Source organism: Gymnoscopelus braueri, assembly GCF_963280865.1.
Source record: "Gymnoscopelus braueri genome assembly, chromosome: 11".
NCBI lineage: Eukaryota > Metazoa > Chordata > Actinopteri > Myctophiformes > Myctophidae > Gymnoscopelus > Gymnoscopelus braueri.
The window spans coordinates 54,972,414-55,116,592 of record NC_137613.1 but is presented as its reverse complement, the minus strand read 5'-3'; the positions used below and the strand labels follow the sequence as shown (position 1 = coordinate 55,116,592).

General features: G+C 42.7%; 1 protein-coding gene and 1 long non-coding RNA gene across 3 annotated transcripts; both read left to right on the top strand.

Annotated features, from left to right (window-relative positions):
• Window positions 1-30,381: 30,381 nt before the first annotated feature.
• On the top strand, window positions 30,382-85,796 carry LOC308094653. Of its 2 annotated transcripts, none has more exons than XR_013933973.1 (4): window positions 30,382-30,462; window positions 68,832-68,975; window positions 80,788-80,931; window positions 83,845-85,796. It is a non-coding gene; the product is annotated as an uncharacterized lncRNA (long non-coding RNA). The 2 variants fall into 2 exon arrangements; XR_013933974.1 differs by lacking the exon at window positions 30,382-30,462 and adding an exon at window positions 57,668-57,778.
• A 41,889-nt stretch (window positions 85,797-127,685) lies between these two features.
• On the top strand, window positions 127,686-132,032 carry LOC308094767 (uncharacterized protein). The gene is made up of 6 exons (XM_080441592.1): window positions 127,686-127,827; window positions 128,411-128,451; window positions 129,376-129,504; window positions 129,973-130,055; window positions 130,590-130,790; window positions 131,914-132,032. The coding sequence occupies exons 3-5, from the start codon at window positions 129,435-129,437 to the stop codon at window positions 130,770-130,772; spliced, it is 336 nt and encodes a 111-aa protein (XP_080297718.1). The 5' UTR covers window positions 127,686-127,827; window positions 128,411-128,451; window positions 129,376-129,434; the 3' UTR covers window positions 130,773-130,790; window positions 131,914-132,032.
• The last annotated feature ends 12,147 nt before the right edge of the window (window positions 132,033-144,179 follow it).

The following is a 144,179-nucleotide window of genomic DNA, read 5'->3' as shown; positions in this document are numbered from 1 at the left end:
CGCAATTAATTACTCATTATTGGACTTGGAGGCTCTCTCCCTTGAACCACAAGAGGGGGCTGATGTCTCTAGATCAGAGAGGCCTCCCCTTTTCAATCTTTTACCACCTAAACTAGCTAGGCCTCTTCCTTTCAATACTTCTCCCCCTAGGCCACAGCAGGGGGCTACTGGCCAGTCACCAGAGACACTTTCTCCTGGGAATCCATTCTCACTTACACCGCATGAGGGGCCTCTTCCTGGCATAAACCCACCCATTCAGATCCCACCCATTCAGATAACACCTGAGGAAATCACAAGGTCGATAAACCCACCCATTCAGATAACACCTGAGGAAATCACAAGGTCAAAAAATTGTCCACCCGTCTCGGCAGCGCCATTCAGCCGACAGGAGATGGAGAGAATGCTTACAACCTTCTCTAATACAATCACCACTCACTGTGAAAATCAAATAGTGGTAATGAATCGCACTATGAACCAACAATTTGACTTCATGAGGACGCAAATGGACAGTTCACTAAACTGGCGTCTGAAATCACTGCACACTGAACTGCTCAAAAGTTTAATGGACGGCCTTAACCCCATGACCAGGAGCGTACGGCATCTTCAGACTGAGGTAAAGCAAATGAATGAGCAGGCCAGTTATGGGGAAACCGTAAGAGCCCCGACACTGGGCATGACTGCCCTGGCTAATGCCTCAGTGCAAACCACAAGAGTGGCAAATGCTAACGTCCAGACCATGCCCGTGGGTGAGCCACCCTTTACCCGAGCTCCGCTGCCAAATTTACAGTCTACTATGGATTATGATCCAGTAGAACAGAATTTCATCCCTTCAGCCGATTCTCCCATTCAAACCACACAGAGGGGTAGATATGTGGGAAAAATGCCCATAAAATTACAGTTCCCCTGTTTTGGACGAATGGAGGACAGCTGTATCTTGAGAAGTGCGACGATTTCCTGGCATTAAATCCATTAAATGATGAGGAACTGATCGCTACCCTGCGTAACGTGCTCCATGGTACAGCCAGGGACTGGTGGGATGTGGTGCGACTCTCTACCCGTACATGGGCCGAGTTTAAGGAAAAGTTCCTTTCAGCCTTTCTTTCAGAGGACTATGAGGATGAGTTGGCAGAGCGAGTGAGGGCACGGTTGCAAGGGGAGGATGAAAGCATCCGCGATTTTGCATACATGTATCGCTCCTTGTGCCTGCGATGGAATCCCATGATCTCAGAGGCAGCCACTGTGAAACTGCTCCTCAAAAACATTGACCCTCGGTTGGCTAGCCAGCTCCGGGGAAGAGTCCATACAGTGGATGAGCTGGTGCGATTGGGACAGCAGCTGGAGAAAGACCGACAAAGCCAGACTCTGTACAATCAGAGGGTAAAACCATCAAATAAACCTGGAACTGAAGGAGAAGGCACCCAGCTGTCTACCCCACTTCAACCCTCCTCTCAACCAAAACCAGCCACCACCTCAAATCAGGTTTTTTGTTGGAGATGTAAAGGGACTCATGCTCCCAAGTCATGTCCTCAATGGCAACCACAAAAGCAAAATCCCTCCAATACCACTCAAGGTCATTCAGAGCAGCCATGGGAGAAAAAAACAGCTGTCCACATGTCTGTGAATGCCTTAACCACTTCCCCTAGTCACACCCCACCCACTGTGACCTCACAGACCTTCACTCCAATGTCTACTAATTTCAACCCTACCTCCTTAACCTTTTGCAGTCCGGTCCCCCAGCAGCTAATTGTACCACTAACCATCGGCCCGTGGCAAGGAAGTGCTATTCTGGACACCGGATCCTCATATACTCTTCTAAATGAGCGGCTATGGGACATTATCAAGACCCCAAAGGTCAAACTGAATGCTTGGACTGGGGGCCCTCTGTACTTGGCAGATGGGGAAGGAAAGATGCCCCTTGGATGGACTGAGGTGGAACTCTGTCTACAGGGAAAATCATGGATCCTCTCTGTGGTTGTTCTATCACCTCAGACCCTTGCCTTCCCAGTGGTCTTGGGCCTAGACTTCATCTTCTACAGTGGTCTGCAAATGGATATTTCTGGTGGAACCTACTGGTTCAGACTTGATGAGAAAGCCAGATATCACTTTCTCAACTACCGATCCACGTCTCAGGTTGGAGGTAAGCCAGAACCTCAGGTTGCTTTCTTCTCCGCCCTCGCACCCGGGGTTATGGAGCTACCATCTTGCTCAGATGTGTCCCAACTTCTGACTGCTGTCCAAGATTCACACCTGGAGACTGACTTACGAGAGCAACTTTTGGAACAACTCCACCATAACACCGATGTGTGCACTACCCGAGTTGGACGCACTGGCCTACTGAAACACCCGATCTATTTGAACGAAGGCGTTCCAATTAAGCAGAAGCCATATCGAGTGTCCCCTCCTAAACTGCAGGTCATTAAGGAACTGATTGGCGAGATGCTGAGGGATAACGTAATCGAACCCTCCATGGGCGTCTCCTGTGGTCCTGATCCCAAAAAAGACAGGAAAACCCCGTTTCTGTGTAGATTACCGGAAGCTAAATACGGACACCCTCACAGATGCGTATCCTTTGCCTACCATCCAAGAGATTCTAGAGAGCCTTGCTGGAGCTGCTGTTTTCACCTCATTAGACCTGAACAGTGGTTACTGGCAGGTCGAGATGGATCCTGGAGCAAAGGATAAAACGGCTTTTGTCTGTGCACATGGCCTCTTTCAGTTCAGAGTTATGCCGTTCGGGTTGAAAAATGCTCCCGCAACTTTTCAACGGTTAATGGAAACTGCATTGAAAGATCTGAAAGGAAAGATATGCTTTGTCTACCTTGACGATATTATCATTTATTCTTCATCATGGCAACAGCACTTCTACGACCTCCAAGCAGTTCTCGATAAGCTCAGGGAAGCTGGATTGACAGTTAACATGAAGAAGAGTAAGTTCTGCAGGACTTCTCTCAAGTTTCTGGGACATCTTGTATCATCTGCTGGAGTTCATGTCGACCCTGGGAAGACCGAGGCTGTTCAAGACTTCCCTGCGCCCACCAACCTTAAAGCGGTCCAACGTTTTCTAGGCATGGCCGGGTGGTATCATCGTTTCGTGCCTAATTTCTCACAAATCGCCGAACCCCTCAATGCCTTGAAGAGGAAAGGGGTGAGATTCAAATGGTCTCCTCAATGTCAGGATGCCTTTGAGCAGCTTAAAGAACATCTTGTGCAACCACCAATCTTGGGTCACCCCAACTTCCAACTTCCTTTTCTTGTCTACACTGATGCTAGCGAGGTTGGCTTGGGAGCTGTACTGGTGCAGAGGACTGGCCTAGGGACAGAGGAAGTCTTGGCTTTTGGCAGCAGGAGTCTAAATTCTGCGGAAAGGAACTATTCTGCCACAGAGCTCGAGTGTTTGGCCGTAGTCTGGGCCCTGGAGAAATGGCGAATCTATTTGGAGGGACGTCTCTTTACAGTGGTGACAGACCACTCCTCCCTGGTGTGGGTGTTTAAAACCACGAAGCCGAGTACCCGACTAATCCGGTGGGCTTTAAGACTGCAAGAGTTTACGTTCACTGTGGAGTACCGGAAGGGTAAATACAATACTGTCCCGGATGCCCTGTCCAGAGCACCACATGACCTAAGCGGCCATCCTCAGCCCATATGTGCCACAGTGTTGTCCACCAAGCCAGCGTCACTGCAAGACCTTCCCCTTTCTATCCAGACCGTATGGCAGGCCCAGCAGAAGGACTCTGAGTGTCAGGCTCACTACCAGAGCATCCTGGACAATGAAAAGGGAGAGGTGACTGTGAATTCTACTACCAAGCTTACCATCTTGGAGGACCTTATCTACCGGATTGTACAGTTGCCTCATAGGACCCTATATCAACTTTTCATACCTGTTGCTCTTCGACCTCTACTCCTTCAGTTATTCCATCAGGACCCCCTGTGTGGCCATCTTGGTAGGTATAAGACCTACAGAAGGATGAAAGCTCTTGTGTACTGGCCCAGACTGAGTTTCGATGTCAAGGAATATGTCAGGAACTGCCAAGTGTGCCAGGTATACAAACCAGAAAGCAGGAAAATGGCTGGGAAGCTGCAGCAGACCCAGGTGCATCGTGCCTGGGAGATGTTGGGAGTAGATTTGATGGGTCCATTTCCCATGAGTTCTAACAGGAATGCCTACATCCTTGTGTTTGTGGATTACTATACAAAGTGGGTGGAACTCTTCGCTATCCGGAAAGCCACGGCCACAAAGGTTTCCCAGATCTTTACGCAGGAGATTCTGACGCGTTGGGGAGTTCCGGACTACATTCTGTCAGATCGTGGTTCCCAGTTCATTGCAGGAGTCTTTCAGGAGACCTGCAAAATATGGAAGGTATCCCAGAAACTCACCAGCGCCTACCATCCGCAAACTAACCTCACGGAGAGAGTGAACCGAACTCTAAAAACCATGATCGCTTCGTTTGTCGGCAATAACCACAAACACTGGGACAAATATCTTCCTGAGTTCAGGTTTGCCCTGAACTCAGCGGTCCATGAGTCCACCGGAGTAACACCAGCAGAACTCAATCTGAATCGAACACTTCGAGGACCCCTGGATGTGCTGCTGCAGCCACAGGATGTCCCACCTACCTCTCCATCCTACTCAAAGATCGCTCAACTCGAGGAACTCAGTTCTTTTGTGAACAAAAACCTCACTAAGGCTCGTCTACGGCAAAAGAGGAATTACGATCAGCACCGAAGAGACATGGAGGTAGAGAACAATGCTCGTGTCTGGTTGCGTGCTCATCCCTTATCCAAGGCAGAGAAATCCTTTGCTGCTAAGCTGGCTCCAAAATGGCAGGGGCCATACCGAGTTGTTCGTCAGGTTGGCCCTGTAAACTATGAGGTAGTGTTGGAGGAGTCTGGTGAAGACTTAAGGGTGGTACATGTCTCTCGGCTGAAGCCATGTTATCCAAGTGCCAAAGAAGTGGAGGAGCAACAGCGTCTAAGACTTTTCCAAATCTTTGAAGAGGAGAGCGAGGATGAGGAGTTCATGGGGTTCCCTGATGGAGCTGGCCCGATGGCACATTCTTCTGGGAAGGACGAGGAGAAATATGTCATTGATCAAAACCATTCCTTCACTGACCTCTCATTCTCAGAGTCCCTGATGGACAATACAGTTGAAGAGGAGGAGGCTCGAAACCGGGTACTCAAAATCTTCCTGGAAGAAAGTGAAGAGGAGGACTTTAAAGGTTTTTAAGCCTTCCCTATTAGTTGGCTTTTTGTAAGGGGGAGGGAGTGTGACGATCCGTAGGGAGCCCCCGTCATTTTCTACTGTCACTCGAATAAAACACGCACGCCCATATACACACTACTCCGTTGAATCAACCACTGTTAAACGCTCACTCACCCGCAGCAAATCAACGTGCAGCCAGACGTCTTTTTATGAATGGAGGAGGAGTGAGAAGGGTGTGTGGGGAGAAGGAGGAAGTGTGGGTCTCACACCACGGAGCGGTTTAGCGCGACTGTTTGTTTTTGTTAGCTGTCAGTTTAAGTTACTTTTGCGTTTCGCCATGGAAAACCTTCTGCAGTCCTTCCCAGAGGTCTCCATAGTCCACGCATCTGAAGACAAAGGCTAACGGCAGCATCGCTAGGCTTCACTGAGTGCTGTTGTTTGTTTTCTAAAGGAACGGGAACCAAACGGCACCGGCCAAATTCCCCTCCCAGGATTCCCGGGAGGGGAGTCACACAGGTCGGTCAGAAATCTGTTTGTCTAAAAGAAGAGGAATTCCGAATTATTATTTGATTTCAACCTTTTCTGGGAGTTATTTTTTGGGAATTATTATTTTGATTTTGGTACAGAGTACCTTAAAGGGATTTTGTTGAGTTTGGGTTTTGTTTTGTGGGAAGTAAAAACCTGAAGTGGATTTCTTTAAAAACGGATTATTCTTGACTGTGATTGACTTCCTTTGCTCCCCTGACTTTGAATACAAAGAAAAACCTCAACTGAAATTCTCTGTGTTGTGTCTACTTATTATTATTCTTTTGAACTGTGTTTTCCCTGTGTGCATTCAAGGTTTCTGATATTTAAAATTGGTTTATGGTTTACTTCTGAGTTGCAAGGGTTCATGAGATGGTTGGTTTTGACTAGATACATGCACCCTTTGTAGCGTTTGAGTTTTGCTTAATTGCTATTATTATTTAAGTTTATGAAGTTACTATTGTCAGGCCGCCCTGACTGGCACCCCAGCAACCAAAAAGAAAGGTACCATTTTCAAACCGCTACACCATACCCTACTGAATCTAGGCTTTTTGATGCAGTTCAAGTGCCACGTTTTAGTACAAATGTTGAGATACAAAGAGTTACCGGTAGTGAGTAGGTTTATTTAACAAACCATTTATTTGGCTACCTTTTCTAGTCTTACATGCTCTTGAAATGTGCTCTTTATTGGTCAAGAGAATGTAACTGTAATTCTCAATCTAAAATATTCCCATTGGTTAGCACATCTTGGTCTCTTAGTTTCATTTATTAAATGCAACTGAACCTGATACATTGTGTGGACACTGTATGGACAGATGACAGGAAGAAGCTGAGAGGTCAGTTACCACCATTGAAAAAGATCAAACAAAGAAACAAAATAGTATATTAGGTTTTGTGGTTATTTCATTTAATGATGTACATGTCACCTATAGTATGTTGTGTAAAGTAACTAAGTACATTTACTCAAGTACTGTACTTAAGTACATACAGTTGAGGTATTTTTTACTTTACTGGAGTATTTCCAAGTTTTAGTTATTTTACTTCTACTCCACTATATCTCAGAGACAAATATTGTACTTTTACTCCACTACAATTATATGAAAACTTTAGTTACTTTGTAGATTTGAATTATTATTACAAAACATACATTAACCTCTTAGTCTTCAGCCCTATTTAAACTTTGGCTATTTGAAAATTGTCAATCTACAAGCTCACATCGGCTATTTTCAAAAGATTTTACATTTGATACATATTACCTTGTGAAACGGGACATTTAATTCAACATAAGAGTACTTTTACTTACGGTACTTTAAGTACATTTTGATACCAATACTTATGTTCTTTTACTCAAGTGAATTTTGAATTCCGGACTTTCACTTGTAACAGAGTATTTCTACATTGCCTTTCCTTAAGTAAAACATGTGAGTACTTTTTCCACCACCACTGACTATAAATGGCTCACAGTTTAACAGGTAATAATGTACGATTTATTTGAAAAATTATCTGTAACTGTAACAGATTAAGTATACTTATATATGATACAATTTTAGATTAGAAAGACAAGAATTAACGTAACCACTTCATTTATGTTAATGATCAAATCACCGTAGTGGCAGTGAACGAGAGGCAAGGCAATAGGCATATAGCGAAAATAATCGGATATACAAAAGCAGTCCAATACGGTTATGAATGAACTATTAGTAGCCTATGGTATAGCTGCTGCAAGTTCGTTAGGAAAATATATATTTTACACTCATTTTAGTCTTTTTTGGACAAGAAGTTTCGGTTTTACGGAATGTTTTCTTCCTGGTTGCCATGGAGATTCTGAGTAGCCCTGCATATTTGCCTGTTTAAAATTGCATTTGTTAAAATCGGTCTTTTTCATTCTGGCGCACGAATCTGAGATGGAAACATTTGTTACAGTACTTATAAGAATTTTATATGTCTACTGTGAAAAAAGAATGTACACTCAGAGTGGGGATCAATGAAAGTCAGAATTAGAGCCCTCGGCCCACGGTCTATATGGTGTGTGGACTCCACTGTGGAGTCGGTGGACCCTTCTTTGAGCAATGCGCATGCGTCAAACCCTTTGACCCGCCAGTAGTAACGTTTTGATTGATTGATGTAGTTTATTTAGAAAGACATGAGAATAGTACATGACAGTACATAACAGTACATGGAAGTACAAATTCACAATACAAGGTCTACTAAACTGGAAACCCTCATTAAGCATAACGCTTGTTTAAGATGAGAACCCCATGCACACAAATCATGATGAAATATAAGAGGCAGGCAGATATACACACTACTATACAGAATGTCATACAATCAGCTTTCAGGTTACTGGTATGACGAGAGAAAAATAATAATATAAATATATACAAAAGAGGAAAATGAAGGAGGGGGGGGGGGGGGGGGGTAGGGGGGGGTAGGTTAAGACTTAGACAGGGGCCATTTTCGAATTGCAGCCTCCTGAAGGTGTATCTTTAGGGCAGTTTTGAAAGTGAGTAGGGTTTTACACTCCTTTACTCCTTTTGGTAGGGCATTCCACATTTTTGCTGAATAGCATGAGAACGAGTTCATACCCTTAGTTGAGCCAAATCTGGGTTGAACATGATCAGTGGAGCTGCCTCTGGTGTTATGATCATGGACTTCATTAACATTTTGGAAGTATTTTGACAAATACAGGGGGATCCCAATGTTGTGGTGTATCTTGAAGACCAGGCCCATAGCAAGTTGCTGTACTCTGTCCTCAACCCTAAGCCATCCAATCCTAGCAAAATGAGCAGGGGTTAGATGGGTTCTGTGATTGAGGCCAAGAAGTAGCCTTACAAGTTTGTTTTGGGATGTTTGGAGCCTTGTTTTTAAGGCCTTGGAGGTGTTGTGATACCATGAAGTGCATGCATAATCATAATGACCTTGAATGAGGGCCCCTGCAAGAATCTTCAGAGTATTCTTACTGACTAGGCGATCAATCCTCCACAAATAGCGTGTTGTTCGGTTGACATTTTTGATAACTTTTTCGGCGTTTTTGTTACCAGAGAGGTTTGCCTCCAAGATGGAGCCCAGGTAGGTAATTTCATCCTTTCTTTTGATGACATCATCACCCACTTTGATCGTGAAACTCTCTGCCTTGCTAAGGTTAGGACTGGACCCAAAGAGGATGGATTCAGTTTTACCCAGGTGTAATGAAAGTTTGTTATCAGAGAGCCAGATGCAGATCTTGTTGAGTTCGGAGCTGAGAGTTTTCTCAACCTGCAGCCTGTCCCTGTCCGAGACTAGCAGGGCCGAGTCATCTGCGAACAGGAACAGCTTGCAGTCGCAGGCCGATGACATGTCATTCACATATATCAGGAACAGTAAAGGTCCTAGTATACTTCCTTGTGGGACACCACAAGTCACAGGGAGGGGGGGGGACTGGATGCTGTTTACTTCCACCACTTGCTCCCTCCCTTCCAGGTAGGATCTCATCCAGTTCACTGACGTATCATCAAAACCTATTGCTTTGAGCTTATTGATCATAATTGGGTGATTGACAGTGTCAAAGGCCTTCTGGAGGTCCAGCATGACCATGCCGCAATATTTGCCCTTGTCGACATCTTGTTTGATAGAGTCGTTCAAATAGAGAAGGCATGTGTCAGTGGAGTGGTTTGTTCTGAAACCAGATTGGAATTTGTAGATTCGATTTTTTTCGGCAAGATACTTATCGACCTGTTCATAGACTATTTGTTCCATGACTTTCGAGATGGAGCTAAGAATAGAAATAGGGCGGTAGTTGCCAGGGTCTAATTGGTTTCCTTTTTTGTACAGAGGAGTTACCCTTGCCTTTTTGAAGTCGTTAGGGACCCGTCCCTGTATGATGGAGAGGTTTATTATGTGAGTAATGATTGGAGCAATGGAGGCGGCTGAGTCTTTTAGAAATTTGGAGGGGATATTGTCGAGGCCTGTGGCTCTGTGTTGTTGTAGTGCGCTCAATTTTTTAAACACCTCATCTGTTCACCCTCACAGGGGAGAGTTTAAAATCATGTACACCAAGTTTTTCGTAAAATGAGTCAACATACTCTTTACCGTAGCTCCCAGAGTGAGGGGGTAGTTTTTCAACCATTTCTGAGGCTATGGTCGTAAGGAATATGCTGATGATTTTACTCACTTCCTGGTTTGTTGTAGTGAGAGTCTCCTTCACCTTGAGGTTTATGTTTGCGAACCTGGTTTTCAATTTTTTGTTGCAGCCTAGTTGGTTGTATAGCTTCCAAAGCTCTCGTGGTTTTGTTTAGATTTTCCTCAATTTTGTCATTGAGGTAGCTTTTTTCTGCTAACAGGAGCATGCCGTTTACCTTGGTTCTTAGCTTGTTTCTCTCATTTTTGAGTTTAGCTAAGTGGGATTCGAGACCTTTGTTAAAGCGTTTGGCGAGTTTGATCCTACCTTTATGAAGCTCAGAACACTTTTTGTTTCTGACTTTCATGGCAGTAAGGATGTCCGAATTCATCCATGGTACCGAGCGGGTTTTGACCCTGATGGTTTTCATGGGAGCCACACTGTCCAAAATTTTAATGAATTTGGTTTTGAAACCAAGCCAAGATTCGTCTACCTGTGTGCTGTTTAGTACGTCGGACCAGTCCTGTTCCTCTAGCCTGTGATCTAAGTCCTCACTCTTGTAGTTTTTGAGGTCTCTGATCGTGACAGTTTTGTGGTAACCGGTCTTAGGTTTACGTTTCTTTCTGGTACAAAATATCATGTTATGATCAGATATACCACAGGTAGAAACACCACTACTGAGGATTTTGTCCTTGTCTGTTGTTAGAATGAGATCTATGGTAGTTTGAGTGGAAACACACAGCCTTGTGGGCTGAGTGATCAGCTGGTGGAATGAGTGCTGAGCACAAAATCTCTTGAATGAATAAAAAACTGACGCTTCCTTCCGGAGCATGTCCGTGTTAAAGTCACCAATAAGTATCGTCTCCACATGGTCCACCTTAGCTAAACACTCCTCAAGTCTATCATAGCAATCATTCTGGTTAGGAGGTCTGTATATGGTACCGACTAGCACAGGTTTAGCATGTTTTCCTTGCATACTGTAAGTCACTCTGGATTAAGAGTGTTTGCTAAATGCCTAAATTGTAAATTGTGACAGTGGGTCTCACAGACGGGTCCAGGGACCCTCTGGGTTCCTTGAGGGTGTTCCAAATGGACCCTTCCAGGTCTGTAACTCTGTAATGGAACCAAATGGACCCGCATTTGTGTACTCTCAGAGTTATGATGGTCCTTGAAATTAAAAGGTTTGAGAACCATTGATCTAGGAATACATTAATATTCCATTAATAATTGTTAATGTGCAGCTACAAGTTAGTAAAATAATGTTGTAAACAGTACAGTAAGAGTATACAAAAGTTAATGCAAATCAAAATAATGCAAATGAAATATCATCATGTGATAAATTACGTGGTATCGGAATGGCATAGACTGCCATACTCGCTGATACTGATACCAGCATTTTAGGGAGTATCGGCAGCTTTTCCAATACTGGTGTCGGTATCGGAACAACTCTACTGACAGGCATCAGACAGAGCCTATGGCAGGGGTCTTCAACCTTTTCAGGCCAGGGACCCCCAAACTGATGGGGAGATGGAGCAGGGACCCCCTACCTCGTAGGGTAGGGGGGGCTACCACATATATTGTATATTTATGTATACAATTGTGTTTTATATTGCCTGCTCCTATACGCACCTGCCCCAGTAGGTGTGCAAAACAAAAAAATCTCTACAAAATATGTATAAACATACCATGTTATTGTGCATTGTGCCTCCATTTATCTGTTTGCTATGGATTCATGTTATGTTTAAAGACAATTTGACATTTTGAAAAAAATAAATTAAAAAAAACGTATATTTTTTTCAAACAAAAATATTGTTTAATCAAACAGCAATTTCGCGGACCCCCTGCAGTACCTCCGCGGACCCCCTAGGGGTCGCGAACCCCCTGTTGAAGACCTCTGGCCTATGGTATATGCTGTAGCCACTCTTAACGGTGAATCTTCAACCGCTTATCCGAAATCGGGTCGCAGGGGCAAAAGTTCTCAGCACAGAGCTCCAGACTTCCCTTTCCCGAGCAACATTAGCCACTTCCTGGGGGATCCCGAGGTGTCATGGCTTGACATTAACTTTTTGTATCTGACATTCGCAATCACACACAGCAGATGTACATATTTTATCAATAATATATCACAGTATTGACAACATGCTTAGTATTACGTTGTTGGTCAGAATGGTCAATACCGAAAAAAAGAGTACTCATATTGGGCACTGGTATTCTCAACTCTGTGGTCTAAAATCTGTTGACTTTTGGGTGCATATTATTGTATGTTTTTGTGTGCTGTTCAGTAATCTTTTAATTGTTTGTTTTAGAGATGTATCGATACCATTTTTTCCTCACCGATACCGACTTGCATATCGGTCAATACCGAGTACCGATCCGATACCGGTGTGTAGTGGTTCAAATTGGGGTCAAGGGACTCTCAGGGCTCATTGAGGGCTTTCCAAATGGACCCTTTCAGGTCTGTAACTTAGAGTGTACAAATGGAACCAAATGGACCCTTCCATTTGAGTTAGTAACAACGTAATGGAGCCAAATGGACCCTTACGGGTCATTTGTACTCTCAGAGTTATTGGGGTCCTTGAAATTAAACAGTTTTAGAACCACTGATCTAGGAATAAATATGAAATCCATTAATAATTGTTAATGTACAGTTACACGTTATTGGAGAAATACTCTAATTTGTTTTTGCCCCCCCTCTGTCTTTACAGAAAAGCAAGGTCCGGAGCAGAATCGCTCTAAAAAGGATCCTACCAACACCCGGAAGGCAGCCTTGCCGGTTGGTATGGGGATGCCAGGGATCCGGGCCGGGTATTACCCCCTCTCCGAGCGGCAACAGGTGGCCTTGCTCATGAAAATGACAGCTGAAGAGTGCGTCAACAGTCCAGGTGCGTACTTGTAATGGAGACATCTCCATTGTATCTCCATTGTCTTGTATAGTTTTAATTATTGATATCGTATTGAACAGCTGCCATTTTGTATTTGATTATTGTGTTTTGTTTTATTTCTCTGGTATATTGGCAATCACTGCGTGTTCTTACACATACTTTACATAAAAAAGGGCAGCAATGGAAATAAGCAATTGGCTTATGTACATATGTTTTATTTTCAATGAAGAGGTCAAAGATGCCTTGGGGGTCAGTGGTGACTGACAAGGAACATAGCATTAATTTAACTCTTCATGAATGTACAAATGTAACCAAACGGACCCTTTTTGTGCGCATTTTAGTTACAAATGGATAAATTAACTTGGGTTGAAGGGGTGGCATTTTTGGTTTGTGTTAGCCCATTTTGGGCGGGAACCCCTATTTGTAACTTTACCTTTCAGGTCGGGAACCCCTTTTGGGGTTGTTGTTGCTATGTACAGTGTATAGCAACATCATTTTTTTGTAATTGTTGAATAAATATTTGAAGTTTTTCAGAAAACTTAGGTCAGGATTTAGAAGGCGTTTTTAGAATCGGCCTCAGGTCTAAATGGGTTAATGATTAACTCTAAGTTGACCTTAAAGGTATCATGACATTCATTGTCACTTTTTTTATTTTCAATGTTTTATTTGGGGTTTTATGACCTCAATTGCACCCAAAAAACCTGAACTTAGAACATTCAGTGGATTTTCTGTGGTCTGGGGTTTTCTGAATAATTAGGCTGAAAAGTAATCTGAGCTTGGCCCTTCGACAGTGAGGTCACAGTCGATTAATCCCGCCCACTCTCCTCCTCGCCCCTCCCCTCCCCTATCCTTTCCTTTGGGGGGGGCGGAGCAGAGGCGATGATTGACAGGCAAAATCCCTCACCAGTGACACCCGCAGGCAAAGATTTCTTTTTTCATTGCAGTTGAAAAGGCTTTAGAAATGTGAGAGAAAAACACCTGCCATGGATCACTGGAATGGAATTTTCACTTAAAACTTTTTGTACACTTTTGAAGGACCAGGACAAAGACTTTGAATGTGGTGTAAAAGTGAATGTCATTAAACCTTTAAATCGGAGTAATTAGTGTCGTTCTTTGTTATCAATTAATTTGTCTTCAATTCATTTAAAGTGGCATTCAAATGTCTTAAATCTTACTTGCCTATACCTGCAAAAACCCTGATCGTCCGTCACAGTGATGACAACAAAAACGTATAATAATGTTTCCTCTCGCGGTAAATAATCGATACACTGACGGCAAATATTGATATTTTTATTAAAGCGTGCATGTGCTTTCCCTGTATATGCCCCCCACCCCCCATGAGTTTCCATGACTGTGGTAGATCAGCTATTTTTGAGCGGTACAGTCGACCAGTGAAGTACAAATCAGGTATCGGACGACAATTGATTAGCTGCAGCACGTATATGTTGTGCAGCCTATATATGCCAGCATAATCCCAATGAATGGCGAACAGTAGCCAGTACCAAACCATTATAATTATACTTCCTGACAAGGACAGTCAATAAAGATATATATATATATAATTTTTATTGAATGATAACTAAAAGGTATTTCAACTGGTGATTTCCACAGACCACCACAGGAAGACATCTACAGTATCAGGAGAGAAGGCCTCCAAAACATATGCACCGTTGTCAGAGGAACAACGAGATATGGTCCAAAGGATGCAACCTGTAGTAACGTTGTACAGGATAGGTATGTACTGGTTAATTTACATGTGATTTAAACCTAGGAAGATATTTGGATAGCCTATTACTGAAGAGTTGTGTTTGATGAAGGTCTCACTCAACAACCCAGTTAAGTGTTGCAAAGGATTCATGCATTAAACACAGGTCTCCCATCTTTTTAGTACATCATCCATTGTTACAAAGGAGAGTTTAAATTCGTCTTTACAGACATGCTTTTCCCCATAAATTCCAGAATGTGATGGAAGTAAGTTAACCAGAACGGTGGATGTGGATGTGAAATAAACATGGACTTAGGCTATTTTTTAGCTTATCTGCCATAATGTGTGGGGTTTAGTAATAGAGTGACTGCAGCAGCTAGGAGATATTTATGGACCATACTCAGAGATTAAACAGAATGAGGACAGATTAGAGCGTTGTGGTTAACCTATTAAGACCTGCAGCTGATTCTACAAATGCCTTCTAAACCAGTGGTTTAGCTCTTTCTCTGCTGTCTGGGCCAGTACCTCCATGAGAGAAGGAAAGGAGGATGGGATGGGTCAACCAACAGTACCCCCCTCCCCCCGTTCATTGTCTTCTGCCCTTACCCTGATCATAGAGGTTGGGCCTAGAGTTGTCAACGGGCCTGAAAATGAAGTCCTGGCCCTAACTGGGCCGGCCCGAACGATTACAATAATGTCAGAGCCGAAAACCCAACTTACGGAACCTGAGGCTCGGCCCCGCCCAACTAATTAGCATACATTTTCCTCCCGGGCCCGAAAACGTCGGGTGGGGTTCGGGCAGAATTTGAGAACTCTAGTTGGGCCTCTCAAAGATTGGTTGGTGTGCTGTCTCATAGCATCATAGCAGGTGACTCTGTGGTTGGCATGCTGTACATGGGGAATAAGACAGACCTTGGGGGAGGCAGGCTTTCCAGGTCTATTGTTTAAGCATCTTGGCCTTCACAGCATCGGCTGACTACATCCGAGCATGGCCATACATAACAGTTACAGTACTCAATCTCCTGTTGGAACTCTTCTGTCTCCAGCCACAATGTGTCTGACTAGAGATGCTCCGATTACGATTTTTGGGGCCGATCACCGATCACTGGAAGCAGTATCTGCCGATACCGATATTACCGATCACAGCGTCAAATCCATAAATTCTTCTATTGTGTTACTGAAGCAGCATTTATATATTTAATGATTGTTATTATTTCTACTTGCCCGAAAAGGAAATTGGCATTATAACATGATAGGTACAATTTTAACACTTTACTTTCAACTTGCAAATTCTGGGGCTGCACAAAATGTCATACCTCAATACTCATACCAAATATCTCAATAGCTTTAATACAATATGACTATGGTTCACACTTGTAATTTAATATTTTTTAAGTGTAGCAACAGTGAAAAGTCGTCATTCTTCAAAAACAGCATATTTTAGGTCAGCTGTCTGTGCTCTTATGTTAAATTCCACAGACCAGAAGTTACAAGTCACTTACTTGCCTATAACTTGACAACATCGCTCTTATTTTGAAGTCCACCGACCGGAAGTCAAGAGTTTACTTTCATCTGGCTTTACACATGCTAAGCTTTGCTGACCACAAACGTTAGTACTGCACTGTTGTTTTGAATCTGACACTTTTCAATAGGCACATAGACTAACCTAACATAGACTTGTTTGACAGCACTGTGATCAGTGTATTTATCAGACATTTGAAACTCAGAACTTACTCCTCCGTACTTGGTCTGCTCTTTTCCCCTCTACCTCTTCTAAAGTTCCCTCTCAGAATATAGGGATTTTAGGGTAAGTGGTTAATTTAAATTAAAGAAAAAGATCCCATCACACAAAGATTTAGAAACCCTCCTGTAGCAACTGAGGACCCCCTAGGGGTCCCGGACCCCACGTTGAAGACCCCTGCTCTACAGGGAATTACTTTATATCTAGGCTAGAAAACAATCAGTTGGATATTATACACAGCTGCCATTAATTAGTGCTGTTGATTACTTGATTGCCTATGACATGTGGTCAAATGCACAGGCTCAACGAGCCATCGTTAACCTGCTAGTTGTGACATAGCCGACTGGCAATAATATGCGCATTTGTGTTGAGAACGTATCCATCGAGATACTACTCTGATCTAATCCAAGGTAGTTGGAGCAACACTCTAAAATCGTGGATTTTAGTTTGGCTGGTCAATTTGAGATGACAACAGCAACAAAGGTTAGTAGTAGACCTATATTTGAGATGTATGATGTATGATGTATGATGAAGTTATTATTACAGTCCTCCATCCAAGACGTTTTACAACGTTAATAACTTCACTTTTGGGACCAGGGTAGTTCTCCTGCTGCGCGTCTCCCTCTCCCTGTGTCAGCACTGCATGCACGTGTGTGTGTGTGTAGGGGGAGGGGGGGAGATATGCTGCAGCCTGAGATACTGTGTTACAGAGAGAGATCACTTCTCCATACAAGGTGTTTTACCGAGAGAGTATACTTCTCCATTCAACAGTGTTTTACAGAGAGAGGATACTCCTCCATACATTGGCGATCGGTGAATTTACCCGCCGTGATCGAATGTCCCGATCAAAGCCGATAGAGGCATTATCGGCTGATCACGATTGGTCACCGATCGATCGGAGCATCTCTATGTCTGACTAAAAGCATTCTGGTACTTGCGGTTCTTCAGGGGATTCACACATTTCCCTTGCCTTCAAAATCGCTGGTACAGTCTTCCTATGAAAGACATAGTCTCCAACCACTGTAGTACTCAGAAGTTAGGTCAAAGGACCACATACCACTGCTTTCTTGCACTTCTCGGACCGGAATGCTGCCTCCAGACCTTAAGAAACAGGTCACACAGCTGCTTCTTGTTTTACTCATTGCCAAAAGGTCAAAGACCTTGAAGTCATAGGGCGTTTGGGTGTGTGGACCATTGATGTGTACTTCTTGGTGAAACCTACTGAACCTACAGATCTCGCCACAGGTTGGTGTGAGGTTGTTCATCATGTGAAAGAGGGCGTTGCCATCCTGTATGACCAGTACATCCTTATGATAGCCTAGTTCAGCTCCTCATTGCAGTCCTGGAGGCTGAGCAAATAGTGAAGGGCGGAGGCTGTTTGTCTTGAAACCCCCCCCCCCCTAAAAATCAAGAGCCAAGTGCATTGATGATGATGGTGTGTAGTAGTAATAATGCAAGTGTGCCAATAGAGATGATAAAAAAAACAAAAACAATTGATATCTAGTCCATATTTGATTTAACTATTTGTTTGTGCTTTCCATTTTGCTGTTTTTAGTCCTGAAATTGAGACACAATCTGTTCCTGTTTTTTGACCCAACAATGTCATTGTTATGGTTCTTAATGAGGAATTAGTCATTTCACATTGTCTTGTACTTTTGGCCTTGTGTATGTTAAAACTATAAGGGCATGAAGACAATCTTGTTGAGATTATTATTTCCAATAATAGCCTCTAATATATCTCGTTTGATGCACTAGATTTTAGTAAAAAGAGACATATGTGATCTGAAAATGTTCTACTAATGTTTTGCAGTCGTTGTTTTCCCCCTGAAATAGAGGCAAAGTGTGCTGGAATCTTAATAATCATTGGAATATTGTGTTTATTTGTCCATGTATGTTTAGTTAAGGTTATGCTGTTTTCTATATTTTCCATTTTGAGGTTTGGGTAGGGGATAGGTGTAAGAAAGGGTTGAAAATGGATCCCATGGGGGTTCATTTTCCCTTCTTGACCTGGGCAACAAGAAGAGGACCATACGGGTCCTAAAAAATATATGTTGTAAAAAAATGCCACTCGGGTGCAGTGGGACCTATGTCCCCTACTAGAATATTAGAGGACAACTTAAGCCATTTAAGCCAGACGTTAAACACCCTTAAATGAAAGTGACAGGAGATTTTACAATTGTAGAATCAAATCATTTATTATCCTTAAATCTAAGTTTACAATTATGTATGAGCCTATGAAACTAACAGAATGAATTATCAAACAGTAAAGATACAATACCAATCAATATCAATCAGCGCGCTGGATACAAAAATCTATCCCTCTCACAGAGTAATGATGCTCGAGACAGGGCAATTTCTGCACTGAAGCATCCTATCCCTATCCCAGCGATAGATACATTCTCATAAAACATTATCAATTAGATCTTGCTGTTGGTTGCAGAGGATGGTTGATCAGTCTTCCTGCTGTTCTCACGCTGGACTGTAGGCTTGGCTCTCCACGCCTCCCGTCACAGGCCTCTGGGCTCCACGACTCCCTAATTTTTGGGTGCTGATAAGCGTCTATGAAACCTTTTGTTAAATAATTTGGCCAAAACATTTGGCATTTTTTAGCTTCTATTTCCTGGGAACTAACACTCTTAATTCTGCTGTGTAATTTTATGTAATTTTGATATCCATATTAAAGTTTTCAGTTATTACTATAAGAGTATTACAACAAGAGTATACGATTGTTATGACCTAATATTAATTTTGAGGCATCACTAGTGCCTGTATTTTCAGTGAGACATTCCTTTCAAAAAGGGAGTGAATGAGAAAGAGAGAGGGCCTCTCAACTATGATCTCCTCTCATGCTTTGATAAACACAGTTTCTTTGAATAATAAGGTTACATTGACACAGTTATACTAAAACTCAACACTTTTAGTCATACCAGTGATTAAAATATACGCACAGTATAAAAGTCTATATATCATTGTGTGGCTTAAGTGATCAGAATAGCTGAACTTAGAGCAGTTATATGTGTAAATAGCAGGATATAAACAGGAGCCACTATAAAAATATCAAAACATCATATGACCAGGCCGTAGCCATAAATGAAAGGTCCTCTACTCTAGATTTATCTATTAGTTCCCCCTTTTTACTCTTCTAAACTCCTACATTTATGCAGTTTTCTACAGACACATTTATTATACTTCTAGACTTTAATTTTCCTTACAAAAGTTAGCATGATATAATGGAAGCCATAGAGACACACAGGAACTACAAATTTCACGCCTACAATTGAGACAGTGCACCCACGTGAGGTCCGTTAGAACGATGTACTGCAGCTGTCCATGCTATTCCTATGAGAGGAATATGAGAGTTAGCCTACTTTTAAAATTATCCTACATGAACTGGAGACGATATAGAGTTGAATAAAAATATGTTTCCAAATGTATAGAGTGTCTTTATCAACATATCATCTTGTTTTCTTAGTAGTTGATGTGTTTCACATTTAATTTGCCACTTTAATGGGTTACCCATAATGTTAACACAGCAGAGGGGAGACGGCAGACAGACAAGTAGTCGCATTTCAGTGACATCACGACGTCTTTACGAGCACCGCGCGCCGACTTTGAATTCTCATCCAAATCCCGACTGACTTTGTTCATGTCTATATTTTGAAGATCTCACAGGCTTATATTAATTTTCTACCTACCGTGGAGTTCCGACGGTACATGAAAAATTAAAACGTGTGGGTTTACCGCTGTTGTATTGACTTGCCTGAATGTAAGTTGGGGAAATAACCCAACTAAATGGAGCAGTGACATCCTGACATTTTCAACTATTTAGTGAATTCTCCAGGTTTGTATTAATATACAAATTGTCTTGCAAGATGCTGTTTGGATAATTGTCCAAAATAAATAGCCTATTGAAATGATACATGAGAGACACAAACTCAAGGGATTAAACCTTAGATTTCAGATGCTAGAACTTTTGACACATTGATAGAGTATATTATATTATATTGTGGGTTGTATATTGAGATGGCAGGTATGTCACATTAAAAAGGACAAATCAAACAAATGGGACACCTTATTAGAACACAAAAGAAATCACTACAGCCTCAGTAGTCAACCAGTGAAATTACAGTATTTTACGATACCTCTCATAGAGCATGCATTGACAGCTGCAGTACATCGTATTAACGGACCTCGCGTGGGTGCACTGTCTCAATAGTGGGCGTGAAATTTGTAGTTTCCGTGTGTCTATTGTTCTCGCGTTCAATACAAATCTAAATACAAATTTTGAAAAACATTTCCCCATTGATGATGTCACTAGTAGACAGGTTTCTGAAGTGTCCACAGCCCTCCTATGAGAAACAGAGTTGATCCCCCCATATTATAATGAGCATTAGTGAGGACCAATTTTACAAAGATAGGTGGAAAATGGGTTAAGTCATCCTTTAAGAACAAATAGTGGAGCAAGGAGGCCATGTATGGGCAACGGTAGATAAAGAATGGGGATCAGCCACATCAACCACTGGGAAATCGGACTAATGGATGACAGTGAAGGTGGCAGTAAAAAAAAAACATGTTTTAATATGAAAGACAGTGATGGTGGCAGTAAAAAATATGTTTCTATGTGAATGAGGGAGCTTAACCAATTAAAACTGGGAAAGCATCCGTCAAAAAGAGCAGATGTACAAGCTTATAGTGCGTCACTTAGTACTACATTGTGAGCTTGTACATCTGCTATTTTTGACCATTTTTTAAAAATCTTGTTAGTGTGAGCACTACTGATTTAGAAGAATCGGCGCGGGAGCACTGTGGAATGAATGAATGAAAGAATGAATACATTTGAATAAATATATCTTTTATATTATTCCTAGATTTCCAAAGGAGGAACTCCAATCTGGTCAAGGAGGAACCGGAGCCTCCACAGATTAAAGAGGAACAAGAGGAGCTACTTCTTAGACCAGAGGGGGGGTTGAAGTTACTTGGAGTGAAAAAAGAAGATGATGGTGAAAACAGTGAGGCAAAGCCTGTAGCCAGCAGCTCAACTGAACACATGAAAACTCAAGCCATTGTAGACGACTGTGGAATATCACAAGCAACTAGTTATAAGCAACGCCTCCACACAGGGAAGAAAGGCTTTAGTTGTAAAGTGTGTGGGAAAAAGTTTAGTCACACGCAAGGTCTGAAGGAGCATACAGTGATTCATACAGGAGAAAAACCCTTTACGTGTACAGATTGTGGCAAAGGCTTTTGTCGAATGGATGTTCTAAAATTACATATGAGGACTCATACCGGGGAAAAACCCTTTACTTGTACAGTTTGCAGTAAAGGCTTTAGTCAACTGGCCCATTTAAAATCACATATGATCGCTCACTCAGATAAGAGATGTGTTAGTTGTACAGAATGTGGCAAAATGTTTAAAACAAAGCAATGTCTGAAGGCGCACACTTTGATTCATACAGGAGAAAGGCCCTTTAGTTGTACAGTATGTTGTAAGGACTTTAGTCAAAAGGATATTCTAAAAATACACATGAGGACTCATACAGGGGAAAAGCCATTTACTTGTACAGTTTGCAACAAAGGCTTTGGTCAAAGTGCTCATCTAAGATCACATATGAAGACTCATACAGGGGAAAGGCCCTTTAGTTGTAACATTTGTGGAAAAGCCTGTCATCACAGGAGTGAATTAAAATTGCACATCAGGTATCACACAGGGGAAAAGCCCTTCATTTGTCTGATTTGTAGTAAAGGGTTTCATGAAACTGGTCATCTAACAACACACATGAGGACTCACACAGGGGAAAAGCCCTATAGTTGTACAGTTTGTGGCAAAAGCTTCAGTCAAACAGGTGGTCTTAAATCACATATGAGAACACATACTGGAGAAAGGCCCTTTATTTGTACGGTTTGTGGTAAAAGCTTTCGTCAAATGGGTGGACTGAGGTTACACATGAGGATTCATACAGGGGAAAAGCCCTTTATTTGTACAGTATGTGGTAAAGGCTGCAGTGATCCTGGTCATCTAAGAACACACATGAGGAATCATACAGGAGAAAAGCCCTATACTTGTACAGTCTGTGGCACATGCTTTAGGCAATCATCTCACCGAAACATGCACATGAGGACTCATACAAGGGCCAAACACACTTAGTTGGGACACATGTTTTGATCAAAATGCACACTTGCACATATGATGATCAAAGAATAATACGTCGGCCAGTATTTCTTTCCTCCCTCTAAAAAGCCATCTGCGTTGACACTAGGCGGCAAGGGTTCGCTCTGGAAAATGAATCCAATACGCATGTTATGTAAACGCTGCAGTTCTCATCAAAGGCGTAGGAGTCCCCTCCTCTGGTTTCAAAGGAAACTTAATTCCATTGAAGTCGATGTAAATGTGACCCAAATTTACACTTGGTTTATTACCTTAGTAAACCTTTTCATAAATTGTTTGTTTACAATGCTAATATAAAGTTTCTGATGTAACTGATAATTCAAGGACCCCAACGGAAACAAGTCCGCAAGGACTTTTTTGGCCGGACCTTTTAGACAAAAGCATTATAAATGTAACTGTTGTTTTACATTCTTTTGCCTAATAAAAATTTCAATCAATCAATCAATCAATAATGTGACGTTAACAGAGAATTTTGATTTAGAGCAAGAGCAATCTCCCTTGATTACACCGTTCAGAGGTTAAAGTTACTTAATCCCCCCTCCAAACCGCAATCCTTCTTTAGAAACATTTTATGGGGGACCTCATCCAGAATAAACATCATTATAATTCCAAATGTTTTAACAACCTCAGTAGTGATGAAGTGAAAGTCATCTCTGATCTTCAATCTGATCCTTTGATTATAATCCATTCTGCTGACAAGGGTGAGCTATTAGTTATCCTTGATTAAACTGACTATGTAACTGAGTGTTTCAGACAATTACAGGACACAAACTTTTATACTCCACTGCCGTCTGAACCCACACCCCAGTATAAAGCTATTATTTCTGGAGATTTTTTATTTATTAGACTTTCTAGCGGTTCAACACTTTAGTGTCCTGTAGGGATAGGTATTGGCAAGAATCTCACGATACGATACTTGGGTCACGATACGATTATATCACGATATATTGCGGTATGATACATATTGCCATATATTATGATATTATTGTGATATCAAGATATATTGCGATACGATACATATTGCGATATATACATATATCACAACTACATATTGTATATATATACATTACATATTGAGTAGCTGCAGATCAGTGATTGTTTTTTCGAATGTTTTTTCATAAAGCATGTATCTGAAAAAGGAAAAAAAAAATCACGATATGACGGCCTGGAGTATCGATACAGTATCGCAAAATAAAATATTGCGATATATCGCGAAATTGGTAATATTGCCCATCCCTAGTGTCCTGGTGTTCTACACCATTCCAAAGGTCCATAAAACCCCTCTCATCCACCTGGTCTCAGGCATTGGTTCTTTAACTTCCAATATCCCCACATTTGTTGATTTCAGTAAAAATTACCTTCTTTTGTAAAAGACACGGGCCATATGATCACCATACTGGAGTCCCTGGATCCACTCCCATTGTGTCACAACACTGGCAGAACTGATTCTTAGTCATAATTACTTTATGTTCCAGGATGCTTTTTTTTTGTGCAATGCAAGGGTGTGGCTATGGGCTCCAATATGTTGTGCAACTTTGCAAGCCTACATGTTGGCTTTTTGGAGACATCAAACATTCTTAACAATACATCCCTAACCCTTTCTTTTCCATTTTATTAGATTACAACCCACATGTTGATGATTTTGTTTGCCCTGTCAGGGGTTTTGTTGACCTGTTACAGTTCTTTTGCCAGTTTCTCTCTCTCTCTCTCTCTCTCTCTCTCTCTCTCTCTCTCTCTCTCTCTCTCTCTCTCTCTCAGAATCAGTTTTATTGTCACATCACAGGTTTACAAGGTAAAAAAGTGGGTGAAATTCTTTTTTGTACATCGTTCCCATCGCAACGTTAGTTTCCATAGAAAGAAGAGGGGGGGGGGAGAAGAAGAGGGTGGGGGGCAGGTGGGAAGGAGATCAAAACAAGAGAGCAACAGAAGGCCAGACAAGTTATCTACATATTTACAAATTACCTGAGATAATAAAAAAACTAAAAAAACTAAACTAAGGTGCCTGAGCATAGCAGCAATGTATTGTATACTGTGCATGTTATACTTATACTGTGCATGATAGACAATGGACGTTAAGGTGCTTAGAGGAAAAGGAGCACAATAAAAAAAGACCAAAAAAAAGGTCAGTGCGTTATACAAGGGATTAAGGTGCAAAAGGTCAGTGCGTGTCCACCTAGAGTGGACTGACCCTAGTATAATCCGCAAGTAGCTCCATGAGGGAGTGCAACAAAAAGTCATTTGTACCTGGTGTAGTCCACAGGTGTGTCCGAGGGGGGGCTAAAGTCCAAGTCATTGTCCCTGGTATAATCCACAGGTGTGTTCAGGAAGAGCCAGAAAAGTCTGCGCCGCCTGCTGTCAGGCTGCTGAACAAGGCCCATGCCTCATCCAGGCTTATGCCCCATTCAGCATTCTGACAGCAGCTGGATTGAAACTACACCAAAACCTGGTGGTGGAACTCTTGATACTGCGGTAGAGCCCCTTGCCCGGTCGCGGTCGTTGTAGGGGGTTGAACAGTCTGTGACTTGGGTGGTGCTTGTCCTTGATGATGCGCTTGGCTTTGACCACGCACCGCTTTTTGTACAGTTCCTGGAGCGCTGGGAGCTCGATTCCCATTATCCGCTCTGCCGATCGCACTACTCGTTGTAGGCTGATCTTTTCTCGGGCAGTGCAGTTCCCGTACCAGGCCGTGACACAGCCTGTTAGGATGCCTTCAACAGAACTGTTGTAGTACAGCCTGAGGATGCGACGTCCTACTCCGAGCTTCTTCAGGCGGCGGAGCCAGTACAGTCGCTGCTGAGCCTTTTTCCTCACGTGTGTGGAGTGCGTCTCCCATTTGAGGTCCTCCTCGATGTGTAACTTGAACTCGCTGACCCTTTCCACTGCAGCACCGTCGATGAGGATGGGCGCATGGTCTCTCCGCGGCCTCCTGAAGTCCACGATCAGTTCTTTGGTCTTGTCGACGTTAAGAGAGAGGTTGTTCTCCCGGCACCAGTGTGCCAGTGATTTGATCTCTCTGTAGTCAGACTCGTCGTTGTTGACGATTCGGCCTATCACTGTCGTGTCGTCCGCGTACTTTATGATGGTGTTGGAGACATGTGTGGCTATGCAGTCATACGTGTACAGGGAGTAGAGGAGAGGGCTCAGCACGCATCCCTGGGGTGCTCCGGTGTTGAGGGTCAGGGGGTCGGATGTGATGCTGCCCATTCTCACCACCTGATGTCGGTTGGACAAGAAGTCCTGTATCCAGTCGCACATGCTTGGGTGTAGCCCTAGGTCTCTGAGCTTTTTGTCAAGTATTGCTGGGACAATGGTGTTGAATGCTGAGCTGTAGTCCACGAACAGCATACGTACATATTTGTCCTTCAGCAGCTTGTTGTCCATGTGCGAGAGGACGGTGTGGAGAGCCATGGCAATAGCGTCGTCGGTGGATCTGTTTTTGCGGTATGCCACGGATCCAGCGAGGCAGGTAGCGTGGAGCTGATGTATTCCCTCACCAGTTTCTCGAAACACTTGCTGACGATCGGGGTGAGAGCAACAGGTCTCCAGTCGTTCAGGCATGTCACTTTGGCCTTTTTGGGAATGGGCACAATGGTTGACATTTTGAACCCTGCAGGGACCACAGCCAGGGAGAGGGAGAGGTTAAAGATGTCAGCGAAGACACCCGCCAGCTGGTCTGCACATGTCTTAAGGACCCGGCCTGGAATCCCATCAGGTCCGGCTGCCTTGTGGATGTTGACCCGTGTGAAGGCTGTACGCACTTCTCTCTCCGAGATGGTTAGAGGGTTCTCCTCTGCTGGTGCTGCTGATGGCCCCGCTTGGCTGCCGCGGTTGGAGCTGATCTCAAACCGGCCGTAGAAAGTGTTCCGTTCGTTGGGGAGGGAGGCAGGCGGGTTCACCTCGCTTCTGGTTCTTGTTTTGCAGTCTGTCAAGGTGTGTACCGCCTGCCATGTGCTCCTGATGTCGCCATTGCTGAGTTTGTCTTGCATCTTTTTTGTGTAGGCCTTTTTTGCCTTCCTGATGGCGCTGTTTAGGGCTGCGCGCGTCGTGTTGCGCGTTTCCACGTCGCCAGATTTGAAACCAGCATCCCGTTCATGCAGATGTGCACGTACTCCGCTGTCCATCCATGGTTTCTGATTGGGATAGATCCGAACTGTCTTTTTTGGGACTATGTCACCTATGCACTTGCTGATAAAGCCAGTGACTGAGTCTGAGAGTTCGTTGATGTTATTCCCAGCTGCGTTCTTAAACATCCCCCAGTCAGTCTGGTAGAAGCAGGATTGTAGCATAGCGTCTGTGTCCTCAGACCAGATTCGGATTTCCTTCTCAACGACCGGCTCCCTTTTTAGCCTCTGTTTGTAGGCAGGTAGCAGCTGGATGGCGTCGTGGTCAGAGCTTCCTAGCGGTGGGCGGCGGAGAGCTTTGTATCCATCCTTGAAGGGCGTGTAGCAGTGGTCAAGAATATTGTCACCACGGGTACTGCAGGCGACATGCTGGTGGAATTTGGGAAAGACCTTTTTTAAGTCTGTCCGGTTGAAGTCGCCTAGGCAGATGACTGCGCAGTCCGGGTGGCGATTTTCTTGTGCGCTGATCGCCTGGTGTAATTCCCTCATAGCTGTGTCCTTATTAGCTCCAGGATGAATGTAAACAACGGCTACAATCACAATGCTGAAGTCGCGTGGTAGGTAGAAAGGACGGCAGGCTATGATTAAAAGTTCAAGGTCTGGTGAGCAGTGACTATCTAGGATTTTAACATCTTTGCACCAGTTGTTGTTGATCAAGGCACAAACTCCCCCCCCCACGTTGCTTACCGCTCAGTACAGGGTCTCTGTCCTTCCTATACGCGGTGAAGCCAGGAGGAGTGATAGAAGAATCAGATGCTAACTCCGTTAGCCACGTCTCTGTTAGAACAACAATGGACGTGTTCCTTGTCTCACTGTTATACTTTACGCGCGCTAGTAAGTCGTCCATAGTGGTCACTGTTCTTGATTCACACAGAGATCTAACGTTCGCTAGCAGGATTGAAGGCAGTGCAGGTTTATATCCACGTTTTGTTGTTCTTACGAGGAGACCCGCTCTTGTCCCTCGTCGTCCAGGTCTTTTCCGTCGCCTTGGGTTTGTTGTTGTTCCAGCCGGAACAAAGGGAACCCCTCCCCCCAGGTTTTCGGCAAAAAAGTCCGGAATTCTGTGTGTAATCGCTGTGCTGATGTCCATAAGTGCTTGTCTGTCATAACTCCTTAGACACGCGACGGTGTAGGGAAAAAAGAGAAGGCTAAAGAATACTAAAAAGATGGAAAAACGTTGCGATGTTACGGAGCGCGTACGGAAGCGGCCGTTCTCCATGGCGCTCCCAGTCATACAAGTCTCTCTCTCTCTCTCTATATATATATATATATATATATATATATATATATATATATATATATATCCTCTTAATCTGAATGCCAATCCCAAAACAGATGATGCAAGTCCAATTGAATTGTACATTGTATAGGTCAATAATAGACCCTTATGAGGTCCCATAATAATCTGGCCTTCCCTCATTCAGGAGTTTGACCATGGAACTTCCCTGTGTAGTTTCTTTTTTTGCATTTCACATCGTGCCATATGCTATAACTTTAAAACTTTCTTGCTGGTATACTGTTCTCTGCTCTATGCTATTCAGATCTGTCCGTTAAGGTCTACTAAACTGGTAGACTCATTAAGCACTGAGCTTGTTTAAGATGAGATCCCCATGCACACAAATCATGATGACATATGGTGGTTGATGGTAGTTACTTAGTATGCCCAATACTACCAGAATCCATTGAAAAACCTGTTTGTATCAATTTTTTGGAGGTTAAACCATATATTGACTCACCTATTTGACCAGGTCCAGTTGCAAATTGTGGACAAGCTCTTTTATGGCGGTTTTTAAAGGGGGTGGGAGTCCACTTTCTGGTGGCTGTTGGTAGGGCATTCAACATTTTGGTGGCATAACAAAAGCTACAAATAGATGGAGATTGACAATTCAGGTATCATAGCGGAGTTACAACAGCAATGTTAAATTGGTGCTGTTATATGGATTGGATATAAATCTGGATTGGAATGCTGGCGAGTCACAACAAGTGATAGGAAGAAGATCGATGCCTTCCTCAATCGATGCCTCTTCTGTCCTGAGACGATCAAACGCTGCCTATTTCGATGGCTGGGGCATGTGTTCAGAATGGCCCACGATCCTATCCCAAAGGTTGCTTTAAGATGGACCCCGTTAGGGAAAAGGGGTCAAGGTCGGCTCAAAACAAACTTGACAGCTTGCAGGGGTCATCGCCATGCTGGCTTGTGGTGGACATCGTTGTCAAATTATATTTTTGCCATTACAAACACATAGAGAGCTAGCCCTGGATGACCATGAATAGTTTCTCCATATTGAGTCTTTTAACCATTGGTGTAAAGTAACTAAGTAGCCTACATTTACTTACTGTACTTAACTACACTTTTGAGGATTTTTTTGGTTTACTGGAGTATTTCCCATTTTCAATACTTTTACTTCTACTCCACTACAATTTTTTGACAGTTTTAGTTACTAGGTACTTTGCAGATTTTGATTATTGTTACAAAACATTAATTAACCACTTCAGCCCTATATTTCTGCCATTTGAAAATAGCCTATTTTCATAGGAGTTTTATACATTTTGAACTTGTGAAATGGGACATTCTGCACAATGTGTACTTTTACTTTTGGTACTTCAAGTACATTTGCACTTTTACTCAAGTAAATATTTAGTACCTTACTTTTACTTGTAACAGAGTATTTCTACACTGCAGTATTGATACTTTTACTTAAGTTAAAAATGTGAGTACTTTTTCCAGCACTGTTTTTAACATGATGATATGAACATGAAAACATGATCTGCCTGCCTGCCTGCCTGCCTGCCTGCCTGCCTGTCTGTCTGTCTGTCTGTCTGTCTGTCTGTCTGTCTGTCTGTCTGTCTGTCTGTCTGTCTGTCTGTCTGTCCGTCCATCCATCTACCTTCCTTCAGTGACAGTACACATCTCCTCCACCAGGGGGTGAAAGAAACCAGGCAAAAGTGTGGATCCTGTATTGCGCATGCGTTAAACCCTTTGACCCACCAGAAGTAACGCGCTGTATGTTTGTAGGATGGGGAACACTCAAAGATTTGACACATTGAATTTATTTATTATGGCAAATTAATACATTAATGTCAGATTTAATTTGAAATGAAGCAGGCAGGTCATATAAAACCACATTGTTTTTATAACTCTAAAAAATATTCATTCATATTCATATCTCATTTTTGTTACATTAACACAAATGTGTTTAATTAATCACAAGGGTCAACTTTAATACTTCGTATTGAACAGATTCCATGCGAGTTACTTGCAACGTTGATTAAATGTGTTGGTTATATAACTTTTATAGTAACACAATAGATCGGCCACTGTTACTTAATATGACAAATAAGTGTGACACCCCAGGATCGAACCCTCGACCCTCTGTTCACCAGTCCCACACGCTACGGACCACGCCACGAGACAGGCGAGTTGAGTGAAACGAGTTGGGGAAAACGCAGTCCCCACAACATCATTTACGATTCTGTGCCTATCGGTACATAACTCGGACGGCGCTTAGTCGACTAGCAGACCATCGGCCGGTCGTCGCGGGCACTCGCGCGCGAATCCTCGGCCTCAAGGTCTGCTGAGTCGGCGCGCCTCCGTCATGGTCCAAAACTATACTTTATCGGCGGAAAAAAGTAGTCCGCGGTTGTTTGAAAAAGTAATGTCCCAAGCGGAAGCCGAACCCAGACTCCAAATGCTAGTGTATTGGAAGTTTAATGACTAGCGAAGTGCGCCACTGAGGCCGGTGCTGAGATTGGGTATTTGGGCTGTATTAGAATGTGACAACCCCCAACGTTCCCAACTCTTCTAATGTAGAGCGAAAGAAGCACTACTACTAGGGCTACTGAGACCGGGGGTAAAATAACTGTTCGCCGAAGGAGTGGTTCTATGTTAATTTATTTCCGGGTTCGAAGCGTGTGACGGCGCTTCAGTGTCAGACTGCCATCACTACAAACAAAGCTTCCAGACGGGATTCAAACAAACGGCTCTTCATTAAAACAACACAAACGGATAACATCCGTGTGTTGAAGGTAAAGCCTTTCTATTTAACATGTGTTCATGTCTGGACAAAAAGCTGCTTCCACTGGAGAGCATATCGCGCTAGCATAGCATAGCATAGCTGCTAATGCTAGTCCTTTTTAACACAGTGTGTGGTTGTGTGTTGTTGTAACGTGTTGTTTATTAGATATACGAACACAGTGTGTGGTTGTGTGTTGTTGTAACGTGTTGTTTATTTATAAGAACACGGTGTGTGGTTGTGTGTTGTTGTAACGTGTTGTTTATTAGATATAAGAACACGGTGTGTGGTTGGTTGTGTGTTGTTGGAACTTAACGTGTGTGTGTGTGTGTGTGTGTGTGTGTGTGTGTGTGTGTGTGTGATTAAACACAAGAACGGACCAAGTACTGTTATTATTATCTAAAGCAGGGGTGCTGATGCAACTTTGATGATGGAGAGGGCCACTGTATTTCCACACTCACTCCAGAGGGACACATTGCATAATACTGTACAGAAACCTCTTAGCTCCGTATTTGAGCTTTTTTTTTGTAATTAATGCCCTACAAGCTCAAAACGCAAATTATTTTTTTGCTATTTTTAAATTGGAATCCTGAAAAGTAACATGTTTTTATTTTCTTTCAAATGCATTTAGTTATACTTGTGTTAACTTCATGAACCTAAATGCAAATACATTGAACATGAAAAAGACATAACATTTTAGTACTGGTCATTAAGCTACTAATATAGACTGAAGTAATTAAAGCGGGTTAGGTTTGCATGTTTGGAACTGTAACAGCTGAAATTAATAATATATCAGTATTCCGATATGAACCTGTGGGCCGCATTTGCCCATGTATGATCTAAAGTGTTTACAGGCCATATGCAGCATGTGGGTGCAACAGCCATCTAGTGTGCACTCACTACACTGGTTTCAAAGTCGGGTCTGGGGACCCCTGGGTTCCTTGGAGGGTTCCAGGGGGTCCCCAGCAAAACAAGGACAAATACCAAATTGGGAACTCAGTATTCTCACAACTAAGTGGTCTAAAATCTGTTGACTTTCGAGTGTGTATTGTGTTTTTTTGCATGCTGCTCGGCTTGTCATGGTTTGGTGTTGCCATATTTTGTGGGAGAAATAAGCAACCAGGTCTAGGAAAACAAGCCCAAAGAAGCGACTAGGCCACATGAACACTTTAAACCTATATACTGTATACATCGGCTATTTGGACAGGCACCAGTATATCTCAAAGAACTCATCGAGCCCTATAAACCAGCCAGAACACCATTGCGTCCACAGTATGAAAAAATGCTTACAGCTCCCAGAAACCCCAAAAAAATTAGAACAGGAGGTAGAGCATTTAAGTTTCAGGCACCTCAGCTGTGGAACCTTCTCCCAGTCTCAGTCCGTGAAGCAGACACACTCTGTAAATTTAAGACTAGACTAAAAACCTTTCTCTATGATAAAGCCTATAGCCGAAGTGTATAGACTCAGTCACCCTATAGTCATCCTCTCCCCCCCCCCCTTTCCTCTCTCCTCTCGTCCTCTCTTCTCGTCCTCCCTTTGGTTGTGTGGGTTTGTGTCCCATTGGTACAATCGTAATTAACCCTGTACGGATTCACGCTCTAGTAAGGCCTGCCACTAATTCTACAACCGGGGACCTGCTCCCCGGAGTTTCTTTTATTTCCCACGTCGCAGGTCCATGGACCCCCAGCTGCGGCTCAATACTGTGACTGCGGACCGGGCCTCTCCATGGAGCACGACCGTGGATTTCTACTACATTACACTATACCACTACACTATACTGTATATTATCTTAACATTCTTTTATTATACCATTATATACTACATACACACTATTGCTGTACTATACTATATTATATTATCATATACTATCTTACACTATTATATTTGCTGCTATTGTTATTGTTACTACTTGCACTGTATCTCTTTCTGTCTCTCCTCTGTCTGTCTGTCTCTCCCTCTCTCTCTCTTCTTTCCCCCGACACGGTCGAGGCAGAAGGCCGCCACCCTAGAGCCTAGGTTCTGCCTGACGTTTCTTCCAGTTAAGAGGGAGTTTTTCGTTGCCACTGTCGCAAAATTGCTTGCTCAGGGTGGGATGTCGGGTCTCTTCTCTACATGTAAAGTGTCTTGAGACAACTTGTTGTGATTTGACACTTTAATAAAATTGAATTGAATTGAAAAATTGAAAATAGCAGATCTAGAAGCTTGTAGATCTGCTATTTTCAAAAGATCTTGAAATAAAATGTGGAATATTTAGAAACTGGTTGTTGCCCCTCTCTGTCTTTACAGAAAAGCAAGGTCCGGAGCAGCTACCAACACCCGGAAGGCAGGCTTGCCTTTTGGTATGGGAATTGCCAGGGATCCGGGCAGGGTATTACCCCCTTCCGAGCGGCCTTACTCATGAAAATGACAGCTGAAGAGTGTGTCAACAGTCCAGGTGTGTACTTGTAAAGGAGGCCACATCTCCATTGTATCTCCATTGTCTTGTATAGGGATTTTAGCCGGTTAGCCACTCGTTAAAACATATCCAAATATGCTTATCGGCTTCATGGTTTATTTGCAGAATAATAAATGTATGTTCCGCATTTTCCTGATGGTGTTATTTGGTTATGGGGAGATTATTTTAAACACACTCAGGGAGGCGCAAGAGAGTAGTCTATGTCCAAGAGGACACTAGAATGAGAAAAAGAACATTTCCGCAAATACCGCTGTTCCACACCGGGAGCATTAGAACACCGTTGTCAAAACTAAAAGAGTTTGGAGTGGAGAGCTACTTTTTCTGCTCCCTTGGCATTTCATCACAGCCTCCGTTTTCCCAGACTGACTACCTTAGCCAGGCGCTATCTCTGTGTACCAGGGACGTCGGTTCACTCGGAGAGGGTTTTCTTGGCAGCGAACCAACATACTGTCAACATACAAGTCAACATACTGCGCACCAGATTAACACTGTGCAGAACACGTCGACATGTTGATCTTCCTTAATAAAAATGCTTAGTGTAAGCAACCAGTGGCCTTATAGGTAGGTAGGTTGCGCCGATTTGGACACTTTTTTTTGTTTTATAATAGAAGGACAGCGTCGATTTATTTTTTGGAGTTGGATCGGCTAACCGGTTTGGAAAATATCCGTTACTGACATCCCTAGTCTTGTATAGTTTTAATTATTGATATTTTCTATTTGATAATTGTATTTTGTTTTATTTCTCTGGTATATGGGCAATCATTGCGTGTTCTTACACATACTGTACATAAAAAGGGTCGCAATGGAAATAAGCAATTGGCTTAGTATGCATACTGTATATGCATAATGTTTTATTTTCAATAAAGAGGTTAAAGATGCCCTGGGAACTCCTGAGAATGTACAAATGTAACAAAAAGGACCCTTTTGGGTCCATGCACATTTTAGTTACAAATGGGTACATTAACTTTCGTTGAAGGGGTGGCATTTTTGGTTTGTGTTAATGATTAACACAAAGTTGACCTTAAATCGGGGTAATTAGTGTAGCTTTTTTTTATCAATAAATGTGTCTTCAATTAATTTAAAGTGGCATTAAAAAGGTCTTAAAATCGAACTTGCCTAAACCTGCAAAAACCCTAGGACTAAGTAGCTACCAATCTTTCGATTGTCCGTCGCAGTGGTGAGTGGATTGTTTTATGACGGCTGTGTGTGTACAGCGAACATGAGATGAAATATACTTTATTAATCCTGAATGGAAATTGAGGAAACATCTCTCTCTATGTCTATTAGTCTGTCTGCACACACGCTCACTCGCCACATGAAGGAGGGGTTAGATGTGGTGCAAGGTTGGGCGATATGCCAAAATATTCCTGTCGGCCATCGCCGGCCCAAAAATCGCCGATTGACGCTATATTCGTAGCGGGCTAGAAAAGCAATAATGTGAGAACAGCTCCCTTCGCCGTACAGCGGGTTGTGTGTCAAAAATAGCAGATCTACAAGCTCACAATGCGTTGTGGACATGACGCATTGTGAGCTTGTAGATCTGCTATTTTCGGCGCACGACCCCGGGGGAAGGCCAGAGTATACATTCGTCTGTAACACGTGCAGTGTCGGGTCAATGAAAAAAACGAGATGAGACGGCATGACTGTCTGCTGCCATGCACCAATCTCACTCTCTCACTGACCAAACTTGTTTAGACAACAAAGAATTGTTAATCAATTGCAAATCACTTCCATAGGATATTCTTTTAGGACTAAGCTAAGATCACAGGCTAGGAGATGAAGTGAAGTTGAAGCAGAGAAGCCTACCTCAGTTTGCAGCAACGATGTGGCGAAACACACCCATCCAGGTTAACTTTTTTTATATTCGCACAAATAATAAATTGTGGTGCTGCGGGATAAATCACCTGTCCGGCCCACCCTCCCCTGTAACTAAAGGGACTTGCAGTGTGCGTCGCGTCGGGTCGCGAGTGAATTCACATTTCAAATCGCATTGATTGACTGGTGATATAAACATAAGCTGACACAAGTTTTAATATCCAGACTTCACAGCAGAAGTTAAGAATCAAGTGCTTGATCTTGTGAGACCGGGGGGCACGCGTTACTGCGTCATCAAGCTTGCAAATGCACAGCGAGGATTTGCAGAAACTGGAGCTTTAGTTTCAATTTCGTTTTCATATAAAAATATATATACAGCTATCATCAAACGTACAGTAGCTGATAAATAGACAACTAGGAAAGCAAAACTATTCCCTCTTTCCTCTGCTCTCCTCCACTCCATTCAGTAACCTACCTACTGGGGAGGGGACTGAGTTTTGTAGCCTAGACTTGTCAGAAATAAGCACAAGAGCGTGCCTTCATCATCAATCATGATTAGAATGGCCCAAATTGATTAACATTTTGTGCACGCTTTGTGTTACGCTTTACATTTAATTTGGCTATATTTGAAGAGTTTAATTCTTGAGGAGGCAGACCATTAGGATACATTTATTTTGCTAAATAAAATGTAAAATTTCGTCCGAAAAATCGCCCAACCTTAATGTAGTGTTGGGTTCACGAATGATTCGTTAGAAACGATTTGTTCTTTGGCCTGAATGAGAACGAACTCGGTCGTTTCCTGAACATTTTACGGTCAGTTGATGGCACTCACCATCATTGGAAGTCCGCACTACGCGAGGAAGGAGGGCAGACTGTTCTTCCATAGACATACTGTGGTAGACTTTAAAAATTAGACATGCATGCATACATTGCATTGCAATTATGAGGAACAAGTCAATATTGCAATATGTCGTAGTGCTCGCTCTCGCGATAAATAATCGATACACTCAGCACATGTGCGTACACACCATAGACAGTAAACATAATGGACAGAGTGATACCATTAGTTTCTACAGACTGTAAATGAAGCCTATTTTTCAGCTATTTCAAATCCGCCATCTTTTATATATCGCGTCATATCGCGTCATATCCTGCGCAACCGGAAATAAATGCTATTGGTTGGGTAACTTGTAATCAAGAGCGGGGGCGGGGAATGAATGCTATTGGCTGTGTAGCTTGTCAATCAAATCATCCCGCCCCTCCTACAGCATACCCTACTGTATCATCAATTTTAAAATAAATGGGACCATAATTTACCAAAACGCATATGGTGATTGAAAGAAGACTTTAAACTAGCAACTGGAAGCATATAGTATTCATGACAATGCTTATTAAGGTAAGAAAATCAAGTCTAAAGTTAGTTAAAAACCCACCCACTTCAATGGATAAAATATATTTTTCACACCAGCAGGGGTAAAACAGCTAAACTACAGGCCATTCATATGAACTGTCACTACCTATATAGACTCAATGTCAAAGCCGGATGCTGGGCCCTTGGTACACACACACTACTAAAAAGACCGATCTACAATTTGAGTAAAAGTACTTAAAAGTAGTTAAAGTGACTAAAAAGGTAACTACAGTGGGTAAAAATACTTAAAAGTAAATACATTGAGTAAAAATACTTAAAATAACTTTAAATGAGTAAAAATACAAATCACAAAGATGCAACCAGTTACGCTAACAGGAAACAGTGGAACACAGAGACATGCACTCACACACACAGGCTGGCTCAGCAGGCACACCATTGCTCCGCCCCCTCTGTGTTCCTAGTGGCTGGGTTATAAACAGCCATAACTCTAGTTCCCAGCATGCTAAACTTACCAAACTTGCTTGGTGCTCTTAGACGGCCAATAGGGACAGGCTGCAATAGCTTAAGCCCCACCCTTCTGTGTTCCTATAGGCTGGGCTTTAAACAGCCATAACTACAGTTCCCAGCAAGTTGAACTTCCCAAACTTGCTAGGTGCTCTTAGATGGCCAATAGGGACAGGCTGTAATTGCTTAAGGCCCGCCCCTCTGTGTTCCTTTGGACCGCTTCGAAATGAATGGACAGGGATTTAACATTGTTCCTCTAGTTCATATAGCTTAATGAAATTAACTCAAAGGCACCACTCACTTCATTGATCATTTTTATCATCATAGTGGATTAAAGCTTTTACACCAGGTCACTGCACTCTGACATTTCTCTGCAGTTTCATTTGATTAATATGGGATTTTGATCTTCTCTGTGGTATGCATGGTTGCTGAATGATATTTAAAAGTTATTAACTACTGGTGATTTCCACAGACCACCACAGGAAGACATCTATAGTATCAAGAGAGGCGGCCTCCAAAACATATTCAACTTTGTCAGAGGAACAGCAAGCGATGGACCATAGGATGCAACCTGTTGTAAAGTTGTACAGGATAGATATGTACTGTTTAATTTTTAGGTGGTTTAAACCTAGGAAGATATGTGTAAAGCCTATTAATGAAGAGTTGTGTTTAATGATGGGCCACAAGATGTTAACTTTTGCCAAATACCAATAATAAATAAAAACATCTACTGATGCACAAACTTGGACACATCATCAGTGTTGTTACCTGGAGTCACTGGGTGTTTCGGGTCTCGCAACAACAGACACCCTCTTCCAGGCGACCCGACCAAGGCTGATCAGACCCCGGCCTGTGTCCAAGTGGCATGCTACAGCCCCCACTGTCTCTTGAGGGGAGTAAGAGACAGTGCTAATTGGGGGTTTAGGGTGGCAGGTGAGATGTTAACAGCAAGTGTTGGCGACACTTGGAGGCTCTAGTATATATCCACATACGTATGTGGATATATACATACACACAGTAGGTGTGAGTGTATGTATGTGTGTATACACATAGATATGGATTCTCTCTCTGTATTGCATTTTATTATTATTGTCTGTCACCTTTTTTCTGCTTTTGTACCTGCCCACTTTTGATACATTGTATAAACAATTGACTGAGTAGCCACACAGGTGGGCGGAGTATCTGTTGTCACGGGGGATGTCACTATAAATCGGAGTGATAAAAAAAAAAGCACACTTTTCTATTTGAGCTTTCAAAAGCTCATTAAAATGTAGAAGCTGATTGGCATAGAGATAACATTGAAAATAAAAGCTGATTAATTGTTCAGCTTTTTTTGGTGTGAACGGGGCATGAGAACTACTGATTTAGAAGGCATTTGTAGAATCGGCCTCAGGTCTTAATGGGTTGGGAAGTTGCATCTATCACAAGATAATGTACAGCTGAAGTTCTTGAAACTACCAACGCTGTAAGACTGAGGTAGCACTGTGGAATGAGAGAAAGAAAGAATCAATACATTTGTATAAATACATTTTTTATTTTTCCTAGATTTCCAGAGGAGGAACTCCAATCTGGTCAAGGAGGAACCGGAGCCTCCACAGATTAAAGAGGAACCAGAGGAGCTACTTCTAAGACCAGAAGGGGGGATGAAGTTACTAGGAGTGAAAAAAGAAGATGATGGTGAAAACCGAGAGGCAAAGCCTTTAGCCAGCTCAACCGAACACATGAAAACACAAGCCATTGTAGACGAATGTGGAACATCACAAGCAACTAGTGTTAAGCGACGCCGCCACACAGGGAAGAAAGGCTTTAGTTGTACAATTTGTGGGAAAAGGTTTAAAGGTAATCTAACAATACATATGAGGACTCATACCGGGGAAAAGCCCTTTACTTGTACAGTTTGCAGTAAAGGCTTTAGTCAACTGGGCCATTTAAAATCGCATTTGACAACTGACTCAGATAAGAGATGCATTAGTTGTACAGAATGTGGTAAAATGTTTAAAACAAAGCAATACCTGAAGGCGCACACATTGATTCATACAGGAGAAAGATCCTTTAGTTGTACAATTTGCAACAAAGGCTTTGGTAAAAGGAATAATCTAAAAATACACATGAGGACTCATACAGGGGAAAAGCCCTTTACTTGTACAATTTGCAACAGAGGCTTTGGTCAAAGTGCTCATCTGAGATCACACATGAAGACTCATACAGGGGAAAAGCCCTTTAGTGGCACCATTTGTGGAAAAGCCTGTACTCACAAGCATGAATTAAAACTGCATATGAGGTATCATACAGGGGAACAGCCCTTCATCTGTCTAATTTGTAGTAAAGGGTTTCATGAAACTGGTCATCTAACAACACACATGAGGACTCATACAGGGGAAAAGCCCTTTAGTTGTACAGTTTGTGTCAAAAGCTTCAGTCAATTAGGTAATCTTAAATTACACTTGAAAACCCATACAGAGGAAAGCCGGGAGAAGCCCTTTATTTGTACAGTTTGTGGTAAAGGCTGTACTCAAATGTGTAAACTGAGGTTACACATGAAGATTCATACAGGGGAAAAACCCTTTACTTGCACAGTTTGTGGTAAAGACTTTAGGCAAATAAGTTATCTAAGAATACACACGAGGGGTCATACAGGAGAAAAACCCTTTACTTGTGCAGTCTGTGGCAAATGCTTTCGTCAATCGACTCATCGAAACACGCACATGAGGACTCATACTAGGGTAAAAAAAATATATTGAGGCACATATTTTGATCAGATTGTTTGAAGAAGAATCTGTGGACCAGTATTTTTTCCTCCCTCTAAAAAGCCATTTGAGTTGACTCCAGGTGGCAAGGGTTCAGTCTTGAAAATGAAGTCAATACGGAAATAGTAACATGTAAGTAAACGCTGCAGTTCTCATTTATGGCGGAGGAGTCCCCTCCTTCGGCTACAACTTAATCACATTGAAGTCAATGGAAACTTGACCTGAATGTACACTTGATTTATTACCTCAGTAAATCTTTTTCATTAATACTTTGTTTTCAATGCTAGTTTAAGTCTTGTTTTATTAAGCATGTTATGCGTGTTTTGTAAATTATGGTCCCATTTATTTTAAAATGAATGATGGAGGGTAAGGCTTGGGTCTCCAATTCTAGCCGCTAGTTATTTTGTTGATTTGTTTTGAGGTCGTAACAATCCATGGCAATGGTTTTCCTATTCCCTGTACCACTGCCATTCCCTCCATGAGAGTTGCCTTCTTAGTTAACTCATTGACTGCCAGAGTTAAAACATTGTCTATCGTCCCCTTAACTCATTCACTGCCTAGAACGACTAAAACGACCTTTGTCCCATAAGCCCTGCCTGCCTAGAACGACTAAAACGACGTAAAAAAAAAAGTGTACTTTTTCTTTTTCTTTTTTTGACCCAAAGACCAAGGAGATATGATTTTTCGAAGATCTAGACTCCCATCCACTTCCTTGTTAACTTAAAACTTAAAAATTCTGTATCTCGGCTCCTGAGTACTTTTTTTTTCAATGAAAAATCTTGGCAGTGGGCAAACGCGGCCAGAAATAATTCAGGCAGTGAATGAGTTAACAGTGAAAACGATGATTTTACTGTACCTTTGAAAAATCATGTAATATTCTCTGTGACCTCCTTCCTCACGGAGATCGGCTCATTACGCGCACGGGGGTCCGGTAGAATCGGGAAAAATAAATTGGCCGGCCGCGATCCTCATTCCAGAGCTCTGGCCGTTTGAATGTGGCTTGTTATTTGAAAAACAGCAGAAAAACAACAAAGCTGAGAAAAAAATAAAAAATCCTTCAAAGGGATATTTCACTTTCAATCACAGTTTTTTTGGCGGCTGTTTTTGCCCTGAAATTGAGTCAGGCTTTGCTTTAATCTCAATAACTATTTTTAAGAATTCCCTGGGTCAGAATTGTATGGAAAAATGTGTTAACTTGTCTCTGGGCGCGCTCCCACCGCACTTTTATTTTACCTCTGGGGCGGAATCTGCCAATGCTTTGTCAATGTAAATGCGTGGATTCACGCAAGAGCGGATCTTTCCGCCTGTCGCGCAGACCTTGCGTTTATCCGCTCTACACGACTTGTCCATTTGAAGCAGAAAACTGCTGGAGGCAGGAGTTGATTTTCCCGCTCTGTCCAATCGGATGAGTCGAAGGCGGACCGTCCCAAGACTCAGGAAGCACCATGGTGCTCAAGGCAGCAGGCGGTGCGGGCTACGGGGAGGGTCCTGAAAGTGAGTGACGGGCGCGTCACTCCCATTTTTTAGAATCCGCTGGCTGCAAAAAACTGTGGCCGCGCACAACCTGCGTTTAACGCTAGCCGACCATGTTTTGGTGGGAGCGCGCCCTCTGTATGTTATTTACTTCAATTAGTTCTGTTCTGTTCTTTTTTCCATTTTCGGATTTGGGGTCTGGATGCATGTAAGAAAGGGTTAAAAATGTACCCCATGGCAGAATCTTAAAATACACACTTCGGGCACGGCCACACCGCACTTTTATTTTACCTCTGGGGCGGAATCTGCCAATGCTTTGTCAATGCAAATGCGTGGATTCTTGGAAAAAATCGGCAAGACCATGAATCCACGCATTTGCATTGACAAAGCATTGGCAGATTAGGTAAAAGATTAGGTAAAATAAAAGTGCGGTGTGGCCGTGTCCTTCAAGGGTTAAGAAAATGCAGTTGGTAAGGAAAATCGACTAAGTAATTAGTAAAAAGATACATTTATATATGTGATCTGAACATTTCCGGCTCTTGTTTTTGCAGTTTTTGTAGCGGATCTCACCCCTCCTGGAGAAAATAGTGTCAAGATGTGCTTGTATCTTAATAACCACGTCAATTAATGAATTGGGTCCAAATTGTATAGAAAGAAATGTTCATTTGTCTGTTTCCTTCAGAAGTTATTGTAGCTATTGTTTTTTATATTTATTTTATTGTTTAATCTTCTGAACATGTGTAAATTGTGAATATTTCACTTTGGGTGACATTGTATTTGTATGTTGTACAATATAGTGCCATCTACTGTTGAGTTAATTATGTGGTCTGGGCAGAAAATCATGTGACACTAATCACAGCAACTTTGAGTTTACCTGTTTGAGCTAAGATGCATGTAATTATAAACTGAGTTTTCAGAGGTGAAAGGAGCTCTTTCTTTGTCAAAAAGAGTCTCTCCAAAATAAGAAAAGGTAAACATAAAAACTCCTGAATATTCTGGGCAGAAGACGCACACGGTCTTCTTGTATGTTTTCTTTGTAAGTTATTATGTGTGTGATTATGCAACATATGAACATTGACATTTCAATAATAAGGACATTCATTTTAAAAAGGTGTCAGCAAATGGCTGCCAACAACGACATGAACATTCATTGTGGTTAAAAACATCACTAAATAGTTTTAGTGATGTTTTTCACGGTGTCTGTCTTGAATAAAAAACTCTTGTGAAACAGCAGTTGGAGTGTGGTCTATCCTGCCTCAGAAGAAAAAGGAGCAGTTACAATAGTCTCTATGCACAGCAGCCATATTTGGAATGAATTGGGCCCCTTCCTTACTTCCTTCACATGTGTTACCAATAATACTAATTAAGGCTCTGTTCCATTTAGTGTGGCATAGTGGTTGTCTTATTTTCAAGGACCCCCATAACTCTAAGAGTGTACAAATGGAACCAAACGGGTCCATTTGGTTCCATTTGTACACTCTCAGAGTTACACACCCACCATAAGGGGCCATTTGGGAACCAAAATGGAGTGTTTCTAGTGAGCCAAGTTATCAGCACCCTGACCAGAATGGAACAGAGCCTTTATTAGTATCATTGGTAACACCTGTGAAGGAAGTAAGAAGAGGCCCAATATTTCTTTCCAATATGGCTGCTGTGCATAGAGCCTATTAATATTTTCTATTGTTTTTCAATTTCGGGTTTGGGGTCAGAATATGTGTAAGCAAGATTTTAAAATGACCCCACGGGGCATTATTTCAGCCTGTTACCTGGCAGAATCTTAAAATACACACGTCAAAGATTAAGAAAAAAAAATCCACCATATGCATGTGGACCCCTCTTTCCATCTAGACTAGACACTTTCAAACGAGAGGGCACTTGTGAATGAATCCACAACAGATGCCAAAGACTCTTTACAGCAGCTATCCACACTGCGACGGTCACATCCATGTGAAACACAACGTTAATCATAAAGGTGGCACCCACTGCCTATATACATGCGCGTCAATCCCGGGGGGGACGGGGGGGTTTTGTCCCCCCCTAGCTTCAGATTGGACCCCCCCAAGTCAGATTGGACCCCCCCCAAGTAATTTAGGATAATTAAATAATACTTTTTTAATTTAAGTTAATAGAATCCGAACCCGCTTTTGAAATCATGACATGCACTAATAAACACTAATTTATCCCCCCCCCCCCCCCGTGTAAATCCCAAAATGGTTTGGTCCACAGCACCGCATTCCTCCTCACTGCACGGTGAAAACACTCCCCCCAAAACACACTCGCCCCTATTTTTTGCGCCGGATATACCCGGGGCGAGTGTGTTTTGGGACGATGCGTTCTTGTATTGTATCTATCCCGGCCACACAACATCCAACATGTGGTTTTTCACACGGTTTGTTTACAAGTCGAATTTGGGGAAAGAGCTCAACAACATAACGAGACACGAGAGGATACAAGAGCTATCTGTGCTAGCTGCAAAGTGTGCAGATTTAAGCAAGTATTTTAAAACAGTGAAAGCTACCGAGGAAAAAGAAACAGAGTGATAGACCCCCGCCGACTCAAACTAACGACCACGGGAGTTTATCATCAAATCCAAGGATTCGTAGTGTATAATTATAAACAAACAACCTCCTGGTGCTTCCAAGTTGGGGGGTAGTTTGACCAAAACCAAAGGTATTGAAGAGGAGGATATGGAGAATGTTACGGTCATCAGAGATCAAAGGATTTAGCAGCTGCCATTCTGATAATGTTAGGAGAATGGACTGACAGGAGTGACACTACGATCAGGTAGGGTCCAACCAAGTGTTTCCAAATGGACTGCAGTCTGCACAGAACCCTATCCATCAGATCCAAGTAGAGTAGGTATTTTTTTGCGTCCAAAAGACCATGTATTATGCAAGTACATAATGAAGTTGACCAAAGTTTCTCAGGTGCATTATATTTGTTATTAGTGTCTGTCTATCCTCTGAAACAAACCAACTCCAAGTGCGGCTGCATCAGTGATGAGTAAGTTTACTAAGTTAATATAAAGCAAACTTCATGTTCTGAACAAAACTCACACGTCTCTGTGCCAAACCTTCTATTCGTTATACTTTACAGTAGCTATTGATAATCGTAGATGGTTGATGCTCAATTCCTCTGCTCTGCTCATTATTTGAAACAGCCAGTGGTGGGTAAAATAAAATGTATATTATTCCTACTCGGCCTGTGTTTTGCCTTGAGGTGATCAGGGCTACTCATCCCCAAGTCATTTAGAATAATAAAAAATGAATGTTAAAATAGTATTTTGATATTATCAGTAAAATTAGGCAAAATAACATAATCCTAACCTAACCCTAAAACCGAAATAAAGTAACCAAAATCCAAGAAAGAAACCTCCCAAATCCGCCATATAACCCAAAAAAAAAAATGCGGCGCGCGGCCGCATCGAGGGACCCCCCCAGCCTCAAGACAGATTGACGCCCCTGCCTATATAAGTCTATATATATATATATATACTCTGTAAAAAGTATGTCCCTTCCATAAGGAAATGACTGCGCTCTCCAGATAAGTGCTAGCACCTGACGAAGCTCACGGCAAAAGGTGTTGTGCTAATACATCACTTGCAGTAGTTAGTTGTCCATCTCTGTTCTCTGGTGTGCAGTTCCAAAGGGTCCATCCTTTTTTACAGTTTATATTCCTGCTGACTAGACTTGCACCTCCTGCTATGTTTTTTGGATGTGCTGGAATCCTTTTTGTCACACACACACACACACACACACACACACACACACACACACACACACACACACACACACACACACACACACACACACACACACACACACACACAGGGTTGGGAGGGTTACTTTTAAAAAGGAATCCCTTACTTTTACAAGTTACTTGCAAAAAATTGTAGTCAGTAACGTAATCCAATTACCCCAATTTAAAAAGTAACTACTAGTTACTTTCAGTTACTTTTGGATTACTTTTAAGCAAAACTCTATTTAATTAGATACAACAAGTTTTACCATTGATAGCAGGCCTGGAATTTCGTCGTTTTAGAGGCAAGGGCAAGGCCCTTTGGTGTTGTCATTTTTTTGAGGGCACAAAGGCCAAATGCCAGGGCAAGAAGGCCATCAAATAAAACGATGATTTTTAAGTTTACGGAAATAATGAATTTAACTTGAAGGTTAACACATTGAGTGCCGTTTTTGAGAATCCATGCGTCGTGTGCCATAAACGGTCCGGACCGTTTTTGGCCCATTTTTTTTTTATACGTGGGGCCCATGTGGGGCGCTCTAAGAAACTTTGGGATCAACCAAGGAGTCTCTGAGAAGGAGAGGCCGGATGTGGATCCATGTCAAAAATCCTTCCGGTCGGCCGCTCCAATGTTAACTCCTTGACTAAAAGCTTAATATCCATTTCTTTTTAACGTGGTGGAAGTGAGCCGTTTTCGATCGGCGACCACTCTGCAATGGAGGATCGCGTTAGAAATATTATTGTTCTAGGCGTTAGTCGGGACCCTCCGCCGTCTCGCGCGCACGCTTTGTTTACATGCACTTCCGCGTCGGGGCTTCTACAGCACGAAACGTATCAATGTAAGTGGATGGAAGATATGCAGGCACTGAACGTACCCTATTTTTAATAAACCTCTGGCACACAATGTGTTAAGGATGATTTAATTTTAATATAGTACAAGAATAGTGTAACTATCTGTGAAATATAGCCCATTTATTTCATGAAATGATGTATTGGGAAATTACCAATATTTGTACAAAGTCATAGCCTATTGGTCTCAATATTTGTCACATTCAGCCCTGGACTTCACTGACTGTAGGGGTCACATTAATCACATTAGAATCACAGATTAGAGATTGTATGTATTTTTGATTTTTCACTATTTAAAATATAGTATTTATTAATAATTATAGCTTGTAGATTGCCCTTTTTCACCATCTTAAATTGTTTTAAAATAATATTGTTTAAAAAGAAACAAACGTTTTCCCAACCGACAGTGACAATATTTAGCCTATATGGTTCTGTATCAGTGTATGAGTCAGTTTGAGCAGATTTCATTCTAATTGGCTACTATGACTGCCTATGAATTTCATGGGCCTGGGTAGGTCATCCTGGCCTGGCGGAGATCTGCCCTGTTGTGTGCAGCAGCGCAACAGGTGAAGGCAATTATCTTAAAGACGGGGTGCCGTGATTTTCAGTGTTTTTTCCCCCCCCTAAAACATAATCATCAGGTATTATGGTTATACTAGGAGGAAGATTTTTTTTCAAAAGTGTACAGAAAGTTTAAAATTGTTTTTATGTGGACACGCCTCCAGTTCATTAAGTATACCTGGTTCTCACCTTAGCACCTCCTCCACCACCTTAGCACCACCCACCTGTCCTAGTCCCTCCTCCTCCTCATGCCCACACCTGTTGTGTTATGATAATGAGGGGGAGGGTATGTCACTAAAGCGCTGTTTTTCTATTGGCACGTTTGACCGTCAAGGTTTCAGCCTCCAGGAAGAAACTCAAAATAGTCAGAGAAGACATAAAACACCATAAAAACACCACCAGGGGGCTTAATGAAGTTCTATCAACCTCATAGACACATGAAAAACAGAAAACGTGCAAAACCATGGCACCACCTCTTTAAAGAGGAGCTGCGCACCAAAAACGGCTCTGCTGAAATAAACTTCCCATTTAGAGAACATGTTTGCAAAAGGATTATATTTATTGTCCATCAGAGCAGTGAGATCACAGCTTCTCTCTACATTTGTATGATATTGATAGCCTAAACTTTGAATCTGTTTGCAGTTATTAATTTGTATTGCTGTTGATCCGACGTCAGGTTTTCTCTCTCTCTCTCTCTCTCTCTCTCTCTCTCTCTCTCTCTCTCTCTCTCTCTCTCTCTCTCTCTCTCTCTCTCTCTCTCTCCCTCTCTCCCTCTCTCCCTCCTCTCTCGCGCGCCGCGCCGCGCACTCTCTCATGCTCTCTCTCTCTCTCTCTCCCCCCTCTCTCTCAGATATTGCAGTCTGTGCGCTCTTCTCTTGCGGGTGGTTGTTTGGTGTTATAATAATGTATAACTTCTTTGTAAAATTGATGAGGGGAAGGGGAGAATGTAATCCGCCTGTGACCCCCGTTACAACACCCTCGTTACTGTAATCCAGATTACTAATTTTAAAATGTACTGTAAGACGTTACCGTTACCGGTTTTCTGTTACTCTCATTACGTAACTTAACGTAATCAGAATCAGGTAACTTAACCTTAACGTTACTTCCCAACCCTGCGCACACACACACACACACACACACACACACACACACACACACACACACACACACACACACACACACACACACACACACACACACACACACACAAAAGATTACTTAGTAAGAGTCGATATCTACCAGAGGTCTTCACAGGTAAAATAAAAGAATAAACATGGAGAAGTGTGAGCTAAGCAGACGTGAAGTCAAGTTCCTAGGTCATATTCTGTCAGCTGATGGTGTGCAGCCAGACCCAGAGAAGGTTAAGGCTGTCATGTCCATGAGAGAGCCGTCCAACCACTGGAGAGGTTCGCAGTTTCCTGGGAATGTTAAATACAGCTGGGAAAATACATTCCAGGTCGAGCTGAAAAGGACAAGCCGCTGAGAGACCTTCTCTCAAAGAAGTATCAGTGGGTCTGGGGCTGTGCATGACGGAAAGCGTTTGACCAGCTGAAAAAAGATCTCACATCACCTCCAGTGCTGACACTTAACGACCCCAACAAAGAGCTGAAACTGTCTACAGATGCCTCTTCCTACGGACTGCGATGCAGTCCTCCTGCAGAAGGAGGGAGAGCAGTGGAAACCAGTCGCGTACGCCATTGGTTCTCAAAGTGGGGTCCGGGGACCCACAGGGGTCCTTGAGGGAGTTCCAGGGGGTCCCCAGCTAAATGATAGATTAGGCACCAAATGGACCCTTATGGGTCTGTAACTCTGAGAGTATACAAATGGAACCAAATGGTCCATTTTCCACTCTCAGAGTTAAATTGACATAGATTTTACAATATAAATTGCGGTCCAAGTGATAGAAATGCCATTAAATGGGGGTCTGTAGCCCTAATGCATGTCAAACTGGGGGTCCTTGAAATTAAAATGGTTGAAAATCACTGCTAGAGCCGTAAAAAATCTTCTCTTATGGTGGTCCCTATGGCATATCTTTTGAAATGGGGGTCCGCGGGCTAATAAGTGTCTATTTGGGGGTCCTTGACATGAAAAAGTTTGAGAACCACTGGCGTACGCATCACGCTCTATGACAGAGACAGAACAGAGGTGCGCCCGGGTGGAGAAGGAGGCGCTAGGATTGACATGGGGGTGCGAGCGTTTTAGAGACTTCCTAATTGGGAGACATTTTGCCATGGAAACTGACCACAAGCCACTTGTCAGCCTGCTAGGTCACCAGGCACTAACTGAGCTTCCTCCCAGGATCCACCGGTTTCGACTCAGACTCAGGTACAGTTACACAATCTCACACACACCTGGCAAAGCCCTGTTTACAGCCGACACTCTCTCACACTCACCTGTCAAGTCAAAACTCAAGTTCAAAACTGACATCTATGTGGATGCAGTGGTGGAAAAAGTACTCAAATGTTTTACTTAAGTAAAAGTATCAATACTGCAATGTAGAAGTACTCCGTTACAAGTAAAAGTACGGAATTCAAAATTTACTTGAGTAAAAGTACAAAAGTATTGACATCAAAATGTACTTAAAGTACCAAAAGTAAAAGTACCCATTATGCAGAATGTCCCATTTCAAGTTTTCAAATGTATAAAAATCTTTTGAAAATAGCAGATCTACAAGCTCGCGACGCATTGTGAACTTGTAGATCGGCTATTTTCATATGGCCGAAAATTATACAGAGCTGAAGTGGGTAATAATAATAAAAATCTACAGAGTAACTAATAACTAAGGTTTTCAAATAAATGTAGTGGAGTAAAAGTACAATATTTGGATCTGAAAGTACAGTACTTAAGTAAATGTACTTAGTTACTTTCCACCACTGTGTGGATGAAATCATCAATAGCATGCCCGCCAGCTCAACATACATGGCACAACTGAGAGAGCGACTGCAGGAAGACAGCGTTTGCTCAGAGGTCATGTCATACTGTCAGAGAGGATGGCCTGACCGCAGCCAGCTCACAGGTCCAGTTAAAGCTTACTGGACTGATAGAGCTGTACTTACTGTACATGATGGACTCCTGCTCATGGGCTCCAGACTAGTCATTCCCACAGTGATGCGCAACTTTGTCCTCGATGCACTACACGAGGGACATCAGGGGATGACCAGGCGCAGAGAGCGGGCCAGAGAGACGGTATGGTGGCCTGGCTTGAGCAGCCAACTAAAACGAGCTGGTGAGAAATTGCAAAACATGCATCAAAGAACGTGCCAATCCTGTGGAGCCATTAATGTCCAGTGAGCTCCCAGAGAGACCATGGCAAAAAGTAGGCGCTGATTTATTCACGCTCAACCATGACAACTACCTACTAGCAGTGGACTACTACTCTAGGTATGTAGAGATTGCCAAACTAGCTCCCACACGATCTCAGGATGTTATTGTGCATCTCAAATCAATATTCTCTAGACACGGAGTCCCAGAGAATTTCTTTAAAGATAATGGCCCCCAGTACTCCAGTCAACAGTTCAAGGACTTTGCAGCAGCTTACGGGTTCAAACATGTCACTAGTGGCCCTAGGTTCGCTCAGAGTAACGGAGAGGCGGAACGTCACGTTCAGACTGTGAAACAGCTGCTAAAGGAAGCTAAGGATCCGTATCTGGCTCTGTTGGCCTATAGAGCTACACCACTCGCTAATGGCTACAGTCCTGCCCAGCTCCTCATGGGCAGGAGACTGCGGACTCCAGTGCCCCAGCATCCCTCTCTACTCACCCCAGAGCTTCCAGACAGCACTGTTGTGGCAGCTAAAGAAAGGGAGAGGCGGGTGAAGGACACTGCACATTTCAACAAAAGGCACCGTGTGAGAGATCTAAGTCTGCTCACACCAGGACAGCCAGTGTGGATTACAGATACAAAGTCTCAAGGCACAGTGGCTTCATCGCACTCAGCTCCACGTTCCTACATAGTGGACGGGCTTACAGGCACCATCAGACGGAACAGACACCATCTTGTCCCTTTTCCAGAGACTGTACCACACACACCTCACACTCCAACACCCAGCACACCACCCCAACCAGGTGTGCCGGTTCTCCAGAACGCCCTGAGTCACCGACATAGACTCCAAAGGGACACACACCCGTCCGTACACACACACACACACGGCCCTACCACCAGATATGGCAGAGTGGTGGTAAAACCTCACAGACTGGACTTGTGAACTGGGGGGGGGGGGGGGGGATATAGAAATGTGAAAATGGAAGAATGTGAACCGGTGGTCCGCGGTGGTATTGCAGGTGGTCCCTGGCCATGCATTAAAAAAAATAAAAATTAATAACTTACAGGAGTTCTTACTGTATGGTGTGTGTGTGTGTGTGTGTGTGTGTGTGTGTGTGTGTGTGTGTGTGTGTGATATGAAATGTGAGCTTACCATAATCACAGTAATCCTTAATCATATTCCATCAAATTCAAACAAAATCACTGTATTTTATTGGATATTATATTGATATTATAGCTATTTTCTCCAGCTCCCTGCGGTACATGAACCCCCCACCACTATTGTATGGGGTGGGTCTATGATGGACCCACCACGCACAATAGTGGTGGTCCCCAGGTTGCTCCCCTGGGTCAAAATCAGTTGAAAACCTCTGGTTTAGATCACCATATGCCTCACAAAGATATATTGCCTGTCTCAATGGTTGTTTGTGTTATTTTTCATGAGAAGCCTTAAGAGTGCAATGTTCTATTTTTGAGCAAATAGCTATGTGTTTGTGCAGAAAGAAGTGTGATGACATGTTCAGAGGTTCTTGCAAGAGTTTTCAGTTGATCACCAGATATCAGAGTCACAGTATTAAATGTGACAGTCTGTTCTGTTTTCTTAATGTAACCAAATGGACTTTTTAGGGGTTACTAAAAACAAACTACTGACTACGCCAGTTGGAATTTCACCAACAACCAATTAAGGTTTTAACTTTAGAAAAGGAGGTTCGTAACAGAGCTTAAAGAACTGGGTAGGGAGGCTCAGGAAAGACACCAAGTTAGCAAACATGACATTTTATTCACATTAAATTTAAATCATGTAACAATTTAGGCCACTTTAATAGATTAGTTCCGGTCTTCCTCAATAAGTTACCATTCCATTTTTAACAAATTAATAAATTAGTGGGTCTAAAACACCAGATCAAATAAATACATCTTTTCAATAAGTTAACATACGTGCACGTAATATACCTAAAATCACTTACCACGGGGCGAGCAGAGTGCAGCGTGCCTTTGCAGAATGCTGCCTCACTTAAACATCTACATTTTAACTATAAAACCTTTGCACCGCACTTATAAATCAACCTCATACCATAAATAGAACCATACTCTTGCCGGTCACACTGGGTCCCACTCTGCTCGCTCCATGTTCAGTCTGGGGGATGCGATGACGTAATAATAATAACAATAATGATAATCTATTGACTCGCCACCATTAGACACGCTGTCACAGAGTCAACAAGCTAAAGAAATAAGCTAACCTGGCCTTAAGGTGGACTGACTTAAGGCACACCAGTAATTCTACAGTTAATGTGACACCAACTCATAATAACCCCTGTCTCATCAAAGTCTCAACGACATGCAGTCACATTACTCATACCAATATCTAATATCTCCATTATGCAACTATAAAGTACAATGTTATACACATTGTTGGTTATAGTAATGGATAGATGTTTCTTTGTTACTTCAACATTTAACACACAATTTGGTTGGTAATAAATATGCTATTATATTGGAAGGGCTCCTTAGTATTTTTTAAATGTTAGAAACCAACCTTAAAAGTAAATTAACACCCATGGCATAATTGTGCTAGTTTCACAGCAATCGGGGGCTGCATTCATGTTATATGATATGGTGTACCAATTTGGGTAAGGGTTGGATGGCTCAGGGTTGAGGACAGAGTACAGCAACTTGCTATGGGCCTTAGTAGAGCAGCGAAAGACCATATTTCGCAAGAATCGTTCACTTTGTGATACAAGCATGAAATTTGGCACAGATACTCTCTAAGGGCCACTCTTATGGAAAAGGGCGCTGGCCACTCAAAAATCCAAGAGGGCGCCCATTTTTTTCAAGATGGCCGCCACCTTAGCAGAGCAAATAGTGATATAATCTTTCAGGTTGTGATACAAGGATGAAATTTGGCACACATACTCTATAAGGGCCGATTTTATGGAAAAAGGTGCTGGCCACTCAAAAATCCAAGATGGCAACCATTTTTTTCAAGATGGCCACCACCATAGTGGAGCAGATGGTGATATAATCTTTCAGGTTGTGATACAAGGATGATATTTGGCACAAATACTCTTCAAGGTCCACTCTTGTGAAAAGGGGAGCTGGCCACCCAAACAATTCAAAATGGTGGCCATTTTTCAAGATGACTTCCAGGAGTTGTACCATTATGTCTTATATAGCTTATTATAATAGAGTGAATGTCATTGCACAACCAGGGCACAATGGTGGCATCACTGCTGTGTAACTCAGCATGGGGTTCAGTGTCAGCTGATCTAGTTTTACTAATACTGTAGTAATAGTATATCTTATCAGTGTCCCAAATGCTGTCTAACAGCCCCGGTCAATTAGCTAGTAATAGTTAGTAGATGTAGTTAGATAGCCGTGCCTGAATTGACAGGGTGTGCCAGCGCGTATTATTATTATGACTTGTGCATGTATACTTACCCGGATGGTGTACAGATCACACGGGACTTAAATGGCACTGGATGAATGATCGGGCTAGGTGTAGGTCACCCGAACCTAGTTGTATCCCATATCTGAATGTGCAGTATCACTTTGATTAAGTTGGTAAAAGGATAGCCCCTCGGCCTTAATCAGAAATCAACCACCAAAAAATGGCAAACGCAAATCCAATGTTAGCCAACAGGCAAACTGATTGGAAGAAATGTTGTCTTTGTCAGATAGACAAAAATAATGATGACCTAGTATCACCACCAACCCATCATGTTCCTCAACATGATGGCTACACCATGCTTGCCACCAATGTTCCACTATTTTGTGAGATCAATCAAATGCCAATGATCCTGAACCCAGCAAGGCTGGATGAAGGTGGTGGCATAGAAGCTACTTTGAGAAGAAACCAGGCCAAGTATCACACAAGTTGTCGACTAATGTTCAACAACACCAAATTAGATCAGATGCTCAAAGTATTGAAATAGATGAAGGCCACACAAACCGCCGTAGAAACAGTCATGATAGTCTGGCTTGCATATTTTGTGATAAAATATCCCCTGAATCTGACCTAAGACAGGTAATGACAATGAACCTGAACAACAGACTACATGAATGTGCCCAGACACTAAATGATGGCAAACTTTTGACTAAACTGAGTGGTGGCGATGCCATAGCGCAGGAGCTGAAATGTGCATGTCTTTCTGGTCTCTACAACAGAGAGATCCCACCTTAAAGCCCTTGAAAAAGAGTCATCTGAGAGTGAACGAGAACCAGACATGCTTCCCCTGGTTCTCTCAGAACTGGTCAACTACATTGTAGAATTCAGTCTCAGTTCCGATGGTCCTGCCGTCTTCCGTCTCGCAGATATGAGCAACCTGTGCCAGCAGCGTCTGGAGCAACTGGGTGTAACTTCACCTACTGTCAACTCTACCAGACTAAAGGAAAAACTGATGGCAGAGATCCCTGAACTTAAGCCTTACAGAAATGATGACCTGGAGATCCTGGAGAAGTTTGTGGTCGTGATGTACGATCGATCGAGCACAGCTGTCAGTGTGGATAAAGCTAGACTTGACATGTTTGCCCGAAAGCAGAGGCCATATGAAGCCATTCCTCCAACAAGAGCAGCTCTGCTTCAACACACCAAACGTGCAGCGTATCAGGCAGGCTGCATATGGGGTCAGTCCACCCAGCGTCAGCCAAAATCAGAAAGTCCAGCTGACTGGGGATGGAAGAAATTTGGTGAAGAATGGCAGGTCTTCTGGACAGCCAATTCACCACTTGCAGAGAGTTGTCAAGAACTCACCAAATGTGGCTGCCAAAAAGGGTGCAGTGGAAGGTGCAAATGCTTCAAATTGGGTTTTGTCTGCACAGCACTGTGCAGTTGCAAATGTGAGTAAAACTATTTGGGCAAAACAACATCTTGGAAAATGGTCACCATCTTCACATTTCATGTGTTTGTGATTGTTATATTGTCAAATGACTTTTGGAGACTGCTACTGCCAATTTCTATGCTTGTATCACGATCTGAAAGATCATATCACTACTGCTCTGCTAAGGTGGCGGCCATCTTTAAACAAATGGTCGCCATCTTGGATTTTTGAGTGGCCAGTGCCTTTTTCCATAAGAGTGGCCCTTACATAGTATGTGTGCCAAATTTCATCCTTGTATCACAACCTGAAAGATTATATCACTATCTGCTCCGCTAAGGTGGCGGCCATGTTGAAAAAATGGTCGCCATCTTGGATTTTTGAGTGGCCAGCCTTTTTCCATAAGAGTGGCCCTTAGAGGGTATGTGTGCCAAATTTCATGCTTGTATCACAAAGTGAACGATTATATGCTTTATCTGCTCTACTACCTGGTCTACAAGATTCAACACAACATTGGGATCCCCCTATATTTGTCAAAATACTTCCAAAACAAAGTCCACGATCATAACACCAGAGGCAGCTCCACTGATCATGTTCAACACAGATTTGGCACAAACAAGGGAATGAACTCTTTCTCATGCTACACAACAAAAATGTGGAATGCCCTACCCAAAGGAGTAAAGGAGTGTAAAACCCTACTCACTTTCAAAACTGCCATAAAGAATCACCTTCCAGGAGGCTGCAATTCCAAACCGGACCCTGTCAAAGTCTTAACCTACCCTACTTATTATGTCCCAAACTGGGCAATTTATGTTACAGCAGATGATAGGAAACTCCAAGACACAGTAAACATACATACACAAGACATAACATAGACATAGACATGATCACAAGATCCAGATAATAGTAGCTACTGATAGCTACCTCCTCCTGCTTCCATTATTGATGGCAGTGGCACGAATGGAATTTGTACCTATTGTTTTTAGCTGCAGGGGTCTTTAACCTTTGGCCGGAAGGCAATAATTCATATTCAGGATTTAGGGGGTGAGAGTTGTCCGCTCTAATAGATGATGCTTTCTTAAGCACCTGCTGGTCATATAGATGACTCAGACAGCTGAATGGTACCCCCACAATCTTGCTAGCCCCCCTCACAACCCCGTTAAGGGCATTTTTCTGTCTAACGTCAAGGTTTCCATACCAACAAATGGCAGCAAATGAAATAACAGATTCTATGAAATCTCTGTAGAATAAAATCATCAATGACTTATCCACCTGAAATTAAACAGAAGATGCGCTGTTGTTGACCCTTCTTACACAACATTTCAGTATTGAAATCAAATTTCAGACGATTGTCAATAATGGAGCCGAGATATTTATAAGTGGTTACCAAATCCACTATCTGGCCAATTAAAAAACATAATAAGAAAAAAGAAAATATATTTATCCATCTTAATTCATCTAATCATCTAATCTCTAACTGACACTGTGGGAAAGCCAGGAAAGGCAAGAAGCGCACGTCCTACGTAGATGCACTGCGGCAGCCAGCTTAGCTAACACTCAGAGGTCTTCAACAGGGGGTCCGCGGAGGTACTGCAGGGGGTCCGCGAAATTGTTGTTTGATCTAAAAAAAAAAAACTTTTTAAAAACGTTTTATTATTTTTCCCCCAAAAAATGTCAATATGTCTTTAAACATAACATGACATATTTTAATAGCTTAGTATTGAATGCACAATAACATGGTATGTTTATACATATTTTGTAGAGAAAGAAAAGGTCTTTTGCACACCTACTGGGACAACCTGTGGGTAGGAGCAGGCTCCAGGCAACCATTTGTTCATACATATAAAACACAATTGTATACATAAATATACGATATATGTGGTGGCCTACCCCCTACCCTACGAGGTAGGGGGTCCCTGCTCCATCACCCCATCAGTTTGGGGGTCCCTGGCCTGAAAAGGTTGAAGACCCCTGAACTCAAGAATCTGATGCTAAATAGGAGAGTGTGGAGGCAGCGTTGCCATGTCCATTTATTATAAGCGATTTTGGGCTTATTTTTCTGTGAAGTTGCTAGTAATTATTGGTAGTTGCAGGTTGCGTTTTTTGGGCGTTTTGGCTTGTTTCTAAAGTGTGGTTGCTTATTTGGGCTTGCTGTCAAATGTTGTTTAAACCAGTGATTCCCAAACATTTTCAAGTCAAGGACCCCCATATTTATTTGAAAATGGCAGATCTACACGCTCACAACGCGTCGCGATGCAACACTTTGTGCGCTTGTAGATCTGCTATTTTCAAATAGCAGATGTATATAGGTTTAAAGTGCGCAAGTGGCCTATTCTTTGACACACACGGGTATTTCGGGGCATGGCTGGATCCGCCATTCCTTCACCATTGGAATTGCATCACGGAACACATCGTTACATTTTATGGGTTTATTCGTCATAGCGCAACATATGGTCAGTGGTGGAAAGTAACTAAGTAAATTTACTTAAGTAATGTATAATTAGTATAATTTTGAGGTATTGGTACTTTACTTGAGTATTTCCAATTTATACTTTTATTTACTTTTACTTCTACTCCACTACATTTCAGAGGCAAATATTTTACTTTTACTCCACTACAATTATTTGATAACTTTAGTTACTAGTTACTTTGTAGATTTTGATACAGTCTATATACTTTGGCTATTTAGGCTACATTTTGATACCAATACCTTTGTACTTTTACTCGAGTAAAATGTTAATACCTTACTTTTACTTGTAACAGAGTACATTGGACTTGACTATTGATACTTTTACTTCAGTAAAAAAAATAGTACTTTTTCCACCACTGCATGGTGAAGTATTGTAGTGCAGGTCATTGCAACAATCACCGATATTGTGAAAAATGAAAACGCGGGACTGCCAAATATTCTAAGCTTTCTGCGATTCTGCCAATAATCATATTCTTTGAGTCCTACTAGTTTTTGCCGGGTCAAACAAGGGAATCATATGACGTTCCCCTTCCCCTATTCGCTCATAGGACAAGACATGACGTATGTGCAGTCGTGGAAAGTAACTAAGTACACTTACTTAAGTACTGTACTTAAGTACAATGTTGAGGTATTTGTTCTTTACTTGAGTATTTCCAATTTCCAATACTTTCACTTCTACTCCACTACATCTCAGAGGCAAATATTGTACTTTTACTCCACTTAGGCTACAATTATTTGAAATCCTTAGTTACTTTTCAGATATAAATTATTACATTATGAAACATACATTAACCACTATTAGCCCTATTTTATACATAGGCTATTTGAAAATAGCCGATCTACAAGCTCACAACGCGACGCGCTGTGAGCTTGTAGATCGGCTATTTTCAAATATTTTAGTACTTTTGCTTTTGGTACATTTTGATGCCAATACTTTTGCACTTTTACTTTTACAATTTTGAATTTTGGACTTTTACTTGTAACAGAGACAGAGTATTTTCATATCGCAGTGTTGGTACTTTTAATTAAGTAAAGAGTTTGAGTACTTTTTCCACCACTGCGTATGTGTAGGCAGGAGAATTTTGGGCTTGCGCATGTTTCCGTAGACCAAGTTTCTTATTTCTCTCACAAAACATGGCAACACTGTGTAGTTTTATGTATTCATGTTATTTTTTCATGGTGGAACAAACAAAGCTTCCCAGACGGGATTCAAACACACGGCTCTTCATTAAAAGAACACAAACGGATAACATCCCTGTGTTGAAGGTAAAGCCTTTCTATTTAACATGTGTTCATGTCTGGACAAAAAGCAGCTTCCACTGGAGAGCATAATGCGCTAGCATAGCATAGCTGCTAATGCTAGTCATAAATAAGACAATGGAACGTAGCAGGGAGGCTAACAAAGACAAACATGGCCGTTACGTTCACGTCTGTGTGTGCGTGTGCGTGTGTGTGCGTGCGTGCGCATATGGACTAAACGTGATAACGTACTGTTATAGTAGTGTGTATATCTGCCTGCCTCTTATATTTCATCATGATTTGTGTGCATGGGGTTCTCATCTTAAACAAGCTTAGTGCTTAATGAGGGTTTCCAGTTTAGTAGACCTTGTATTGTGAATTTGTACTTCCATGTACTGTTATGTACTGTCATGTACTATCCTCATGTCTTTACTACATCAATCAATCAATCATCTAAACTGTTTACCAATGGTGGAAAAGGTACTCAAATGTTTTACTTAAGTAAAAGTATCAATACTGCAAGGTAGAAATACTCTATTACAAGTAATAATCTGGAATTCAAAATGTACTTGATCAAAAGTACAAAAGTGTTGGTATCAAAATGTACTTGAAGTACAAAACGTAAAAGTACTCATTATGCAGAATGTCCCATTTCACAAGTTTTCAAACGTATCGAATCTTTTGAAAATAGCAGATCTACAAGCTCACAATCTCGCAATGCATTGTGAGCTTGTTGATTGATTGATTGATTGATGTACTTTATTTAGTAAGACATGAGAATAGTACATGACAGTACATAACAGTACATGGAAGTACAAATTCACAATACAAGGTCTACTAAACTGGAAATCTCATTAAGCACTGAGCTTGTTTAAGATGAGAACCCCATGCACACAAATCATGATGACATATAAGAGACAGACAAATATACACACTACTATACAGAATGTCATACAATCAGTTTACAGGTTACTGGTATGAAGAGTGAAAAATATGTACAAAAAGAAAAGAGAGAGGGGGGGGTAGGGGGGTAGGTTAGGACTTGGACAGGGGCCATTTTTGAATTGCAGCCTCCTGAAGGTGTATCTTTAGGGCAGTTTTGAAAGTGAGTAGGGTTTTACACTCCTTTACTCCTTTTGGTAGGGCATTCCACATTTTTGATGAATAGCATGAGAACGAGTTCATTCCCTTTGTTGAGCCAAATCTGGGTTGAAAATGATTTGTGGAGCTGCCTCTGGTGTTATGATCATGGACTTCATTAACATTTTGGAAATATTTTGACAAATACAGGGGGATCCCAATGTTGTGGTGTCTCTTGAAGACCAGGCCCATTGCAAGTTGCTGTACTCTGTCCTCAACCCTAAGCCATCCAATCCTAGCAAAATGAGCAGGGGTTAGATGGGTTTTGTGATTGAGGCCAAGAAGTAGCCTTACAAGTTTGTTTTGGGATGTTTGGAGCCTTGTTTTTAAGGCCATGGAGGTGTTGTGATACCATGAAGTGCATGCATAATCATAATAACCTTGTATGAGGGCCCCTGCAAGAATCTTCGGAGTATTCTTACTGACTAGACGATCAATCCTCCACAAATAGCGTGTTGTTTGATTGACCTTTTTGATCACTTTCAGCGTTTTTGTTACCAGAGAGGTTTGCCTCCAAGATGGAACCCAGGTAGGTAATTTCCCCCTTTCTTGTGATAACATTATCACCCACTTTGTTCGTGAAACTCTCAGCCTTGCTAAGGTTAGGACTGGACCCAAAGAGGATGGATTCAGTTTTACCCAGGTGTAATGAGAGTTTGTTGTCAGAGAGCCAGATGCAGATCTTGTTGAGTTCAGTGCTGAGAGTTTTCTCAACCTGCAGCCTGTCCCTGTCCGAGACCAGCAGAGCCAAGTCATCTGCGAACAGGAGCAGTTTGCAGTCGCAAGCTGAAGACATATCATTCACATATATCAGGAACAGTAAAGGTCCTAGTATACTTCCTTGAGGAACACCACAAGTCACTGGGAGGGGAGGGGACTGGGTGCCGTTTACTTCCACCACTTGCTCCCTCCCTTCCAGGTAGGATCTCATCCAGTTCACCGACGTATCATCAAAACCTATTGCTTTGAGCTTATTGATCATAATTGGGTGATTAACGGTGTCAAAGGCCTTCTGGAGGTCCAGCATGACCATGCCGCAATATTTGCCCTTGTCGACATCTTGTTTGATAGAGTCGTTCAAATAGAGAAGGCATGTGTCAGTGGAGTGGTTTGTTCTGAAACCAGATTGGAATTTGTAAATTAGATTGTTCTCGGCAAGGTACTTATCGACCTGTTCATAGACTATTTTTTCCATGACTTTCGAGATGGAGCTAAGAATAGAAATAGGGCGAGGGCGGTAGTTGCCAGGGTCTAATTGGTTTCCTTTTTTGTACAGAGGGGTCACCCTTGCTTTTTTGAAGTCGTTAGGACCCGTCCCTGTATGATGGAGAGGTTTATTATGTGAGTAATGATTGGAGCAATGGAGGCGGCTGAGTCTTTTAGAAATTTGGCGGGGATGTTGTCGAGTCCTGTGGCTCTGTGTTGTTGAAGTGCACTCAATTTTTTAAACACCTCATCTGTTGTCACAGGGGAGAGTTTAAAATCATCTTTGCGTACACCTAGTTTTTCGTAAAATGAGTCAACATACTCTTTACCATGGCACCCAGAGTGAGGGGGTAGTTTTTCAACCAGTTCTGAGGCCACGGTCGTAAAGAATATGTTGAGGATTTTACTCACTTCCCGTTTGGTTGTAGTGAGAGTGTCATTCACCTTGAGGCTTATGTTTTGCCTGGTTTTCAATTTCTTGCTGCAGCCTAGTTGGTTGTTGAGTAGCTTCCAAAGCTCTCGTGGTTTGCTTTGATTTTCCTCAATTTTGTCATCGAGGTAGCTCTTTTCTGCTAACAGGAGCATGCCATTTACCTTGTTTCTTAGCATGTTGTAGATCGGCTATTTTCAAATGGGTGATATGTATATAGGGCTGAAGTGGGGAATGTATGTTTTGTAATAATAAAACAAAATGACAAAGTAACTAGTAACTAAAGTTTTCAAATACTTGTAGTGGAGTAAAAGTACAATATTTACCTCTGAGATGTAGTGGAGTAGAAGTAGAAGTACAGAAAATAGGAAATACTCCAGTAAAGTAAAAATACCCCAAAAAATTACTTAAGTACACTACTTGAGTAAATGTACTTAGTTACTTTACACCAGTGCTGTTTACAAGGCCATGCAGTTTATCAAGGGGTCCAGGGACCCCCAGGGGTCATTGATGGGGTTTCAGGGGGTCCCTAGCGAAATGAGGTACAGTTTAAAAGCATTCAAGTCTTTAGCTTTATTATTTTAATTTTTTTGCGGGCTATTCGTAATAGCCGATCTACAAGCTCACATCTCGGCACTTTGTGAGCTTGTAGATTGGCTATTTTTGAAACATTTAGACCAGGGGTCTTCAACGTTTTCAGGCCAAGGACCCCTTAGCTGAGAGAGAGATGAAGCAGGGACCCCCTACTCTATATTGTATAAAATTGTGTTTCAGATTAAAGTTTTTTTTTTTACTTAGTCTGCTCTTTTTTCCCCTCTACACCTATAGCTTCTTTGCCAAAAATAGCAGATCTACAAGCTCTCAACGCCTCGCAGCGTGAGGCGTTGAGAGCTTGTAGATCTGCTATTTTCGGCTAATGTTCCCCTCAGAAAAGGAATTCTAGGGTTCAAGTGGTTAATGTAAAAAAACTAAATCCTATCACAAAGATTTGGCGGACCCCCTATAGTAGCTCTGAGGACCCCCTAGGGGTCCCGGACCCCTTGTTGAAGACCCCTGATTTAGACACATCATGACTATTGTTGACTCATCTTCTAGAGATGGTCCGATCGGGTTTTTTTGGAACCGATCACCGAGCACCGATCACCTAAGTCTGATCATCCGATACGATCACCGATTTGATCATGTGGGGCAATATTATTATTATTTTTTTTAAAAACTTTTTGTATTTTATTAAACTTTTTTATTTATTAATTCATTCACTAATGCATGTATTGGCTGGTCGTTCAGGCCTATGAATTCCATTACCTTTCTCGCGATCCCCTTAGCCTTCTCACCGTTACAGTACGTTTTAACAGCGGGCGACTCTCGGGCGATCGCCGGCGACATCGTCCAAAAGATAAAGAAAATCCATCTTTTCATCGCCCCCCCGCCCACTTCGCCCTATCGCCAGTAGTTGCCGGCTCTCATAGACATATAATGCACTTCCGGAAAATACTATCCTGAATCGCCCGCTGTTAAAACGCACCGTTAAGGTTAAAGGACTGGGTACTCTCTAAACCAGCAGCACCCGGGTTGACGTTTTCTCTGCCTTTTTCTTTTTTCGCTTTTTGCGGTCCGATTAAGGTAATCGCCATGCTCCTCTTTGTGATCCTTCTTCAAGTGCCGGATTAAATTTGTGGTGTTGAAACTATGTGGCTTGTTTCCCCCACGAGGTACTTTGCCCTCGCATATTTTGCAGATAGCGTGTGTCGCATCGGTCTCACAAACTGTAAAGAAGTTCCACACTGTGGACATTTTCAAACCTGCGTGCGTGCAGCAGAGCAGCGCAGCGAGATAATAACAAACTTTGGATCCGGAGTGGTATCAAACCCTTGACATATATTTGTCATGATCGGAGCGGTGAATTTACCTTTTGATCGGAATGACCGATCAAATTATTTTCATTGATATCGGGCCGGTCCATGGCCGATCGATCGGACCATTCAAATATAGAAACTAGATAAATAGTGGGGCAAATTAAATCAATATTCCATCAGAATCTTTCACTTGGTGATACAAGCACCAAATTTGGCACAAATGATGTCCAGGATGTACTATTTAAGAAAAGTACGTAATCCAGCTGAAACTCCAAGATGGCCGCCAGTTTTCAAGATGGCCGCCTCATCAAATGCAAAATAAATGTTTTTGAAGTAGAACTTGAATGAATAGAAATGTATTAATGATCCAAAAATCAAAATGAATGTTTTCTGACTGGAAGAACTCAATAGTGTCAATTGAATTCCAATATGGCCGCCAGTTTTCAAGATGGCGGTTATTACGTGACTCAAAATGAGCATTTTCGGAAGCTGTCTGATCACAGATATTGCATTAAGTTGAAGGGAAACATCCATGATCATTCATTGAAATGCTGTGGTCAAGCTCTATTGGTTTGTAATTTTTTATAAGAGTGATGTCAAAGCACAACCAGGGCACACTGGTGACATCACTGCTGTGAGACTCAGCATGGGGTTCAGTGTCGGCTTGTAGTGTACTAGCTGTAGTTGTAGTTTACTAACTGTTGTAGTGGTGTACTCACTGTAGTTTGTACTGTAGTATACTTTAGTGTCGCAAATGCTAATAAGCCCCTGTATATATCTCAACTACAAGTTTAGTTAGTTGTAGTATTGTAGTTAGATAGCCGCACCTGAATTGACAGGATGTGCCAGCGCGGGAGAGCCGAGCCAAGGGTAACGGGGCTTCAGTTACCTGGATGGCAGATGGCCTCTTTCAAACAAACTCATCAGCCTTGAAGGCTTAAGTCCTTGCAACCACGAAGAAGCTGACTCCAGCATCTTCACACATGCTCTCCATGCAGCCAAGAAACAAATGAAGTCTGTGTTGATTAAGGCATGCAACACAGATATTCTTGTTGTTGTTGCAGTCAGTGCAGGCTTAGAAATGATTTGCCAATTCATGATATGGTAGTAATTGTTGGCCCAGAGAAATCCAGTGGCATGCTGTCCTTCCACGCCAGTGGAAAGACAGTTGTGTCAGCTTTTCATGGTAAAGGCAAGAAAACTGCATGTCAGGCAACAGTGTGCAAAATGCAAACTGAAAGCCCTGCCAACTGTGGCTGGCAAAAAGATGGAGAGGTCTGGCAAGTTCTCTGGACAATCCTTCCACCTATTGTTCAGACTTGTGAGCAGTTGACAAAATGTGGCTAAAAGACTGAATCCCGAGGACGATGCAAATGCTATCACTTCATGCTTAAGTGTACACAGTTGTGTGCCTGCAAATGTGAGGACTAAAAGAAGAACCAAACTGTTACGGTTTGGTTCCATATGACCCAAGTGCAGCACAGTCCAGTCCAGTGCAGTATAATACAGTACAGTCCAGTACAGTACTGTACAGTATAATATAGTACAGTGCCTACAGTGCCGTACAGTACAGTACAGTACAGCACAGTATAATACAGTATTGTACAGTACAGTGCAGTGCAGCGCAGCACAGCACAGTATTTGTATCATCATAATATCCAATAATTTAGATTTTCTAAATGCAGAATTGGATATCTCATACTCAAAAACGTACATTTCGATGTATAGACCATCAAAATAGGATTATTCAATCAAAATATAGTTCAAGCACTGTTTAAAACCACTTCAAATGGCGGCCATCTTGAAACATGCGGCCATTTTGTTTTTTTTCAAGTGGATAACGTACTTTTCTGAGAGAGTAGGTTCTGAAGCACTTGTGTGCCAAATGTGGTGCTTGTATCACCAAGTGAAAGATCGTTTCAGCAATCTGCTCCACTAAAAGTGCTCCTCGGAGCACAGGTCTCCGCCAGGTCAGGTAGGTTAGTGTGGGCCAGCAATGTTCTGAATTCGCCAATCAGGATGGAATGTGAAAAATGAAACGGATCCGTCTTGATCACTTGACTTATAGAGTTAATGTGTACCGATTTGCGTGATGAAATGAAATAATAGTTTTGTAAAAATCGGCCTCCTGGTGGCGCTATAATAAGCCAGTGTTGAAAGGGTGGCATTTGTTCCTCAATGTAGTGCGAATGTTTGTGCTAAGTTTCACCGCAATCGGACGCTGCGTTCTTGATTTGCGGCATTTTTTTCAATATGGGCCACTCCTACAAACTTTAGATGTCAATCTTAGCCAATCAGGATGGAATATGAAAAAACATACAGGTCCGTCTTGATCACATGACTATTAGAGATCATGTGTCCCGATTTGAGTGAAATTTGGATACAATCGGAAGGAGTATGAAGTATGTAATAATCTACATGTCCAGATGTATGCAGATGATGCTGTTGTGCTTGCCCATGGTAAAAGCTATGCAGATGTGTCAATAATTTTAACCTCAGCTCTGACAAGTATTCAAGACTGGCTTATAGACTCATGTCTGCTCTTGAATGCCATGTTGAATGTTTCTGGGTGGGGAGGAACTTGAACTTGTCCCAGAGTTCAAGTACCTCGGAGTCATATTAGACTCAACCCTAACTTTTAAAAAACATGTAAAGAAAGTCACAAATACTATTAAATTCAACCTTCAAAATGTTAAACAAATTAGACCCTTCCTGACAGTCGGTGCTGCCAGATCGTATCTTCACTGTATGATCCTATCACACATTGAATACTGTTTTACAAACTGGTCTTGCACAGGCGTGACGATTCTCAAACCCATTGAACAGCTCTACAAGAGTGCGCTCAAAGTGTGTGACAGGAAGTCTCACTCATATCATCATTGTAACATCCTCCGGAGGCAATTTTTTTTTAGCTTTGATAATAAAAAAAAATCAAACAGGTTGGGGTCATATACAAGACCCTACATGATCTCTAAAACTAGCATCTTTGCTAAATCCGGTGTATTTATGTCCATGTGATGTCCATTAATATGCATTGTCCTGTCCAAATAAACAAATAAAGTAAATTAAAGTAAGAGTAATACCCCTAAAAATGTTTGACATAAGTCGGCCTCCTGGTGGCGCTATAAAAGGCAGACGTGAAAAATGCAGGGCAAAGATTTTTCCTTGGCCTCTAGGGAGTGCGCATACAAAGTTTTACACAGATCGGTGCCGTTATGGGTAAAAACCCGGCCTAGTGGGGATGTGCGTGCAAAATTTCACGGAAATCAAATGCTGGGTTCATGATTTGAAGCATTTTGTTCCAAACGGAGCACTCCTGCAAACATTCGAAGCCAATCTTAGCCAATCAGGATGGAATATGAGAAATCTGAAAGACAGGTTTTGTTTAATGGCTATAGAGATACTGTGTATCGATTTGCGTGATGTTTGGACAAAATCTGTAGGAGTACTGTCAAAAAATCTGTGGTGCTATAACAGGCCCATGTGAAAGATTTGGGGCAGAGGTACTGCTCTGGCATCCAGGGAGTGTGTGTGTGTGTGTGCACAGTTTCACTGCGATCATGGCAACGGTGCTGGAGATTAGCTGATCACAGACGGAGGGGGCGACGGACACACGGACGGACAGGGTGCAAAACATTACTCTCCGCCATGCCTTTCGGCTTGGCGGAGACTATTAAAGGTTGAAAAGGGGGATTAGAATTAGGTAGTGAATGCGAGTCTGTAAAGGTGGGTTTTGAGTGTGGTTTTAAACGTGGCGAGGGTCGGGGCAACTTTGATGTGAGGTGGGAGTGAGTTCCATAGGCAGGGGGCAGGGGTTTCTTTGAGTTTGAGACACTTCTCTTGTATTGGTCTGATCAACTAGCTTACCCCTCTCATCTCACATCCACCTCACATCCACCTCACATCCACCTCACAGCTACTTTGCACCACTGATCCAACTGATAAGGCCATAGTTGTCTATCTGTCATTCCTTGTCCCTTATATGGGCATATATGGAGATCTCTGTATCTGTCAGTCGTTGTCCCGTTTATGGCCATATATGCTGACAGATTTGTTAGGGTCTGATGCCATGATGACACATTGAGGTTAGACAACACAGTCCATATTTGGCCATAGCTGCTTCGGGAAGTCCTTATATGGTTATGGCTGATCATGGTGACATGAACTTGACAATGTGGTTTGTCCGCCTGCCCATACTCCCTAGAGTGCCCACATGTCCCGACTCCCTAGTGCCCAGATGTCTCCACCCCTAAGTGCCCACTTGTCCAGGTGGCCTCATGTCCCTAGTGCCCAGATGATTTTGGTGCCCAGTTGTCCCTAGTGCCCAGTTGACCAGGTGCCCACATGTCCCTATTGCCCAGTTGACCAGGTGCCCACGTGTCCCTAGTGCCCACGTGTCCCTAGTGCCCACATGTCCCTAGTGTCCAGATGGTTTTGGTGCCCAGTTATCCATAGTGCCCAGATGGTTTTGGTGCCCACCTGACCGGTTACCGGCCAGGGTGACGGCTTGTGTAGGAAACCGGAATACTCGCCCCAAAACACGCTCGCCCCTTCCCCCCCCCCCCCCCCCGCGGAACAGCAGTTTCCTGTATTCTTGTATTGGTTGGAAATAAGTTTAGGGGCGGGTACGATTCCAGGCCAGGCCAGCAAATGTGTCGATGAAATGAAATTTGTCCCTGAGCAAGACTCTTAACCCCTAATTGCTCACAGGCCCTCATTGGAAACAAGACCGTAAGGACTTTCATGAACGGACCTGTTAAAGGAATTATCCTATTATCCTAGGGTAGGGGTGTGGGGGAAAAAACGATTCGAATAAATGGTACAGTAAATGGTAAATGGTGCATTTATATAGCGCTTCTATCCGAAGCGCTTTACATTGATTGTGCCATTAACCCATTCACACACACATTCATACACCGATGGCGGAGGAAACCATGCAAGGCACCAACCTGCTCATCGGGAGCAATTAGGGGTTCAGCGTCTTGCTCAAGGACACTTCGACACTAACTCCAGGGGTGCGCCCCAGCCCGGGATCGAACTGGGAACCTTGCGGTTTTCCAGTTCACTCGGCCCGGCCACTCTACCCCTCTACCCCTGAGCCACTGAATACTAATCGCGATTCTCATGTTGGACGATTCAGAATCGATTCTCCAAAAAAAAAAATAGATTAAAAAAAATAGTTCTGGACTGAATCGGGGAAAAATAGTTTTTGAATCGACCCTCGCCACATGCGATTTTGGGCTTATTTAGTCGCTTCTTTTGGGCTCGTTTTCATAGACCTGGTCGCTTGTTTCACTCTGGCAACGCTGGGTACGATCGTCTCAGTGGAAACATACAACCTGTCAACCTGTTTGCGCATGCACGCTGCCTACAGGCTACAATATGGGGGAAAATGGCACAAATGTTGTGATTATTAGAAGTGGAGACACATGTGAAGGTGGAAAAGTAGATGGTTGCCTAGCCAAAGCCATGAGCGATTTTTGTAGCAAGTTGGGAGAGAATTGGACAACTGCTTGGCTCTTATCTAGTAGGGTACAGACATAGGACCGGGCTTCAATTAGGTAGCAAGATAGTATCAGTCACCAGAAACAGGAGTATGAGTTTTCAATGAATGAACCCCGCATTAGAAGGACAATATCTGAATTGCAGAGTACCCACGTATCAGCTTTAATTTTATAGTGTTACAATTGTGTCTGCTCACTTCGTTGTGACATCACCTCCAACTTTACTTATGAGTTATCTCTCTTGATTGGTTGAAATTGGTATCCAGCCCTGAAAATACATTTGCTGTTTACTAAAGAGCCAGGAAGACAGGAAGACCCCAGTTACTGAACAACAAAAACACTGTAGCAATTATTACTATCAGATTATAAAGTTATTTAACACATGCTTTAACAAAACATCACGTACTGCACCTTTAAAGAGTAGGGTCTAGTCTAGAGTTGTGGCTTGGCGCTGCAACTTGACATCTTCATTATAGTGAATAATCGTATATTATTTCTTCTTTTTTTTTACACCAGATCACGCCACTCTGGAACAGTTTGATTAGATTAAAGGTAGGGTAAGTGATATATTTGTTTTTTGTTTTTGTTAAAAAGGTTCAAGTACTATATTCTGATAATAATCATTGCTACAGAGTGTTTGTTCGGTCACAGGGGTCTCTCCAGCTCTTTAGTATAGTGACGAAATTTAAGCCAATCAGGAGAGAGCTCTGAAAATGCATTTTCAGTTTAATAAAGAGCTGTAGAGACATGGGAGACTCCTATGACCGAACAAACACTCTATAACACTTATTTTAATGAAAGTAAATCACTTACCCTACCTTTTAAAATGTGATTTTAATTGAACATAAAACTACTACCGCATTGTTGAAGCTTGTCCGTGATCTTGTGGTATGTAAGGTTGCTGAATGATAACTAAAAGTTATTTCTACTGGTGATTTCCACAGAGCACCACAGAGAGAAGTCTACAGTATCAAGAGAGATGGCCTCCAAAACATATTCAACGTTGTCAGAGGAACAGAGAGAGATGGACCAGGGACGTGGACTGCTTGATGCAAGGATGCAACCTGTAGTAAAGTTGTACAGGATAGGTATGTCGTGTTTTATTCATTTTTAAGGCAATATTTTCACTGGCCCCAGCGGGCAAGTGCTGTGTGCGTTCTGCTGGCCCGGGCGGCAGGGCTATTCGACCAGGGGTTCTGACCCCCCCCATCCTGGCAACCACTTGGAATTGAGGCATTACATTTAGTTTGACTCTGTTCCACAGATAAATATTGTGAAAATAGCCGATCTACAAGCTCACAATTGTAGATCGGCTATTTCTTTTATTTTTTGTCTCTTTCTTATATTATTTGACAATTTGGCCAATGTTTCACCAGTTTTATTTAGTTTAGTTTTATGTATAGTTTATTGATTGCATTTGATGTAATTTGAATAATGGTATTTTTTCTTATCTTTTCTTTTTTGAGGTATTAAAAAGGCATGTCCAAAACTGTTACTTTTCAGGATTCAAATTCAAACTTAAAACGTGTTGCTCTTCGCCGTATTTCGAGTTTGTGTGTTCATTGAAGAACAATATGAAAAATATAATAAACCACTACTTGTGTAGCTGTATCATTAATTTAGGTTGTGTAACTCATATAAGAAGACACTATTGATCTTTCGTTTTTTTCTCATTTTTTCCCCCTCTCTCCTCTCCCTGTATCGGTCTGTGAGCTGCGCTGTGGTTGTGTTTGACACTGTCTAATCTCTCAAGAACAGATTCTGCACTGCGTTGGAATCTGTCGGGGAGGTTCGTCATAACGTGTGCGCATTCAGATCAGGAAGCAGGCCGCGCTTTACCCAATCAAATGTAGTGGGCGGGATTCACATGTCCGTCGATCTTTCCCCCTCGAAACAAACCCAAACTAATTTAACAATAGCGTCCGCGGAGCAGACAAAACCACGGAAAGATATTCACATTTTTACTTACTCTTTCATCATAGAAACAAGTGGGCTTATAACCAAAACGATCCATGTTCTCTGGGAGAAGTGGTGTTAGTGTTCCGTGTAGAAATATTGTTAGTGGGAATGAAAACATAGTTGCACCCACCGGAAGTGAAAGCTGAAGGCAGACCTAAACCCCGGTTTCCTTGCGCACTGGTGTTACTTTTTCTTCCGCCCAGAGCCAACAGACATAGAACAAACAGCAGAGGTCGCTGTTTTTCATTTTCAGTTGGATTTGGGTTCCCAGATTGGACACTGTCTAGCACTGAAACATGACTTGTCATATCGACAGTCATGGCGCAACTTGTTCCTGGTTTTTGAAATTTCTCTATTTTTCCATCTCAATTTCTACATAAATGTTCAGATTTCAAATTTAAAGTGCTGGTCCCACGGCCACGGATGTAACAACGCTCGGGTCTAAGTACCCGTATATTCCGTATTGTTCAATAAAAAATATTTTAATCCGACAAAAAACAACAGATTTACAAGCTATCAACACTGCGGTGGTACAGGATGATAGCTTGTAGATCTGTTCTTTTTAAGCATGGGCCACCACGCAAAGTTAAAGGAGACTGCCGGTCATTTTCGGTTGTATGTTTGATGTGTCGCTAATCACTCACCAACATACAAAGGAACGTTGAATATTTCCAGATCTGCCCCTGTTGTCCATTCTGCAGACCCCTTGCAGCGGCATAATGGGAGACGTGTGTAAGAGTGAAAAGTGTCTATATTAACCGATGTAAAGTTAGTTTTTTTCCTACTACTACTCATGGTGGAGTCTCATGATACTCAAACATGCGCTGAATGCCCCGCATGAGCTACCGTTCGTGCAGAACGACATGACGCTGGTTGCTTGTTTCTCTCCCAAAATCTGGCACACGCCAGGTTCTGTGAGAGAAACAAGCAACCAGCGTTAAAACCAGAGGTAAATTACTGAGATGTCGATTCGCACGGGACTAAAATGATCATAGGACCACTGTGTTCGCTGAAATATGGTAGGTAATTTGGCCTGTAATAATTACTTTACAAATCACGGACATGGTCGATTCGCACAGGATTAAAAAACAGACGCCCCCCCGTAATTATTACAAATCATCTGAAGTCCCTACATAATACTAATCCAGTGCGAATAGGGCTTAAGAGTATACCTAGCGCTAAGGTAAAAGTGCAATATATCAGCTACCTACTTTCTTAAACAGATGAGACAAATAGGAAAATCAAATGAGCAAGAGCTAAAACAAATAAGAGTATCGAATAAACAAGATCCAATAAAACAAGAGCTCGTACAACTAGTTAACAACAAGTAGGCAAGGCAAAGAGGAAGGGTAGCGTTTCCTGAAGAGGTGGGTTTTCAGCCTGCGGCGAATACATGTACTAGGCAATAGGCCTACATGTGCATTAGGACTGCATGATACTGATGAAATCAGTTTTATATTTGATTAAGTAATACAACTTATCTACATAATAACGTTATTGATAATGGCATTCCAATATTTCAATGACTCCTAAAAAGCAGATTTATTGTTGAATAACTTGATGATATGGAGGCTAGTGGGAAATTGCCGCGTTCAAGCGAACCGGCATACGCAGAAACTACAAGTGCAAAAATGCTGTGCGCAAAAGCGTGCGAGTGTGGTACTCAAAACAGTCTGTTACTGTTACTTTGGCATCTCTCTAAAACCCATAATGGCTATTCTCAAATACAACAAGAAGTTGTGCTTTTCTTTAACCCTGAAGCCAGCCATCCATGCTGGCATTCATGTCATGGAGTTCTGTGCTGTGACGGCGTGTCAGATACATATCTCCTTTTCAGCTGCCGTTCCATCTGAACCAAGGTTTCATGTAATCAATTCCCAATAGATCCCCAAACCCGTTGTTTTGGGGAGCGCTGGTTTCGCAGTAGTAATATATGAGACAATAGCAAGCTGGAGAACATTGTTCCTGACTCGCCCAAAAGTTTATATTGGGCGACTTCAACGGATGTTCGCTTAAGCGACACTGCCCAATTTCTATCAGTACATCACTTGCCCCACAAGACGGGAATGCTTTGGCTCATTTTCCTTCTTATATTGATCCCAATTGACTGGCCATGGGGTCTATTTGCAGAATTGCCCCTGTCGTCCACTTTCCATCCAGTGCCCATCATGGAGTCGGCATAATGAATAGCAGGTTTAGCGGCCGCAAAATATCGTTTGGGGACAGTCACAGTGCTACCAGAGTAGCCTACCAGAGAAGGCACAACCATTGCATTGCAATGACCTGATCTCACTGTCATTGTTGTCACTCAAAGACTCAGAAACCATATACGTATATATGGTTCTGTGCATACCTTTTTGCTCTAGGGTGCATAGCACAAGCTCATGTCACCCCTCTGGACGGTACTATTATTATCCTATGTAGGTAAGCATCCAGTAACAATCGCTTGGGGAGGAGCTTCACCCTGCTATTTACAGACACAGCTAGGCCTGTCACAATTGTTACATGATCGTCTAATCGCATTTATTTGAGATAATCTCGAATTATTTTGTCATCGTTTCCATGTGGAATAAAATTCACACATAAAACAATAATAGCTGATCTACAAGTGACACGTTGTAAGGTTGTAGATCAGCTATTTATGCTATTTGTATCTAAATGTCAGTAATGTATATTTCAGTTATTTGAAATTAGTAATCGTGACAGCCCTAGACACAGCCACGCCCCTGATCAAACCCCTCACATGACCCTGTATTAGTGATGTGATTGGTTGTTCTGGCCCCACAGACAAACATCCTTTGGTCTCCCTTTGGACCTCCGGTCCACCAGGGGACGAGGCAACAACGTGCAAGCAGTGAGGCAGACTCTGCATGCTGAGATGTTAAGCCTGGTTTGTAATGTGTATAATTAGTGTTGAATTAGTGTAACTGGTTGCATCTTTGTGTTGCAATCAGCTGCAGCTGTTGAGGCTGGGCACGGACGGACGGACGGACGGACGGACGGACGGACGGACGGACGGACAAACACACACGGTCAAAACTAGGAGTGGTTGGCACCACTCAAAAGTACCAGAAGGACTTCGGAGTTCATTCAGTGGACTCCGAAGTCCTTCTGGTACCGAAGTCTCTCTGGTCCTTCTGGTACAAAAACGAGCACACCGAGTGGTGTGCTCGTTTTTGTTTCTACCGCTTTATTTTTCTCCCAAATGAAGTCAGCGTGGGTCGGATTCTGCAGCTAGCGTTATCTCCTTATACATCTATGATGACGACTGCCCAACCAATCACCCGTGGACTGATTGCAATTGATTGAAGATTGGAACGCGAGATTATTTCGGATAAACTATCTTATCTTATATATATATATATATATATATATATATATATATACACACACACACTACTACACTACTATAATTGACAAAAGCTCCGAAAGTTTGTCCGGGATTCGCAAGCACAGGATCACTCCACATGCCTCCAAGTCCCGCCAGAGACTGTTGATCAGAGCTATGGCTATGATTTAGGCATCTTACCCCACCTCGATCAGTGATCAGACTGTCGGCTTGATTGATTCTGTGATTTGCCTATCAGACCCTCAGCCTGATCTGGCAGGTTGCCATAGCAACCAGATACAGGAAGTCTGACCTCTTTATCACATGACCGAGGTTGGTTGGAGCGAGGTTCATTGGAGCGACTGATATCTCAATACAAGGCTCTTCCGCAGGGCTACTTGACTACTGGCCAATCACAGTGCGTTGACTACTGGCCAATCACAGCGCGTCTAACTGACTAGTTGCTGCGCGGCTGCCTCTTAAGAAAAGACCCGCCCCACCTACCTCTGATTGGCCTACCGAACGCCCCCTTCTGTGACGCACACGGAGGTTTCCAGCTTGCCCTGCTGAAGCGGAAGGAAGTGGAAGCACGGCCAAGATACGCACGCCTCAGAGCCGAAGGAGGCGTCTACCTTTATATGTCTATAGTTGGGAGGTTGGGATTAGAGGTTAGGGCCGCAAAGCAAAGTGGGGAGGGAGGAGAGGAGCCGAGAGGAGAGGCCAGAGGGGCCGGACTTCGCATGACGTTTGTGCAGAGTGACTAGGCCAGTGCTGTCTGGACCAACCTCAGATCGGGCCTAGATGATCATGATAAGATGAATTGCACCACTATTTGCACTGTTTTTTTAGACTATGATGTGCTTATTTATTATATTTGATATTTGTCTTAGGTAATGTGGTAGGATATATGTAGGATTATAGGATGGACTGTATGTTTTCTCTGTATTTGTATTTGTCTTCTTTTTAAATGCTGACCCTGGGAGCTGAGCTCCAAAATTTCCTATGCACTTGTGCAAATGGCAAATAAAGTCTATTCTATTCTATTCTATTCTATTCTATTCTAGATGTGAGGGCCGCAAAGCGGCTCTGACATCTAGTTTAAAGGGATTGTAGGCAAGTTCAGAGATAAAAAAAAGAAAACTGTTGTCAAACACCGCACCTCCACTCCCCATCAGCAGTTCATTTCCCCGACCACCAGGGGGTGACGCAGGGGGGACTTCTAAACGGGCCATGCCGAAAATAGGTTGCTTTATTCGGATAGAATGCATGTCACTGCCCGCCCCCTGCCGGTTCTCTGAATTTTTATTTTTAAATATGCTCTTTCATGATAAATTGACTACATATATGAAGTTAAACAACTAAATTCTATCCAAACGATATCTTAAAAGTAAATTCCGTGCCTCAAAAAAGAAGTTTGAGAGCGTTTTAAAACCGAAAGTAAGAAGTATAAACTGCCTATACAGAAAACAATGGCGGCTCGTTCCATTTTTGTCGGCTGCACTCGGCCCCATTCGGTTTCACCCGAACAGTTCACACGGGCAAGGACGCGCACATGCGTGCGTTTCATTTACGTCCCGGATAACCGGATGTCAAAACATAAATAGTAGGGAAAATACGGATTTCAGAAAGAGGACACTGTTTCAATGCAGGAAAACACCCCAGCATCATTATATAGTGGCTGATAGAGGGGAAAAAATGCAATATATATATATAAATATTCTTAAAATTTAGGCTTAATGTTGCCTACAATCCCTTTAATTAATTTGGAGGGGAGACAAAAAAAAACTTTCAGGTGGTCCCATTGATGGGTATTGACTGCCACACCTACACTACCATTGAGATCGATCTACTTCAATGTATGGTCATACCGAAAAAAGCAGATCTACAAGCTCTCTACAAGCTCACAATGCATTGCAGCCACGAGTGTTGTTTATCTGTTTTCAGCGTGCGGCACAATCATAAATGAAGCATTATGGTTACCCCATTGCTCCTCACTTCCTGTAAGCATGCAGTAGCAGCCTGATTTGGTTATAGTAGCCTACAGCGTGGACTGGAAAGCTCTGCGAGATCATTATGGATCATACACGTTTCACAAATGCTGGTGTGTCTCAAGAATATATAACTAACCTACTGAAACTATTGTCACACAGTAGAATGTTTGTCTCCGATGTGGATACTCTGGTGTGTCCTCAGATGACTTAACTGACTGAAACTCTTGTTACACTGTTTACAGTAGAAAGTTTCTTCTCCTGTGTGTATACGTAAATGTGTCTTCAGAGTGTCTAACCTACTGAAACTCTTCTCACACCGTTTACAGTAGAAAGGTTCTTCTCCGGTGTGGATACGCTGGTGTATGTTCAGACTGCCTGAGCAACTGAAACTCTTGTCACACTGTTCACAGTGGAAAGGTGTTTCTCCATTGCGGATAAGATCATGAATCTTCAGGTAACTTCATTTACTGAAACTTGTCACACTGTCGTTCCAGGAGTGGCGGTTCATGTTCAGAGCTGGTCTTATACATGAACTGTGATGGCGACGTCGTTGTAGGTTCTGTTGAGGCTGGAATGTCCCCTCTGTCTATCTCCCTGTATTCTCTGTCTATCAAAGTTCTCTATCCCTTTCTCTTACAACAGTATACATGAACACACCCTCTTCTGGTCTTAGTGGAAGCAGAGGAGTCTAAAGTAACTTCACACCTCATATATGCTGAGCAGAGTTCTGGTCTGACCTCACTCACAACACAATCGGTTGCCATGCATGCCTAGCAACACCGATGTGTGCAGGCTGCTGCCCCTCCATATTTGGGCAAGAGTGACGTTATCAATATAACATCATAACCATGACGGCAGAGATCCACATGGAAGGCACGCCATGTTTTTTTTTTCCATTTTCATTTGTTTATCATTTACTAATTAGTTTAGTAAATGGCAGTTTAAGTTAAGTCTACGGTACAACTGTCAGGCACACGTGTAAAGGACTCAGAGAAAAAACAGGTTGTATTCACAAAACGTCCGAACAGGCAAGCAGGCAAAATCTAAACTGTGGTAAGCAAGGGGGAAGTCAGCGAAGGCAGAGGTACCGGCAATGGCTGGGCAAAAAAAGGAGTCTAGAAAACAAAACAGAGATCAGTAAGGGCAAAAAACTTGACTTTGAAACTTGGCTTTGAACAATGCTTGAAAGCTTGGAAACACAAAACAATATGGCAAGGGACTGGAGAGAGACTGAGGCTTAAAGGAGCATTTCACCCCTGGAAGAAGTTTTCGGTCTTTTAATGAAGTTTAGGACTCAAGAAACAAGATCCTGTTTTTTTTTGTGTGTAAAATCTGTGTTTTTAGATATCTAGTAATCTTCGCGTAATCTTCGTGACGTTATTTACGTCACGAGAGCTAGGTCTCATTCCTTTCCGCACTACATGTCTCGGCGCGTCTCAGTCAGACCAGCTCCAAAGACAGCCCCTGTAACACTTTGTTCAACCTTCTTTCCCCATTCGGCCACTCCCATTAGCTGCGGCCAGCGGGCAACCCCCCTTGCAGAGTGAGGCATTACTTTACCTGAGTTATCTTCTGATAGTTGTACTTGAATGTTGACATGAAATAATAATCCTGTGTAGTGTTTCATAAGCGCAAGCGTGAAAGAATCCAAATACAACGTGGAGCGACGCGACGGTAAACAAACACTGTGAAAGGCTAGGATCATAATATCAAGGATTCGACAGTTATGTCGCTACTACACGGAAGTAGAACGGCTAAAGATACCAAGGATTTGTCAGTGATGTGACATCACTAACGAATCCTTGAACATGAAGGATGAGATGGACGCTTTTGACTTCCAGTGTTGCCAGATATTGTGAAAGAAATAAGAAACCAGGTCTATGAAAACAAGCCCAAAAGAAGATAACTAAGCCAAGAGCACTTTAAACCTAGACATGGGATATTATATATTTGAAAAATGCTGATCTACAAGCTCACAACACGTTGCGATGTTACCCATTGTGAGCTTGTAGATCTGCTATTTTCCAAAAAATCTTGAGGGGAAAAAAGTGAACACATATTTGGCACAAATTATAATTTCAGATGGGGGTCCGTGGAAAAATACATGAACATGTTTGAGAACTACTGGTTTAAACAACAATCAAAACATTTGGAAGGATACAAGCCCAAATATCAACTACATTTTAGAAAGAAGCCGCTTATAATAAGCAGACATGGCAACACTGAACACTGGCACACATGTTGTGTGTTGTCATTGAAGATCACACCCACAGGCAGCCTCCACTCCCCCACAAGGAGGTGCAGTGCACCAAAGCATTATGGTCATTGTAGTATTGCAGCGTTCCAGTCAAATCCTAGTCAAACACACATATTTCATTATTTTTCTGGCCATAGGGTGCAAATTTTAAATTGTTCTACTGTTATCTACTACAAATACTATTAACATTGAGTGATTGCAGTTTCTTCCAGGGGTGAAATGCTCCTTTAAGTACTGTAGGCATGATTGCAGGTGAGTGAATGCAGGTGGTCACACTGGCAGGCACCAGATCCAGACACACCCACATCTAGGTCAGACTGTGACAGTACCCCTCCTCTTACGGACGCCTCCTGGCGTCCCATCCAAGGCACCGGGAACTGGAGTTATGGCTGTTTAAAGCCCAGCCAATAGAAACACTGAGGAGGCAGAGCAATGGCACCCTGGTGTGGCCATAGAGCACCGAAGTCTGACGTAATTTACACATCCTTGGTTTGTCTACCTGGTTCGTGGTTTTCCACCCCCATTCTGAATCCCATAGACCAGGGGTGTCAAACTCATTTTGGTGTCCGGGCAAGATTGGTCAAATGGTGACTTGAGGTGGGCAGACTGGGCACGCAGACACGGAGACACGCATGCACGCTCATGCACATTCAGTTATACATCATTGTTTTTCAGTCTGTTGTCTCAGTCACTGCTATAACTACAGCATATCACTTTAAAAAATGTTATGAAGATTATATACAAATTTATTATTAATTAATTAATTGCACGTCCCACTGGAAGGAGACCCCGGGGCAGACCAAGGACCAGATGGGGGGATTACATCTCCACACTGGCCTGGGAATGCCTCGGGATCTGTTGCCCCCGCGACCCGCTCCGGATAAGCGTTTGAAGAATCGATGGATGGATTATAAAAAAATGATAAATATTTTCAGTAAATAGCTACAGTACACAACATTATTTATTTTTTAGGCCTACTATCAGCAATGCAACTCAGACAATGAACTCAGTTCAGTCGTTTTTATTGAACAATAACGAAAATTCAGAAAATGTCAATGAATCAAAATAATGACACTATTTTTTAGAATAGAAAAGAAATAACCCTAACAGTAAAAGCTCAGGTCAAAACAACATCATTTTATTTTATTTATTTTTTTACAAAAAAATGATGTACCTGACATCTCTTTGCTTTAACTGACCTGTCAACATCAGGGACCAGGTTCTGAGCAGTAGTAACTTTCATAATGTAATAATTACTATAAAATCTCCATGTCTCTTCAGCTCTTTATAAACAAAAAATGCATATTTATTTTTTCTATTCTTTTGTCTTTGTTTTAGCCAAAATTTATCACTTGCACTACATTTTAAGTGACCTTTTTACTTTTGGAAAATAATATTGAAGAAACTGTTAACTGGTTAATGTGTGTACTGTCACTTTAAAAGCGCAATTTATACTTCATCGTACAACAGTGTCACGCACCAAACATGGCCGATCTCCAAGCTCACACCGTGTCTGTTCGCACCACGTTGTGAGCTTGTAGATCAGCCATTTTCGGCAACGATAGACTGAGAAGACAGCGCACATTGAATATGTCACACTAGGCGACACTAGTCATTCATTCGTGTTTTTAAGAGTTTCCTAAACAGATTATTATCATTTGGATTATTAAAATTGTCAACGGAGACAGAGGACGAGTGAAACTTTTGAGCGTTTCACTCGTAACGGCCGTTATTCCACCGCACATGTAAACACAACGACGCAACCACCCGTACAAATGGAACCAAATGGACCCTTACGGTCCCCTTAAAGAAGCGATGTTACGATGTGAGCCAATAAAATTCCTCGTCCTTGTTTCCCTGGGCAGCGCTGGTTAGCAGGGATCTATACACTTTTAGACTGACATGTTTGTGCCAGCGTGGGTGATTAGATGTATTTCTTGATCTCCTCTTGTCTTGATTGTTTAGACATGACTTGGCCATTGTTCTCACAAAACAAGTTTGGCCACTATTAGACCTTCACAGTCAGAGGCAAGGGGGGTTGGGGGGATAACTGCCTGCCGGCTCCGCCGTTTTTTTTGTCTTTTTTTTCTCTCTCGTTTTTTTTCCATTAGAGCTAGTATGAAAAGGTGTTTTTTCAAATCACTTCGCGGGCCGCAATGGACCTTTCCGCGGGCCGCAAAATGCCCGCGGGCCGCGAGTTTGACAAGCCTGCCATAGACGTATTTAATATAAGAACTGTGTTCCAAAAATAAACAAATGACCCCGGCGGTTTTACTCTTATGGATATGAAGCATCAACTGACGGTGAGAAAACGATAATGTTACTTCCGCTGAATTAGTTAAATTTTCGCCAGAAACAGACTGTATCAAATATAAGTGACTGACTATCATAAACGATACAGAACCTCCTCCCTGACAATATCGCCGAGACGGTTTGTTTATTTTTGGACCACAATTCTTATATGAGACGATTCTATGATGACCCAATGTTATTCTCCATAGCGAAATTACTTTACGAACCTGGGGATGAGCGAGTGACGTCAGGACTTCTGTACACTATTGTGTTGGCAGACATCTGACCAGTGTTGGTAGCAAGTTTGGTGCGGATCGGAGCAACGGTGGACCTCGCAGGTCCGCATATTACATGTGTGTGTGCGCTAGAGCCCTGCACGGGCCGAATATGTGGGCCCTAGCCCGGCCCGTGGTATTTCAGCCCGGCCCGGCCCGTGGCCCGTAGGTGCGCAATTTTACAGCCCGAGTCCGTCCGAAGCCCAAGACCTCTTTATTTATTTATTATTATTATTTAATTATTTTCGAGCGTGAACTGGTGCGCGCAGCGCATCGCAGCCAGCGCAGCAGTTACCAGAGTGAAATAATCTGCGCAAAATGTTCGATGAGCCCGAGCCCGGCCCTAGGCCCGATGTTCAAATACAGAATACTAGCCCGGCCCGGTTTGGCGGGCCGGGCCGCGCCCTGGGCGGCCACGTGTGCAGCGCTGGCTTGTGTGTGTGTGCATGGTGCGCCTCGCAGGTCTGTGTGTGTGTGTGTGTGTGTGTGTGTGTGTGTGCTGAGGCAGCGTGTGTGTGTGTGTGTTTGTGTTTGTGTGCATGTCTTTAAGTGGCGCATGTGTTGCACGTTTGTGTTGAATTAGTGTAACTGGTTGCATCTTTGTGTTGCAATCAGCTGCAGCTGTTGAGGCCGGGCTCGGACGGACGGACGGACATACAAACACACACTGTCAAAACTAGGAGTGGTTGTCACCACTCAAAAGCACATTTTACAAAAGCCCTTTACATTTTCATCCACAACTCTTTGTCACATCATAGCTCTTATTATTGAAGCTCTTATTCTATTCCTTCATTCCAGACCAGTCTGTGGAGTCCAGCCTGCAGGTGAAGATGACTTCTCCAGAAGCATCCAGAACTGTTTCTATTAAACAGGAACCTGAAGACCACATGGACACCAGGACTCTATCTATTAAACAGGAACCTGAAGACCACCTGGAGCTCAGTAAGTTTTGTGCTCTCCCTTTATTTACTTTGGATCCAGGGCCTGAATTTCGGTGCATGGAAATTGTGCAGGAATTGTGCACAATAAAATGTAGCACTTATAATGCGGGAGATTCCCGTACACGTTTACAGCAATGTTGTTAATGATCAGCCAACTTGATATGAACCGACTGGAAGTCGCGCTTGCATGCACTCTCTAAGGCTACATGCACGAGCCCCCTCCCTCTCCCCACCGCTGGCTATGCTTGTCGTACGGCGGTTTTGCGCTACTCACTCACCGAAAATAACAATAACATCGTTAAGCTTGCAACACGCCGTGCACTTGTAGACACTGGGGATGATGACGGTTATTTGGTTAGTTGGTTGGTCCCAAAAATGCTTATTTCTGCATAATAATAAATGCATGTTCCACATATTTTAAACACACTCGAGGAGGCACAAGAGGCTACTTTAAACCTCAATACCTTCAAACCTGTCTAACTATTTCTCCAAAGTGAGTGACACCCACAGCCACACCACTAGGGGGAGATCTGGTACCACCCACATTTAGAACAAACATTATTATTCTACTCTGGCACCAAAATGTGGAATGCCCTGTTGCTTTCAAAATTGGCCATGAAATGTTATATGCTTTAAAATTGCTGTTTTACCTCTGTTGGGCTGAATGACATTGATGAAGCACAAAATCCGGACGCAGGTGATTCAAGTGTTTCAAAATGTTCTGGGTACAATATATTGCCCATTTATTTATAGATTTTCAGGCCGTTCAAACCTAGTCCTACCGCTTATTCCCAAATAGTAGCTATTCGTTTTTGCACTGGCCTGCACCGGGTCATTATTTGTGACATTCAGCCCTGACTTCACTGACTGAAGTAGGGGTCACATGAATCACATGAGCATTCACAGATTAGAGATTGTATGCATTTTTATTTCCATTAAATGAAATGTGATTGGACTTGCACTAATAATGGCTTTAGTTGATTTTTCACTATTTAAAATATAGTATTTCTCAATTATTAATAATATAACTTGTAGATTGGCTTTTTTCACTATTCTAAATCATTTTGGCTTTTTTTTATTTAAAAAATTAACAGTTTTGGACACAGGCCTACAAGGTTTCCACCTAACAGCGACAATATATAGCCTATGGTCCTGTTTAAAGTATATCGGTCAGTTTTAGCAGATTCCATTCCAATTGGCTACTATGACTGCCTATGAATTTCATGGGCCTGGGTAGGCAACTTGGCCTGGCGGGGGTCTATCCTGTTGCTCACAGCAGCACAACAGGTGAACGCAATTAACTTAATTGTGTCTGTTGCCGTTGCGCACTGAAAACGCGCTCAGACAATGTCAAACTGTCACAGTCTAGCTGCTGAAATAAACGTTGGATTTTTTGTTTTGTTTGTCAACATTGTTGACAAACGAACAAAAGGATTATTTATTTCTTGTCCATCAGAGTGGTGAGGTCAAAGCTTTGCTCTACTTTTGTATCATATTGATGGCGCGTATGTTGCGCTGATAAGAGCAATGGTCAACGAAGTATGGCCATTTGAGGTGTTAAACACTGCTATAATACTGCTGCCGACCAGCGATGCACTTGCAGCACCCAGGTCCGCTGTCATACCTGTGCAACCTTGTGTTCGGGAGGTAGGGGTCTACGACCACTTCCTGGTAAAATTGGAAGTGAACAGATCCATCTCCGGGTTGCACCATTTAACTCCACACCCCTCCGAGTGTGTGTGGGTGAAGTTTCAAGGCAATCCGAAAAAGACAAAAAAAACAGAAGTAGGAAGGAAAGTGGTCATTTTTAAATGAAATTGGAAGTCTTGTGGGACCACCCACCATGTTTGGAGCCGGGAAGCATTTTGGGAACTGGAGTTATGGCTGTTTAAAGCCCAGCCAATAGAAACACAGAGGGGGCGGGGCATCAGATTGACAAATGACAGCCTGCCCCTATTGGCTGTCTAAAGGGGGGCGCATGCTACCATTTTCGGCGGTCACCTTATCACCTTATCACCGCGGTGGTGATAGAGAGAGCTCTCTCTATCATAGAGAGCGCTCTCTCTAAGGTGTCACCCTATCACCTAAAGGGTGATAGGGTGACCACCTCATTTGGTAGCATGCGGGTCCCTTAAGAGTAGCCACCAAGTTTGGGGCCTTTGGCATGCTGGGAACTGGAGGTTGAATGCATACAGGGGGTTGTCTGTAATGAATAGTGTGAGTCAATGAAATATGCAACATGATGCATTTTGGGATGGTTATGTGGGTAAACATGCATTCATAATAATAATCATCATCTGAGTTTGCTGCTTGGAGCATACACACACACACACACACACACACACACACTCATTACTGAGAAGATAATCTTGTGATATTGTCCTCAAGAGTGTGATGCAGTTTCAACATTGGTTAGGATTGTTAAACTGCTGTAGTCGGTGGCAGGCTTAACCCTTTAAGACCGGGAAAGCATAATTGGTGTAATTTTAAGATTTTCTTAGGCTATTTTTTTTTTAATTGTGAAAAGTTGTGCAAATCTTGGAATATATATTTCTTAAAGTGAACATTTGTGAAATATGTAGTGGTGCCGCGCTATGAGCTTGTATATCTGCTATTTTTGAATAGCCAAAGCAATCTAAAATGACAGATGCGTTCCCGGATTGAATGGGTTAAGGGAAGAGATCAATTCAAGATACAGTGATGATTGTGTACATTATCATGATAAACTGTACAAAACATATTCAGTCTTGACGATACAAACCTGAGACACTGTTTAATTTCAACCATCATGAATGTGTGTTGGGAAATGAGCTTTCTGCCGAAAACAATTAGCTACAAACCAGAGGAAACACTGCAAGGAAAAACATAAAGTTTGTACATTTAAAGGAGTTATCTCATTTTATATTTTCCCTAGATGTCCTGCGCCCCCCGTTGTGTAAAGAGGAGGATTCCCCTGAACAGCAGGAAAAGAGCTACAATCTGGTACAAGAGGAACCGGAGCCTCCGCAGATTAAAGAGGAACAAGAGGACCTACTTCTAAGACCAGGGGAGGGGTTGAAAAGTGAAGGCGATGGTGAAAAAATAGATGCAGCGCATGATGCCAGCACCTCGACTAAACGCATGAAAACACAAGCTGTTGTAGAGGGATGTGGAACGTCACAACAAACCAGTGATGGCCAGCTCCTCTCTTCACACTGTTCTGAATCTGACACTGAAGACAGTGATGACTGGGAGGAGACCAGGGAAGATCAGTCGGCTTTAGACACACTGAAATCACCCAAGACACAAAGCGTGGAAGGAAAAAGATTTTCTTTGAGCAACAAGCTGTCACGGGGCCCAAAATCATCAAAACAAGCTCACACTCTGAGGAGTCGCACAGGGAAGAAAAAGTTTAGTTGTACAGAGTGTGGCAAAATGTGTAATTTAAAGGCAGATATGAGGACACATGCAATGATTCACACAGGAGAAAAGCCCTTTACGTGTACCGTTTGTGGCAAAGCCTGTAGACAAAAGGGGCATCTTAAAACACACATGCTGACTCACACAGGGGAGATGCCCTTTACCTGTACAGTTTGCAGCAAAGCCTTTGCTCACGCAGCTACTCTAAAATACCATATGATGACTCATACAGGGGAAATGCCATTTTCTTGTGCAATTTGTGGCAAAGGCTGTCGTGAAAAGAGTAGTCTAACAATACACATGAGGACTCACACAGGGGAAAAGCCCTTTGCTTGTACAGTTTGCAGCAAAGGCTTTGCTCAAATACCTCATCTAAAATCACACATGAGGACTCATACAGGGGAAAAACCCTTTTCTTGTACCATTTGTGGCAAAGGCTGTAGTCATACGGGTGAACTAAAAACACACATGAGATATCACACTGGGGAAAGGCCCTTTATTTGTAAAGTTTGTAGTAAAGGGTTTCATGAAATTGGTCATCTAAAATCACACATGAGGACTCACACAGGGGAAAAGCCTTTTACTTGTAAAGTGTGTGGTAAAGGATGTCGTGAAATGGGTACTTTAAAGACACACATGAGGACTCATACAGAGGAAAGGCCTTTTACTTGTAAAGTTTGTGGTAAAGGATGTCGTGAAAAGAGTAGTTTAAAGACACACATGCTGACTCATACAGGAGAAAAGCCCTATACGTGTGCACTTTGTAACAAAGGCTTTAGGCACACGGGTACTCTAAAAATACACATGAGGACTCATACGGGGGAGAAGCCCTTTACTTGTAAAGTTTGTGGAAAGCGCTTTGGTCAAGCGTGTCATGTAAGAACACACATGAGGACTCATATAAGGGCAAAAAACATGTAGTTACATTTTGTGGCAAAGGCTTTGATCAAAATGCTAACCTGAACATGCAAGGATTGATACAGGGTAAGCTGTTGATCTGTTTTCCTTTCCTTTTTTGTTGTTTTGCTCGATTTGAACATTCACAGAGACAATGCTTGATGACAAAGACTGATATTGAAAGCTAAAACCTTCATACTAGATGGCCTATAGGACACATTCCAGAAATCCAACACTCTTATCAACAACACCAGTCCAGTTGGAAATGCCTTCCAGATGTCACCTGACCTTAGCTGACCTCTAGGGTCTTATTGGTGTAACTATGTATTCCCCTTCTTTCCTTAATACATTAACTAAGGAGAAGGAATGCCTGGACCCTCATTCTTTCCTCAATAATGGCAACAGTCCCACAGATTATGCACTTTACCACAACTTTCATGTGCTTTTTTCTCTGCAAACTTCTAAATAAGGTATTCAGTCAAACAAACAAACAAGCTTACAACGCATCAGAACAATAGCAACTGGTTTGGTGAAGGAATAACTGCTGGTTATACTGTGTTTATAGATGTGATTGCACGCCACAGCATCTTATTTTATTTTGTATCTGTTGTGTGTTGTGTGAAATAGCATTATACAAGGTTTGTTATTGTCTTTCAAACGGTCTTTCCTGTGATTGGAATTACCAGGCACACACAGTACTGTAATAAAACACATACCACAAACCACCTTTCATACTTTGAATATTTATTGCAAGGTAAATTGGTGCCAGCCCGTGCAGAGATTTAAAAACATAACAGAACCTTGAAGTTTTTTTTGTTTTTTTAAATGATAGGGATTCAATGAAGTGCAGCTAAAACTGGAAAGTAATTAAGTACATTTTCTTAAGTACTGTACTTTACTTGAGTATTTCCAATACTTTTATTTCTACACCACTACATCTCAGAGGCAAATATTGTACTTTTACTCCACTACAATTATTTGAAACCTCTAGGTAATAGTTACTTTTCAGATATACATTATTATATTATAAAACATACATTAACCACTTTAGCCCTATTTTATACATGTGACCTACTGCTTGCAGATCGGCTATTTTCAAACATTTTAGTACTTTTACTTTTTGTGCTTTAAGTACATTTTTATTCCAATACTTTTGTACTTTTACTCAAGTATTTGTTTTATGCTGGACTTTCACTTGGAACAGTATTTCTATATTGCAGTATTGGTACTTTTACTTAAGTAAAGAAGTCGAGCAGCTGCATTTTGTACCAGCTGGAGGCGCCTGATAGATGATCGTTCAATGAAGAGAATTACAATAATCAAATCTAGAAGAAATAAAGGTGTGGATGGCCATTTCTTCTTTTTTTTTTCAACAATATGTTTATTGATTTTTCCTTTTTTTTCACAACAATTCAAAATTACATTACATACATAACAGAAAACAAAATGGACAAGTAGGCCTACAGTTAAACATTACAAGACGATCAATGAAAAAAAAAAACACAATGACATCAGCACTACTCCTCTCCAGATTCTTCCATTAAATGTGACAGATTATTGTTTTCCATGTACTGTATAAAACGACCCCACACCTCCTGAAACATTTCCTGTTTGTCCCTAAGAATATATGTGATTTTTTCCAGAGGAAGGCATAAAGACAGTTCCCTGAACCACTGTGCAATGCTTGGTCTGTCCGGCCTCTTCCAGGTCAATGCTATTACTCTTTTAGCTTGTAAAAGACAATTATCTATAAATATTCTCTCATTGCGCTTTATTCTGTGTCTAACTGGATAGAGGCCTAGCAGAAAGAATTTAGACGGGGGTAATAACAAGCTTCCTAGGTGTTACAGTGCACTGGATCAACAGCACCACTTTGGAGCGACACAAGGCAGCTTTAGCATGTAAAAGAATTACAGGCAGACACACATTTGATGTCATTGGATCAGATATAGAGAACGTCCATTCGTCGTATGGACTTGTTGACAAAGTTGTAGCCACTGTGACAGACAATGCATCAAATTTCGGCAAAGCGTTTAGAATATACCAGCAGGCTGTCGCAGAATCAGATTCTGATTCAGATTCAGATCTGGACGAAAACCGTCCCGATGATGTCACTTTTACAGATGCCACAGATGTTCTCTCCGGCTCAAATGACTGTGAGACAGTCAGTGAGTGCTCCTACTTTTCGCATACAATTCATCTGATTTCCACTGGCAATGTTGTGAAATACTTAAAATCCAGTACAGAGACCAAGACTGTGTACATTCATTCATTCATTTGTTTATTTGGACAGGACAATGCATATTAATGAACGTCAAGACGTAAATACACCGGATTTAGCAAAGATGCTAGTTTTCATCCGCAGTCCTCACAAAGAAACAAACAGAGGGATACATTTGCAGGAATACATAACATTACCTTGGGAAACATTACATTGGGAGACAGTGAATACATTGGGGACATTATAGACAGACAAACATTAAATACATTAAAGAAAAAAAGGGGGAGGTAAGTTGGGGGGGGAGGAGGGAGGGGATGGGTAAAAAGCACTTCTCGATGCCATGCCTCCTTGTGAGGCATTGTATGGAGCGAGTGAAAAAAAACCGCCCTGGGTTGGAAGGGGGGGATGGGGGAGGGGGGCGGGAGTGGGGATAGGGGATACACGAACAGCATTGCAAAATGTACGGCGCTCTGGAATAAAGAAAAGTCGATCACCAGTGGCAGCAGAACATGTGGAGGAGGCCAGCCGCCGTAAGCTATTGGTGCCGTCATGTGTACATAAGAGCACATAGCTAGCTTTGAGAAATGGCTTTATTACAAGCACTGAAGTCCTTGGTCAATGAGCGACTATATGCAGGTGCTGAAGAGATATTTGGGACTGTTGGAATAATTCTAACAGAGTACGATGATGAAGCTTTAAGCTTGAAGCAAGAAATTGACTACAAACGCAGACTACTGGATATGATCTTAAAAACAAGTGACACAAGAAAAAAAACTATCCTCTGTCCAGGCTACAAAGGGCAACTAGAAGCCTGTTGTGAGGGATAGTGCAAAGATGTTGACACAATGTGAACTTTCCCATTCTTTGCAAATGTTGCATTCTTTCATTCGTTTAAATTTTACAACAAAACATACAAACATTGGTCTCTGGTCACCCACAACGTTTGGATAATATGATAGATTAAAACCCCATATAGATTCCATTAAATTGCACAATATACCAACCTTACCTTTGTATATTGTCAACAAATGACCTGCCAATTAATAGCTTTCCATCAGAATGATCAACTTATTATGATCACATAGGTTTTGAATACAGTAACACATTAACACAGTTACAGTACACACCCACCCACCCACCCACCCCCACACACACACACACACACACACACACACACACACACACACACACACATCCAGCACTCCTGCCTTAGAACACACAATTGTGAATAATATCTCTCCCACAGCTAAACAAATGAATGAACTCATAAAGTTCCAAAATTCCTTTACATTTATATTATTTATCATATCACCACATTGTGTTGCTCTATTTCATGGGTGTCAAACTCATTTTGGGGTGAGGGCCAGATTGGTCAAATGGTGACTTGATGGGGGCCGGAACCAGTTGCGGACGCACATGCGTGCTGTGCTCACACGCACTCAGACACTGCTACTAACTATGCATATCACTTTTTTTTTTAAATGTATTAAGAAGAATAGCTACTTTAATTATTGACATTAAAAACAAACAATGCAATTTGTAATAATAATAATAATAACAATAATAATAATAAATAATAATAATAAAAATAAACCATTTTAAGTAGAATAATTCGATTTGAAGTTAAACAATACCTGGTAATGTGTGTGGGTGGTTAAATAATTAGATTTATAGAACAACAGTGGTGTAAAGTAACTAATAACATTTACTCAAGTACTGTACCTAAGTAAAGATTTGAGGTATTTTTTACTTTACTAGAGTATTTCCAGTACTTTTACTTCTACTCCACTACACCTGAGTCACTGCTGTAACTACAGTATGTCAAATTCTTGGCCGAAACCAAATACCGAATATAGGAAACACTTGGCCGAATGGCTGAAAATGATTATTTAAAAAATATATATATACATTTTCTTAAATATTATTTTGTACCATTGCTGTCATGGCTATGCCTCTGTTGTAGAGCTACATGATTATGGCAACACTTATCATAACTATAATCCATAGATCAGTTATTTAAAGCATATTTTTAGAATTATTTATTTACTATTGTGTAGTAATATAATACAATATGTCTCAAAACCTTAGCATGCCATACAGTTGAAGTATTGCAAATTAAATAAATATGATTTCAAGAAATTAAAACTAACATTGAATAGCCTAACAAAAGGCAATATAATGTCTGCAGTTCAGGCCTGGAATTTCGTCATTTTAGGGGCAAGGCCACTTGGCCTTTGGTGTTGTAATTTTGTCTATTTTCACGATTTTAAATTGTTTTAAATAATAATAAAAAAGGAACATACAAGATTTCCAACGATAATATATAGCCAATATATGGTTCTGTATCAGTATATGAGTCAGTTTTTGCAGACTCATTTTTTGCAGGAATGCAGCCGCTCCAGATGAGAGACGCAACTGACATATACTTCTCCATACAACGGTGTTTTACCGGATTTGTGATGCTGTTGAAAAAGCGTTCTCTCAGGTAGAGTTGAATGGTGATGGTCCTCTGTATGTTAATGACCTTGGCTGTGGCTTCACGGCTTGGTCATTGTTCTCACATAACAAGTTTGTCCAGTATTCAACCCCCAGGCAGCCTCAGTAAGGAGCTGCTGGGCGCTGGCGTTTATTTCTGCCTTTTTTTTTCTCTCTCGTTTTTTTTCCATTAGAGGTAGTATTAAATGCCGTTTTCTCAAATCACCTTGCGGGCCAGATTTGACGAGGTCGCGGGACAGAAACGGCCCGCGAAACACCAGTTTGACATCGCTGCTCTATTTATTTGTATGCACACAAACGAGCAACAAACTACAAAACATTCAACAAAGATTCAACCAATAAATCAATAGAAAAACGGCTACATCAATAACACTAAAAAGACTTAAAGCCATTCGTGCAAACACCATAACTGCAACACTTTCATTGCTATATGACTTCCTTACCTGTATTTGTAGATTTACAAAAAAATAATTCTTCTTTTTAAGACATTTTTCAGAGTAGCATAATTTGCATTGGAATGCAGGCATTTTTTTTTACCTTTATTTAACCAGTAAAATCACATTGAGACCATTGTCTCTTTTACGAGTGTGCACTGGCCAAGAGAAGAGGCAAATAAATGTTACACAGCTCTGCCAGTAACAACAATACAGGACATAACAAAGACAAACATGACATCCGTAATACCAAAAACCTACTACCAATAGCACCAAATACAGAATATTAAAAGGCTAATAACAACAATACATCATAAAACTAATAAACTAATATAAAACTAAGATCCCAGCATCAAAGCAGGAGCAATGGCTGGAGAGTGTGCCCATGGCAATCCTCTTAAAAGACACTAGGGGGATCGGAGAAGCCAATTTTAATCTCGTCTGTAGATCGTTCCATGACCAGGGCCCAAAAAACGCACGTTTTTTTTTCCCTGCCTCAGATTTAGTATTGGGTACGACGTAGCACATCCAGGCATTTGATCTGAGGTTAAGCGAATTTTGGACAAGTTCAAATTTTGAACAAATGTACGAAGGGGAATTTCCAAGAATGGCTTTGTATATAAAAGTGTACCAATGTAGCAACCTGCGAGATGCTAAGGAGGACCACCCTACTAATAAGGAGTACAGAATACAATGATGTGTCCTGTAGGTGGAGCTGGTAATGAACCTCAATGCAGCATGATAAAGGGGATCAAGTCTGCCCAATATTGAGGAACAGGCGAATCGGTACACAATGTCGCCGTAGTCGAGTTGCGACATAAACAGGCCAGTGACCAGCCTTTTCCGTGAGGCGGAAGAAAAACAGGACTTCATTCTATAAAAGAAGCTCACTGTGAATTTTAACTTCTTAGCCAATGCTTCAATGTGGTGATTGAAGTTTAGCTTATTATCCAACCAAATTCCCAGATATGTATAAAGCACCACCCATTCGATGGTTACTCCATCCAAAGTGGTGATGTTTGGGGGATAATGTCAGTTCTATTTGGAGTAAATAGCATGGCCTTGGTTTTTTGGCCGTTTAGTAGTGTTCTGCCCTCGCTGAGCGTATAGCCACCTTTGCCGAGCTAGGCAGACAGCTAACATCAGATGAGTAAAAAGAAGGACCAGGAGGAGACTGATTTCAGTTTGAAGGCAAAGTCTTTGTTTTGGGTTTTGAATTCTCTTTTCCTTTGCTTCTTTTATTTATCTTTTACTTGTAGAACTGCAAAGACATGAAATGCACATGGAATGAATTTGTTACAAAGTGTTCTTAAAGTTTTCCACTGTAAATATTTTAACCTTTTAACATTGCTTTTAAAGTAACTTTACATGAATTAAGCAGCTTAACCTTTGTAATGGTAAGGAGGTAGCATGTACATACTGGAAACCACATGAAAAGTAGCTTAAACATAAAATTAAAGTGTACAAGAAAGTTGTGAATTTGCATAGAAAGTAATGTATAAATCCGTTTTTAAGGAATACATTAATAACACTGAATTCTAATTGGCATGAACTGAAAATGTTCCAAAAATAATAATAAGCAGATCACTCCCAAATATGTACAAATAAACACATGAGTGAAAAGAAATATACAGCATTGCTGCATCTAGGCATTAACATTAGCTCAGAGCTCAATAGCTTAAAAGCTAACATGACAGAGACTGCATTGCAGCCTAATGGTGAAAGCTAACAGGCTAAAAACATGGCGTTTTTGTCACAGAGAGAAAACACAGTTGAGCTCTAAAAAAGGTGTTGGCAATCATGCTTCATCATTAATGAGATAATAAAACACAAGAACAGTACTTACAGACATATATTTGACCAGACTTTTCAGCTAGAAATGAGAGCTGCACATAGCTTGTTGTGGTTCAAACAGGAAGTGAGTCAGAGGAAAAAATACTGGGGCAAGTATAAAATGACAACCATAGGGGGCGCTGTTTAGCAGAGCTCAAAGAGCAGAACACTCCCTGCCTGGTATGACACTGTTATGCCACTATTACATAGACACACAACATTTTAGGGGCCCCTTAAGAAAATCTAAGTGTCCTTTGACAGAAGAAGAACAACTTCTGAGATGGTCCTAAGAAAGACCTTGAGTACCTTGACTGAAGATTCTCACTTTGACCTTACGTGATATTTCATCAGCACTGGGGAAAGTCTTTTGGATTATTCCAACAGACCATTTGTTACGTTTGGCCTTAGTGGAGGCATCAGAAAAGACACATAGGTGCTTGTGTTGAGCTGAGATAAGGGATGCAGGGAAGTAGACTCTTGGGATGCTCTGCCCTTTAAGGTCTGAAAGAGATTCTTTCCATACTTCCCAGGGCCTTTCATTTTGATCATTGGTGAGATCTTCTGGAAGGAATGATGCCATGACTGTGGCACTATTGGAAGTGATTTTGTGGAGGCGCAGATTGGACACTGCTAGCATATCCCTTGTTCTTGTTAGCAGGTTGATTGCTTCTGCTTTTGTGGCGACTGATGCGAGGCCGTTGGCTGGCTTTTTATCTAGGTTGCGTCTCAGGGAGGTGAGTTGTTTTGAGTCTTGCGCATAGTTGTTGGGGAGACTACGGTGTGGGGTGCGAACAGGTAACGGCGCCACCCAGCTATTTGTCTCATCGATGAAGACCTCTTGATCCATGATAGCGAGGACGGCTTGATCTTCAATTGACTGGCCTGGCTTGTTGTCGTCAGGAGTCCGGTTGAAGACAGTGCTCCCAAGAGCTGAAGCCTCCTTGTCGCTCTGAAGAGATGGAGTTTGTGCTGGCGTGTCAACTCTATCCTTGACTTGGAAGTTGCTTGAACAGGGACTGAGAATAGAGGTCCGTCCATTGAGGAAAACGTTTGTTTTGTAAGTGCTCATGGTGCTAGTCTTGTGGGCCCTCTCCAGACAAACGTCCCCCACAATGATCCATCCCAGGTCAAGTCTTTGTGCAAAGGGATCGTTGTGTTTTCCATTGTATTGCTGCCGCACTTTATGAACTTCCAGGATATCTCTCCCTAAGAGGATCAGGATCTGGGCGTTAGGGTTGAGTGGAGGTATCTTGTCTGCCACAGGCCTCAGATGTTCAAGATGGCGTGCTACTTCTGGAGTGGGGATTTCTGTCCTGTCGTCTGGGATCATATCACACTCAACGAGTGTAGGTAGAGTGAGCCGTACCTGTCCATCCATAGACTTGACGACAAAATGTGTCGCTCTCCTTCCTGAAGTAGCCACAACGCCTGAGCAGGTCTTCAAGGTGTAGGGGACTGCACCTCCTCTTACGTCAAAGAGTTCAAAGAAGTCTGAACGTGCCAGTGATTGGTTACTTTGATCGTCTAAGACGGCATACATGGGGACTGCCTGTTCAGGATGTTCAGCTGGATACACTGTAACTAAGCATATTTTTGAGCACGACCTTCCACTTGTAGCTCCTGCACATACTTCAGTGCATTTTGAGGTAACCTCTGAAATCCCAGGAAGGTCTTGCTCCCCGCCTTGCTCCGCTGCTGTCTCTAAGCCAGCAGAGGTCCATGGTGCTGGGCCAGGATGTAGCGCCGCTAGGTGCTTGTCGCTGTTGCATTCTGTGCACTTGATGACAATTTTGCAATCCTTTGCCATGTGCCTGGTTGAAGAGCAGCACTTAAAGCAGATGTTTTTGTCCTTCAGGTAAGTTCTGCGCTCTTCCAGTGGTTTCAGTCTGAACTCACGGCACTTTTTCAGAGGGTGCGGCAGGTTGTGCACTGGGCAGAGCTTTCCTGGATCCTCAGGCGTTCTCTCTGGTGAACTCGAAGGGGTAGCTGCAACTTCAGCTGAGACCTCTGTCTTTCTTACTGATAGAGGTGTCTTGGGGGGATTCAGGGGCTTGTCTGCCTTGCAGTGGCTTTGTGTGTTGTGTGTGAAGATGAAGCTTGGATCGTTTTTAGTTTTAGCTTGGCTGCGAATGAACTCGGAGAAGAAGTGGAATGGGGGGAACGGGACGCGCCACTCTTCTTTGTACCTTGACCCCTGACTGACCCACTTCTCTTGTAGGCCGTATGGGAGTTTTTCAACAATTGGGTTAACTCCTCGTGATGTGTCAAGGATTACCAAGCCAGGTAACTGCCCTCCTGATTTCGCGAATTCGACTTCAAGCAGGAGGTCTCCAAGCTGCTGTAACAACTGGTTGTCTCTATTAGAGATCTTTGGGAAGTCTTCTAATCTCTTGAACAGAGCGTGTTCGATGACTTCTGGTGATCCATAACTTTCTTCGAGCCGCTGCCATACCATGTTAAGCCCTGCAGTTGTATTGTGGATATGCGCTGCTCGCATCCTTCTGGCGAGCTCTGTTGATTGAGGTCCGAGCCATTTTGTCAGGAGATCAAACTCCTCTCTTGAGTTCAGGTCCAGCTCTTTGACAACTGCAAGGAACGTTGATTGCCATGCCCAATAATTTTCAGGCCGGTCATCAAACTTGAGAAGGCCGGAGGTGACCATCTCCCGACGCATCAGGTACTTAGCTACATCTGGCATGGGTGACGTCTGACCGTAGGTGTTGAGATGTGTCCACTGCAGACTGTTGACTGGTTCAGCACGGCTTTTACTGGCTCCTGCAGTGTAAGGCGTGGCTGGATCGTTGTTACTGGCTCTCGCAGTGTTGTGCATGGCTGGATTATTGTTACTGGCTTTTGCAGTGTTGTGTATGGCTGGATTATTGTTATTAGCGGCTGCAGTACGGTGCACAGCTGGATCAGTGTTAGTAGGTTCAGGTCGTCGTGGTGGCGTCAACGACCCGGAGTCTATGGCTGATCCACTAGCACTTTCATGAGCGTGCTGAAGTACATATTCAGATGTTCTCTGGGCAGGTGGGAGTGGGGCGAACTGGAGATCAAGGTCACCTTGTGACCCTGAGACTTCGTTTTCCTCAGCTGCTTCAAACACAGCTGCCTCGGCTGAGGCTGCTGCTGCATTTTTTTCCAGTTTAAGAACATGCATCTTTGCTTGTAATTGAGCCTGTTCTATCATAATTTTAGCTTCCATTTCAGCGTAAGCGGCTTGTGTGCATGCTGCTTGTGCCTTTGCTCGTGCTCTGAGTGCAGCAGCGCTTACGGACGACGATTGGGTATATCTTGAAGCCCTGGAGCCTGAGTGCTGTGACCGCACCTCTGGCTTGTCGTCTGTGTGTTGCTGTTGCATCTTTGCACTGATGAGTGTGACACTGAAGACTGAAGAAAGAAGCTTGAATGCAGTATGCAGGTAAGTTGTTTTCTAGAAGATGAATCCGTCGTGATGATGTCTTTCTACTGTTCTGCCCTCGCTGAGCGTATAGCCACCTTTGCCGAGCTAGGCAGACAGCTAACATCAGATGAGTAAAAAGAAGGACCAGGAGGAGACTGATTTCAGTTTGAAGGCAAAGTCTTTGTTTTGGGTTTTGAATTCTCTTTTCCTTTGTTTCTTTTATTTATCTTTTACTTGTAGAACTGCAAAGACATGAAATGCACATGGAATGAATTTGTTACAAAGTGTTCTTAAAGTTTTCCACTGTAAATATTTTAACCTTTTAACATTGCTTTTAAAGTAACTTTACATGAATTAAGCAGCTTAACCTTTGTAATGGTAAGGAGGTAGCATGTACATACTGGAAACCACATGAAAAGTAGCTTAAACATAAAATTAAAGTGTACAAGAAAGTTGTGAATTTGCATAGAAAGTAATGTATAAATCCGTTTTTAAGGAATACATTAATAACACTGAATTCTAATTGGCATGAACTGAAAATGTTCCAAAAATAATAATAAGCAGATCACTCCCAAATATGTACAAATAAACACATGAGTGAAAAGAAATATACAGCATTGCTGCATCTAGGCATTAACATTAGCTCAGAGCTCAATAGCTTAAAAGCTAACATGACAGAGACTGCATTGCAGCCTAATGGTGAAAGCTAACAGGCTAAAAACATGGCGTTTTTGTCACAGAGAGAAAACACAGTTGAGCTCTAAAAAAGGTGTTGGCAATCATGCTTCATCATTAATGAGATAATAAAACACAAGAACAGTACTTACAGACATATATTTGACCAGACTTTTCAGCTAGAAATGAGAGCTGCACATAGCTTGTTGTGGTTCAAACAGGAAGTGAGTCAGAGGAAAAAATACTGGGGCAAGTATAAAAAGACAACCATAGGGGGCGCTGTTTAGCAGAGCTCAAAGAGCAGAACAAGTAGCAATTTGCTATTTACCAGTTCATGCTGCAGTGAGACAAAATCTGAGGCCAAGTTTGACACTGCTACATCAAAAGAAGGGGCACAAGAATACAGAATTGTGTCATCGGCATACATGTGATACTTACAATGCTTAGATTGACTACAAATATGGTTGACATACAAAAGAAAAAGCAATGGACCAAGAATGGAGCCTTGGGGGACTCCTTTCTCAAGGGTGATGGAATCAGAAATAGAATCGCCAAATTTGACACACTGTGTGCGGCCAACTAAATAGTTTTTGAACCATCCGAGCAAATTGTGACAAAAACTTTAGAAAGGACCTTGAGCAATACGTGAGGATCCACGGTATCGAAGGCCTTACTCAAGTCAATGAATAAGGCCGCACAAAAAGATTTATTACCCAAGGCTGCCTTGATGTCATCGATAACATTAAGGCACGCCGTTACAGTGCTATGTTTTGCTCTAAAACCTGACTGCATGGGATTTAAAATAGAATATGAATCAAGAAAAACCTTTACCTGTTTTGATACTTGGCCCTCTAAGATCTTTGCCAAGGTGGAGAGGTTAGAGATAGGCCTATAGTTGTTTACGTCACAAGGATCGCCAGCCTTGAGAAGAGGGGAAACATTTGCTTGTTTCCACTCTTCAGGTAAACTTTGAGTGGATAGGGAGATGTTGAACATATCAATAACAGGTTGGGCAATGACAGCCGATGATAATTTTAAGAAAAAAGGGTCAAGGCCATCTGGGCCAGCAGACTTTTTAGGGTCTAAGGTGGACAGGGCGTGCAGAACATCCGATACCAGGATGGGAGAGAAGTCAAAATTGAAATCCGAAACAACAGATGAGTCAGCGTTTTCCTGGGCATCTTGCTGAGGAGCATTGGCATTTTGCTCATCAAAAATGTGTCCCGCCCTTTTAAAATGCGAATTGAAAGCATTAGACATGATTTTTTTGTCAGAAATAAAGGACTCGCCAACCCGAATCTTAGGCGGGGGGCCTGCTGCTCCTTTCTGTTGAAGGGTTTTGACTACTCTCCAGAAGGTACAGTGATTACTGGAGGTATCAGTAGTAAGAGATAAATAATGTTCCGATCTCAACTTCCTGGTGAGGACCGTACATTTATTTCTCAAGACACGAAACAGAAGCCAATCATGACTTGATTTTGACTTTCTTGCAAGTGACCATTGCCTATTTCTTACATGTATCAGATCAGCCAGGTCCCTAGAGAACCAGGGATTTGCACGGTTCTTAATTCTGATTTTTTTGAGAGGTGCATGTTTATTCATCAGATAGAGAAACTGTTCGTGAAAGAACAGAAAGGCCTCATCCATTGATGGAATTAAGGACATGCGAAACCAATCAACTGCAGCCAAGTCATGAAGGAAGGCTTGTTCAGAGAAGTGTTTAAAGCAGCGCCTGATAACAGTCAGGCCATTGGTTTTGGGCAGCTTAGTATTTCTGACACATGCAATAGCACAATGGCCACTCAAATCATTTGCAAACACACCAACTGAGACATATTTGTGCACTGCATTTGTTAGAATAATGTCAATCAAAGTGTCACCGTCCGGTCTGGCAGGGTTTAATCTAGTGGGGCTATGTATGATTCCATGTAGACAACTTCATTTCAAATATTACATTTACCTTGTACACAAATTTAAGAGAGCAACTTTCACTGTTACATGTGTACATGTAAAACAAAAAAATAATCATGTTGAAATGAATCAACAAAGCCCATCCTGGAACATTCTGTTCACATGTTGTGATTGAAAAATGCATTATAGACTGACGTACCAAAGACAAATCCAACAAATAAAAGCCTCATTATCAACTATACTATATAAAAAAGGCTAGAATGTAAGCTATGAAACTCCCAAAACAACCGTCTCATCCGAGCCCACATTCCATTAATGGTAATTCAGATCACACCGCTACATACTGCTCAATGGCAATGCAAATGGCACTGTTTACTTACTGCTCGTACACCCTTTCAATGCTAACTGAACCATTATCACATAAATATTTAGCTATTTGGATGGTGAAGTATATTTCTGGTTCCAAAAGTGGCTGTATCAGTTTCCTGGAAAAAGGTTTAAATGAGAGAGTAGATCCGGTTTTCAAGGTTTTCAGTCAGGCATCTTTTTATTTCCGCCCAACAGGCAAACAGCCATGTTAAGGTCTGATTAGCAGCGCGCCGCATCACAAGTAAAGCACATTATTTATACACTGTTACCTTTTGCCACAAGAGGAGGAGGCTAGGTGGTTTAAGCCCAGCCCCCAATTCCTGTAGGCCTAACGCACATCAAATACATGAATACTGGGGAGTCATGGCCGAGCCCCCGCACACACTCTGTTGAAATACATTTGCATGTCTTTACAGTGTACCAATTTTGTCTTGTTTCTATTTATCAAACTTTACTTTTGCACAAACTCATATTATGAAATCATTGTTTAACATCTTATTATCTTCAACATAAGCCCACACATGTATGTTTTCAACCTTAAATGAATGATTTACACAAAAAGAGATGTTTGTATGGTAACATGACATTCTCCTTAGATTCAAGAAGAAAGGTTACATGGAACTAGCTGGTCTCTTCCCAACCACATTTGTTCATACTTGTGTTACTTACTACAAAATAAGCTTTACTGTGAAATCAGAATACTACAGTATGAATTCAATCTGACTTTAACAGAGGTCTGTGAGGATAGAGAGAGAGATAACATATGCATTCACCTAGCCATCACCTTGCATAAGGACAATAGTATTATAATCCGCCGCTTGGTAACAAAAGGACTTGGCCCAGAGACTTGTTTTGGTTCACCCTTGAAGCTGGGAGCTCCTGCTCCAGGACAAAGACCAGGATCTTCAGGGTGTGACTGATCAACACATCAATAGCAGATTCAAATTAAGGGGTTTGCCTGGGTATTTTCCATTCCTAACCCTGTTAACTGCAAGCTCAGATTCACCTAATTCTGTATCTCAATATGAAATGAAATTACTTATATGGAACTCATGTTTGAAGATACTTCAAATCCCCTCTTGGGAGAACGTCTACCATAAAGGAATTTTCAAACATGGGAAACAATAAAAGAATAATCAAAACACTCGGGTTAAAGTCTCCGCCAGCCATCTGTCGAACCTGAAAAGAATCTTCCATTAGTAGCCTACTGACGTAGACAAATGAAACTGAAAAAACAATCGTCATTTGGTTACCTGATCAAAACACATCATATAAAGGTTCTATTGCACTTTTGTAGTTGCCAACAACGCCATATTGTAGTTAGTTTGTTGTTCCAGAGGTGAGTATGAAGGGTTGTAGAATGAATTTGAGTCTTCACTAGTCAGTGAGGTTTCTTGCTTCCAGTTTATTCAGAGTACAAACAGCCAACCATCTCCACAGCCTCACGGCCTGGAGTGGCACACACAGTTAGTCACATTTCAGTATGGTCTTTATAGCAGAGAGATCTAAAGAAGGTACCTGTGTGGGTGTGTGAGCTTTGGAAGGTGAGACCCCACCCCCTGGCCCAGACATTTGCAACTATATAGGCCAGGAAGGGGGATGCCAAAACCTTCTGTCTCCCAGGTAAACAACAAAGAGAATGTTAATTGTAACCCCCACCCAGCTCAGACCAACAGGCACCTCTCTGAATACACTCTCCTGTCTGTAGGCTACTTGTGAGTACAAACACATGGCTTTAGATTTGCATCCATGTTTATGAAATATACATCAATGGTAATGTGAAACACCTATCTTGTGTCCAGGTTACAAAGGGCAATTAGAAGCCCGTTGTGTGGGTCAATGCAGAGATGCAAATGTTGCATTCATTCATTAATTGTAACGGGTATATTTGTAATTGCTCTGTAACTCTGCTTTGAAATGAATAAAAGTCAAAAATTGAAATTGGTCAGCTTGCAGCTCTGCTATTTTCACTACTTTTGTGTGACGCTCTTCTATGTTTCTAAAAAGTGTGTGTGTGTGTGTGTGTGTGTGCGTGCTTGTGTGTGCGTGTGTGTGAACGTGTTACTGCATTTAAAGCCTATAAGTTGATCATCCTGTTGAAAAGCTATTTATTGGCATGTCATTTTTGACAATATACAAAGGTAATGTTGGTATATTGTGCAATTTAATGGAATCTATATGGGGTTTTACTATAAAGAAAACATTGCATGGATGCACCTGGGACGTATCATCAGTGTTGTAGCCTAGGGTCATAGGGTGTTTCGGGTCTCGCAACAACATACACCCTCGCCCAGGTGACCCAGCCGGGGTTGATCAAGCCCCGACTTACATCCCAGTAGCATATTATCTTAATAAAAAATGATAAATCAGTACTATTGAACACCTTTTACGTCTGTGTGTGGGTTTTTATAAATATTGAATCCATCAATGGTCAAAAAAACTCCTAACTCCAATTGAGCTGTATTTGGGTAAAATGATGATAATATAAATACACATTCAAGTATCTTACAATGTATAAAGTCTCCATAACAACTTAGATGAGGCAGTATTGTGTTGTTCTAAAACATGTTTTGTATTTGTACTTGGTATGAGAGGGTGGTGGATTTGTTTGTTAAGACTTGCAGGTACTTGAACTATTGTTCAGTTTCTGACCATTGTTGGTCTGTCCGCCTTCCCCCCTTTCTTTCTCTCTCTCTGATTGGGTCATCAGATTGATAGTATCGGAGTGAGGTCATCACCCTCTGAGAGTTTTTAACAGGGTTCAGTCTTATTTGGTGTCACTTTAATCTGCAAGTTGTTAGGAGCTGAACTTCTCTCCTGTCTTGTTGGTCTATTTGTCACAAGAGCACAGAGAGCTAGCTTTGAGAAATGGCTTCATTACAAACACTGAAGTCCTTGGTCAATGAGCGACTATCTGCAGCTGCTGAAGAGATATTTGGGACTGTTGGAAGAATTCTAACAGAGTATGAGGATGAAGCTTTCCGCCTGAAGCAAGACATTGACCACAAACGCTGTCTACTGGATATGATTTTAAGACCAGAAATCTAATTACACACAGGTTGGTAAACTTATTTTTAAAACACACATTGATTCATACTGTTATCAAGCAGATGATTTTCAGAGACACAATTGCATTAATATTGTAATAAAGAACATTTGCCAGATTCAAGTATATATGTGAACCAAGTGTGTTGTATTATCCATGATGGAGTTGTTTCAGTTAATTCATGTTAGTTCCTCTCTTACATATAAGGCTCAACAACCTTTTGATAACTATTTTCCTCACCACTCACCCTCTCAGTAGCCTCTCAAAACATACAGATCTATTCTATTCCAAGGACATCAATGTTTAATGCATTTCAGAGCAGTTACTCTGGGAGTGGTAGGGGATATCTGTGTTAAGTTCCAGGCTGACTTTGTTAGACTGATGTAAACAACACAACTTTAGCTAATTAACTATTAATAATGGGTGTTAGAGTTAGGTGTGACAATAGCCATAAGTTATCCACCCTATTGTCCACCATTCAGGTTAGGGCAAGCAAGTTGAGTGTTTCACGTTCACAACAAAGAGTAGGCATTTAACCAAATTGAAATGGTTGCCATAGTCAATAACAAATATTAACTAGAAAATGTGCTCCTCGGAGCACAAGTCTCCGCCAGCAGACTATAGCAATTATATTATCATAGCAATAACTATCCTGTCTTACCTCGCTTCAAAAATGTAAACGGCTTTTTGAAGTGACACACCTATTTATAGAATTGTATTTCGTCATGCATTCCTCTAGCCAATCAAAGGCATTGGTGTCAACATATTAATACGTATTAAGATTTCGGTCTTGTTGTGGGATCAATTCAACTCTAGTCCTCTTCTGTGTTACTGTTGTAGATGAGTATGCTTTCTTAGCTTTGGCCTTCTGCGCCTTTGCTTGACCAATGTCAGGTGTTCTCAAAGGGACACACACACGCACGGACGGGTGATTTGGACTAGAAGATACTGTTCCAATCAAGACTGATTGATCCTGTCTTACCTCGCTTCAAAAACGTAAACGGCTTTTTGAAGTGATACACCTTTTTATTATAGGATTGTATTTCGTCATGCGTCCCTCTAGCCAATCAGAGACATTGATGTCAACATATTGACACGTATTAAGAGTTCGGCTTTGTTGTGGGATCATTTCAACTCTAGTCCTCTTCTACGTTACAATTGTAGATGAGTATGCTTTCTTAGCTTTGGCCTTCTGCGCCTTTGCTTGACCAATGTTAGGTGTTCTCAGAGGGAAACACACACGCACAGACGGGTGACTTGGACTTACTGAAGGTACTGTTCCAATCAAGTCTGATTGATCCTGTTTTACCTCACTTCAAAAAGTAGAGGCTTTTTGAAGTGACACACCTATTTATAGAATTTTATTTCGTCACGCGTCCCTCTAGCCAATCAGAGGCATTGGTGTCGACAAATTGACACGTGTCACGTGGAGCTTGCCCAATGTTAGCTTGGCTAACAATGTTTGCTCACACAAAGCGAAAACATATTTTCCACCTTCGGCGGAGACAATAACAAGATAAGGCTTATGGTTTAGACATTGAACATTTGTATTGATATATTACATTACTAATCTTGGTATGACAGGAAACTTGACATTTAATGGTTAGGTCTCATTTTATCTTTTTCCCTGCTGAAAAAAACAGCACAAACCAGCTTAAGATGGTTGCTGGTTTTAGCTGGTATTAGCTGGTCTTGGCTGGTCTTAAGCTGGTTTAGATGGCATACCAGGCTGGACAAGCTGGTCAGGCTGGTCGGACTGGTTTGTCAGTGTAGTTGGTTAGCTGGTCACTAAGCTGGATTCTACTGGTGTTTGCTGGTCAGCCAGCTGGCTGGCTGGACTGACCAGCAAAGCCAAGCTGGTAGCTGGTCTTTGCTGGTCAAATGGGTGGACTGACCTGCAAATACCAGCTTACCAGCTGGACTTAGCTGGTCAGATGGCTGGACAGACCAGCAAAGACCAGCTTATAAGCTGGTCAAGTTGGTTAGATCAGTGGTTCTCAACATGTGGGTCGGGACCCACACGGGGGTCCCCACATGATTTGGGGTGGTCCCCAGATGACAGTGAAGTGACAATTTAAGGACCTTTAAGACCTTTTTAATGCTTATTTGCATGTCATGTAAATGTATATTTTTTGTAAACCCTGAATAATTCCAGTAAAGTATATTTACAAAAAAAAAAAGAAAAGAAAAGTGTTGAGAACCACTGGGTTAGATCACTGTTTCCCAAACAGTTGGTCGGGACCCATTTGTCCCAGGAAAGGTCCCTTTTTTTCCGTTTCCTACAAATATATATTATATTATTCTTTCAAAAGATTTCCCACCCACAAATCTAAAATCTTCATCAATAAAAAAAACAAATATTTAAGATTTCTCAAAATAATTTAATTAATAAATAAAAAAGAAGAAATTCCATCCATCAATTAATAAATAAAAAAAACACACAGTGAAAATAGCAGATCTACAAGCCCGGGACGTGTTGTGAGCTTTCAGATCTGCTATTTTAACTGTTTGGATCCGGGGAGACATCATACCTGCCAACATTAGACTTTGAAGATTTTCTTCAGTTACAATTGCCCCAACCAGTATATATACAGCATATTATTATTATTATTATTATTATTATTATTATTATTATTATTATTATATAGAGATTATTATTATTATTATTATTATTATTATTATTATTATTATTATTATTATTATTATTATTGTTATTATTATTATTATTTTCTTGTCCTTTTCTTGTGATGTGACATAAATAATATATGTAATAATAATAATAATAATAATAATCATAATAATCATAATAAATTATTATTATTAATAATAATAATACATTATTATTATTATTATTATTATTATTATTATTATTATTATTACATTTATCGCGTTTTGTGTCCACGAGCCATAGTCCCTATGCCCTGTGGACACGGCCAATTTCTGGGTTCCACTGTACAGTCTGTGGGGGCGTGAAAATTCACCGGGGGGACTCTAAATGTCTTCTGGGCCCCCCTCTGCGTGTGGATACCACGTGTTCGCCCATCAGTCCCACGGATGATTTTTGTTTCCTTTTTTTGTATTTAGGGTCCTTTTCTGCAGTTCAAGCATAATTCCACAGGGTGGCAGGCTATTTTCCAAAACTATTGGAAGTGGACATGTGTACACAGCCAGCATTAACTATTACCGATGGACACAAAATCATGTAAAACTATTGCCCGTGGACACAGTGGTTAATCTCAAGTGCAAAGGGAATACAGGGCTGACAAGAGCCTAGTACAGCCTAATAGAGCCTATTCTAGTCTAGTAAGGCCTAGAACATTCTAGTCTAGCCTATTCCAGCTGGACCCAGCCCTGTATAGCCTAGTACAGTCATCTAACTACCCATATACCCTATAGGCTATTCTCCCACTGGGCTGGACTTGGGTGTGCTGGAATGTGCTGGGCTCTGGTGGGCTGTAATGGGCTCTGGTGGGCTGTGCTGGGCTCTGTTAGGTTGTACGGGGCAGTACTGCACTATAGCTTAGACATTTTCATGTAAAACTATTGCCGGTGGACACAAACTCATGTAAAACTATTGCCCGTGGACACATTAGTTAATCTCAAGTGCAAAGGGGCTACAGGGCTGACAAGAGCCTAGTACAGCCTAATGGAGCCTATTAGAGTCTAGTAAGGCATAGAACACCCTAGTTTAGCCTATTCCAGCCGGACCCAGCCCTGTATAGCCTAGTACAGTCATCTAACTAACCACATACCCTATAGGCTATTCTCCCACTGGGCTGGACTTGGGTGTGCTGGAATGTGCTGGGCTGTGCTGGGCTCTGGTGGGCTACAATGGGCTCTGGTGGGCTCTGCTGGGCTCTGTTAGGTTGTACGGGGCAATACTGCACTATAGCCTAGAACTTTTCATGTAAAACTATTGCCGGTGGACACAAACTCATGTAAAACTATTGCCCGTGGACACATTGGTTAATCTCAAGTGCAAAGGGGCTACAGGGCTGACAAGAGCCTAGTACAGCCTAATAGAGCCTGTTAGAGTCTAGTAAGGCATAGAACACCCTAGTTTAGCCTATTCCAGCCGGACCCAGCAATGTATAGCCTAGTACAGTCAACTAACTACCCCCATACCCTATGCTATTCTCCCACTGGGCTGAACTTGGGTGTGCTGGAATGTGCTGGGCTGTGCTGGGCTCTGGTGGGCTGTAATGGGCTCTGGTGGGCTGTGCTGGGCTCTGTTAGGTTGTACGGGGCAGTACTGCACTATAGCTTAGACATTTTCATGTAAAACTATTGCCGGTGGACACAAACTCATGTAAAACTATTGCCCGTGGACACATTAGTTAATCTCAAGTGCAAAGGGGCTACAGGGCTGACAAGAGCCTAGTACAGCCTAATGGAGCCTATTAGAGTCTAGTAAGGCATAGAACACCCTAGTTTAGCCTATTCCAGCCGGACCCAGCCCTGTATAGCCTAGTACAGTCATCTAACTAACCACATACCCTATAGGCTATTCTCCCACTGGGCTGGACTTGGGTGTGCTGGAATGTGCTGGGCTGTGCTGGGCTCTGGTGGGCTACAATGGGCTCTGGTGGGCTCTGCTGGGCTCTGTTAGGTTGTACGGGGCAATACTGCACTATAGCCTAGAACTTTTCATGTAAAACTATTGCCGGTGGACACAAACTCATGTAAAACTATTGCCCGTGGACACATTGGTTAATCTCAAGTGCAAAGGGACTACAGGGCTGACAAGAGCCTAGCACAGCCTAATAGATCCTGTTAGAGTCTAGTAAGGCATAGAACACCCTAGTTTAGCCTATTCCAGCCGGACCCAGCCCTGTATAGCCTAGTACAGTCATCTAACTACCCCCATACCCTATGCTATTCTCCCACTGGGCTGGACTTGGGTGTGCTGGAATGTCCTGGGCTGTGCTGGGCTCTGGTGGGCTGTAATGGGCTCTGGTGGGCTGTGCTGGGCTCTGTTAGGTTGTACGGGGCAATACTGCACTATAGCCTAGACATTTTTATGTAAAACTATTGCCGGTGGACACAAACTCATGTAAAACTATTGCCCGTGGACACATTGGTTAATCTCAAGTGCAAAGGGGCTACAGGGCTGACAAGAGCCTAGTACAGCCTAATAGAGCCTGTTAGAGTCTAGTAAGACATAGAACACCCTAGTTTAGCCTATTCCAGCCGGACCCAGCCCTGTATAGCCTAGTACAGTCATCTAACTACCCCCATACCCTATGCTATTCTCCCACTGGGCTGAACTTGGGTGTGCTGGAATGTGCTGGGCTGTGCTGGTCTCTGGTGGGCTGTAATGGGCTCTGGTGGGCTGTGCTGGGCTCTGTTAGGTTGTACGGGGCATTACTGCACTATAGCTTAGACATTTTCATGTAAAACTATTGCCGGTGGACACAAACTCATGTAAAACTATTGCCCGTGGACACATTGGTTAATCTCAAGTGCAAAGGGGCTACAGGGCTAACAACAGCCTAGTACAGCCTAATGGAGCCTATTAGAGTCTAGTAAGGCATAGAACACCCTAGTTTAGCCTATTCCAGCCGGACCCAGCCCTGTATAGCCTAGTACAGTCATCTAACTACCCAAATACCCTATAGGCTATTCTCCCACTGGGCTGGACTTGGGTGTGCTGGAATGTGCTGGGCTGTGCTGGGCTCTGGTGGGCTGTAATGGGCTCTGGTGGGCTGTGCTGGGCTCTGTTAGGTTGTACGGGGCAGTACTGCACTATAGCTTAGACATTTTCATGTAAAACTATTGCCGGTGGACACAAACTCATGTAAAACTATTGCCCGTGGACACATTGGTTAATCTCAAGTGCAAAGGGGCTACAGGGCTGACAAGAGCCTAGTATAGCCTAATGGAGCCTATTAGAGTCTAGTAAGGCATAGAACACCCTAGTTTAGCCTATTCCAGCCGGACCCAGCCCTGTATAGCCTAGTACAGTCATCTAACTACCCAAATACCCTATAGGCTATTCTCCCACTGGGCTGGACTTGGGTGTGCTGTAATGTGCTGGGCTGTGCTGGGCTCTGGTGGGATACAATGGTCTCTGGTGGGCTGTGCTGGGCTCTGTTAGGTTGTACGGGACAGTACTGCACTATAGCTTAGACATTTTCATGTAAAACTATTGCCGGTGGACACAAACTCATGTAAAACTATTGCCCGGGGTACGGGGCAATACTGCACTATAGCCTAGAAATTTTCATGTAAAACTATTGCCGGTGGACACAAACTCATGTAAAACTATTGCCCGTGGACACATTGGTTAATCTCAAGTGCAAAGGGGCTACAGGGCTGACAAGAGCCTAGTACAGCCTAATAGAGCCTATTAGAGTCTAGTAAGGCATAGAACACCCTAGTTTAGCCTATTCCAGCCGGACCCAGCCCTGTATAGCCTAGTACAGTCGTATAACTACCCCCATAACCTAGGCTATTCTCCCACTGGGCTGGTCTTGGGTGTTCTGGAATGTGCTGGGCTGTGCTGGGCTCTGGTGGACTATAATGGGCTCTGGTGGGCTGTGCTGGGCTCTGTTAGGCTGTACGAGGCAGTACTCTACTATAGCCTAGACATGTTCATGTAAAACTATTGGCCGTGGACACAAACTCATGTAAAACTATTGCCCGTGTACACAGTGGTTAATCTCAAATGCAAAGGGGCTACAGGGCTGACAAGAGCCTAGTACAGCCTAATAGAGCCTATTAGAGTCTAGTAAGGCATAGAACACCCTAGTTTAGCCTATTCCAGCCGGACCCAGCCCTGTATAGCCTAGTACAGTCATCTAACTACCCCCATACCCTCTGCTATTCTCCCACTGGGCTGAACTTGGGTGTGCTGGAATGTGCTGGGCTGTGGTGGGCTCTGGTGGGCTTTCATGGGCTCTGGTGGGCTGTGCTGGGCTCTGTTAGGTTGTACGGGGCAGTACTGCACTATAGTTTAGACATTTTCATGTAAAACTATTGCCGGTGGACACAAACTCATTTAAAACTATTGCCCGTGGACACAGTGGTTAATCTCAAGTGCAAAGGGGCTACAGCGCTGACATGAGCCTAGGACAGCCTAATAGAGCCTATTAGACTCTAGTATGGCATAGAACATTCTATTTTAGCCTATTCCAGCTGTACCCAGCCCTTTATAGCCTAGTACAGTCGTATAACTACCCCATAACCTAGGCTATTCTCCCACTGGGCTGGGCTTGGGTGTGCTGGAATGTGCTGGGCTGTGCTGGGCTCTGGTGGACTATAATGGGCTCTGGTGGGCTGTGCTGGGCTCTGTTAGGCTGTACGAGGCAGTACTCTACTATAGCCTAGACATGTTCATGTAAAACTATTGGCCGTGGACACAAACTCATGTAAAACTATTGCCCGTGTACACAGTGGTTAATCTCAAATGCAAAGGGGCTACAGGGCTGACAAGAGCCTAGTACAGCCTAATAGAGCCTATTAGAGTCTAGTAAGGCATAGAACACCCTAGTTTAGCCTATTCCAGCCGGACCCAGCCCTGTATAGCCTAGTACAGTTATCTAACTACCCAAATACCCTATAGGCTATTCTCCCACTGGGCTGGACTTGGGTGTGCTGGAATGTGCTGGGCTGTGCTGGGCTCTGGTGGGCTGTAATGGGCTCTGGTGGGCTGTGATGGGCTCTGTTAGGTTGTACGGGGCAATACTGCACTATAGCCTAGACATTTTCATGTAAAACTATTGCCGGTGGACACAAACTCATGTAAAACTATTGCCCGTGGACACAGTGGTTAATCTCAAGTGCAAAGGGGCTACAGCGCTGACATGAGCCTAGGACAGCCTAATAGAGCCTATTAGACTCTAGTATGGCATAGAACATTCTATTTTAGCCTATTCCAGCTGTACCCAGCCCTTTATAGCCTAGTACAGTCGTATAACTACCCCATAACCTAGGCTATTCTCCCACTGGGCTGGGCTTGGGTGTGCTGGAATGTGCTGGGCTGTGCTGGGCTCTGGTGGACTATAATGGGCTCTGGTGGGCTGTGCTGGGCTCTGTTAGGCTGTACGAGGCAGTACTCTACTATAGCCTAGACATGTTCATGTAAAACTATTGGCCGTGGACACAAACTCATGTAAAACTATTGCCCGTGTACACAGTGGTTAATCTCAAATGCAAAGGGGCTACAGGGCTGACAAGAGCCTAGTACAGCCTAATAGAGCCTATTAGAGTCTAGTAAGGCATAGAACACCCTAGTTTAGCCTATTCCAGCCGGACCCAGCCCTGTATAGCCTAGTACAGTTATCTAACTACCCAAATACCCTATAGGCTATTCTCCCACTGGGCTGGACTTGGGTGTGCTGGAATGTGCTGGGCTGTGCTGGGCTCTGGTGGGCTGTAATGGGCTCTGGTGGGCTGTGATGGGCTCTGTTAGGTTGTACGGGGCAATACTGCACTATAGCCTAGACATTTTCATGTAAAACTATTGCCGGTGGACACAAACTCATGTAAAACTATTGCCCGTGGACACATTGGTTAATCCCAAGTGCAAAGGGGCTACAGGGTTGACAAGAGCCTAGTACAGCCTAATAGAGCCTGTTAGAGTCTAGTAAGGCATAGAACACCCTAGTTTAGTCTATTCCAGCCGGACCCAGCCCTGTATAGCCTAGTACAGTCATCTAACTACCCCCATACCCTATGCTATTCTCCCACTGGGCTGAACTTGGGTGTGCTGGAATGTGCTGAGCTGTGCTGGGCTCTGGTGGGCTGTAATGGGCTCTGGTGGGCTGTGCTGGGCTCTGTTAGGTTGTACGGGGCAGTACTGCACTATAGCTTAGACATTTTCATGTAAAACTATTGCCGGTGGACACAAACTCATGTAAAACTATTGCCCGTGGACACATTGGTTAATCTCAAGTGCAAAGGGGCTACAGGGCTGACAAGAGCCTAGTACAGCCTAATAGAGCCTGTTAGAGTCTAGTAAGGCATAGAACACCCTAGATTAGCCTATTCCAGCCGGACCCAGCCCTGTAAACCCTAGTACAGTCATCTAACTACCCACATACCCTATAGGCTATTCTCCCACTGGGCTGGACTTGGGTGTTGTGGAATGTGCTGGGCTGTGCTGGGCTCTGGTGGGCTGTAATGGGCTCTGGTGGGCTGTGCTGGGCTCTGTTATGTTGTACAGGGCAGTACTGCACTATAGCTTAGACATTTTCATGTAAAACTATTGCCGGTGGACACAAACTCATGTAAAACTATTTCCCGTGGACACATTGGTTAATCTCAAGTGCAAAGGGGCTACAGGGCTGACAAGAGCCTAGTACAGCCTAATACAGCCTGTTAGAGTCTAGTAAGGCATAGAACACCCTAGTTTAGCCTATTCCAGCCGGACCCAGCCCTGTATACCCTAGTACAGTCATCTAACTACCCATATACCCTATAGGCTATTCTCCCACTGGGCTGGACTTGGGTGTTGTGGAATGTGCTGGGCTGGGCTGTGCTAGGCTCTGGTGGAATGTAATGGGCTCTGGTGGGCTGTGCTGGGCTCTGTTAGGTTGTACGGGGCAGTACTGCACTATAGCCTAGAAATGTTCATGTCAAACTATTGCCAGTGGACACAAACTCATGTAAAACTATTGCCCGTGGACACAGTGGTTAATCTCAAGTGCAAAGGGGCTACAGCGCTGACATGAGCCTAGGACAGCCTAATAGAGCCTATTAGACTCTAGTATGGCATAGAACATTCTATTCTAGCCTATTCCAGCTGGACCCAGCCCTTTATAGCCTAGTACAGTCGTATAACTACCCCCATAACCTAGGCTATTCTCCCACTGGGCTGGTCTTTGGTGTGCTGGAATGTGCTGGGCTGTGCTGGGCTCTGGTGGGCTGTAATGGGCTCTGGTGGGCTGTGATGGGCTCTGTTAGGTTGTACGGGGCAATACTGCACTATAGCCTAGAAATATTCATGTAAAACTATTGCCGGTGGACACAAACTCATGTAAAACTATTGCCCGTGGACACATTGGTTAATCTCAAGTGCAAAGGGGCTACAGGGCTGACAAGAGCCTAGTACAGCCTAATAGAGCCTGTTAGAGTCTAGTAAGGCATAGAACACCCTAGTTTAGCCTATTCCAGCCGGACCCAGCCCTGTATACCCTAGTACAGTCATCTAACTACCCACATACCCTATAGGCTATTCTCCCACTGGGCTGGACTTGGGTGTTGTGGAATGTGCTGGGCTGTGCTGGGCTCTGGTGGAATGTAATGGGCTCTGGTGGGCTGTGCTGGGCTCTGTTAGGTTGTACGGGGCAGTACTGCACTATAGCCTAGAAATGTTCATGTAAAACTATTGCCGGTGGACACAAACTCATGTAAAACTATTGCCCGTGGACACAGTGGTTAATCTCAAGTGCAAAGGGGCTACAGGGCTGACAAGAGCCTAGTACAGCCTAATAGAGCCTATTAGAGTCTAGTAAGGCATAGAACACCCTAGTTTAGCCTATTCCAGCCGGACCCAGCCGTGTATAGCCTAGTACAGTCATCTAACTACCCCCATAACCTAGCCTATTCTCCCACTGGGCTGGTCTTGGGTGTGCTGGAATGTGCTGGGCTCTGCTGGGCTCTGGTGGACTATAATGGGCTCTGGTGGGCTGTGCTGGGCTCTGTTAGGCTGTACGAGGCAGTACTGCACTATGGCCTAGACATGTTCATGTAAAACTATTGGCCGTGGACACAAACTCATGTAAAACTATTGCCCGTGTACACAGTGGTTAATCGCAAATGCAAAGGGGCTACAGGGCTGACAAGAGCCTAGTACAGCCTAATAGAGCCTATTAGAGTCTAGTAAGGCATAGAACACCCTAGTTTAGCCTATTCCAGCCGGACCCAGCCGTGTATAGCCTAGTACAGTCATCTAACTACCCACATACCCTATAGGCTATTCTCCCGCTGGGCTGGACTTGGGTGTGCTGGAATGTGCTGGGCTGTGCTGGGCTTTGGTGGGCTGTAATGGGCTCTGGTGGGCTGTGCTGGGCTCTGTTAGGCTGTACGAGGCAGTACTGCACTATAGCCTAGACATGTTCATGTAAAACTATTGGCCGTGGACACAAACTCATGTAAAACTATTGCCTGTGTACACAGTGGTTAATCTCAAATGCAAAGGGGATACAGGGCTGACAAGAGCCTAGTACATTCTAATAGAGCCTATTAGAGTCTAGTAAGGAATAGAACACCCTAGTTTAGCCTATTCCAGCCGGACCCAGCCGTGTATAGCCTAGTACAGTCATCTAACTACCCACATACCTTATAGGCTATTCTCCCGCTGGGCTGGACTTGGGTGTGCTGGAATGTGCTGGGCTGTGCTGGGCTCTGGTGGGCTGTAATGGGCTCTGGTGGGCTGTGATGGACTCTGTTAGGTTGTACGGGGCAATACTGCACTATAGCCTAGACATTTTCATGTAAAACTATTGCCGGTGGACACAAACTCATGTAAAACTATTGCCCGTGGACACATTGGTTAATCTCAAGTGCAAAGGGGCTACAGGGCTGACAAGAGCCTAGTACATTCTAATGGAGCCTATTAGAGTCTAGTAAGGCATAGACTCACTGCACTAGCCTAGACATTTTCATGTAAAACTATTGCCGGTGGACACAAACTCATGTAAAACTATTGCCCGTGGACACATTGGTTAATCTCAAGTGCAAAGGGGCTACAGGGCTGACCCAGCCCTGTATAGCCTAGTACAGTCATCTAACTACCCACATACCCTATGCTATTCTCCCACTGGGCTGAACTTGGGTGTGCTGGAATATGCTGGGCTGTGCTGGGCTCTGGTGGGCTGTAATGGGCTCTGGTGGGCTGTGCTGGGCTCTGTTAGGTTGTACGGGGCAGTACTGCACTATAGCCTAGACATTTTCATGTAAAACTATTGCCGGTGGACACAAACTCATGTAAAACTATTGCCCGTGGACACATTGGTTAATCCCAAGTGCAAAGGGGCTACAGGGTTGACAAGAGCCTAGTACAGCCTAATAGAGCCTGTTAGAGTCTAGTAAGGCATAGAACACCCTAGTTTAGTCTATTCCAGCCGGACCCAGCCCTGTGTAGCCTAGTACAGTCATCTAACTACCCCCATACCCTATGCTATTCTCCCACTGGGCTGAACTTGGGTGTGCTGGAATGTGCTGAGCTGTGCTGGGCTCTGGTGGGCTGTAATGGGCTCTGGTGGGCTGTGCTGGGCTCTGTTAGGTTGTACGGGGCAGTACTGCACTATAGCTTAGACATTTTCATGTAAAACTATTGCCGGTGGACACAAACTCATGTAAAACTATTGCCCGTGGACACATTGGTTAATCTCAAGTGCAAAGGGGCTACAGGGCTGACAAGAGCCTAGTACAGCCTAATAGAGCCTGTTAGAGTCTAGTAAGGCATAGAACACCCTAGATTAGCCTATTCCAGCCGGACCCAGCCCTGTAAACCCTAGTACAGTCATCTAACTACCCACATACCCTATAGGCTATTCTCCCACTGGGCTGGACTTGGGTGTTGTGGAATGTGCTGGGCTGTGCTGGGCTCTGGTGGGCTGTAATGGGCTCTGGTGGGCTGTGCTGGGCTCTGTTATGTTGTACAGGGCAGTACTGCACTATAGCTTAGACATTTTCATGTAAAACTATTGCCGGTGGACACAAACTCATGTAAAACTATTTCCCGTGGACACATTGGTTAATCTCAAGTGCAAAGGGGCTACAGGGCTGACAAGAGCCTAGTACAGCCTAATACAGCCTGTTAGAGTCTAGTAAGGCATAGAACACCCTAGTTTAGCCTATTCCAGCCGGACCCAGCCCTGTATACCCTAGTACAGTCATCTAACTACCCATATACCCTATAGGCTATTCTCCCACTGGGCTGGACTTGGGTGTTGTGGAATGTGCTGGGCTGGGCTGTGCTAGGCTCTGGTGGAATGTAATGGGCTCTGGTGGGCTGTGCTGGGCTCTGTTAGGTTGTACGGGGCAGTACTGCACTATAGCCTAGAAATGTTCATGTCAAACTATTGCCAGTGGACACAAACTCATGTAAAACTATTGCCCGTGGACACAGTGGTTAATCTCAAGTGCAAAGGGGCTACAGCGCTGACATGAGCCTAGGACAGCCTAATAGAGCCTATTAGACTCTAGTATGGCATAGAACATTCTATTCTAGCCTATTCCAGCTGGACCCAGCCCTTTATAGCCTAGTACAGTCGTATAACTACCCCCATAACCTAGGCTATTCTCCCACTGGGCTGGTCTTTGGTGTGCTGGAATGTGCTGGGCTGTGCTGGGCTCTGGTGGGCTGTAATGGGCTCTGGTGGGCTGTGATGGGCTCTGTTAGGTTGTACGGGGCAATACTGCACTATAGCCTAGAAATTTTCATGTAAAACTATTGCCGGTGGACACAAACTCATGTAAAACTATTGCCCGTGGACACATTGGTTAATCTCAAGTGCAAAGGGGCTACAGGGCTGACAAGAGCCTAGTACAGCCTAATAGAGCCTGTTAGAGTCTAGTAAGGCATAGAACACCCTAGTTTAGCCTATTCCAGCCGGACCCAGCCCTGTATGCCCTAGTACAGTCATCTAACTACCCACATACCATATAGGCTATTCTCCCACTGGGCTGGACTTGGGTGTTGTGGAATGTGCTGGGCTGTGCTGGGCTCTGGTGGAATGTAATGGGCTCTGGTGGGCTGTGCTGGGCTCTGTTAGGTTGTACGGGGCAGTACTGCACTATAGCCTAGAAATGTTCATGTAAAACTATTGCCGGTGGACACAAACTCATGTAAAACTATTGCCCGTGGACACAGTGGTTAATCTCAAGTGCAAAGGGGCTGCAGGGCTGACAAGAGCCTAGTACAGCCTAATAGAGCATATTAGAGTCTAGTAAGGCATAGAACACCCTAGTTTAGCCTATTCCAGCCGGACCCAGCCGTGTATAGCCTAGTACAGTCATCTAACTACCCCCATAACCTAGCCTATTCTCCCACTGGGCTGGTCTTGGGTGTGCTGGAATGTGCTGGGCTCTGCTGGGCTCTGGTGGACTATAATGGGCTCTGGTGGGCTGTGCTGGGCTCTGTTAGGCTGTACGAGGCAGTACTGCACTATGGCCTAGACATGTTCATGTAAAACTATTGGCCGTGGACACAAACTCATGTAAAACTATTGCCCGTGTACACAGTGGTTAATCGCAAATGCAAAGGGGCTACAGGGCTGACAAGAGCCTAGTACAGCCTAATAGAGCCTATTAGAGTCTAGTAAGGCATAGAACACCCTAGTTTAGCCTATTCCAGCCGGACCCAGCCGTGTATAGCCTAGTACAGTCATCTAACTACCCACATACCCTATAGGCTATTCTCCCGCTGGGCTGGACTTGGGTGTGCTGGAATGTGCTGGGCTGTGCTGGGCTTTGGTGGGCTGTAATGGGCTCTGGTGGGCTGTGCTGGGCTCTGTTAGGCTGTACGAGGCAGTACTGCACTATAGCCTAGACATGTTCATGTAAAACTATTGGCCGTGGACACAAACTCATGTAAAACTATTGCCTGTGTACACAGTGGTTAATCTCAAATGCAAAGGGGCTACAGGGCTGACAAGAGCCTAGTACATTCTAATAGAGCCTATTAGAGTCTAGTAAGGAATAGAACACCCTAGTTTAGCCTATTCCAGCCGGACCCAGCCGTGTATAGCCTAGTACAGTCATCTAACTACCCACATACCTTATAGGCTATTCTCCCGCTGGGCTGGACTTGGGTGTGCTGGAATGTGCTGGGCTGTGCTGGGCTCTGGTGGGCTGTAATGGGCTCTGGTGGGCTGTGATGGACTCTGTTAGGTTGTACGGGGCAATACTGCACTATAGCCTAGACATTTTCATGTAAAACTATTGCCGGTGGACACAAACTCATGTAAAACTATTGCCCGTGGACACATTGGTTAATCTCAAGTGCAAAGGGGCTACAGGGCTGACAAGAGCCTAGTACATTCTAATGGAGCCTATTAGAGTCTAGTAAGGCATAGACTCACTGCACTAGCCTAGACATTTTCATGTAAAACTATTGCCGGTGGACACAAACTCATGTAAAACTATTGCCCGTGGACACATTGGTTAATCTCAAGTGCAAAGGGGCTACAGGGCTGACCCAGCCCTGTATAGCCTAGTACAGTCATCTAACTACCCACATACCCTATGCTATTCTCCCACTGGGCTGAACTTGGGTGTGCTGGAATATGCTGGGCTGTGCTGGGCTCTGGTGGGCTGTAATGGGCTCTGGTGGGCTGTGCTGGGCTCTGTTAGGTTGTACGGGGCAGTACTGCACTATAGCCTAGACATTTTCATGTAAAACTATTGCCGGTGGACACAAACTCATGTAAAACTATTGCCCGTGGACACATTGGTCAATCTCAAGTGCAAAGGGGCTACAGGCTGACAAGAGCATAGTACAGCCTAATGGAGCCTATTAGAGTCTAGTAAGGCATAGAACACCCTAGTTTAGCCTATTCCAGCCGGACCCAGCCCTGTAAACCCTAGTACAGTCATCTAACTACCCACATACCCTATAGGCTATTCTCCCACTGGGCTGGACTTGGGTGTTGTGGAATGTGCTGGGCTGTGCTGGGCTCTGGTGGGCTGTAATGGGCTCTGGTGGGCTGTGCTGGGCTCTGTTATGTTGTACAGGGCAGTACTGCACTATAGCTTAGACTTTTTCATGTAAAACTATTGCCGGTGGACACAAACTCATGTAAAACTATTTCCCGTGGACACATTGGTTAATCTCAAGTGCAAAGGGGCTACAGGGCTGACAAGAGCCTAGTACAGCCTAATACAGCCTGTTAGAGTCTAGTAAGGCATAGAACACCCTAGTTTAGCCTATTCCAGCCGGACCCAGCCCTGTATACCCTAGTACAGTCATCTAACTACCCATATACCCTATAGGCTATTCTCCCACTGGGCTGGACTTGGGTGTTGTGGAATGTGCTGGGCTGGGCTGTGCTAGGCTCTGGTGGAATGTAATGGGCTCTGGTGGGCTGTGCTGGGCTCTGTTAGGTTGTACGGGGCAGTACTGCACTATAGCCTAGAAATGTTCATGTCAAACTATTGCCAGTGGACACAAACTCATGTAAAACTATTGCCCGTGGACACAGTGGTTAATCTCAAGTGCAAAGGGGCTACAGCGCTTACATGAGCCTAGGACAGCCTAATAGAGCCTATTAGACTCTAGTATGGCATAGAACATTCTATTCTAGCCTATTCCAGCTGGACCCAGCCCTTTATAGCCTAGTACAGTCGTATAACTACCCCCATAACCTAGGCTATTCTCCCACTGGGCTGGTCTTTGGTGTGCTGGAATGTGCTGGGCTGTGCTGGGCTCTGGTGGGCTGTAATGGGCTCTGGTGGGCTGTGATGGGCTCTGTTAGGTTGTACGGGGCAATACTGCACTATAGCCTAGAAATGTTCATGTAAAACTATTGCCGGTGGACACAAACTCATGTAAAACTATTGCCCGTGGACACATTGGTTAATCTCAAGTGCAAAGGGGCTACAGGGCTGACAAGAGCCTAGTACAGCCTAATAGAGCCTGTTAGAGTCTAGTAAGGCATAGAACACCCTAGTTTAGCCTATTCCAGCCGGACCCAGCCCTGTATACCCTAGTACAGTCATCTAACTACCCACATACCCTATAGGCTATTCTCCCACTGGGCTGGACTTGGGTGTTGTGGAATGTTGCTGGGCTGTGCTGGGCTCTGGTGGAATGTAATGGGCTCTGGTGGGCTGTGCTGGGCTCTGTTAGGTTGTACGGGGCAGTACTGCACTATAGCCTAGAAATGTTCATGTAAAACTATTGCCGGTGGACACAAACTCATGTAAAACTATTGCCCGTGGACACAGTGGTTAATCTCAAGTGCAAAGGGGCTACAGGGCTGACAAGAGCCTAGTACAGCCTAATAGAGCCTATTAGAGTCTAGTAAGGCATAGAACACCCTAGTTTAGCCTATTCCAGCCGGACCCAGCCGTGTATAGCCTAGTACAGTCATCTAACTACCCACATACCCTATAGGCTATTCTCCCGCTGGGCTGGACTTGGGTGTGCTGGAATGTGCTGGGCTGTGCTGGGCTCTGGTGGGCTGTAATGGGCTCTGGTGGGCTGTGCTGGGCTCTGTTAGGCTGTACGAGGCAGTACTGCACTATAGCCTAGACATGTTCATGTAAAACTATTGGCCGTGGACACAAACTCATGTAAAACTATTGCCCGTGGACACATTGGTTAATCTCAAGTGCAAAGGGGCTACAGGGCTGACAAGAGCCTACTACAGCCTAATAGAGCCTGTTAGAGTCTAGTAAGGCATAGAACACCCTAGTTTAGCCTATTCCAGCTGGACCCAGCCCTGTATACCCTAGTACAGTCATCTAACTACCCACATACCCTATAGGCTATTCTCCCACTGGACTGGACTTGGGTGTTGTGGAATGTGCTGGGTTGTGCTGGGCTCTGGTGGGCTGTGCTGGGCTCTGTTAGGTTGTACGGGGCAGTACTGCACTATAGCCTAGAAATGTTCATGTAAAACTATTGCCGGTGGACACAAACTCATGTAAAACTATTGCCCGTGGACACAGTGGTTAATCTCAAGTACAAAGGGGCTACAGCGCTGACATGAGCCTAGGACAGCCTAATAGAGCCTATTAGACTCTAGTATGGCATAGAACATTCTGTTCTAGCCTATTCCAGCTGGACCCAGCCCTTTATAGCCTAGTACAGTCGTATAACTACCCCCATAACCTAGCCTATTCTCCCACTGGGCTGGTCTTGGGTGTGCTGGAATGTGCTGGGCTCTGGTGGACTATAATGGGCTCTGGTGGGCTGTGCTGGGCTCTGTTAGGCTGTACGAGGCAGTACTGCACTATGGCCTAGACATGTTCATGTAAAACTATTGGCCGTGGACACAAACTCATGTAAAACTATTGCCCGTGTACACAGTGGTTAATCGCAAATGCAAAGGGGCTACAGGGCTGACAAGAGCCTAGTACAGCCTAATAGAGCCTATTAGAGTCTAGTAAGGCATAGAACACCCTAGTTTAGCCTATTCCAGCCGGACCCAGCCGTGTATAGCCTAGTACAGTCATCTAACTACCCACATACCCTATAGGCTATTCTCCCGCTGGGCTGGACTTGGGTGTGCTGGAATGTGCTGGGCTGTGCTGGGCTCTGGTGGGCTGTAATGGGCTCTGGTGGGCTGTGATGGGCTCTTATAGGTTGTACGGGGCAATACTGCACTATAGCCTAGACATTTTCATGTAAAACTATTGCCGGTGGACACAAACTCATGTAAAACTATTGCCCGTGGACACATTGGTTAATCTCAAGTGCAAAGGGGCTACAGGGCTGACAAGAGCCTAGTACAGCCTAATAGAGCCTGTTAGAGTCTAGTAAGGCATAGAACACCCTAGTTTAGCCTATTCCAGCCGGACCCAGCCCTGTATAGCCTAGTACAGTCATCTAACTACCCCCGTACCCTATGCTATTCTCCCACTGGGCTGGACTTGGGTGTGCTGGAATATCCTGGGCTGTGCTGGGCTCTGGTGGGCTGTAATGGGCTCTGGTGGGCTGTGCTGGGCTCTGTTAGGTTGTACGGGGCAATACTGCACTATAGCCTAGAAATGTTCATGTAAAACTATTGCCGGTGGACACAAACTCATGTAAAACTATTGCCCGTGGACACATTGGTTAATCTCAAGTGCAAAGGGGCCACAGGGCTGACAAGAGCCTAGTACAGCCTAATAGAGCCTGTTAGAGTCTAGTAAGGCATAGAACACCCTAGTTTAGCCTATTCCAGCCGGACCCAGCCCTGTATACCCTAGTACAGTCATCTAACTACCCACATACCCTATAGGCTATTCTCCCACTGGGCTGGACTTGGGTGTGCTGGAATGTCCTGGGCTGTGCTGGGCTCTGGTGGGCTGTAATGGGCTCTGGTGGGCTGTGCTGGGCTCTGTTAGGTTGTACGGGGCAATACTGTGCTATAGCCTAGACACTTTCATGTAAAACTATTGCCGGTGGACATAAACTCATGTAAAACTATTGCCCGTGGACACATTGGTTAATCTCAAGTGCAAAGGGGCTACAGGGTTGACAAGAGCCTAGTACAGCCTAATAGAGCCTGTTAGAGTCTAGTAAGGCATAGAACACCCTAGTTTAGCCTATTCCAGCCGGACCCAGCCCTGTATAGCCTAGTACAGTCATCTATCTACCCACATACCCTATAGGCTATTCTCCCGCTGGGCTGAACTTGGGTGTGCTGAAATATGCTGGGCTGTGCTGGGCTCTGGTGGGCTGTAATGGGCTCTGGTGGGCTGTGCTGGGCTCTGTTAGGTTGTACGGGGCAGTACTGCACTATAGCTTAGACATTTTCATGTAAAACTATTGCCGGTGGACACAAACTCATGTAAAACTATTGCCCGTGGACACATTGGTCAATCTCAAGTGCAAAGGGGCTACAGGCTGACAAGAGCCTAGTACAGCCTAATGGAGCCTATTAGAGTCTAGTAAGGCATAGACACCCTAGTTTAGCCTATTCCAGCCGGACCCAGCCCTGTATAGCCTAGTAGAGTCATCTAACTACCCCCATACCCTATGCTATTCTCCCACTGGGCTGGACTTGGGTGTGCTGGAATGTCCTGGGCTCTGCTGGGCTCTGGTGGGCTGTAATGGGCTCTGGTGGGCTGTGCTGGGCTCTGTTAGGTTGTACGGGGCAGTACTGCACTATAGCTTAGACATTTTCATGTAAAACTATTGCCGGTGGACACAAACTCATGTAAAACTATTACCCGTGGACACATTGGTTAATCTCAAGTGCAAAGGGGCTACAGGGCTGACAAGAGCCTAGTACAGCCTAATAGAGCCTGTTAGAGTCTAGTAAGGCATAGAACACCCTAGTTTAGCCTATTCCAGCCGGACCCAGCCCTGTATACCCTAGTAGAGTCATCTAACTACCCACATACCTTATAGGCTATTCTCCCACTGGGCTGGACTTGGGTGTTGTGGAATGTGCTGGGCTGTGCTGGGCTCTGGTGGAATTTAATGGGCTCTGGTGGGCTGTGCTGGGCTCTGTTAGGTTGTACGGGGCAGTACTGCACTATAGCCTAGAAATGTTTTTGCAAAACTATTGCCGGTGGACACAAACTCATGTAAAACTATTGCCCGTGGACACAGTGGTTAATCTCAAGTGCAAAGGGGCTACAGCGTTGACATGAGCCTAGGACAGCCTAATAGAGCCTATTAGACTCTAGTATGGCATAGAACATTCTATTCTAGCCTATTCCAGCTGGACCCAGCCCTTTATAGCCTAGTACAGTCGTATAACTACCCCCATAACCTAGGCTATTCTCCCACTGGGCTGGTCTTGGGTGTGCTGGAATGTGCTGGGCTGTGCTGGGCTTTGATGGACTATAATGGGCTCTGGTGGGCTGTCCTGGGCTCTGTTAGGCTGTACGAGGCAGTACTGCACTATAGCCTAGACATGTTCATGTAAAAATATTGGCCGTGGACACAAACTCATGTAAAACTATTGCCCGTGTACACAGTGGTTTATCTCAAATGCAAAGGGGCTACAGGGCTGACAAGAGCCTAGTACAGCCTAATAGAGCCTATTAGAGTCTGTAAGGCATAGAACACCCTTGTTTAGCCTATTCCAGCCGGACCCAGCCCTGTATAGCCTAGTACAGTCATCTAACTACCCACATACCCTATAGGTTATTCTCCCACTGGGCTGGACTTGGGTGTGCTGGAATGTGCTGGGCTGTGCTGGGCTCTGGTGGGCTGTAATGGGCTCTGGTGGGCTGTGCTGGGCTCTGTTAGGCTGTACGGGGCAGTACTGCACTATAGCCTTGACATGTTCATGTAAAACTATTGCCGGTGGACATAAACTCATGTAAAACTATTGCCCGTGGACACATTGGTTAATCTCAAGTGCAAAGGGGCTACAGGGTTGACAAGAGCCTAGTACAGCCTAATAGAGCCTGTTAGAGTCTAGTAAGGCATAGAACACCCTAGTTTAGCCTATTCCAGCCGGACCCAGCCCTGTATAGCCTAGTACAGTCATCTATCTACCCACATACCCTATAGGCTATTCTCCCGCTGGGCTGAACTTGGGTGTGCTGAAATATGCTGGGCTGTGCTGGGCTCTGGTGGGCTGTAATGGGCTCTGGTGGGCTGTGCTGGGCTCTGTTAGGTTGTACGGGGCAGTACTGCACTATAGCTTAGACATTTTCATGTAAAACTATTGCCGGTGGACACAAACTCATGTAAAACTATTGCCCGTGGACACATTGGTCAATCTCAAGTGCAAAGGGGCTACAGGCTGACAAGAGCCTAGTACAGCCTAATGGAGCCTATTAGAGTCTAGTAAGGCATAGACACCCTAGTTTAGCCTATTCCAGCCGGACCCAGCCCTGTATAGCCTAGTAGAGTCATCTAACTACCCCCATACCCTATGCTATTCTCCCACTGGGCTGGACTTGGGTGTGCTGGAATGTCCTGGGCTCTGCTGGGCTCTGGTGGGCTGTAATGGGCTCTGGTGGGCTGTGCTGGGCTCTGTTAGGTTGTACGGGGCAGTACTGCACTATAGCTTAGACATTTTCATGTAAAACTATTGCCGGTGGACACAAACTCATGTAAAACTATTACCCGTGGACACATTGGTTAATCTCAAGTGCAAAGGGGCTACAGGGCTGACAAGAGCCTAGTACAGCCTAATAGAGCCTGTTAGAGTCTAGTAAGGCATAGAACACCCTAGTTTAGCCTATTCCAGCCGGACCCAGCCCTGTATACCCTAGTAGAGTCATCTAACTACCCACATACCTTATAGGCTATTCTCCCACTGGGCTGGACTTGGGTGTTGTGGAATGTGCTGGGCTGTGCTGGGCTCTGGTGGAATTTAATGGGCTCTGGTGGGCTGTGCTGGGCTCTGTTAGGTTGTACGGGGCAGTACTGCACTATAGCCTAGAAATGTTTTTGCAAAACTATTGCCGGTGGACACAAACTCATGTAAAACTATTGCCCGTGGACACAGTGGTTAATCTCAAGTGCAAAGGGGCTACAGCGTTGACATGAGCCTAGGACAGCCTAATAGAGCCTATTAGACTCTAGTATGGCATAGAACATTCTATTCTAGCCTATTCCAGCTGGACCCAGCCCTTTATAGCCTAGTACAGTCGTATAACTACCCCCATAACCTAGGCTATTCTCCCACTGGGCTGGTCTTGGGTGTGCTGGAATGTGCTGGGCTGTGCTGGGCTCTGATGGACTATAATGGGCTCTGGTGGGCTGTCCTGGGCTCTGTTAGGCTGTACGAGGCAGTACTGCACTATAGCCTAGACATGTTCATGTAAAAATATTGGCCGTGGACACAAACTCATGTAAAACTATTGCCCGTGTACACAGTGGTTTATCTCAAATGCAAAGGGGCTACAGGGCTGACAAGAGCCTAGTACAGCCTAATAGAGCCTATTAGAGTCTGTAAGGCATAGAACACCCTTGTTTAGCCTATTCCAGCCGGACCCAGCCCTGTATAGCCTAGTACAGTCATCTAACTACCCACATACCCTATAGGTTATTCTCCCACTGGGCTGGACTTGGGTGTGCTGGAATGTGCTGGGCTGTGCTGGGCTCTGGTGGGCTGTAATGGGCTCTGGTGGGCTGTGCTGGGCTCTGTTAGGCTGTACGGGGCAGTACTGCACTATAGCCTTGACATGTTCATGTAAAACTATTGGCCGTGGACACAAACTCATGTAAAACTATTGCCCGTGGACACAGTGGTTAATTCACACAGCCACCAGCTGGCGACAATTGAGTTAATTGATTGGAATGTTAGGTGATCAGCTTGCAAACACCTCTCTGAAGATGACAGCATTGGTCTGGCTATAAATATACCTGAACATAGCTGCCTGCAATATCCAAACTGTACTCAAAGATTACACACATTATGCATGAAAATTAATGTTGTTACAAAAATACACACATTATGCATGAAAATTAATGTTGTTAGGAAAATATTAATTATTATTATTCACTGATATTTTCTGAATATTAGATCATTGTTCATTATTGAACATAAAATAAAAATAATTATTGTCCTGCCTCAAACAATGTTTTGTAGCCATTTACAAAATATAGCAGAGACTGTATTAGGAATTGAATTATTCTATTAACAAATGGTTTATTCTTATTGGCACTTCTTAAACAAATAGCTTCTCTCATACAAAATGTCTTGAAGGCTGCAATACCAATAATGAAAGTAGCTATTTTACATGATAGTAATAGTAATAAAGGATAAAGAAATACAATGTGTTTCATTTTCTACCTCACTCATATCAAAGTATTCACATAATTATGTCTTCCTCTGCTAGCCCCCTGTATCTCTTTTTCATTAGTGGCAGAATGCCACATCATATTTGTGCACAACGTGACCTCTGACAAATTATATGATTTCACCTTCCCAGAGTAAAACTTCTTTGGAACTAAACCCAATATACTTATAATTATAAAATTACAAAATATAAACTCATATCTGATAATAATATCAAATAATCTGATCCTGATAGCATTATTGCGAACGCATGCGCAGTTGCCCACTACAGACGAAAACCAAAACTCTCGCCCCAAAACAGTCACCCCAGGAAATCCGATAAACGTAACCTCATTAAACTATGCCTAAAACCTAACCTTATTCCTAAACGTAACCTCAGTAAAACGAATAATATGGCTAACCCTAAACTTATTTCTAACCTTATCCTCAGTAAAAACAAATACAGTGTCAGGAATACAAGAACCGCTGGTCCGCTGCGGCAGCAACGCGGCTTGCGAGAGATTTTCTCTGTGGATAATTAAACGCCACAAACAACACGGTTGTTGTCGACACAAACACACTGGAGCGACTTAGAATCACTTTATAAGAAAACTAACACTTATGTTGATTTAAAGTTAGGCCTACATGTGTTTGAATGTTGACATGCGTTCATGGCAGATTATAATATGGGCATTTGACAGCCTCTCTGTTCCTGGTACAGTGGACTTGCCCTGACACTTTTAACAAGTTTAATGTAATCATCATGGTACAGTCTGGCTGTGGCTTTCTTTTTACATTAGGGTATGGGGGTAGTAAACTGACTGTACTAGGTTATACAGGGCTGGGTCTGGCTGGAATAGGCTAAACTAGGGTGTTCTAGGCCTTACTAGACTCTAATAGGCTCTATTAGGCTGTACTAGGCTCTTTTCAGCCCTGTAGCCCCTTTGCACTTGAGATTAACCACTGTGTCCACGGGCAATAGTTTTACATGAGTTTGTGTCCACGGCCAATAGTTTTACATGAACATTTCTACGCTATAGTGCAGCACTGCCCCGTACAGCCTAACAGAGCCCAGCACAGCCCACCAGGGCCCAATACAGCCCACCAGAGCACAGCATTCCCCAGCACACCCAAGTCCAGCCCAGTCTAGCCTTCCCAACTGGGAATAGAAAAGGAGAGGGGGTAGTTGGATGGCTGTACTAGGCTATACAAGGCTGGATCTGGCTGGAATAGGCTAGACAAGGGTGCACCAGGCTGCAATAGGCTCCACCAGGCTCCACCAGAATCCAGGGTCTATTACTGCGCTCTTACACTATTACACATATTACACTATTACACTATTATACTATTACACTTAATGCAATATCACAATATTACACTATTACACATATTTCACTGTTACACTTTTACACCTATCACACTTATTGTGCTATTATACTATTACACTTATTACACAATCACACTGTCACAACTATTACACTATTACACCTATTGCGCTATTAAACTATTACACCTCTTACAATATTACACTTATTACACTATTACACTTATGGTGAACCAGCCATGGACCCCCTAGAAGCCCCGGTGGTCCCCAAACCACACTTTCGGAGCCAGCCATGGACCCCCTTGGAAACCCCTCAGGGACCCCCAGAGGTCCCCGAACCACATTTTGGGAACCAGCCATGGCTGCTCTATGTTGTTGCGAACTAGTCATGGATCCCCTGGAAACCCTGGGGGTCCCAAACCACACTTTGGGAACCAGCCATGGACCCCCTTGGAAACCCCTCAGGGACCCCCAGAGGTCCCTGAACCACACTTTGGGAACCAACCATGGCAGTACAAGGCTGTTTGAAGCTCAACCAGGCTGTAGTAGGCGAGACCATGGCTCTCTGCTGCCCCCCATTGAGAAAATGTAGTCGTTACAGAGACTAGGCTTCGTGGACACTAAGAGTGTCCACGCTCCATAGCCAATATGGGAAATGGACCGTGCCGAGTCCACCGGCAGTATGTTGTCCACGGGCCATAGGATTTTCTATTGGGACTCCCTGAAATGGACACCACTTTTATTGCTATTATTATTACAATTATTATTATTATGACAACATGCATCCAACAACATATTTACTTAATATGGCAAATGGCAAATAATATGCTAGATTGATTCTAAATAACACTTGGTGACTAAAATGAACAGATCTAAAGATCTACACCTTGTCGCAATTCGATGCATTGTGAGCTTGTAGATCTGTTTGTTTGTTTTTTGCAAGCAATGCATTCTGGGCCATGAGCAGTGTTGCCATATCTGCTTATCATAAGCGACTTTGGGCTTGTTTTTCTGTAAAGTTGCTTGTAAATATTGGTAGTTGCGGGTTGCTTTTTTGGGGGGGCTTGTTTCTAAAGTGTAGTTATTTGGGCTTGCTTCCATTTAAAAAAATTGTTTAAACCAGTTCTCAAACATTTGCATGTCAAGGATGCCCAAATTAATGTCTTTTTTCGCAGACTCCCATCTGTTTCAAATAATATTCCAAATATTTCACCTTTTCTTTTTGAAAATGGCACATCTACAAGCTCACAACTTGTCGCAAATGTGACGCACGGTGAGCTTGTAGATCGGCTATTTTCAAAGAGCCAATGTGTGGTTTAAAGTGCAGGCTTGTTTTCATAGACCTGGCTCTTTATTTCTCTCACACAATCTGGCAACACTGGCTGAGCGCTCGAGACACTGGCTCGCGACGCAGCGGGAAGGGAATACTTTGTCTAAAGAAAGTTAGAGAAATTGTGTTGCTTTGGATTCATCAAAAGAATTATAAACCGGCTTCAGACTGAGAAGATAAAAGAAAGAAGAAGAAGCGGCGGACATTTTAGGTGAGTGTTGGCACACAGAAATACTATTTATGTAGGCTTTTTAGCCTAAATAAGTGCGTAGGCTGTTTGTCTGGATGTTTTTGAAGTCAATCACAAGTCATCATGACCCAACTCTATGGTCACGACACATTGTTTAGTTATTTAATTTGTCTTGATAAAGGTATTAAGACAATAATTACAAGAAATGATTGTGGGATATACAATATAATTTATAATATAGGCTACTGTCTGTACTGCTTGCCTATGTGCTGCTCAAAACTAAATTCAGAATCCGACGAGAGAGAGAGAGAGAGAGAGAGTGAGTAAGAGTGAGAGTGAGAGGACACACGCTTTCAGTGATGAAGCTACAGATTGTTTTAATAGCCTATCCCGTGAACTCTGAACAATAATGATTCGCTTATCTCTCTCTGTGTGTGTGTGTGTGTGTGTGTGTGTGTGTGTGTGTGTGTGTGTGTGTGTGTGTGTGTGTGTGTGTGTGTGCGTGCGTGCGTGCGTGCGTGCGTGCGTGCGTGCGTGCGTGCGTGCGTGCGTGCGTGCGCGCGCGCGCGTGCGTGTGTGGCCAAAACGAATGGTTTGCAGGCAGCCCTACTACCCCTCCCACAAAGAGAAGAAAACAGTTTGAAGGTAAAGTGATATTGTTTTGTTAAATATTAAAGTAATCATTGCTTGTTCAGTAACAGGGGTCTCACAGACTCTCCACCTCTTTAGTAAGCCGAAAATGCATTTCCAGGAATACCAAATTTAACCAATCAGAACTCATACAGGATACAGGATAAATAAGTTACAATTGGAAGTGATGACACAAAGAAGTGGGCATACAAAATTTTAAACTGAATTGTCTACTTATTAAAGAGATGGAGAGACCCCTGCTTTAACCCATTTAGACCAGGAACGCATCTGTATAATTGTTTTGATTTTTTTGGCTAGACCTTTGGCTTCAAAAATAGCAGATCTACAAGCTCATAGCGCGACACCGAGTGGCGCGCTATGAGCTTGTAGATCTGCTATTTTTGAAAATCTTTGAATAGATATGTTTTAAAGTGAACATTTGTACCTCAAATCTTTTTCCTTTTATGTTCAAAAAACTTTTAGGATTTAGAGAACATTTTTAGAATCGGCCCCAGGTTTTAATGGGTTAAAGCTGCACTATGTAACTTTCCTCTTCTACCCCGGATTTGAACCCGGTTTCCTGAGCAAGTGCTGTAACCTTTTACCATTGAGCTAATAGAGCCTGCCTGCTTGCTCAGGTGATACATTGAATCTTGACCATCAGATCAAAATTCATGTCAGATCCTGTGTCTAGGTGAGACATGACCTTTGACACTATCTAAATGTCTCAATAGAAGAGCAGGGAGACTAAATACAACCACCCCAATTATATAAGTTATATTGTATTATTTACATACTCTAACATACAGATTGTATAAGTTATATTGTATTAATATACTCTACGATACAGGTTGCATAAAATTACATTTTATTCCACTTTAACTTTCTAACAAAAAACATCTTGTTTTATCCAAAATATATTACTTGCACTACCTTTAGACTCTGACTCGTCTGAATACGGTGGAGATGCTGTTGTTCCCCAAGCTATCCACGACGAAATGTCAAGTACAGTCATACCCAGAAGAAGGCCAAAGAGTTGGAGCTGGACCTACAGCATCTTAAAACTAAGTAAGCAATGACTAATTTTAACGAAACAGTTGCATGAGTTTGCTCTTCTCTTTTTGTATATATCGATATGTTGGTTATTTGTTCTCATGTTCTTGTAGATCTTGACCACAAATGTTAAAAAACATTATATAGAAAGCATGTTAAATGGAGTGGACAGATGCTAGGCTCATTATTAAACTGGTATCCTACTAAGGCATACATCAATTCAGTTTTAATTTTTTATTTTTCGGTACCCTGTTCATGCTTTAAGATGCAACAAATTAGAGATTGCAAAACAGAAACTGGAGGAAGGGCCCCAATATAGCTCTGCAGCAAAGCCTGACATCCCTGCTGCAGATAAGCAAACCAGTGACAGCATAGGTGTGTTTAGACAGTGATACTGTTCTACGGAAAATGGTGACAATGTGTACAATATAAGTACTGTGATACTGCCAAAAGGAGCTTAAATATGATTCTCTACATTTTCAGTTGCAACTTCCTCCGTTTCCTCTTCCCCCGAGTCAGACGATTTGGCATCGACACCTGGGATGTTTGACGGCAACGGTGACAAGGTATTGAAGAAACATACTGTGTAGGACAGTGGTTCTTAAAAGTGGGGTTCCACAGTGTCCCCAGCTAAATAAGAAACAGTTATCATTTCAAAAATAGGCAACGTGTCATGATGCATCGTGAGCTTGTAGATCAGCTATGTTTTGCTATTTTTGAACTATTTTTGAACAGTTTTGCCTATGGCATGCACAAAATAGGGATGCCGGGTGGAAAAGGTTAATTTCACTACTATTTTACCAGCTAGAATGTAATCCAATGACAATGTACTGTATAAGAATTACTTCAACTCTCCCGACCTACAGTATAGTTGTAGAATTCTGTACTAAATGTAATCCAACAATTAACATCTTCTCTATTGGAGGTCCATGGCACCAACTCTTTTCTAAATGGGTCCACATTTGGGGGTCCTTGAAAATGTAATTTCTTTACAGTAAATTCTGTTTGAAGTGGGCCTGCTTTTGTCAAAAATGAGTCTGAAATGTCATGGTAAAATGTTTTTTAATTTCTAAAACATGTGTTGTTTTCTTCTGTTTCAGGTCCACATTGGCTCTGGTGTGTGGCTCGAAAAGGAGATCTGGAAGATGGTGGCAGCAAACACCAAGGACTCCCTGTTCATGAAGGAGCTTGCTGTTGCCATTTGGGGGACAACAACCCTGAAGACCATGCAGGAGCCTTACAAAGAATGCCCCACTAGCAAGGGGGAGGCCAAACCCCCCTGACCGCAGGACTCAGAAGAGGTATGTTTACTGAGGGGTGGGGGGGTTCATTATGACTTGATCTCATAATTCAATCTGCTCTGTGCATGACTGTAGTTCTCTTTTCCAGAAGGTGGAATTCCCGTTAGCGTTACCTGTTCAGTTTTTCATACCTTCATTTGGTTGTCTCAGCAGCATACTGTTTCAACCAGAAACACATATGGAGATGTTGGTTGTTTCCAATTTATATCTGCTGCCGAGCCAATCAAATGAAGCTATGAAAAACTGATCGGGAAACGGGAATGTCACCTTCTGGAAAAGAGATTATATTAAGCTTATTAATCAATCATAAAAGAAAATACTCTATTGTAATAAAATCGATTTTATGGCTGAAGAAAATGCCGATCTACAAGCTTGCAACTCGTTGGACGTGTTGTGAGCTTGTAGATCAAAAAAGTAATCAATAGAATAATTGGTAGTGGCAGCCCTACATGCATGTGTGGCAGGGGTAGCTTTTTTCCCCAAATTGTTGTTGTCCATTGTAGCCATCTGGCTTATTGCCTGCCCACTGTCCACCCACCTTTTTCATTCAAATGCATTTTCTAACTGAACTGAAACACGGGGTTAAAAAAACACTTCACCCCATTTTCAACTCATCTTCATATAATTGGTCCTCACTAATACACATTTTAAGATGGCACCATTTATGTCTACTCACTCTGTGTTTCGTTGATAGGTCGTGGACAGTTTAGAAACCTGCCTACCTTTGACATCATCGGTAGGCAGGTTTGGTCATTTAGAACAACTTTATTTGTTCATTATTAATGCAAGAACAATGGCTTCTACTTCTGCATGCAAACTTTCCAGGTAGAGACACACTGTAGTTTCTATTAGCTTGGAATCTCCATTGGTGATGTCACTGGTAGGCAGGTTTCTGAACTGTCCACATTCCACCAATGAGTGGCAGAACGAGTAGACAGAAATGGTGCCATTGTATAATGAACATTAGCGAGGATCAGTTAGTTATATGAAGATAAGGTTGAAAATGGGTTTAAGTTACTTTAAGTTTTTCTCAAAACATCACAATTCATATAACTCACCCCATGCAGTATATTGCTAATTATATTTGTTTTATTGTTGGGGGTTCTTGTTTGTTTTCTTTCAGACTGTTTCCATTGGTGGCTGCAGGGGCAGAACATTCTCACAAAGAGGAAGGCCATGGACCATGGCCAGGACATCAATAGAAAGGACAAGAAATTGTGTGTCTGTGTAGGGGGGGGGTTGATATGGGGGTAATGCTTTATAGCGCCACCAGCAGGCGGATTTTTGCAAGACACATTTTTGGCTGCAACTTTACAGATGTTTTCCAAACATCACACACATCGGTATACAGTATCTCCATAGTCATGTAATCAAGACGGATCTGTCCGATTTTTCATATTCTCTCACTCTTTTCCAGTCATTTGAACACTGTGTGTGTGTTAGTGTGTTCCTCAGGTTGAAGTTCATGTATTTATGTGTTTATTTATACATTTATTTGTTATTTAAATGTTGTTTTTGAGGGTTTTTTATAAGTGTTTAATAAATTATTGTTATGTATGAAATTGATACATGATTATTTATAACTTTGTGGATTTTGCTCACTTTTATATAGGCTACTGTAGGCTACTGTTTTTTAAATATACCACGTGCTGTGGGCACCTGGCTGAAATTCACCATGATCATGCATCCTCTCCAGCAAAGTTGGTCACTGCATATCAGAATACACCTGAATACACATAAATACCAGATAGCAGCTTAAACCAGCTTAAACCAGCTTAAACCAGCTACCAGCTAAACCATCATAAATACCAGCTACCAGCTTAAACCAGCTAAACCATCATAAATACCAGCTACCAGCTTAAACCAGCTAAACCATCAAAAATACCAGCTACCAGCTTAAACCAGCTAAACCATCAAAAATACCAGCTACCAGCTTAAACCAGCTAAACCATCATAAATACCAGCTACCAGCTTAAACCAGCTAAACCATCAAAAATACCAGCTACCAGCTTAAACCAGCTACCAGTTTAAACCAGCAAAACCTACCACCTTAAGCTGGTCAACCACCAAGACCAGCTTAAGGTGTGTTTTGGACACGTTTTAGCTGTGTCCAAAACACACCTTAAGGTGGTCAACCACCAAGACCAGCTAAAACCAGCTGGTCCAGCTTAGGCTGGTCTAAGCTGTTTTTTTCAGCAGTTCTTAGACTTTTTCCTAGATATCCTGTACCCTTTGTGTGAACAGCAGGAGAGTAACTCCAGTCTAATCCAGGAGGAACCGGAGTTAACACTGCTGAAAGAGGAACGAGATTTATTACAAATGCTGACGTCCTTGGTCAATGAGCGTCTATCTGCAGCTGCTGAAGAAATATTTGGGACTGTTGGAAGAATTCTAACAGAGTATGAGGATGAAGCTTTCCGCTTGAAGAAAGAAATTGACCACAAACGCTGTCTACTGGATATCGTTTTAAGACCAGAAATCAAATTACACACAGGTTGGTAAAACATTTTAAAACACACATTGATTCATACTCTTATCAAGCAGAGGATTTTCAGATACATAATTGCATTAACATTTGTGACTGAGTACAATGGTTTATGCCGCAAGTGAGCATTTTTCATTTTTCATTTTATATTCAAGTAGAGAATATAAGCTTTCATATGATGTATCATTCATTGAAATCGGAACATATTTGAAGAAGATGTGCTCATTTGAATCTGGTTATCTATAATAGTGCAAACTGAGATAATCCCTTCTAAAGAATTGTCACTTCGAGCACCTCTCAGCTCCAGGTAATGGGCGTGAACAATGGGTAATTTATTCAGCCTAGCCACTCCTCTAATCACTCCCCCATGCTGTCCACTCTATTTAGTGCCAGGGACCCCATAGACCATATTCACACGGCGGCCATGTTTCTATGAAGTCAATGAAAGTAGCCACCCCGGGTGGCGGCACTTTCAATGTTAAATTCCAATATGGCCGCCGTGTGAATATGGTCTATAGAGGATCTGTGTTGTAAAAAATAGGCATATTAAGTAATCATCATCATAATAGATTTAATAAAATATTTATTTGAAAATAGCAGATCTACAAGCTCACAATGTATCTTTTAGTCTGTCTGTCTGTATATATTTTGTCCTACAATGAGTGGTTAGTTAGCGCCATCTGCTGGTAGTTGGAATGTCTATAAATGTGACCGGATGTGACTACCAGAGCAGTCCTACTAGCACTCTGCTAATGGTAAGTCACGGCCTGCAAAAGTATTATAAATTGCAGTGAAGCTAACGTGAGATTTATTGTAAGATAGACTGTCATGTAGCAGAAGTTAAAGGGATACTTCACTTTCGGGCCGGGGACACATTTAAAAAAAATATTAAAAATAAATGAAAAAAGTTATGGAAAATTCATGGCCCCCTCACGCATTAGAGTGTCCTACTAATGTGTGAGGGGGCCATGAATTTTCCATAACTTTTTTCATTTATTTTTAATATTTTTTTTAAATGTGTCCCCGGCCCGAAAGTGAAGTATCCCTTTAACATGTTATTTCTGTGTATTTTCGTTTTGTTGCTGCAACTCACGTTCGTTGTAGCTACCATGTGTTTGATACTGAAGTCAATGTTATTTTTCCCTGTAGACATCAGAACCAGTGGACGAGCTAATTTCATGGTCTGTGTCTTGAACGTACCCATTGCAGGTAATTGTTGTTGCACTAAATGTTTTGTATGTATTAAGTCAGACGTTTACTTACAAGTTCATAAAATGTTTGTATCAGCCGCCATTACAAGGTAGCAAAGTGGCCTTCTGTATTTTCTATGTACCGCCAGAGGGCGCCGTAAGGCAATTTTTATTTTTATTTTGGTTGCCGTTTTTTTTTTGTATTTATTATTTTGATGAGGCAGTATTGTGTTGTTCTAAAAACATGTTTTGTATTTGTACTTGGTATGAGAGAGTGGTGGATTGTTTTTGTTAAGACTTGCAGGTACTTGAAACTGTTCAATTTATGACCATTGTTGGTCTGTCCCCCCTCCCCCTCTTTCTCTCTCTGATTGGGTCATCAGATTGATAGTATTGGAGTGAGGTCATCAACCTCTGAGAGTATTTAACAGGGTTCGGTTTTATTTGGTGTCACTTTAATCTGCAAGTTGTTAGGAGCTGAACTTCTCTCTTCTCTTGTGCGCAGAGAGCTACCTTTGAGAAATGGCTTTATTACAAACACTGAAGTCCTTGGTCAATGAGCGATTATCTGCAGCTGCTGAAGAGATATTTGAGACTGTTGGAAGAATTCTAACAGGGTATGAGGATGAAGCTTTTCGCTTGAAGCAAGAAATTGACCACAAACGCAGACTACTGGATATGATTTTAAAACCCAAAATCAAATTACACACAGGTTGGTAAAATTATGTGGACCAAGTGTTGTTGTATTATCCATGATGGAGTTCTTTCTGTAGATTGTTTTAGTTAATTCATGTTAGTTCCTCTCTTACGTAAAAGGCTCAGCAACCTTTGATAACTATTTTTCCTTCACCACTCAGTCTCTCAGTAGCCTCTCAAAACATACAGATCTATTCCAAGGACAGCAATGTGTGTAATGTTTAATGCATTTCAGAGCAGTTGCTCTGGGAGTGGTAGAGGATATCTGTGTTAGGTTAAAGTACAACTTAAAGAACAAACATTCAAGGCTGACTTTGTTAGACTGTGATGTAAACAACACAACTTTAGCTACTTAACTTAATAATGGGTGTGTTAGAGTTAGGTGTGACAATGGCCATAAGTTATCCAGTCTACTGACCATTCAGGTTAGGGCAAGCAAGTTGAGTGTTTCACGTCCACAACAAAGAGTAGGCATATAATCAAATTGAAATGGTTGCCATAGTCAATAATAATAACTTCAATAACAAGAATATGCTTATGGTTTAGACATTGAACATTTGTATTGATATATTGCATTTGACTAATCTTGGTATGACAGGAAACATGGCAATTAATGGTTTTGTCTCATTTTATCTTTTCCCTAGACTCTTCCCTAGACATCCGGTTCTCTTGGTGTGAACAGCAGGAGAGTAACCCCAGTCTAATCCAGGAGGAACCGGAGTTAACACAGCTTAAAGAGGAACAACATGAACTACTTGGGAGACCAGAGGAGGGGTTAACATTACTCACAGTAAAAAGTGAGGTTGATGATAAAAATAGAGAGATAGAGCATGTAGCTAGCACCTCGACTGGACACATGAAAACACAAGCTGATTCAGATGACTGTGGAACATCACAACCAACTAGTGATGGCCAGCTCCTCTTTTCACACTGTGAAGAGAGGAGCACTGGATCTGAATCTGACACTGAAGACAGTGATGAGTGGGAGGAAGCCAGGAAAGATCAGTCAGGTTTAACCACACTGAAATCACACAAGAATCTGAGCATGGAAGAACAAAGATGGAATTTGAAAAGAAAGCTGGCACGGAACCTAAAATCATCCAAAAATGAGAAAATCTTTACCTGTACAGTTTGTGAAAAAGGTTTTAGTGGCATTCGTAATCTAAACAGACACACACGGATTCATACAGGGGAAAAGCCCTTTACTTGTACAGTTTGTGGCAAAGGCTATAGTCGAAAGGATTATCTAAAAAATCACATGACTACTCACACAGGGGAAAAGCCCTTAACTTGCACAGTTTGTGACAAAGGCTATACTGCTATGTTTGAACTAAAAACACACATGATGATTCATACAGGGGAAAGGCCCTTTACTTGTAAGGATTGTGGTAAAGGGTTCCGTCGTGTTTTGGATTTAACTCTACACATGAGGATCCATACAGGGGAAAAGCCATTTACTTGTACAGTTTGTGGCGAGGCCTGTAGTCGAATGGATAATCTAAAAACACACATGCGCACCCATACAGGGGAAAAACCCTTTACTTGTATAGTTTGTGGCAAAGCATGTAGTCGACTGGATAATCTAAAAATTCACATGAGGACCCATACACGGTAAAAAGTTATTTACTTGTACAATTTGTGGTAGAGGCTGTGGTCAAGTAGATGCTTTAAAAGAACACATGAGGAGTCATACAGGGGGATCTTTAGTTGCAGTTTGTGGCAATTGCTTTGGACATAATGTGAAGACATTAAATTGCTTACTTAAACGTCGTTGTTCTTCTTCCAGAGTTAGTGGATGTGAATATCACTATCAAATGGATAATATTTTTCATTGCTATTCATGTTTTATTATTACCAGCTGCTCTTAATTTACTGACACTTTACTGTAAAACGCCTATCTTGTGTCCAGGCTACAAAGGGCAACTAGAAGCCTGTTGTGAGGGTCAATGCAGAGATATTGACAAAATGTGAACTTTCCCATTCTTTGCAAATGTTGCATTCATTCAATGTATATTTGTAATTGCTCTGTATAATTCTGCTTTGAAATGAATAAAAGTCTCAAATTGAAATGGGTCAGCTTGCAGCTCTGCTATTTTCTCTACTTTTATGTGACACTTGTATGAGGAAGCAGGACATTATTTTACAACAAAACATAAAAACATTGTAAAATGTACTGTTCAAACATATAAGGTTTTTATGAAATGCATGCTGGATAGAATCCAGCTGACTCAACCTACACAACTTAAGACAGGCATTAAGACTGGCTGCCCATGGAATGCAGTTAACTTTATAATTGCCATCAACCAGTGGTTATACTGTACCCCCCATACTGTATTTTATACTCTGGCCCAACTGTCAGGAAGGGTCTAATTTGTTTAAAAATTTGAAGGTTGAATTTAATCGTATTTGTGACTTTCTTCACATGTTTTTTAAAAGTTAGGGTTGAGTCTAATATGACTCCGAGGTACTTGAACTCTGGGACAAGTTCAAGTTCCTCCCCACCCAGACACACATTTGAGGACTCCAACACAACTCAGAATCAGTTTTATTGTCACATCACAGGTTTACAAGGTAAAAAAGTGGGTGAAATTCTTTTTTGTACATCGTTCCCATCGCAACGTTAGTTTCCATAGAAAGAAGAGGGGGGGGGGAGACGAAGAGGGTGGGGGGCAGGTGGGAAGGAGATCAAAAACAAGAGAGCAACAGAAGGCCAGACAAGTTATCTACATATTTACAAATTACCTGAGATAATAAATAAAACTAAAAAAAACTAAACTAAGGTGCCTGAGCATAGCAGCAATGTATTGTACTGTGCATGTTATACTTATACTGTGCATGATAGACAAAGGACGTTAAGGTGCTTAAGGAGCACAATAAAAAGACCCAAAAAAAACTGGCCTTTTGGAGATGCAGACTGTCTTTTTGGCATTCAAGAGCAGACATGAATCTATAAGCCAGTCTTGAATACTTGTCAGAGCTGAGGTTAAGTATAGTTGCTATACCATTATAGTATTAGTAGTACTATAGCATAATATCCTATAGTATGGATTAATTATTATATTGCACATTGCTATAGTGTTGTTTGAGGAATATGTGCTTTGTCATTTGGTTGTTGACACTGCCAGTGTGAATCAAAACATGCAATGTTTGTGCCATACTACAGGGGTCAGGCACTCATCTTTACTGGTGGAAGTGTTACCCATGTGACCTTCAATGTTGATGTGGTCATCTTCATTCTACAGGTTAAAAATAGAAAGAATGAGTTAATTAATTCAGTGCCATTAACGTGTTTGAATTGTTTTTGTATTGTAGTGATTTTATAAAACATTGCGCGCTGTTCTCTGTCACCCGAGTGATCACTTTCACTTTCTACTCACAAGGATCAGGAAACAACGTAATCCAACGATTTCCACCTCCGTCCACTTCCTGTTTTACATGGAAACGGCTGTATCTTGAGTTGATTTTTTTGTCTCAGCCAGGCCAAAAGGCATGGAGTGCCGCACCGGCAAACAATTTTCGTTCAAAATGTCCTCTCAGTACAGGGTTGTGTAGCATGGGATGGCCTTCCTCTACGTATAAGGGATTGTGCTACATTTACATCTTTTAAATTCAATGTGAAAAGATGGTTGCTTGAAAACCAACGCTGCAACCATTTGTGATCATGTTTTAGGTTTATTTTTATGCTATATAAAGTTATGTAAATGTATTCCACTGTTTGTCTGTCTGTTTTTCTGATTTTATGTTTTGTGTGAGGACTGCGGATGAAAATTATCATCTTTGCTAAATCTGGTGTATTTACGTCCATGTGACGTCCATTAATATGCTCTGTCCTGTCCAAATAAACAAATAAAGTAAAGTAATACATAGCTATACCATTGAGGCTACTCAAAGTAACCATTAATACTTATATCCCTCTATCTTTACATGCAGTTCAAGTTTAGTTACTAGATTGTAAAATGAAGCAGTGCTTGTTCCTACTGTTCACAGTCGTAATGGGTCAAGTACAATGTTCCTGAATTAAAGAAAATGACAAATAATGTAACAACTTTTCTGTATCTGTGGTTTAGAAACTTTTATTTGAAAGAACAAAAAACATGTATTTACAAAACACATCTATGAAGAAATACAGCATTTATGTAAAACCAAAATATGCAACATGATCAGTCAGACAGTCCAAACAGCACAGCAGTTGTTCATATTGTTCTTGTTGTGTTCTGTAATGCAGGTAATATTAAGGCACAAATCAATTTAAACAGGAATTTGAAAGTCCATGATGAATGTATGCATTCAAATTCCATGGCTCTGAAAAAAAAGAAGAAGATATTCCTCTGATTTAGTAACTTGTTGTCCTGGATTATAATAAATGCTCATACATTTGGCTATGATTAAACTCCTCTCCCCAGTATCTTAGCAGCCATCTAAACTAAATGCTGTCAAAATACATTGGAAATATAGGAAACAGGGCAAACAATGAACCTATATTCTGTTGATATAATATTTTAAATTACATTTTAACATTGTGGTCAAGAAATGGTTAACATTGTGGTCAAGAAATGGTTGTCATATCTAGGTCAGTCTTTAGCATCTGTAGTTGGCATTCATGATGGATACATGATATCTTAAGATGTGCATTTTTACCAAAGCTTTTCCCACAATCTGAAAATGCATGTAGTTTTCCATATGAGATGACAAAGGACTTTGAAACAACTTGTACAAGGAAACAACTATTCCCCTGTATGCGACCACATGTGTTTCTTTAGATTCCCCTTTTCATTAAAACCTTTGCCACAAACTGTACAAGTAAATGGCTTTTCCCCCGTATGAATTTTCATGTGTGTTTTTAGATGACATGTTTGAACAAAGCCCTTGCCACAAACTGTACAAGTAAAGGGCTTTTCCCCTGTATGAATCCTCATGTGTATTTTTAGATGGCCATTGTGACTACAGCCTTTCCCACATATTGTACAAGTAAAGGGTTTTTCTCCTGTGTGAGTCATCATGTGTACTTGTAGAACATCCTTTCGACCAAAGTCCTTGCAACAAACTTTACAGGTAAAGGGTTTTTCTCCTGTATGAATCAGTGTGTGTTTTTTCAGACTTCCCTTAAACTTAAACATTTTGCCGCATTCTGTACAACCAAAGCTATTCTTCCATGTGTGCCTCCCCATGGAGTGAGTTTGTTTTGACAATGTCAGGTCCTGGGAAAGCTTGTTGTTCAAAGACAATCTTTGTCCTTCCATATTTTGCGTCTTGTGTGATTTCAGTGTGTTTAAAGCTGACTGATCTCCCATGGTCTCCTCCCACTCATCACTGTCTTCAGTATCATCAGTGTCATATTCAGAACAGTGTGGAGAGAGGAGTTGGTCATCACTAGTTGGTTGTGATATTTCACAGTCCGCTACACCAGTTTCCATGTGTTCAGTTGAGGTGCTGACAACAGGCTTTGTGTCTCTGTTTTCATCATCATCTTCACTTTTCACTGCTATTAATGTCAACCTCTCCTCTGGTCTTAGAAGTAGCTCCTCTTGCTCCTCTTTAATCTGTAGAGCCTCTGGTTCCTCCTGGACCAGACTGGAGTTCCTCTCCTGCTGTTCGGGTAAATCCTCCTCTTTACACATAGGGAGGTGCAGGATATCTAGGCAAAATATAAAACGAGACAAAGCCATTAAATTACATTATATTTGGTGTATTTCTTACAAGCTCACATGGCTAGGTGTTGTGAGCTTGTCGATTTGCTATTTTCAATGAGATGCTGTACAATCAGGCATTGATTGATTGAATATACTTTATTGTCGGAGGTAGCACATTTGTCTTGCATCAGCAGCAGCACTATGCAACACCAAATACAAGATGAAACATGACACCATTTGACATAACATTATCACACAATCACAACATGTACGAAGGGGGCTTCAATCTAGGCTAAAGTTTGCCATAAGATCCAAATTAATTGTAGGGTCGATAGGTGTGTTTTCGTCAACAGAACTTCACCCTCAAGCATTGTCAGCAATTACAAGTAGCCAACATCCGTCATAGATGTAGTTGTATGGTTTAAATAGTACTTTGTTGCACTTTACTATGTTAACGTGGTCCAAATTAGCAGCAGCACTGAAATGCATGACGTGTATGCCTACTATTTGTAGGTTACTATACTATTTTCAGAAAGTCTTGACCTTTAACACAAGGGAAGATGAAACATGAATTAACTAGAGCTAATCTCCACAAATAACTCAATCATGGATATGACAACCACAATGGGATCTCACTACTAGTACATTCAAATGCACCCCATTATATACTTGACTATGACATTAATTGTCTTGGTTACATTATTAATGATTAATGAAATGTGTCATTTTTACTAACCTGTCACATTTAAAACCACCAGTAGACAGCGTTTGTGGTCAATTTCTTGCTTCAAGCGGAAAGCTTCGTCCTCATACTCGGTTAGGATTCTTCCAACAGTCCCAAATATCTCTTCAGCAGCTGCAGATAGTCGCCCATTGACCAAGGACTTCAGTGTATGTAGTAAAGCCATTTCTCAAAGTTAACTCTCTGTGTTCTTGTGACAAAAAAGACCAACAGCTCTTAACAACTTGCAGATTGAAGTGTCACCAAACAGAACAGAACCCTGCTAAGTACCCACAGAGGGTGTGTCTGATGGCCCAATCAGGGAGAGAGAGGGGTGGGGGTTGGGGCAGATCAACTATAGACAGAAACTGGACAGTAGTTGGTTGACTGCCCCCCCCCCCACTTAACCCGTCAAGTCTGATGAAAAAAATCATAAAAACATCCTACTACCTCTCATAATTATAATAATAATAATAATACGTGAGTGCCGTTACCCAGTTAAACTGATCTGCTACAAGAAATTACAAATTCAGAATAAAGATGTTGCTAAATTTGAAGAAAAGTCTACCAGAACTTCCACTGTGCGTGTGGCGTTAGAACACACTGTGTGTTTTCAACAATTTCCCTGCTTATTGTGACTGAAGACTGTGAATAAAGTTCATCAGCTTGATTTTAGATGTAACCTATCCATTATGTAACAGCATAATCAACTCATGTATGACATTATACACACCATATCTGGGAAATCAATGATATGTTGCAGTTGTAGCACTCCTTTAGCAGCCCTTCTTTATACATTTCGCCGCTTTTCGACGTTTTTTTTCTTCACGCCGTTTGGTTGAAGGAATGGATGAAAATAATGTCATCCATTCCTTTACACGTTAACTTGTGACAATTAACTTGAAGTTTGTGTGGTCTCTCTGCAATAAGATTGGAAAGAAAATGCAAAATCATCCAAATAGTTATTTGTGCGCCCTTCCATTGTGGCTATAGTTCAGTTAGCACTGAAAGGGTGTATGAGCAGTAATTAAGCCCATTGGTACCATTTGCATTGCTATTGATCTGTGTGTGTGTGAAGCAGTGTGGGTGTGATCTGCATTACCATTGATGGAATGTGGGCTCACATGAGACAATGTTTTGGGAGTCTTGTACATTAAAGCCTACATTTGAAAACAATTGATATGAGGATTTCCAATCACCAGTTAACAGTGTTCCATTTCCAATATTTGTTTCATACATACACAGCTTGAACTGCAATGTATTCATCCTCTCATACCGTGTGTGTATTTACACAGTTTTGAAGTTCCCTGGAAATCTTTCAGGTCTAGAATATCTCTAGAGTGACGTTAAGGCTTTGTTGTCACTTCCATCCCACAATTAGTCAGATGTTCTTACATTGCATTACAAACTCCATAAGAAACTAATAAGACAATTTGATCACTATGTAATCTACACTACAGTGATACAATTGTCAATTTCAACGGATTGCTCAGCTGCTAGTGTCTAGCTTATTTGTGAAGGTTGATTATTTGGGTCATATCATGTTAGGTTTCTCACTGCATTTTTATGACGTGACAATTGTTCTTACTCACCGGTCTCAAAAAAAAAATGAAGAAAAAAAAACCGATTTGCCTTGTAAGAATGCCTTTATTTACTGACTGAATTACAACGCAATGGTAAACCTATAGTACAAGCAATTGAGACACCATTGTTCAACGTTACTGTTACAGGCACAATAATGCAAATCAATGACACAGGCACAACAATGCAAATCAATGACATGTGAATAACAAAGCTAAGCTATATGTGCTAACTGTCTGACTGAATGCCATGTGAATAACAAAGCTAAGTGATATGCGCTAACTGTCTTACTGAATGACATGTGAATTACAAAGCTATAAGCAATAGGCCAACCAATGACACAGAGTTACATGCACCAAACAATATTCAGGCTCACTAGTCTGTCTCTCTGTATGTCCGTCCAGCTATGAAGGCCCTAGGCCTCACCAAATGTTACCATCACAGGTGGTTGTAAAGGAGATGACACCACTGAGGAGACACACTCAGTCATTATAGCCAACTTGAGAGAGGCTAGCAGGAGACGTTTCAATGCAGGTGTGTTTGTTTGTACTGTCTACTTATTGTTTTAGGTGTTGCACAGTGGAAGGCAAAGTACTAAGTTCATTGTGTAGTGTAAGCACCTGTGTTTTTACTTTGCACATGACAATACATTTCTTGTATCTTGTGGGTTGCCTCAGTCACCATGTTCAGTGCACAGTACACTTCAGAAGACTGCTAGTTTTTGTTCAGGAGGGCTTCTCCCCTTTTCCACAGACTTGGGGGTCAATGGCAATGTATGGCACAATTGGACAGTGATGTCTTGGATTTAATATAGTTGTTCAGAATAACTTGTATAGACCTCTTTGCTTTAACCTTTCTTTAGCCCTGCAAGACGCACAGTTGCAAATGTGTAACATTTGTATTTTATTAAAAAAAGGGTATAAATCATTTGTTTCCCCGCTTTTTTTTTCCACCTAAACATCACCATTGGATCCTATTGTTTAGTCTTGCAATGCCATTGGCCAGGAAATTTGCATATAAGTACCCCCCACAGAGGCAGGAAATTTCAAATCCTTGAAGGAAGAACAACTCTCTTTTTCACTGGAC

Bases quoted from the DNA above. Each gene is read 5' to 3' on its own strand.
- LOC308094767 (XM_080441592.1), top strand. From the start codon at position 129,435: ATGTCAAGTACAGTCATACCCAGAAGAAGGCCAAAGAGTTGGAGCTGG. The intron at 129,505-129,972 runs GTAAGCAATGAC...CTACATTTTCAG, and splicing joins CTACAGCATCTTAAAACTAA to TTGCAACTTCCTCCGTTTCC. The intron at 130,056-130,589 runs GTATTGAAGAAA...CTTCTGTTTCAG, and splicing joins TTGACGGCAACGGTGACAAG to GTCCACATTGGCTCTGGTGT.